The 134,540-nt window shown below is 35.2% G+C and overlaps 18 protein-coding genes and 1 pseudogene across 19 annotated transcripts; 11 read left to right on the forward strand and 8 right to left on the reverse strand.

The window, feature by feature from the left end:
• Positions 1-3,835: 3,835 nt before the first annotated feature.
• Positions 3,836-5,530, forward strand: LOC145619608 (LOB domain-containing protein 15-like). Its single transcript, XM_081674321.1, has 3 exons — positions 3,836-3,968; positions 4,134-4,467; positions 4,782-5,530. The coding sequence occupies exons 1-3, from the start codon at positions 3,955-3,957 to the stop codon at positions 5,334-5,336; spliced, it is 903 nt and encodes a 300-aa protein (XP_081530447.1). The 5' UTR covers positions 3,836-3,954; the 3' UTR covers positions 5,337-5,530.
• A 7,695-nt stretch (positions 5,531-13,225) lies between these two features.
• Positions 13,226-18,826, reverse strand: LOC145619618 (peroxidase P7-like). The gene is made up of 5 exons (XM_081674331.1): positions 18,424-18,826; positions 18,020-18,051; positions 14,369-14,528; positions 14,093-14,258; positions 13,226-13,856 (listed from the first exon to the last, which is right to left on the reverse strand). The coding sequence occupies exons 1-5, from the start codon at positions 18,649-18,651 to the stop codon at positions 13,462-13,464; spliced, it is 981 nt and encodes a 326-aa protein (XP_081530457.1). The 5' UTR covers positions 18,652-18,826; the 3' UTR covers positions 13,226-13,461.
• A 3,461-nt stretch (positions 18,827-22,287) lies between these two features.
• On the forward strand, positions 22,288-23,220 carry LOC145619625 (biogenesis of lysosome-related organelles complex 1 subunit 1-like). Its single transcript, XM_081674336.1, has 3 exons — positions 22,288-22,612; positions 22,706-22,911; positions 22,988-23,220. Exons 1-3 carry the CDS (start codon positions 22,471-22,473, stop codon positions 23,075-23,077), a joined length of 438 nt encoding a protein of 145 aa, XP_081530462.1. The 5' UTR covers positions 22,288-22,470; the 3' UTR covers positions 23,078-23,220.
• A 222-nt stretch (positions 23,221-23,442) lies between these two features.
• LOC145619633 (cationic peroxidase 1-like) lies at positions 23,443-24,902 on the reverse strand. Its single transcript, XM_081674342.1, has 4 exons — positions 24,663-24,902; positions 24,363-24,554; positions 23,991-24,156; positions 23,443-23,846 (listed from the first exon to the last, which is right to left on the reverse strand). The coding sequence occupies exons 1-4, from the start codon at positions 24,873-24,875 to the stop codon at positions 23,461-23,463; spliced, it is 957 nt and encodes a 318-aa protein (XP_081530468.1). The 5' UTR covers positions 24,876-24,902; the 3' UTR covers positions 23,443-23,460.
• An 851-nt stretch (positions 24,903-25,753) lies between these two features.
• On the reverse strand, positions 25,754-32,834 carry LOC145624482 (protein TIC110, chloroplastic-like). The gene is made up of 15 exons (XM_081677527.1): positions 32,076-32,834; positions 31,912-31,971; positions 31,375-31,498; positions 31,218-31,286; positions 30,981-31,079; positions 30,660-30,726; positions 30,364-30,428; positions 30,166-30,260; positions 29,851-29,975; positions 29,639-29,739; positions 28,718-28,934; positions 28,201-28,355; positions 27,565-27,690; positions 26,393-27,364; positions 25,754-26,297 (listed from the first exon to the last, which is right to left on the reverse strand). The coding sequence occupies exons 1-15, from the start codon at positions 32,603-32,605 to the stop codon at positions 26,055-26,057; spliced, it is 3,048 nt and encodes a 1,015-aa protein (XP_081533653.1). The 5' UTR covers positions 32,606-32,834; the 3' UTR covers positions 25,754-26,054.
• Positions 32,835-34,149: 1,315 nt separating this feature from the next.
• LOC145624483 (putative tRNA pseudouridine synthase) lies at positions 34,150-40,788 on the forward strand. Of its 2 annotated transcripts, none has more exons than XM_081677528.1 (8): positions 34,150-34,558; positions 34,674-34,706; positions 35,083-35,195; positions 35,288-35,436; positions 36,124-36,268; positions 37,169-37,603; positions 38,389-38,811; positions 40,492-40,788. In XM_081677528.1, the coding sequence occupies exons 1-8, from the start codon at positions 34,264-34,266 to the stop codon at positions 40,513-40,515; spliced, it is 1,617 nt and encodes a 538-aa protein (XP_081533654.1). In that variant the 5' UTR covers positions 34,150-34,263; the 3' UTR covers positions 40,516-40,788. The 2 variants fall into 2 exon arrangements, with proteins under 2 accessions (XP_081533654.1, XP_081533655.1); XM_081677529.1 differs by having other exon boundaries at positions 34,162-34,535.
• Positions 40,789-46,597: 5,809 nt separating this feature from the next.
• LOC145619638 (protein NUCLEAR FUSION DEFECTIVE 4-like) lies at positions 46,598-48,825 on the reverse strand. Its single transcript, XM_081674347.1, has 2 exons — positions 47,481-48,825; positions 46,598-47,236 (listed from the first exon to the last, which is right to left on the reverse strand). The coding sequence occupies exons 1-2, from the start codon at positions 48,629-48,631 to the stop codon at positions 46,813-46,815; spliced, it is 1,575 nt and encodes a 524-aa protein (XP_081530473.1). The 5' UTR covers positions 48,632-48,825; the 3' UTR covers positions 46,598-46,812.
• A 3,924-nt stretch (positions 48,826-52,749) lies between these two features.
• On the forward strand, positions 52,750-56,475 carry LOC145624484 (RNA-directed DNA methylation 4-like). The gene is made up of 10 exons (XM_081677530.1): positions 52,750-53,065; positions 53,169-53,249; positions 53,495-53,583; positions 54,178-54,252; positions 54,391-54,432; positions 54,881-55,038; positions 55,182-55,300; positions 55,675-55,756; positions 55,840-55,913; positions 56,014-56,475. The coding sequence occupies exons 1-10, from the start codon at positions 52,930-52,932 to the stop codon at positions 56,250-56,252; spliced, it is 1,095 nt and encodes a 364-aa protein (XP_081533656.1). The 5' UTR covers positions 52,750-52,929; the 3' UTR covers positions 56,253-56,475.
• Positions 56,476-56,609: 134 nt separating this feature from the next.
• Positions 56,610-58,159, forward strand: LOC145624485 (protein LURP-one-related 7-like). The gene is made up of 3 exons (XM_081677531.1): positions 56,610-57,018; positions 57,458-57,658; positions 57,790-58,159. Exons 1-3 carry the CDS (start codon positions 56,758-56,760, stop codon positions 57,928-57,930), a joined length of 603 nt encoding a protein of 200 aa, XP_081533657.1. The 5' UTR covers positions 56,610-56,757; the 3' UTR covers positions 57,931-58,159.
• A 115-nt stretch (positions 58,160-58,274) lies between these two features.
• LOC145619646 (uncharacterized) lies at positions 58,275-62,084 on the reverse strand. The gene is made up of 7 exons (XM_081674352.1): positions 61,655-62,084; positions 61,391-61,557; positions 60,365-60,576; positions 59,833-60,087; positions 59,618-59,704; positions 59,232-59,404; positions 58,275-58,691 (listed from the first exon to the last, which is right to left on the reverse strand). The coding sequence occupies exons 1-7, from the start codon at positions 62,029-62,031 to the stop codon at positions 58,580-58,582; spliced, it is 1,383 nt and encodes a 460-aa protein (XP_081530478.1). The 5' UTR covers positions 62,032-62,084; the 3' UTR covers positions 58,275-58,579.
• A 3,594-nt stretch (positions 62,085-65,678) lies between these two features.
• Positions 65,679-69,431, reverse strand: LOC145625504 (uncharacterized). Its single transcript, XM_081678528.1, has 6 exons — positions 69,133-69,431; positions 67,775-68,034; positions 67,575-67,698; positions 67,193-67,492; positions 66,983-67,099; positions 65,679-66,176 (listed from the first exon to the last, which is right to left on the reverse strand). Exons 2-6 carry the CDS (start codon positions 68,026-68,028, stop codon positions 65,679-65,681), a joined length of 1,293 nt encoding a protein of 430 aa, XP_081534654.1. The 5' UTR covers positions 68,029-68,034; positions 69,133-69,431.
• A 7,546-nt stretch (positions 69,432-76,977) lies between these two features.
• Positions 76,978-79,375, reverse strand: LOC145619650 (short-chain dehydrogenase reductase 2a-like). The gene is made up of 2 exons (XM_081674358.1): positions 79,090-79,375; positions 76,978-78,094 (listed from the first exon to the last, which is right to left on the reverse strand). The coding sequence occupies exons 1-2, from the start codon at positions 79,188-79,190 to the stop codon at positions 77,260-77,262; spliced, it is 936 nt and encodes a 311-aa protein (XP_081530484.1). The 5' UTR covers positions 79,191-79,375; the 3' UTR covers positions 76,978-77,259.
• A 1,086-nt stretch (positions 79,376-80,461) lies between these two features.
• LOC145624487 (U2 small nuclear ribonucleoprotein B''-like) lies at positions 80,462-88,036 on the forward strand. Its single transcript, XM_081677532.1, has 5 exons — positions 80,462-80,729; positions 81,134-81,306; positions 81,906-81,999; positions 86,749-86,828; positions 87,458-88,036. Exons 1-5 carry the CDS (start codon positions 80,654-80,656, stop codon positions 87,728-87,730), a joined length of 696 nt encoding a protein of 231 aa, XP_081533658.1. The 5' UTR covers positions 80,462-80,653; the 3' UTR covers positions 87,731-88,036.
• Positions 88,037-89,072: 1,036 nt separating this feature from the next.
• On the forward strand, positions 89,073-98,128 carry LOC145624488 (F-box/LRR-repeat protein 3-like). Its single transcript, XM_081677533.1, has 11 exons — positions 89,073-89,831; positions 90,447-90,572; positions 90,685-90,789; positions 90,893-91,286; positions 91,372-91,501; positions 91,662-91,956; positions 92,041-92,298; positions 95,600-95,794; positions 96,003-96,664; positions 96,805-96,969; positions 97,378-98,128. Exons 1-11 carry the CDS (start codon positions 89,190-89,192, stop codon positions 97,856-97,858), a joined length of 3,453 nt encoding a protein of 1,150 aa, XP_081533659.1. The 5' UTR covers positions 89,073-89,189; the 3' UTR covers positions 97,859-98,128.
• A 3,763-nt stretch (positions 98,129-101,891) lies between these two features.
• On the forward strand, positions 101,892-103,322 carry LOC145625505 (uncharacterized). Its single transcript, XM_081678529.1, has one exon. The coding sequence runs from the start codon at positions 101,892-101,894 to the stop codon at positions 103,320-103,322; it is 1,431 nt and encodes a 476-aa protein (XP_081534655.1).
• An 8,616-nt stretch (positions 103,323-111,938) lies between these two features.
• Positions 111,939-115,168, forward strand: LOC145625506 (cation/H(+) antiporter 15 pseudogene; annotated as a pseudogene).
• Positions 115,169-115,721: 553 nt separating this feature from the next.
• Positions 115,722-117,917, reverse strand: LOC145625507 (SNF1-related protein kinase catalytic subunit alpha KIN10-like). Its single transcript, XM_081678530.1, has 5 exons — positions 117,713-117,917; positions 116,967-117,151; positions 116,675-116,857; positions 116,311-116,442; positions 115,722-115,856 (listed from the first exon to the last, which is right to left on the reverse strand). The coding sequence occupies exons 1-5, from the start codon at positions 117,915-117,917 to the stop codon at positions 115,722-115,724; spliced, it is 840 nt and encodes a 279-aa protein (XP_081534656.1).
• A 2,802-nt stretch (positions 117,918-120,719) lies between these two features.
• Positions 120,720-123,137, forward strand: LOC145625508 (cation/H(+) symporter 13-like). The gene is made up of 3 exons (XM_081678531.1): positions 120,720-120,773; positions 121,349-122,344; positions 122,481-123,137. The coding sequence occupies exons 1-3, from the start codon at positions 120,720-120,722 to the stop codon at positions 123,135-123,137; spliced, it is 1,707 nt and encodes a 568-aa protein (XP_081534657.1).
• A 36-nt stretch (positions 123,138-123,173) lies between these two features.
• Positions 123,174-123,710, forward strand: LOC145625510 (cation/H(+) antiporter 14-like). Its single transcript, XM_081678532.1, has one exon. The coding sequence runs from the start codon at positions 123,174-123,176 to the stop codon at positions 123,708-123,710; it is 537 nt and encodes a 178-aa protein (XP_081534658.1).
• The last annotated feature ends 10,830 nt before the right edge of the window (positions 123,711-134,540 follow it).

Here is a 134,540-nt window from a genome sequence, read left to right on the forward strand (position 1 = left end):
ACACCTTCAGATCACCACACAGAAAATTATTGTTTAACTCTATAAAAGTAGTGCCTGAGTGTCAGTAGTATGTAAAATATACTTTCACAAGAAAGAATCTGATTGATTGTTATTTTGAATTTTGAAGTTTGAACGCTACAATCTTGAACATTAATATTTCCTTTTTATGCATGAGCTTAATTATCAAGCAATACTCTGTATGTATTAGATAAATAGCGAATGCTTAGCGCACAAATCGCTGTTGACTGATATAAGTTTTAGTTTGAATTGAATACAGAGCGACTGTACTGTGACTGACAATCCGGAGGACATAACATAATGTTTCGTCGTGCCATATCATGCGAGCTGTACGTAATGTCCGATGTCCCCGATTCATACACCACTGCACCCTCATAGCGCAGCTAGGCAGCATGTTTTCACTAATCAAGTTATTACCAAGGCATATTTTAATTAATCTGAGGCTTCATTTAATTTGCTTCTTGTTTTGTGGTTTAATTTGACTGGGTATCATCACTTGTATTAAGGTAAAACTAATAAACCCCTGCCATTGTAATTAAGTTGAACAACTACCACTGATTTTTGTGTTACTTCTTTATTCACTTGCTACTAAGACAGCTCGCTTTGAACTAACACTTTATTTGGGTCTTCCTTTGTTTATTTAATTTGCAGATTCTATTATATTTCCATGCATGCATATTTATGGTCAACGCACAAGAATCTAATAGTAATGGCTTCGATTTTAAGAATAACTTGCATGTGAGTTGAGACTTATTGTACATATCATAAAGTGAGAAAGAAGATGATGACAATCATATATATATACTTCGTATAAGACAACTAAATTTCTCAACCTATTATTACGAAATACTACTACGTATATGATTTTAAGATAGAACAGTATGTACAAGTGTATAATAATAAGGGAATCTCGATCAATATGTAGCAAGAGTGCAAGACTACCAACCTTGGCCTTCACTACAATATTTATTTAATGCATGCAGATCGTATCTCATAAACTCTATGTACATATCAATCTATTTATTCAACAGAGTCTTCTTTTATTCCAAGTTTTAACATGACAATAATATTTCCAAAAGGCCACAATATTTAAAGGTCCTTTAAATACTTATGTACTATGCATGTAGCTTTAATTTTAACTCAAAAAGGGCATGATAATTGTGAAAATAAGTAATAGCTTGTATAACTATATGATAAATGAATCTTATTTAAACCCTATTTTGTTTTCTTTTCCCTAGTACGAAGATAACAAGTATTTTTTTTATATAAGTGAAACAAAAGTTAAGTTTGATATATTTACTCCGTACTACTACCTTCATTATAATTTGCTCTAGCCACTTTTTATTTTAAATTGAGTCTACATTATTCTAAATTTTGAGAAGCAAACACTTGGCCAAATGATTGACTTTCTCTAAGCATCAAAAGGAATTTTATGCCCCGATCCGACGTCTCTCCTTTTGGACCACAGCCGCAATTTTTAGTGGTAATGGACTTAGTAATTATTTTAAGATCGATTACAAAATTTTACCTACAGTTCATTGTCATTGACTAATTGACTTGGTAATGAACATTTGTTTGACGGAATCGATGTAGTCATGAACAACTTAATGGATTGATAAGCCTTTCTAATATTTGTTGGATGCACCGTGTATCATTCATCACTTAAACATCATTAAGTCCGATATGATCAAGCGATCACACATACGTGTATGATATATCGATATATGTATGATGCATTAGGGCATGTTTTAATTTACTGAATTTAGCTGAACTGAACTGAGAGAAGAAAATTAGGAACTAAACTAAAAATAAGTTGAAGAGAACATACCCTTTGTAGTAAACTAGTAGTGTAGGACTATTAGTGCTATTCTCTTTACTTTAAATAGTCACTCGATATTATATCCAATGTATAAAAATATGTTTTTGTTAGTAATCAATAAATTTATTGAACACATACACAACATTGGATGATTGAAAATTTTAAGTTTGCAACTATGATTATTTGATCATTGCTGCTTATGTCATGTTTTACACCTTGGTTTATCATAGTATTCATAATTGCAATTAATATTAATTAATTGTAACATAATTGGGGTTTGGAAAATGGGATTTATAAATTGAGAGAAAAACCTAGTCACATGATGGCCGGTGAAGTTAGATTGACTGCAATAATATTCTTCATGTAGAATAATATAATTATAAAGTAATTAAGTATGCATGCAAGAAGGAAATGCTAATAAGTACCAAATTATTTAATTGGACACTCATGTGAAGTAGTTAATATAAGGTGTATGTAAATTACTTAATTTGAAACAACTGTGCGATTTCTTAGCCTTAATTTTCGGGTCAAACAAGAACTCATGAGCTCATATGAGTCATGGGTTTCAACTCTAAGCAACACCGGATTGTAAGTTTTAACAAAAAAATATACTTGTATTAAAATAAAGATAATTAAGCTAATGAGCAATATGTAAATTTGCAATTTTGCATTGTGTTGTGTTAGGTCTTAGGTTAATTTGTTTGATCCAAGAGTTCATACATCAACTTAACTAAAAATTTGACAATTAAAATAATGAGAAATTGTATTTTAAATTATGCTTTGCATTGTGTTTGATATACCTGATCATGTATAGTTTTTAAATACTATATACTTGTATATTCTTTCATTCATATAACTTAGAACCATAATACGTTATCGTTAAATCATATCTTGACGTTGATTGAAAATTACAAACAATTAAGTTAATGATACACAGATAAATCGAATGGTTAATTAATTTACAACCTTAAACATCACTAAGTACATATAAACCAACCTTTAAATTTGAAACATCTAAAAACAGTGAGTGTATTATGTTTAGTGGTTAGTATTTAGTAGCTTTGTTTGTACCCGATTGGATAATCTAAGTTGCCTCATTTTCTTACCTAACATCAGGATAGCGGCATTCTTGAGTCAACTACCTCTTTTGTTACTTTGTATGCTTTCCCGCTTAATCACTCTTCACTAATTCAAGTTTGAAGGCTTAGTAGTCACTACTCACTAGTCAGTCCTAATAATTATTCATATAAGGAAAAATTAGTCTAATAAGGTGTACCACAAATTAAATAGGTGCATAATTAACGTATAACCTTTTGAAAATTAAATTAATGGTCATTTAGTGTTATCTCTTTCAGATTTCACTTAACATAATGTTGCGGCCAAATCCACTAATTGGCCTGGGGTGAATAAGTAATAACATCACTCATAAATTATGACTTATTATTATGACATTATACGGAGCACAAATAAAACAAGAAAAAATGACGAGATTAGATTATAAAATTTGAATAATAGTCACCTCATAAGATTTAATCATACACTAACATATACGGATTATGGAGTACTCATTTAGTTACACTTTACATCCATTTTATATTACATATTTACACTTTGTATATGACAATGTGAAAATTGATCATATTGGCCAATTGCAAATTTTAATTAGAGGATTATGGTCTAAATTCAATTAAATCACAAATAGATTTCTCTAAAAAAAAAACCAAATATAAATTAAAATAATGCGGTCAATGATAAATTGGCTTTCATAGCCGTGAAGTAACCACACGTGGGGGAAGCATGAATCAGAGCTGGCATTACCAATATATTTTCATAATTTGTGTTCACTTTCCTTCTAATTTCCTCTAGAATTTTCTTTTTTGCGATCTCTTTTTGAGAATAACAAATTTCTTAATTAATTGTATGCAAGAACTACCGTATAAATTACGTACCATTTTATATCTACGTATTTCATCAATTATTTGGTGATACAAAAATAAAAATTGTGTTTTATTCGCTCCATTGATGGAATTTTGACTTTGCCTTTTAAGCAACCACCCTTTCTCTATCCCCCTCCACTTCTTACTTGCCTCCCTCTTCTTCTTCTACACAACATATGAATGTTCAGAGAAAGGTAAATGAGCCGAGCTGAGCTGAGTACTATCATATATAATAAACCTTTGTTTTAGTTGATTTAATTTACATGACCAATTCAATGTATATATATTGTATCGTTCTTATTTATTATAGTGAATTTTATATATAGATATTGACTTTTTTGTGTTGGTGACATTTTCAGGGAGAGATTTGAAGAGGAAGAAATAGGAAAAAGGATAAAGAGAGAAATCAATGCTTCAAAATCAATGGTGGCAAGTAATAATTGTTATGATAATAACAATAACAATAATAATCATCAGATAGTAGGAAGGAGATCGTACATGATGGGTGTAGGTCCTCCTCCACATCTAGGTACAACTTTGAACACCATCACCCCTTGTGCTGCCTGCAAGCTTCTCCGGCGACGATGCGCCGAGGAATGTCCTTTCTCCCCTTATTTCTCCCCTCATGAACCCCAAAAGTTTGCCGCCGTTCACAAAGTCTTTGGTGCTAGCAACGTCTCCAAGTTGCTCATGGTATGTCCTAGCTAGTCCAACTACTTTCACCAGCCTAACTTAAACTTCTCAATTTATTTTATTTTTTTTTCAATTTTTATATTTTTAATTTATTTACAATGGTTGTCTTCGCATAATTCAGAAGACAGCCATTGTAACAGAACAATCAGAACCAATATATTTTTATTGGTTCTGATTGTTCATTCTACTATATATGTTAACAGAACAATCAGAACCAATATATTTTTATTGGTTCTGATTGTTCATTCTACTATATATGTTATCATTGATTCTTTAATTTGCTTTAACGGTGTTTTTTTTTTTTTCTTTTATAGGAAGTTCCGGATAATCAAAGGGCAGACGCGGCCAATAGTCTAGTATACGAAGCGAACGTGAGGTTAAGAGATCCAGTATACGGGTGCATGGGTGCAATATCAGCTTTACAGCAACAAGTTCAAACATTACAAGCGGAGCTTAACGCAGTTAGGGCTGAAATTTTGAAGTACAAATATAGAGAAGCAGCAAATAACCTCATTTCTGCTACTAATAATGCTACTAATCATCCTCATCATCATCATAATCATCATAATAACAACAATAATTCTTTGGTTACTTCTGTTGCTGCCGCGGTTATTGCTGCTAGTTTACCACAACAGGTACAATCCCCTCCGCATCAGCCTCAGTCTCAGTCTCAACGAGCATCTACACCGCCTCCACCGGCTACTCCTCCTCCTCCGTCTTCTGCTTCAGTCGTGGTTTCGTCTTCATCCTCCGGTGGTGCCGCCTCCTTGTATACACCGCCACCCCCACCTCCTGATCATTCCGTTACCAACACCGGGTTTAATTCTATATCAACTAATAATCATAGTAGTGTTCCATATTTTGATTGATACTTTATGAGTTTTTATTTTTACCTTCACAAAACTGTAGTTTAGACTTAAAGACACTTTTTTTTCTACTATAACATTGTCTGTTAGTATTAGTTTAGATTAATCAAATAATTAAGGCAAAATAATACTGATACTACCTTGAACATTTGAGCTTACACAATATTTACAGCATCTATTTTATTTTTAACCATTAATGGAATCTTTGTTAGCCTTTTTAAAGAACCCGCAATAATTGTTTATCAATTTTATATATAAATGTGTACAACTTTCTCCGTTCCTTAAAGATTGCCTATAAGAAACGGGGTAGTATGCGTGCAATACAATAATATTATTTCCAATGGTTTTTTCTTCCTAGCTATTGAACAACGTTGACAAAAATGTTCTAAAATTTAATTAAGTACGTCCATTTCCTACCAATCTTATTAGTTTTCTTAGTACAATGTGAAAGCAAAGATTGATATGTTAATGAGACGGTGAGCAACAAAGGACGCAACTGCAACCAAAGATTAGTTATAATCTTTCTAAAATTAGTGAAGATAGAGACTGCATACCACATTTTACATCGTTCTCTGATACTCTCCGTATGATATATATTTTGCTACCATTGGGCTATTAGGTTTCTCAAGATTAAAGTGATCGACATGAAGGTGACATATATATGTACGATATGTTGGTCCACGGAATCATGTATGTACTCGGTATTGAACAAGCTTGGTTGATCACAGGTCGGTTTACCAACAATACATGTTTTATAGTCTAAACTTTAAACCGGTTATCATTTTTTTTAGATTGATTCAATTTTTTATGTCATGGTTAATATAGTTCGATTTATGTTGAAAAATGAAAACATAAACCTAATTATTTAGAAAAATGTGTTTTCTAACAAATTATACTTGAAGTTTATATCAAAGTCCATAGAATTTATTATCCTCCGATTTTATTATTTTAATCTGATGATGTAAAGCACAACAATATTCTCTGATGAAAAGGTCTTTATCGTTCCATCATGCATTTGATGTCACAAAAATGCTATGGCCGCTGGCTAATTTGGTTGATACTTTGTATATCAAATCAATTTTAACTTATAAATGGGAGCAAAATCTTTTAACCAAATTAGTATATAATACCAGTACAATAATTTCACTAGAAGTATGAGCTGTATATTATATCATAGTTTAATTTAAGTGTTATGCTATGCAAAATGTATGTAATATATATGATGTATATATATACTATTGTTGAACGGTCAAATAAAAATGGCAACAACCTTATTGAACTATATACAAATTGCGTTTCCTTAGCGTGGGGAGCTTATTACTTTGAGTAGGAATATGGGATAACAAAAACTAATCACTACTACCAAATATTGCACATCAATTTTAATACTTCAAAATTTATTTTTATTATTATTATTATCAAAATATTTCTTATTTAGATATGGGGAATCGTGCATGTCTACATACAATTACATATTGTACACGTATGCATTATGATCCGTATGAAAATCAGATAGATTTATACAAATGCGTATTTTAATTCTTAAATTTGTACCATTGTACGTTTGGAAACCTTAGAAAATGGAGAAGTTGTGATGGAATTTGGCGTCACGTCGTCATTGCTTAAACATGTCGCATCTATTAAGCACCTTTGATCTATAGTCTACAACTCATTAGTACAGAACTACAGATTACTAATTTTTTAAATTATTCAACAATTTAACAGCAATTTTCTGTTTATTAGGTCCAACCCTATTTGCGCTTCCTTGTGCCTAGAGCTGTCAATTCTTGGTTTGACACTCTGACCCAATAACTCAACCCAAATCCGAACCCGAGACTCGACCCAATTGGACTCATTTATCATATTTTTATTTTGTAATGACATTGTGAGATAGTTTTTTTAGCACAACCCTTACATTAACCTGAATCCAACCCATTTACCCGAATTGATAAGTCTAAATATTCCTATTTTCTTAGTCATATTTCATATTGGTAGAAAATATCGTATCATTGCAACTTAGGTTAAAAAATAAAAAATACGAGTATATAGCATGAGTCTAACAAAATATATTTTGGTCCCGAAGGTTACCAAAAGTGTCAAGTTTGTTTTACGGTGCTAATACTTGTAATGCACCTAGTCTGTTGTAGTCGATGCCATTATTACATGTTGTCGATATTAACATTTGTGAACAAATAAATATAGCAAAGGTAATTAAAACTCAGGCAGAAGAGATGTTGAGAATATAACACACAAAAAAGGGGTAATCACATGGTTAGATTAGCAGATTTCAATGCTGCTTTAATACACTAAAAACCCTAATATTAATCGTAAGATCCAGTTAAATAGTACTATTTGCTCAATAAATTAATTAACACAGCTTCTGGCTGAAAAGATTTAATTCAAAGCTAGTGGGACTTGGAAAATAGCAGATCATGTTCATGGGATGGTTGTATGGGATGGTTGTTTAATTTAGGATCTAGTCAGGCTATTTCATATATAAATTGTACTGCATAGTTTTCTGATTTTTGTCTATTGATTGAAATTAAGGTATAATTTAATTCTTAACCATATATTATAATCAACTATATAATTATTATTTTATATAATATTGACTCTTCCTCCCTTGTTCGTGCTAGCAATTAAGTCTTTCTTTGTTTAATTAATTTGAGATGATGACTTATAATACTATAAATAATCTAATGGAAACTAGGGTTATATTATAATTTAGTTTGAGGATTGTTAATTAGAGCCTGTTCACATTTACTGAACTGAGTTGAACTGAACTGAACTAATTGGAGCTGAGCTGAACTGAACTGAACTAAGCTGAAATAAATATTTTTTTAGAGAGGGAAATTAGGAGCTGAACCGAATTGAACTGATTGGAGCTAAACTGAACCGAACTAAACTAATTGGAGTTGCACTAAACTGAATTAAAATTAAGTAAATGTGAACAGACCCTTACTAGTGTGAACAACGCAACTTCCCATCAAGGCACCATATTTTAGAGGTGAAAGGTAGCAAATGGAGATGTTTTTGTACTCTAAAATGTCGACTTTATGATCTTGACAATTACTCTCAGAGACTTTATGTCAGATATATATACTATATATAGTTCTATGGGAAGTGAGAATCCAACTCCAACAATAATCCTTCGTAATTCGATAATAATCACGTCGAGGGAGAGGATTTAAGAATATTCACGGGTACATACCTCATTGCAAGTATGAGAAAATATAATCACGTTGAGAGAGGATTTTTTTAAGAATATTCACGGGTACATACCTCTTTGCAACTATGAGAAAATGTTAGATGATGGGACAATAATTTGCTAACATTATTTATGGGCAAATACAAGTTTATTTGCCAGATTAATAAATTGGCAATTTCTGTAAATATATTTTAAAAGTGTGGTCATTTATTCAATACTTTTGTACAACTGTCCAATTACTGTTGTAATTTGCATTTAGCAAATTACGCATGTACCCCTCAACTAGTACATGAAAAGACGCTTATACCCCCACTAAACAAATTTTGTTTTTACGAAAGATAAACTGGGCACGACCCTTTATTTATTAGGGCTTGTTTGGCATCAGTTTTGGTTTTCATTTTCCTGTTTTTTTGAAAACCAAAAACCAAAAACAGGAAACAAGAAAAAGGAGTTTCCACTTTTCTGTTGTCAGTTTTCATAATTATCATAATTTTAATAAGTTTATATAATTTTTGATTCATTATGGGACTCATATCATATACTTTTAGAGAACAAAAAACCAAAAAACAGAAAACCATAACAATGCCAAACGAACCCTTAGTAAGCCGTTTTGTTTTTAGAAAAAAAAAATGTTGCCACGTCACACATGAAAGCAATATTTTTATAACCATAGTACCCTACAATTCTACAAAGGTTAGAGGCTGAATAAGAGTCTATTATTGTAGATCCGGGTGTATAGTATACTCGGGGTCATTTGATCATTCAATCAACAAATGAGTAAAAACATTATTTGCTCATTTGTTGATTAAATAAGCAAATGATCCCGATGTTTATATAACAAACCCTACTAATTTGCCTGATTGGGCTCTTTTGCAAGCAATTTTAAGACAATAACTAATCATTAATAAAGATTAAAGAAGTTACGGAGTACATTAAAGATAGCAGCAAATATTTGGACACAATAATACATGAGTAGGCCCAAGTGCCCAACCTACCCAACCCATAATTATATACCCCTAGACTCTAGTGTAGCTATCTATTCCTACACCCCCTTCCTAAACAACACCTAAACAATCCCAATAACCCAACTTTCTGCAATTGTGTAGTAACTGCACAATAACCACACTTTTTACCCCCTCATTAATTTTTTTTAAAGAAAAAAAAAATCATTTCATTTTCTCTCTCCTTACCCATTTTTCTCCATTTTCTCTCTCTACACCCATTTTGTATTTTCTCTCTCCAAACCCATTGATATACTTTTTCTAATAGAAAATTTCTACGAATTAGTGACAAATTATCAATAAAAATTGTTCAATCATTACAAAATTCAACAAAACAAGGTCGAAATTCGAAAAAAATAAGATATTTTGTTTATATTTGGTTCAAAAACAAGTATGAACCCTAGGTTTTACTAAATTTTTGTTGTTATTGTATTTCAAAACAAAAATCGAAACATCAACAATGGAAAATGCATCAACGTAAGTATTTGCTATATTTTTAGGAATTTTTGTTCAAAAACTAGTCAGTTGATTTTTTTTTTTTTGTACAGTGAAGAAAACAGTTCCAAATAAGGAAAACATATGTTCTGGAAAAATTTAAGTATTAATAAAATTAATTCGTTGTGAATTTTTACTTTTGATAAATGTTCATTTTTATTTTGATAAATGCTCATCTATACATTTGTATACTATTATTCATATGTTTTTTTTTTTTTTTTTTTTTGAAAAAACTATCATTTACATATTAATAGATAATTAATATAAATGCTCATTTATTTAATAATTCATAGTCATTCGTGTAATAATGTTCATTTTTTTCATAGTCTGAAGTGGAAAATTATTTGACGAATGTTCATTTTTTATTTTGGTAAATGTTCAATCACACAATAGTATTTGGTCATTCACAATTTCATATATTAACATACGATTATTAGAAATTTGATAAATGTTCATATTCTTTTGTTATCTACTTCAAATGTTTCATGAACATTTCAATTTTGAATATTTCAATATATGCATTTTCTCATATGAATATATGGTCAATTAGGGCCGGCTATCCCTGACCCGACCCGATAACCCGAACGAACCCGACCCGAAGTTACAGAGAGAAACCCGAACCCGACCCGATCCGAACCCGAATAACCCGAATTCGACCCGATTTGACCAAAATTTCATATTTCGTAATAATTTTAAGTTTTGCACTATTTTTTATTATTTCTAAGCATAACCCGAAATTGACCCGAAATCTGACCCGAACCTGACCCACTGACCCGAATTGCCACCCCTGTGGTCAATCACATATTGATATATAGCTTCAAGAGTTCATTCGCGTATATATTTCATGTTCATCAATTGTTATCTTTCATGCATGATCATTTTCAAACTAATATATGCTCATTTATAAAGAAATAGTTGTTCATTTTCATATTGAATACGTAAATATGTTCATTTATGTGTTAATAGTTGTTCATTTTTATATCGATAAATGGTCATTTCCATACTAATATATATTCATTTATATACTAATAGATTTTCATTTTCATATCAATCATGTCAATTGTTATATTCACTCATTTTCATATTCATATAAATATTGGTTCAATTTAACACTTATTCTGATATTGCTCAAATCTAATACATTAATTTTTTTTCCTATTAGTTAAACAAAGAATCGTAGATATAGTGAGTTAGATCACACAATAGCAAGGAAAAAGGGAAGACATTACAGCAAAAATAAGGAGATCAATAAGGCATGGATTCGTCCAGCAACATGAACCAATAACATGGGCTTGGATTTTTCAAATTCGGATCGAAACGTTTATTGTGTTGGATAATATGTGTGGAGTTGTATTTTAAAATATAATATTTATTTTCATATTAATAGATATCCATTTTCATTCTAATCATTTCATTTTAATAGATAGATTTACATTGCAATAATAATGATATAAGATGTTAATTTATTAGATGTTTGTTTAAGTTTTAATATATTTTATTATATATAGAAAAATGTACAATTAATTTTTAATATTTATTCATTGTCATACATAAAGTTATTCATTTTGTAAGACACATATGTTCACTTTTAAATAATTATATGTTCATATTTATAAACATCTATTTTCATTTAGATATATATTTATTACAAAGTACAATATTTATAAACATGGTTATTCACATATTAATGTATATATGTTCATTTTCAATTCAATACACGTGTTATTATTATTATAAAGAAGACTAAAAGACAGTCAATTAAATTACTCAGCAATACCAATAAAATAGTGTCTATCCTATAAAACATGCATCAGATGCATGTAATTTTTTTTTTTTTTTTTTTTAAGGAACAGATGCATGGTTGTTCAAACAAAAATTTATTATGTAAAAATTGTTCATTTTTATATTGATAAATGCACATCTTCATTATGATTCATTATCATTTTATTTTTAACAATTAAATGTATTTATTTTAAATAAAAATATACATATACTTAAATGTTCATTTTGATACTAAAACACCTATTATGTCATGAACATGTTAATTTTTTTTTTTTTTATAAAATATACTTCGTATTCTAGAATGTAATAGTAAACGTTTACGCATATATAAATGAACATTAAAATAGTACATATTCATGTTGATATATATTCATTTGCATATTAATGAATAGCCTATAACATATCTTAATACTTGTATGTTATTAATTTTTAGATATAGAGTTATTTGTTCATAATAAATTTGTAATACTTGAAGGTTGTTTGTTTTTATTGATCACTAATAAATTTGTAAATGATACGTTAACCATAATCGGTGAATTTTAATACTCCATGATTAGATGTTCAATTATAAATAATTAAATGTTTATTTACAATCATTAAAAAATATTGTTCATTTATAAACTAGTACATGTTCAATTACGGTGTATAAAAGTTTTCCAATAATTTTTCCTATTCAATTTTCGTAAATCACGAATACAGGACTGCTGCAAAGATCAATAATACTCAATTTTACCAAATTGAACCTACTAACAATCATTTAAAAAAACAAAAACAACAAATAATACAAAAGTAACAACCTACATTGCCAATAACAATAGCAATAACAAATGTAATTGAATAGGAAACATACAACTAACTAAATTCAAATCAATAAAATCGAAATAATTGCAATCAAATAAAAAAAACACAAATATATAAACCAATTGAATAGAAGAAATTGCAATCAAACCATAAATTTAAACTAGATAAAAAAAAATCAAAATAAAAATACAACTATAAGAAAATGGAGAAAATAAATCTATAAAATTGACTCCATGGAATTGAGCTCGAAATCTCCATGGAAGAAGAGAGAGGGGAAAAAAACAATGGAGAAAGAAGATGAAATCAGTGAAAACAAGGAGAGAGAAAATGAAATTGGTGAAATGAGGAGAGAGAAAATGAAGCAATTTGGTTATGTAAAAATATTTACATACTTGCTTGATTAGAAAGTAAAGAAAGAGGAAAAAAAACCAGCAAAAGATGTCACTAGATGATGAAATGACGTAATATAGAGGGGGGTGTAGGGGAAGCTGCATACACTAGAGTCTAGGGGAAAATTTGTACCCAACCCAAGTTGTGAAATTAAGTAAGGAAGCCATGAAGTATAACTTGTTCCCTGGCCCATAACCCAAGCCCATAAGAAACAATGCAAAAGAAAGCTTCATTTTTATTGACCAGAAATTTCTACAATTGAAAACAATATTATGTCACACTTGAAGAAAAATTGTTGTGCTTCCCTCAGTAGTACAACCAAAAATAATTTCACAACCCACACAAATAATAATTAAAATTTGGTACCTAGCTAAAACAAATTCAATTTTGCTGATTATGCAAACTTTTTTTTTTCTTTCTATAACATGATCATTCTTCTTGGTTGATCAACTTAATTGGCCTTCCTACAATTCCTCCTGATTTCGCCTTGAGAGCCGGTGAGAGGGCTAATATCACCCATCTTGATCATGGCAGTGGCGAAATCTGACCTAAAGAATCCAGGATTATTACTGAATGATCGAACGATGGAATCAGTTGCTCCACCACTATATAGCTGCTGGTCTGAATGTAGCAACCCCCTCTTGGTAACGAGGTTTGTGTAATATTTGTTATCGAAATGAGTAGGACTCTGAAAGTCTAAGGGAGCGAGGTTGTTGTCGCCCTTTCCACTTGTTCTAGGACAGTTCTTTTGCCTTGTGCTTGCAAAAGAAGCAGCGATTGTGCTTGTTTCATTGTATATGTGTGCTCTGAATGTTGTACACCTTGCCTGTCCTATTGTGTGTGCTCCTGCATCATAATAAATAAAAATATTAGTCACATGTATATATACATGATACACTACTTGCTAGTTTAAAGGTACTTTGTGTTAGTGTATACATCTTGGTGACCGTGAAAATCCAAATTGATTATTTCGGGATGGAAAGAGTATAATTTGATTGACTCAATAATATATTCATTTAAAGAAGTAAAACCATACAAACTATATAAACTATGAAAGTCAGAACAGAGGTGTGTATATATACCAGATAAGGCAACCATATCTTTGGCTGAAAGACCATGAGATTGAAACCGAGAAATGAGACTAGTAAGGCTAGAGCTCGGGGGTGGTATTCCGTTGTTGGCAGCAGTCTGGCTTGCTGTCTTGGAATCGCGACGCCCTAGCTTGACATTCCAGTTAGGACCACCAAGCTGCAATAGATAGTAACAAGAACATCCAATTAGTTACATAGCTTTAATTATTGTTACAAATTTACGAAAACTCGATTGCCTAGCAAGTATTAAAGGGTATAGGAGCTTACTAGAGCGACAGAGTCACGGGAAGTAATGGCCAGGATATCAGCACAAGATACAACTCCGGGACAGACCTCCTCAACTTTGGACTTGATTTCATCAATCACATTGAATCCTCTTGCTGAGTTCAAATTTGGAGCTGCTGATTTCTCTCCTTTGAAAGACGAGGTATCTGTTGGGTTTGAGAGTGTGGAGAACGGTTCAAGAAGGCAAAGGGGGGTGCATAGCTTAGGAGTTTAAGCTATGGGCTATTGCTTGGTGTTAAGCAATGGTGGATGACAAAGGGTTGACTTAAATTGACCATATCTCAAGATCTAGAAGTGATATTGAGATGATTCAAGTTGGAGGTGATAGCTCGTCTCAAGAGCTTTCCAACGACTGGTCATAAGCTTAATTTGGCCAAGAAACGAGGAAGATATGGCTGTTTTACGAGAAGCTGTTTTGCAGGGGAAAGCGGAGCGGCCGCTCCTCTTGTGGGAGCGCCCGCTCCTCTCTATGGGAGCGCCCGCTCCATAGAGGCTCGTTTTGCCTTTTCTTCCAGTTTAATGGTGCGGCCGCTCCTGTCCATTGGAGCGCCCGCTCCACTGGGTTTCTCGGGGCTCTGTTTTTTGCGTTTGAGCCTCGGTTTTACGGTCTTGATTTCTCCTTTGCTAGTTACTTATAATCTTAGCCCTTGGATTATATTTAGCACTATATATACTCTTGTATTGTCATTGTAGAGAGAAATAAGAAGGAGAAATAAGATGAGGGGAAAGATGTAGAGATAGAGAGCCTCATGTAAACCCAAACACTTAGGGTTTGAGTGTTTGAGAGGGTGAGTTGGGGTGGGAGCTTTAATGGTAATTAAAGCTTGTAATCTACATTGTTCTTCATCAAATTGTTACTCCATAGTGGATTGGTGGGTTTTTCTCCCGGTTCTCGGGTTTCCCACGGTAATTCTCCTTTGTCTCGTTTATTACTTGTTTTTCCGTCTTCATTGTTGTTAATTGTCGTTAATCGCAAACTTAGCTAGCACATTCGTAATCCTTTCAATTGGTATCAGAGCCAAGGTTGTTTTGGCGGTTTTTTAGGGTTAGTTTGTGTGGTATGCTTGTTGTTTGTGATTGGAAAGTCCAAAGATTGAATTTTTGGTGTTAAATTTTCAATTTTGCTGTTGTGGGTGTTCAAAATTTGAGTCTTTGGTATGGATTTCAATTGGTTGTTATTGAAATTGAAAAGTCTTGAATTTTGTGTTTGATTAACAATGGAAGACGGAGTAGGAGGATTGGAAACTATGGAGTGTTGATGTTGGAGTTGAAGGATTTCAAAAATTTCCCCATATTGATATCCGGTAGTAAACTCAACATCATTAGTGGCTATATGGTGTGTGTGAGGGAGGGCCATGGAGAAATTGTTGAGGGAACTCGGTTGAAGTTCATGGGACAATGGAGTGGTGCCTTGTAACCTTGGGAAACACATGGGTAGTCATGAGGGGTGTGTTCTTTGCGGAGGCATGGCTTGGTCGGATTGCCATTGAGGAAGAGCCATGGTTTTGGTGTTTCAATGGTGGAAGATGGCCGGGAAATGCATGTCAAGTGAAGGGGTCTCACATGGGTTTTGTGAGGTGATGTGAATCTTTGCGGTAGGCATTGTTGGTTGGATTGTCATTGGAGAGAAGCCGTGGTGTTCGGTGTTTCAATGATAGAAGAAGACCGGAAAGACGTGCCAAGTGAAGGTGTATCATGAAGGCTCACATGATGGTTGTGAGTGGTGAATGCACATGTGGTTTAGCATGTGTGAAAGGCAAGTATGGGTGTTTGTTGAGGTGGGAGCATGGTAGGAGTGTTCCATCAACAAAAGGAAAATGCCCAAAGGCTTGTGTTTGTCACGGAGGGTGAGTTTGTGTGGAGTGCGGTTGGAGTGCTCGGAGAACTTGGAAAATCCCTTGGATAACGTGATGTTTATCAAAGTTGGTGTAGACTTTGATGTTTGCTTCCTCGGTTGAGAGGAGGTGTCATTTCCTTGGTGTAGAGGAAATGGGTGTGTTGTTGAGGTTGGTTGAGATCTCAATGTTTGCATTACCTTCTTGGTGCGTAGAAGGTAGTGTGTTGGAGTTGGTGTAGACTCCGGTTTGCTTCCTTGGTGTAGAGGAAGTGGTGCTTTCTTGGTGGAGAGAAAGTGGTTTATCAAGATTGGTGTTGATCTTGATGTTTGGTCTCCTTGGTGTAGAGGATTTGTGTTGGTCTCCTTGGTGTAGAGGAGATGGTGTTTCCTTGTTGAATAGGAAATGGTTGTGTCGAAGTTGGTGTAGACTTCGGTGGTGTTCCTTGGTGAAGAGGACATGTGTTGCACACATGGGTATTGTGTGTGGAATAGCAAGTGGAGCAAAGGATGTTTTGTTCGGGTGGGAGCATGGTGAGTTGTTCCAAGAGCAAAGAAGGATTCCTTTGGCTTGTGTCTTGTTTTAGAGGGTGTGTTCGGTTTAGAGCATGGTGAAAGTGCTTGGAGAACATGGCAAAGTCCCTCGGTTATGTGATGGGTTTGTCAAGGTTGGTGAAGACCTTGATGTCACTTCCTTGGTTTAGAGGAAGTGGGTTTGTTTTCTTGGTGTAGAGAAAACGGATCTTTGCTATGGTGATTAGCAAAGATGTTGATGACAATGGTTGGCTCATTGTGTTGGTGTGATCTTGTGATGATAAGTCGATTTCCGGGTTGGGAGATTGTGAGGCTTATGGAGAGATGTTGGTGCACAATGGAGAAGCCATGAGAGTATATGTGTAGTGTGTTTGTTCTCACACTTGAACCGATCTCCAGGTGGGAGATTGTTGGGTTTGAGAGTGTGGAGAACGGTTCAAGAAGGCAAAGGGGGGTGCATAGCTTAGGAGTTTAAGCTATGGGCTATTGCTTGGTGTTAAGCAATGGTGGATGACAAAGGGTTGACTTAAATTGACCATATCTCAAGATCTAGAAGTGATATTGAGATGATTCAAGTTGGAGGTGATAGCTCGTCTCAAGAGCTTTCCAACGACTGGTCATAAGCTTAATTTGGCCAAGAAACGAGGAAGATATGGCTGTTTTACGAGAAGCTGTTTTGCAGGGGAAAGCGGAGCGGCCGCTCCTCTTGTGGGAGCGCCCGCTCCTCTCTATGGGAGCGCCCGCTCCATAGAGGCTCGTTTTGCCTTTTCTTCCAGTTTAATGGTGCGGCCGCTCCTGTCCATTGGAGCGCCCGCTCCACTGGGTTTCTCGGGGCTCTGTTTTTTGCGTTTGAGCCTCGGTTTTACGGTCTTGATTTCTCCTTTGCTAGTTACTTATAATCTTAGCCCTTGGATTATATTTAGCACTATATATACTCTTGTATTGTCATTGTAGAGAGAAATAAGAAGGAGAAATAAGATGAGGGGAAAGATGTAGAGATAGAGAGCCTCATGTAAACCCAAACACTTAGGGTTTGAGTGTTTGAGAGGGTGAGTTGGGGTGGGAGCTTTAATGGTAATTAAAGCTTGTAATCTACATTGTTCTTCATCAAATTGTTACTCCATAGTGGATTGGTGGGTTTTCCTCCCGGTTCTCGGGTTTCCCACGGTAAATTCTCCTTGTCTCGTTTATTGCTTGTTTTCCGCCTTCGTTGTTGTTAATTGTCGTTAATCATAAACTTGTTAGCACGTTCGTTAATCCTTTCAGTATCATCCAATAGAATTGAGCCATCACACCCCTGTAATGTTCAACAAATCATGATTATTATGAAAACTATTGACAAAAAAAAAAAAATGATCATGCAAGCCATTCCTAGATATTTAATTATCTAGCATATATTGATATGTAGTAGCTGTATTATGAAAACTTACATTCAAAATTTAAATTTCGTAATAATGTTAAGTAGAACAACACTAAGCCCGGCTCCTAACCTTGAGGTTGGAAGGTTAGTGTTACAGCTTTTCAAATAGAAAGAGGGAATGAAGAAATATACGCATTAGATTAAATTTTAAATTTGTACATGTTTTTTTTTAAACCATAAGAATTAAATTTGAGTAAAAGGATGTTTAAAGTTGCGAATTAATTAAAAAAAAAGACAGAGTTAATTTACATTGACAAAACAATCATGGAAGAAAAGTCGGAGAAGAGAGGCGCCCATGCGAGGTTCCTTAGACACGGCAGATTTAACAACGGCACGGACGGTCCCGAAGAGCTTAGGACATGACTTAGAGTAGAAATTGGGAGAGAGCTGAGCAGAGGAAGTGCCTATGAAGAGCACAAGAAAGGATAAACAGACTATTGTAATCAAATTGGAAGTTGAACTACTTGAAGAGGCCATTTCTTACGTCTAGTTAGTTATTTTGCTAGAAAAGAAGGTAAGATGAGCTAGTACAACAAAATAGAGTAGATAAGGTGGGTGTATTTATAGAGACGAAAATACTAGGATCTTAGAATTATGGCACTTTGGACCACCTGGTTTTACCTACTGCTGTGCATGTTCATTGAAAGTTCCATGCATGAAATTATCTACTATGACTGCTCATGACGGCCTACCTCCATTCACCCATTTTTATTATAAGTTTTGATTATTACATTTAATTAAACACTAAATTAAAGAGATTTTAATTATGAATTTGGTACTCCGTATTTAATTTAATTGAGTGACCAAAAAGAAACAATTTTACTTCCTAAATAACTTCACAATCACACAATGTACTACCGGTCATGTACATGGACTCTTGGAGGACACATCCAATGCTTTGAGTCATTCGTTTTACGACTACATTTTCAGTTTAATTACTACATATTGAAATGTTATTGGTTCATAGTTCTTAACTAGTTAAGGTAAGATAATATGAATTCGGCTCTATAAATATTGATTAAAATTTATTGCGTACAGTATATCAATCATGGTTACTCCGTATTACCTAGTAGCATGCTGCTAAAGAAAATTTAGCAACAATAAGCAAGTGTTTATAAGAAGCAATTTCAAAGAAATGGGGTCCACTAACAAAGCCTTGATATGCAAATTTGTTGAGGCTGCGCTGCTTTAGATCATCAGTGATAAAGATGTCGTAACAAAAATTATTTGACTCTCTAAAAACATGCATGTTTGATCACCAATTGACTTTGTCTTATGTTGTATGATTAGCCTTTTATCTTATCTTTAAATTTTACTGTACAATTTTACTTTTTAGTTACGTATTAGAGAATTTAATGTTTGACATTCTACTTTAATCAATATGATTAAATTAGTTAGAGAATATATAGCAGCCGACCAATTATATCTTTGCATTTGTAGCAAAAAAGAAGATTAAGCAGACCAACAACCGGACAATATCTTCGTTAAAATAATTGTTCTTTTGAAGAATAACTCTAAACTTTTGAAATTTTGAATGTATAAAAATTAAAAGGGGTTCAAAAATTTAAAGTAAAATCCGATCCCCTCATAATTGGCATTCCTTGTTTGCCTTCTTCAATGAAGATGGAAAGCTAAAGACAATTTTTCATTATATTTCCATTTTAATCTTTATTATGACCCGTGATTAATTACTAATGTCCGATCGTGTATAGTTTTAAGACTCTCATCAACCCCTCCTGATCAAGGAACTGACTTGATTATGCGAGCTTGTTTTGTTTTTTATAATAACTGTATATAACCTTCTTATCATTTATATAAATTTGCTTCAATTTCGGTGTCACGTGTTTTTCCAAAAATAAAAAAATAATAGTACGTGTATGTATTGTGATGACTTTTAATTTGAAGATAATAATATATAATATATGTGTTACACTCTGATGTAAGCCGATAAGATTTAATTGTAGAACCAATTTGTAATTTATTAAGTCCACATATTTATGTGAAAGTAATTAGCACCTCCTCAAGACCTGAACTATATGCGAATTATTCTTTTCACACTAGTTATATATTAATTGTAGTAATATTTTTAATTCAAACATACAATTCAAGTGATTATGTCCTCGTCCAAACCTAATGGTTGACTATAATACTTTCAGTGGATAATTGATGCTTAACACCCATAGTTTAGATCCTATCAATTTAATTCTTATCCTCCAACGTCTAGCATCTAATAATTGGTGCACCAATCTACATCTATCTTGTTTGAAAATTCTGCTACAAAAGACTGTTACTAGCTCATCAATTTGTTCTTTACAATTATATAAATCATCAAGCTAAGCTAGGTGCCTAATAACACATACATAATACTGATACACATTTAGTCCAATTACAGGATACACTAATCAATTTAAATACATTTTTTATTGTTTGAGAGAGTCGTCAATGATAGAGTATAAAACATATTCTGGACCTCAACCAACCATGAGCTTAAACTTTTAGTTGAATTGGTCCTTCAACATGGTATTAAGAGACAGCGTGACAGAATGGTCACGAGTTAAGCTCATGGTATGAGGAGGGCCTATGCTACATCCACACTTCAAACCTAACGGTCTCTCATGTGAAGGGGCGTGATAGAGAATAAAACATATTCCTGAAACTCAATCATGAGCTTAAACTTTTGGTTGAGTTAGTTGGTGGTCAATAAATTTATAAAGTCTAATACCGTTATATATAACACACACACTTAGCTTGTACTTCACCATACTACATCGTAACACTTAACGGTGAAATTTCGAATTTATTATTCTAGTGATCAAACTGAAAATAGCAAACTTAGTACTTTGTTAGCTAATGTTAATTCAAACATTATGTGCCATGCAATGATGCATGCATGCGGAGCAATAAGAAGGACATTGAATTAGTATGATGGGAATAGTCGACGAATTGAAGGGTTAGGCGTGGAATGTAATAGAAATAAGATGATAGTCAAAAAGTTAATGCAACTTTATAATGTACGACAGTTGGCAGCAGCTAAGTTCCAAGCTAAACAATGCAAAAAAAGGTTGCAAATATGTAGTGCAGCATACTATGCTTGAATAGAGAATGGTATTTCATGTCGTCTTAATTATCATATGCTTCAACAATTTGCATATAATAGAATATTATTAGTTTTATTACTAGTATTATTATCATTATTAGCCAAGAACACGTGAGAATGAATTCATCTAGTCTAACATGATTATATATTTATATGTACTATGGGTTCAATATAAAGATTTCAATTCAAATATAAGCGCAGACAATACTTGAAAGCTAATAAGGGAAGTTCATGGAATATTCATGCTTGCGTGACGGCTCTCTTTTGAATGGATATTGTCGTTTATTTATGGGTTATTTTTTTTAATCGTGGAAGAGATAGACGATGAAGGAGATAACAAATAAAGTTAAGGTTCCGTGACTCATTAAGGGCATATGCACAATTCAAACATAAACAACAAATGATTATATCTAATGGAATACTATATACGGAGTACTATTTATTAGACTTTTAATAGTAAGAATTAGGTTGATTAATTTCCTTTTCTTGCCTTTTAAACATAAGGGGAGGCTTAGCTTGTTTGAAGGGATAGTTGACAATTACTGATTTTTTTAAAAAATATATAATTTAAGGAATGGATACGTGGTTTATGGTAGGATCTATATTACATTAAGACAAAATTTGATGTTAGATTGCTACACACTAAAAATTTACACATATGCTACTCAAAAAAGGTAGGTGGCAAAAAGAATTTCAAAGCTTACATTACTTGTAAGAATTTCACAAGTAATGAATTTGGTAGTAGTTCCAAACCATTTACTTGTATTACATCTTATATTCTACTCCATAGATGTATTAATAGAACTGTTATAATAATTGAGATTAGGATCGTTTTCCTTGAAAAATCTTAATCAAAACTAAATTACTCCATACTTGTAAAATCGTACTACCACTACTTCATAATCGTAATATTTTCCTTAACTTATCCAACACTAATCTGAACTTATTTCTATTTGAAGCAAATAACAATTTTGGCCCTAAAATTATTGAATCTAGCCATACCAAATAATGAATTCATAGTCAATGACTCAATGCAACATTATTACCAGCCCAATGAAATAAGGGGTCCAAAATTTATGGACTTACCAAACAATGAATTCATAATCCATTAAACAGAAAAATAGTTCGTAAAAAATAAAAATTCTTGACACAACAGAAAGTTTCTCTCACGGCGGAGAAAAACCAATCAAAATTTTCCGATGTCAATACCACCACGAAATCCGCCGATAACATCCGACTCCACAACCGCCATTGACGGCGGCGCCACCGGTCTCGAAGCTTCCTTGCTGAACTTACTTCATCAACACCGAACCTCCGCCTCTTCCCTCCGACATCAAACTGGTCTCTTTCTCTCTCCTCCATTTTTTCAAATCAGTTTCTGAAATTAGTTGCAGAAATCATGTAATTTGAATCGATTAGTATTTTGTTGATTAGAGAAAGCGAAGAAGGAAGCGACGAAAGCAGGTGTTCGAGTATCAGAGCTTTTGGTTGATGCTGTTAATGGCGGAGTTCAAGAATCGTTCCTCCATCAAAAGCAAATCGAGCTCGAAATTCGAGCTTTAACTACAACGGTTAATCGTTTTCAGAAGCAGACTCATCAATGGCTTGCTGCTTCTCGATCTCTTAATACTGCAATTAAGGTCTGATTATTCTTCAAATTATAACCTTAAATTATAAATTTATTTCTTATTTTGGTTGATTTTGTTGTGTTTGTAGGAAATTGGTGACTTTGAGAATTGGATTAAGGTGATGGAATATGATTGTAAAAGTATTGCCACTGCTATTCGCAACATTCATCAAGCTTGAAGGCTTTGACTATGATTTATTCTTTTTGTAATTATTAATTTGTCAAGCGGTTGGATTTTTAAGTTACGAGTAGGTCTTGTATACGACAGGTGTATTGTATACAACCAATTGTTCATTGAATGTGTATTGCATTGAATTATAAATGCGACTTAAGATTTGTTTTGGACAAATTTAGATAATACGGAGTACTAATATTTCAGCCAACTTTTCCAAAATTACATTGTAACACTTTGGTACAAGGATTAAGGAGTACATGCTTGCAAATTATTTCAATGCTAAAAGTTTACAGCGACCATCTTCGAATTTTCATACACGATTTGTATAGTATCGAAGAGTACAGAGTGATCGGCGATCATGATCGGCGATCAAATCAGCCTTACGGCTTAGTTGGTTTTCCAGCAATTGGTTCTAATCTCTCCCGTTGTGCCGGTCAGGGGACTCAGGTTTCCCATTTTTACCATAGCCTTTGCAAAGTCCCTATAAAAGGAAGATGGGTTTTTGGTATAAGAAGTGACCTGCGAATCAGTGGATCCGTTGTTGAACAGTTGTTGATCCGAGTGCATCAGACCTTTATTGTTCACCAGATCTTTGAAATACCCATTGTCAAACTCGACAGGAGTATTAGAATCGAGGGGGGTAAGATTGTCGTCTCCCCCGGTGTTTGGGCAGTTGGATTTCACTGAACTAACAAATGATGCATCGATGTTACTCTCGTTGTAAACTCTATTACGGAATACTACACATCTGGCTTGCCCTATTGTATGTGCTCCTGCAAGATGATACAATGTTCATTTTCCATTCAGATACAAAGCTACTATAGGGTATAGCACGTCTCATGGTCAGTGTTGAGCGCTTAACATACATTTAATCACGATACTCTCCTCAATTAAGGAAAGCCAGAAGGATCACTCACCTGCTAGAGCCACCATTTCTTTGGCTGTCAATCCTTTCTTTGAAAAGGAAGATAGAAGGCCACTGAGGTCCATATTTGGGGATGGAATGTCAGCATTTGCAGTGCTTAAACTTGCTGTAGTAGAGTCTCGCCTGCCCAGCAGCACGTTCCAGTATGGACCACCCAACTGCAGATAATAAAACACAAAAGGCTCAGTCTGATAGACAAAAGCTAGCTGATATAAAGCTTTTTAGTTTCTGTGTGCATTGAAATATAGCATTAGGTTTAACACTGCCTCGTATCTTGGTTCCTGACATTTGTGCCGAGTATAATGTGTAAGCAAAGGAAATTCTTGGGTGCACCTTATGCAAAATATATTTAAATTCTACTTACTACAGAAACTGAATCCCTTGCAGCTACAGCTAGAATATCAGCACAAGAAACTACACCAGGGCAAACACTCTCAACTTGAGACTTAATACTGTCAATCGTAGTAAATCCCCTCAGAGATCCTGCATTGGCACCTGCAGTTTGCTCCCCTGTGAACGTTGAGGTGTCATTTAGAAGAACAGATGCATCACATCCCTACACAAGCATAAAGCATATAAAATTAAGTCAGTTATTAGCCATTGATACACTTTCATGCATATTTTTAAGGCTTTTTGGGAGCAGAAAGAGGGAGCGTCAACATGCATTAACAAAGCAGTCGTGGAAGTGAAGACGAAGCAAAGATGCCCCCATACGATGTTCTGCAGCTACTGCTTTATGCACTGCAGATTTGATGGTGGAGAGAGCTTTTGGGCATGTCTTCGCATAATAATTGGCTGAAAGCTGTGCTTGGACAGTCCCTAATAGAAACAAACTCAGCAAGATTCTAAGCTTTGTCATATTAATAGAAGTAACCATTGCAATCAAAGAGAGGAGAGCAATGTATAGAACTTGTTTCTCTGTTATAAGATATCCTCAAGTCTGGCTTCCTACTTATAGGATTACTTGGTTTCACGGATATTTAGTTTTTTATTCACCTTTCACTCAACATTCGTGGTCAATAAATACAGAGTTCAACTGAACAAAACAGGCGAACATGAAAAGTTAGATGACACAATTATCTTTATTGATTAATGCTCAGTGTTTGACATTATGGTTAGATTAGACACTCAGATTACACTATTATTTCTATTGAGAAATGCTTAGTGCTTGACATTATGCTTAGATTAGACACTTAGTGGTGTGTGAACGTTGTTGGCGTGGGGAATCTGGTTAAGTTTGTCAACTGTGGCAAAGGTCAGAGCCTCAGAGCTCCTTTTTGCAAATCCCCCTAACTTCAGAACATTCTCTGTATGTTTACCGAGGACCGTATGCTGTGGGAGTTCTATGGTGAATCAAGTTCCTTCCCAAAACAGCTAGTTCTCTTGTCATTATTGTGAACAGAGAACATGAGATCTTCAGTTAAAAGACCACTTGAGTAAAGCTCATCAATTTATGACTGTGAGGTTGTTTAGAGTGCAACAAAGATGGATTGTGCGGTTGTCAGAGTCCTGCAGCACCGAAATAACACAGCAGATCACATGTTAATCAAGAGAAGCTCAGAAATCTACCGAAAACATCCATATGAACCTTTGCAAAATTTAATTACAAGTATATTATTAGAATTGGCTCTATGTATTATGGCAAAGCATTGAAAAAAGACTACCTCCCAATCTAATTAATTTTGTTAACAGAACAAAATTAAAATACATGGTGTAGATTTCCCTTTTCATTTACTCTGTAACTGAAGATCATAATTGTAATCAGAAACCAAAATTTCTCATTAATCAAGGGTGATTCCATCAATAGCAAAAAATATTTACCATACAAAAAACATACTAGGACGCTTCAAAATGCTCCCCAATACCAAGAGTGGAGGAAAAAAGAAAGAGAGAGAGAGAGATACAAACTTAGGTATCCATCTCTTTTGAGATATAAGCCGTACTAGAAACATAAAACAAAGCAAAATCAAACTATTTTGTTGATAACCCTATACGAGTATTCACTAATAGACATTCCTCATTCCTCTGCACTAAACTATAACGTAACTTTTCGTCTTCAAAAGACAAATTCCTCAGCTTCAGCACTAGAACTAGGTAGTCTGTCCTCCATCTCTCTCAGAGAAGCTGCTGCAGAGTCACTGATTCCTAGCAGATACTGTAGACGCGAGATCTTCTCAGGTGCTGCATTGCTCTTGGCATAAATAGCAAAAAGATCTGCTAGTTCCTCTGGCACTTCCCATGACAAGGGCTCAGCTGTCACAGCCTTGTCACAAGCTAGCAGATCATTAAGAGTGGAGATCTGCAAAATTGAGAGGCAAAATATCAGACTAAAAGAACCCACACATAAAAGACAACAAAGAAAATGAAAGTGCACAGCTGTCATCAGAAGCATACCACCCCGGTGCGGTTTCTCTGTCTTAGTAAAGCTACTGCTTGAACCAATGAGTTAGCTAATCTACTACGAGCAAGTTCGTGGACAACTCCTTTAGCCTTCTCTGGGTTAATTTTCAAGTCGGCGGGAATCTTTTCATAGACTTCCTCATCATCAAATTCTCCAGTACCAGAAGAAAATATCTCATCCACAGACTTCTTGAAGAGATTCTCCCGTAAACTCACTGCTATCATGTTATCAATATTTACACCAGCTTCCTTGAGTTCTCTAATTTGTTTTATGCTGAGCCTTCCTTGGCCAATAGCTGTTTCTATGGCAGCAGCCATTTTTGAATTTATAATGTTCTCTCTCACCTTTTGAGCATACTCTGGTGGCAAGCCAACTTGCTTCTGAACCTCATCCAGTTGCTCCATCCTAGCCTTAGTCAACTGTCCATCAGCCAGAATGACCTCTGCTTGCTGTCTAAAAGCTTGCTCAGCCATACCTCTATGAACCTCTACAATCTCCTTACGTGTAAGACCAAGAATATCACCAAGCTGATTCAGATAGAGGTATTCTGTGTTGTCCTTCTTCGTGGTGATTTGTGCACCAAATGGAATCTTGGTTACTTCACCAGTTATGCAGTATAACAAGTATGTCTTGTACAGGTCAGCCCTCTCCCTCTCTGGAAGGTCATCTTTAACAGTAATCTCTGTCTGCCCAGGTTTCCCAATTTTGGCCTCAAGTTCCTTAGTAGGTCTTGATTTTCTTAATGTCTGGAGTGATTCCCATTCTTCCTCATCTTCAATCTTCTCCTCTTCCTCTTTAACTGGTTCTTCTGTCGGAGCATCAGTTGATTCCCCTTTAATATCAGCAACTAATTCAGTGACCACCAAGGTGTTGAATGCGATCATCTTCTTAAGTATTTTTGCAGATTCAGTGCGACTTCCAGCTGCCCTTGCCTGTTTAATATAGTTAATGAATATTCTGCGGACCTGCATGACATAAGATAAGGATATATGAATTAGTGAACATCAGGTGTCATGATATCTCCTTCATAACCTAAGTCAGGTTGGGATCCCAGAATGAAGGCCTATCTGAACCTTGGCTATTTAATGGAAGAAAGCTCTTGAGATTGCCTTTTAATAAATTAATAAATGATAAAAATGATTCAGCAGGGAAAGAGGACACTCACCGCCTTACTAGCAATTGACATTGCAGCTTCCCTAGTCAAGCGCAAACCATGTGCGGCTTTCCTCACATTTTCTTTTACATCTGCATCATATCCGTCAACTCCGGAAGCAATTGCATCCTTCACAACCTGAAATCAAGAGAACACTTCAACTTGACGCAATGTGTAACCAATACCAAAACACAAGGAAGTAGAACAGGACAAAAATGCATTTTGCTGGCTGCAAACCACACAAACACTACAGCAATAACACCAGTAACCGAAAGAAACTTCTCAAATTTCAAATAGTAATATTTCAAAACCTCAAGAACCCAAACAGACATGAATTATCAACCTCCATAAAGCATCTATACACAGACGGAGGAGGTGGACAATTGACCAAATATACAAAGATAACATCCCTCCGCGAGGAAGGAGGGGAAGGGGGTAGTTGGAAGGAGGCTCAAATATCACACAGTTACAAGTTAGCCAATGCTAAAATCTCTATGCTTCATCAACAAGGTTTTCATCAGAACAGTACAATCTAATAAAATACAAATACACAAATACAACAATGCAACATAGCATATAATCAAAGTGGAGGATAGGAAAAACAGATGAGATCCAAAGAGGAAGAGGGAGAGGACTTCAAATTCTTACCTTCTCAAACAAACTGCCACAAATATCAGCATGAGCAGCTTCAACAATTTTTTGGGGAACACACAGCATGACCCGTACGCGTAGTAAAGCTTTGACATCCTCCTCACTCAACTCTCCATCAGCTAAGCATTGCTGTAGCTTCTGTCGATATATTTCTATAAGAAAAGACAAATAACAAACAGTACACAACAGCAGGTAAGCGAGCTATAGATTCACAGAGGAATAAAAAATATATAATGCAGATCCAAATTTTGACAAAGTTTAAGCAACCTTACCCCCATTCAGTTATACACAAGAATTTCCCAAAATCAAATAACACAAAATACAAAAGGTGCATTCTCTTGTTGCATTGTCTATCTAGAAAGTAAATCAACAACTCTGCAAAATGATTCAACCTAAAAAAAGGTTCTCACTTAATTGATCCTTCAGACTAAAAAGTTATAACCCCGCAGGGAGAAAATTTACTCCTTCAGCAACAAGCACCATAATCTACCAACCAAGTAGAAGGGAACAGTACCTGCATGGATTTCACTCGCCTTCTCAGGGTCAAACCGCAGCTGGTCACACAGATTCTGAAGATAATTCGCTTTGCTTTCAGCTGCATCCAAATCACCACTAGAAAACGCTTGAGACAGTAGCTTGCGATAAACCTTCGAGGTCACATCCATCATAATACTTTCTGCTTCACGTTTTCCAAGACCAAATATGTTCTTTAACTGGTTCAATGCAGCAAGCTACAAATGGAAAAGAGAATATAAGTGAAGAGTAGCATATAATATTATTGTAGCTAAACCGCATAAGACCTATGAAAGGTCTGGTAATTTATCTTCGCTACTTCACCAGAATATGTCAATGACAAGAGTAGATTTGAAAATAAGCTGGAATAGGAAGAGTGAAAATATGTTTCCAGATCAGAGAAGATACAGGATCATAAATTGGAAGTTAGCAAGTTTAGAACAAAGGGAGCATTTGATAATTCTGTCAATTGTACCTTTATCCAGACCTATATAGGAAATGATATGGCACTAAAAAGGAAGGTTTGAATGGTACGATCACTTCATCACTTTGAATGAATTTAATGGTATTTTTATAGTTCTTTGTACATGAGGATGTGTTTTCAAGTGCTCCACAATTCTACATTCATATTTCCATTCTAAGTATGTCCTCAAGAGATAGTTGTCCATAATACTCTGTCTCGAGCAACAAAGAAAATATACATATTCACTGGCTCACAAACTAATCATATCATAGATTTATAGACTCATAATAATGTATGTGTCTCAACATCAAGAATGAATCACCCCAGCCAAAAAGGCAGAACAGCTATAAATGTTCACCTTCAACTTTAAGTAGAGGCCACCAGAAGGCCAATGGCTTAAAGAGTTAAAGAGAATCACTTATAAAATTTTAAGAAAAAATAATAATAATAAATTATCACCTTGCTGTCTTCCATGCGGCCACTTGATAAAGAATCAGTAATATATGCTCTGTAGAGAAGCTTCAAGTCATCAATCCTCCTGTCACTGTCAAACTCACCATCTGACAAATTATACAGAATGCTGTATTATACTAGTGTACCAGTTATCTCATGAACAGAAATTTTTTTACAAACACAAGAGCCACCACGAAAAAGGACATCAGTATTATTACCTACTAAGGAAATTGGCCCGATGCCTCGGGCAAAATTACCAGCATCTGGATGGTTTCTTAATGAGATAAGCTTATCATTAAAAGCAAGTACTCTATTCAGCTCATTTACAACCTCAATAGCTCCCCTGTCAAACATAGGAGTCAAAGAAAAATATGCATGAAAAAATGGCAAACACCTGATTTTTCCCCAAAACTAAAACAATAAAAAGACACATAAGTCTTAACCCAAAGCATGTTCTTTTCTTCTTCAATGCAAAAGCAAATTAATTATCTCAGTGAGTTTCTAGAATATGAAGATAGCAACATCAACCATACCCTGCTCTATTACGGGACTTCAGAATGTCAACAGCTCTAGAAATGCATTCTTCTACTAGTTTTCTTATATGTTCCTTAAACATCTCCTCGGCCAACTGTAAGAAATAGATCCAACAATATAAATAATAAAAAAAAAAAAAAAGTATAATCTTTAAACTGAATTTCGCCATCTCTGACACAATTTCATAAAGGAGATACCTCATCAGACAAACGATACGAAAGTTGAGCTTCTCTCAGATCAACAAGCTGCTTCATATCCAGATCTGAAAAACACATAATAAGCCACAAGAAAATCACAGGAAAATCCTGAAGCAATGCTAATTAATATACTACATTAACAAAAGGCAAGAAATAAGGTAATAAGGTCAATGCCATATCTACTCGACACCAAACTATAATTAAATCAATATGTTTTTTAAATCTATCTTGACAGGAATCAGTTCTCTTATGAAGCAAATACATCACCACAAAGTGTACTCAACGTAGACACTAACCTCTGCTAATTGATTTCAGTCTCTGAGCATACAGCCTTTGAGCATTGTCACGAACAGCAACCTCAACCTGACAGGACAGCACAATATAAAATTTCCCTTTAATACCCATAACTACCACCAATTCAAAGATTTCAAGCTAAGAGGCCAAATTCGCCTTTTGTTGCAAATCTGGCCTTATGGGTCCAAAGTATAAATAGGCCTATTAGACGGGGTGAGTATTTCAATAGATAACTAAGGATGGATACAGAGTCACACCAGAGATAGGGTACATTTTTCTGCCAGATTTGCTATAGAACAAGATGCTGATATGCAAACATTTACCTGGGAATCAGTCACTTTAAATACACGCTTCCAGGGTAGAAGAAATGCAGAGGCCTCCCCAAAAACAAGAGTTGAAACATACACTAGCTTCTGAAATGCCTGCGCTGAAACTCACTGATATTGGTCAAGCTACATATCTCCGTAAGTCCATAGTAATAGACTAGTAGTACCATCTAAAAATAAAAAATTAAAAAAAAAATAGCAAGTGGTGGAGCAACATGAACATAAAAATCTTACCCGACGCTGCTCAATGTCACCCTCGCGATCCCCAGTTTCAAGCCTCTGTCTGACAAACCGCCTGGCAAGCTGTAGCCAGAAAATTCACAATAATGTCCGTAATTGTTGACAATAAGAACGACTGCAACAAAATTTGATAAACTAACACCACAATTACCTCAATATGCATGTTAGCAGCATCAGGATCATCGATGCCAAGAGCATTTTTGAACTTAACAATAGTTTCGACTTCAGTACCCTTGAGATCTTCATTTCCAGCAGGAAGCACCGACAAAAGAAAGCTATAAAACCAATTGAATACAAACTCAAGAATGAGGGAAATAACATCTTTGCACAAACTATTGCGGAAATAGCAGCAACTACTTAAGATATGCAGGATTCCATTGTGGTACTCCATACTAGATAATTTGTTTGTATTGTCACATTGTCACAATTCATAACATTTACAGGTTAAACATGACTTTTCCTAAAAGTTATCCAGCTTGTTTTTCTCATACATTCAAAATCACAATATCATTAGAAACTCAAACATAATCCAATTACAATTTTAGGAAATGCAACAAACATCAACTCAAACCACAAAGAAACATAGTAAAATAACTTAAACCATTTTCATTTATATGCCCACAATAGAACAATCATAATTAAGTTCTAAAACATGGAAGTAAAAACAATTGGACTAATTTGTACTCACCTGAGGTACAAGTCACAAAGCTCAGCATTAAAAGATTCATCTTGCTTGCTAACACCATACCTGAAAAAACAAATTCACAACATCACTTCAAAAATCTTCATTTCTCAACAAAAACAACAACAAAATAAAAATTCCAAATTGTAACATAATACAATAATTATTACTTATTAGCAATAGCCAGGATTTCATCCTTGCTCAAAGAAAGCGGGTCATCACATTGCGCAACATAATTATGCAAATTGGTAGCAGCAACCTCAGGAACACAAGAATTCAAACTATAAGCGGCGGCGCCACCGGCAGCACCAAGAGCAACCGCAGCACCGATTGCCACATTCCTCGAACCCCCAATTTTAGACCCTAACCCAAAACCGGCAGCAGAAGCAGCCGCAACAAGCAGAACCGAGCTGGCTATTCTCACCGGCGGTGACAAACTGTCAGCCAATGATTGCATACCCGACAACTCTCTCGGACCCCCGAACACCTCAGAGCTCTTGATACCGCTACCGGGTTCGGGTCCGGGTGCGGATGTGGGTGTTTGGTCAGAAGCAGAGCATCTGAGCTTAGAGAGGCGAAAACGGGTGAGTGGTATACGGATGAAATTGGGAGGAAGGAGAGAAGGGGTTTGATTAAGGGGAGTAAAAGATGAGAAGAGAAGAGGGGATTTGGATGAAGAAAGAGGAAGTGTGGTGTTCATGGTTTTTAGGGGTTGCTCTTTCCTGTGTTTTCTCTCTCCTAAATTGAGCAGATTTTGTGGGGTTTTGAGGGTTTAAGGGAAGAAGAAAAACCCAGAAAAATGGTGGGAGTAGTTGCAGTGGAGATGAAGATGATAATGGAATGAGAGGAGAGAGAAGAAGAGGAAAGGGGAAAGAGAGAGAGAGAAAGGGTTCGTTTCGTGCTGGTTTTGTTTTTGATTAGGAGAGAGATTGGGAATGGTGAGTGGATGGATAGGGAGATTGGATTAGCCCACTTTGCTATCTTTCGGGCTTGGATCGTTCTTCTAGTGTAGCTCGTCTGAGTTATAGATTTTGAATTTGATAAATGCCCTTTGAAACAGTGGTAGCAATGTCACTTGGACTTAGATCTGCCTTTGTGTCACAAACCGAGTGTTTAGACACCCGATTCGAGCGGCTTGCTCTCATTTATGGATGATGAAGTTGCGAGTCGAGTTTGAGAATGACTTGTAGCACGATGCAACACAGTTGAGCGGTTGAGCCGAAGAGGTGTGCATATGAGTGACACTCTTGTCTGTTGGTAACAAAGGTCGATTTGGGCTTGTGATGACCGAACGAGTCTAGATGGATACAAGCGGATCTGTCCCCATATATTATGAATTTTGACTTTTGAGGGTCTCTAGGGGGTTTAGAGGCTCTAAAACATATGATGGCATATGTTAACAACAGCCGAAGCAATGGATAGGAGCTTCGATTGTAAGAGATCTATAAAGCTTTTGATTTCTAACACTCTGTCTTGACACTCGTAAACTTAGTTACACAAAAAAGAGAATAACCGGATTATGCTATATATTACCACACATTGCATCATCAACCAAATTTTGCTATAATGGGTAGATGGAATCCCCTTCCAATATAAAATGTATCTAACTCTTCTCTTCGATTTACAATTGTTATCACCTATTTGCCTTATTTACTCAAGATAAATTTTTACTTACAATTGCACTACACCTAGTTGTTCATAATCCATCAATTCTAATATAGAAGCCCAAACATATGTGATAGTCTACTTTCAAAAGTACAATCTGCATGCACATAGTGTAGATGTGTCATTAGAGCCTTGAAGGTAGCTCATGAAATAAATCGAGTCATGTTGAGTTCATGTCAAGATTGCAGGCTATTAAGTTGAATATCTAATCCAACTTACTAATTACAAGTCATTTAACACAAGTTCATTCATCAAGCATACACATTAATCTTAACTCAACAAATTAACACAAATCTTTTGAATTAAGAAATAACTTTAAACGACTACAACTTACAAGCCATACTAAATATATACTCCGTACACGGAATATTAGCTTAACTAGTGAACTATTGTCATGTTGAATGGATTTCTAAAGTTCAAACAATAAATCAACCTATTTTTCTATGTCAAATCTACCAAATATTTAACGGATTTAAAAAATCCTAATTATATTAATCAAGCTAATTTTATATCAAATTCAAATTAATTACTATCGCGTCAACTTTTGTCACCTCTACGAGACAAGGTCCCGAGGATCGGAGCCATCAAAATCCTAAACATGGGCCGGAAAACGCAGCCTCTACAGGAATATTGGATATCAGTACCTCACACTTCATTTGCAGTGCCATTGTTTGATATCACTACAAACCATAAATGGCGGTTTGGTCTCTGCGTCTTCCATTAACAACTTCGTGGAGAAATGGCAGACTTAAACCCTCGTCATATCCGTGGAATTTCTCTCTCTCCAACCACAATATTCATCTACTTGCTCATTTCTCTGCTACTTTATCATCACCTTCAATTTCTGCTTCTACTCAAACCCAAGAACCTCAAATTCAACCCCAGATTTCTCAAACTCATGAATCAATTGCTTCACCTTCGAAATGGGAGTCATTCCGGAAGAAGAAAGTGGTCATGCGAGTTGGGTATGTTGGTTCCAACTACAAAGGTCATTTCACCCTTTTCTCTCTCATCTTCCCTTTTTTTTTTTTTAATTCTTCAAAGTTAATCCAGTTTTTCTGAAATTTGTTTCAATTTTGTTGTTTTTTCTGGGTTTAATTTAGGTTTGCAGAAGCAACGAGAAGATAATATTCCCAGTAAGTTTGTTGTGTGTCTTAATTTCCCTTTTGTTCTACATACATAAGTAAAAAAATCGTTCAAAGTTTTTCTAATTGTGTTTCTTGTTATGGAATTTATCCACTCTCAATGCATTTGGTTTAAGGGGTTTAGAGTAGAAACCATTACAATTTGATTCAAGACTTTCCTTTTAGTTTATTGCTTGTTTGCTACTTGTTGTTACTAGTTGCAATATTGTTGGGCGGTTGGAATTTTGGGGTCATTTCGATTCGTTAGTCACTACGAGCGCCTCGTGATCAGTGGAATGAGTGTGTGCTTGTTAATTACACTGCAATTGCTAGAAGCCTAGAACTGTCAAATATAGCTTTCTAAACTGCTGTATTTTCTCAATTGTAGCCATTGAAGAAGCTTTGGAAAATGCTCTTTACAAAGTAGGTGGCATCAATGAAACCAATTATGGTAACTTACATAAGATTGCCTGGGCCAGGAGTAGCCGAACTGATAAAGGAGTAAGCTAGAAACCTAGTATCAGCTTTAATGTCACTTCCCCAATGCAATGTTGGAATAATCTCAAGTTCCTTTTGCTGATTGTTGTTTCTAGGTTCATTCACTGGCCACGACGATATCTTTGAAATTGGAGATTCCTGATTATGCGTGGATGAATGACCCTAATGGTCTCGTTCTTGCAGACCATGTTAACTCTCATCTCCCTGAGGATATAAGAGTGTTTAGTATTTTACCTTCTCAAAGGTACTGTCATTCCCTTTTCACTGTTCTTCATAGCATCAAATATTTGGCTCAATCACTCTGCATTCTTTAAACATAATTTTTCTCATGTGTATGATTTTTGTTCATCTCATCTAACAATCTAGTTATAACTTCAATGCAATTAATACTTCTATGGAACAAACCCTTTGAGTGTGTATCTTTATTGAACACTATATATGGGGCAGCATCAATTCTATAGTCTTTTTTCCCCTTTGTCTTAACATTTTGAAGATGAATAGCCGTTCAATCTTAAAGTCTCTTCCTTGGTTGTGTGTATTTGGACAAGGAATTGTGGACTGTGGAGGGAGGAAGGAGTGACAAGAAAGTGATGAATCCATTTTCCCTTATTTAGATATTAATGGGGAAGGAAATCAGAGGGATTCATTTTCCTCCCCCTTTGAATAAAAAATTTGGAAGATAAATGCAAGGGCAGTCCTTTTCACCCTTCATCTTACCTTCCCTTCTCTTCCTCCGTTTCCCTTCTCACCCATGATGTAGTAAATTGTGGCATGGAACCGTTGAAAACACGGGATGTGTCTGTTTAAGATTTTTTTTTCATTGTTTTTTAAATCCATGTGTTTACGTATGCAAAACTGCTAGGCAAGTGCATATGCATGTCAAACTAGACAACACATATCTCTCTCAACATAATTCAATCTCATTTGTTAGGAGCTTTGATCCTCGACGGGAATGTCATGTCCGAAATTATTCCTACCTTCTTCCAGCTGAAGTCATTGGAATAACAAGTGACTCCTCTTCTGCTGAAATTGACTATCATATAAAAGACTTCAATGAAATTCTAAATATTTTTGAGGTATCTCTCTTTGTATCATATTTCTTTATAATCTATGACAATCAATTCTTCATTTGCATTTGTGGCTCATGTTGAAGCCAAAAGTTAAATTTTGAATAAACTACATTTACCCTGTAATGAGTTATCATGTGAATATGATGGGTCTGCTCTTCCGTGTATAATTTCTTTCTTATTGTTAAGTACGTTAAGCCTATTGAGAATGTGAAATGGGTCTGGCAACTCAATAAGGAAGAAAGTTTATTCCACTTGCTAGCCTATAGGAAGTTCCATCTTTAAACCGTTTGGTCATAGGAGTAACCTTTTTTTTTTTTTTTTTTTTTTTGAAAGATGGTCATAGAAGTAACTTATAAAGCCTATATTTTAACTTCTCTTCTCCTATATTAGACAACTCACATAAGGACAAAAAAGGGGTTACAACTTTCAACAGAGTAGGAGTGGTTCTGTTATTGTTGAGATTCTTTTATAATAATATATGTACGTTGTAATTACCTTTCTTGTCTAAATCCAAATGGTATACTCCAACTCCCCATTCCCTCACTTTTGACCAGGGTGTGTGATGTTGTGTAAAGAAGTAGTTTTTAAATTTTAATTGAAATTATGGGAAATGGGTCAGGAGAGAAAATATCTAATGATTACGCTTACCCCTCACACCTTTGAGTGGAGGTAGTGGATGGGTGTGCCAATATGTCCCATGATTTTCCATTTAGATCCTCTGTGATGCACAAGTTCTAAAGCATTTCTGCTTGCCTATATTCCTTATGCATGCTACTACGGGTTTTTAGAAATTTACTTTGTAGCGGACTTTAAATGCCTTTTTGGTTTCTGTATATTGTATTACTGGTTTTATTGGCTGATTTACACAAGCTCTGTTAGTTCACTGTTTTTATATGCATTTTGCAGGGAGAATACCCTTTTCATAATTATACAGCCAGGTCTAAATATCGACGAAAGCCACTAAAAGGACTTGCAAATAGAAGATATAAAGTATCTGATAAGCCTCCCCTTTTGGAGGTTGAGGAAAACAATGCTGATTGTCAGAACTCAGTTGATAATGAAGATGCATTGTGTGATGAAGAACTTATCACTAATATGCCAGATGACGGTGATGTTGATGCGTTGTTTGACTCTGAAGATGGCCATGGTGATGAGTCAGAAAAGAATGATTCTACAGTAGTTATTAAGGCTCGATGGCTTCATGAACGTGATGAGGCGGACAAGCTCAGTTCTGCTCATTGGAGGAAGATATTTCAGTGTTCTTGTGGCAAGTTGGAGAGGTCACTTGAGATGGGTTTTGTGGAGCTCTCAATATGCGGGGAGTCTTTCATGCTGCATCAAGTAAGCCTCTATTAACTGCATGTATTTCCCTTAAGTTTCATGCTCTGATTAATTGTCTTTTCCTTGTAGCATGCACCATGCTGCAAATGTTAGATATTATAGTGTTAAAAACTTGGAAAAATACTGTAGCTTATTTAGCTCATTGGTCTTCTGATTTCCAATTGACAAACTATGTGACTTATTTGTGTAGCATGATGCAGTGACTAGGTAGAGAGCTATCTTTTCTCCCTGATTTTTTGTTGATTGTGTAGACTAGATGTAGTTAAAGTAATGGTTATGTATTGACTTGATTTTTGGGGCTTATTCTACACTAACAAGTTTGCTGGTTCAAGGAAAGGTACAACTTCATGCAAGTTTATCCACTGGACCACAGCTTTTTTTCATTGGTTAGACTGGACTTGGTGGGTGGATGTCTTGTGTGCTGCTTTAGTAATACATATACTTTGTAATTTTTAAGTAGAATCCTTCTAGATAGTAATTTTCTTTTAGTATGATTTAATGCTATTATTTGATCTACATATCATAGCACTAGGCTACCTTTAAGAGAAATTTCATTTGTGTTCGAAACATAGGACCAACCTGATGCCTATAAATCGAGAATTATGTGGACTTGATTGTTGGTTCTTTGTTTGAGGAAATTTTCTTTAAGATACGTTCTGTGTGAGTGAGTGACTTCATTGGTATGAATTTATTGGTTTGGTTCCTTTGTTATATGTTCAATTTTGATTCCATTTTAGTTGTTTGGTACTTTCGTCAGTCACACTATAAGCCTGTAAATTGGGCAGATCCGCAAAATGGTTGGCACTGCTATAGCAGTTAAGCGTGGATTGTTCCCCAGAGATATTCTCAAACTATCACTCAACAAGTTCTCAAGAATTGTCCTACCTCTTGCTCCATCAGAAGTTTTAGTTTTGAGAGGAAATGACTTTAGATTGAGGAAACAGCCTGGGAATAAGAAAAGGCCAGAGATGCGTATATTAGTTAATTCTGAAGAGATAAAAAATGTAGTAGATAAGTTCTATGTAACTGTACTGCTACCTCAAGTTGCTAAGTTTTTGGATCCTCATGAGTCTCCCTGGAAGGAATGGCTTGAGATTTTGGATGCGAATGCAAGTATACCTGAATCAGAGTTGGAGGAAGTCAGAAATGCCTGGAATGTGTGGAATGAAGAGTTTCAAAACAGGTTAAACAGGATAGTTTCTTTAGAGGTAACCTTCTTCTTTTTTTTTTTTTTTAAAAAAAATTCATGAAATTTATTGCTTCAGTATTTCTCAATTTTCTAATAACAGTCTTATATGAGATTTTATAGTTAATTTTAACAATAATGTTGACATTAATACGTTATGCTTATGACTGTATGAAATAAGGTTTTTATTATATATTATTAAATTCATTGCTATTTCTTGGTTTTCAAATGACTTCTAAGTTATAAATATATTTTAAGCTAATTTAACAACAATAATGGCATTATGACTGTATGAGTTTTTTGATATATTTATCTAACAACAATAATGACATTGTGACTGTATGAGTGTTTTGATATATTTATGGCCAAAGTTAACGAGTTCTGATCGCAACATAGCTCATTATCCTGTAATGGATGGGAAAGTTACGTTAGATTTTAGTGGAGATCTCTCTCAGTAATAGTAGAAGTTTATAGTTAGCTCTTAGCTGAGTCTGAAAATTTGATGTACTAGCTGAGTCTGAAAATTTGATGTACTAGCTGAGTCTGAAAATTTGATGTACTAGCTGAGTCTGAAAATTTGATGTACTAGCTGAGTCTGAAAATTTGATGTACTCACCAATATGGCATTTTTGATGTATCCCACGAAGGTATGTAGACCTAGTTAAGGATATGTATCGGGATGTGTCAACAAATGTGAGGACATGCGGAGGGTTGACAAAAGATTTCCCTATTACAATCGGATTGCATCAAGGGTCTGCATTAAGCCCTTTTCTTTTTGCAACGGTTCTAGATGAATTAACTAGACCAATTCAAGATGAGGTTCCATGGTGTATGCTGTTCGCAGATGATATCGTTTTGGTGGATGAGACTAAGGATGGGGTTAATGTCAAGTTGGAGCAATGGAGGCAAAGGTTGGAATCTAGAGGGTTTAAGCTAAGTCGGAGTAAGACTGAATATTTGGTATGTCGTTTTGGCACTCAGAGGGGGACACGCAATGAAGTGGTGAGTTTGGATGGAAAGGATTTGACCATGAGTGAATGTTTTAAGTACCTAGGGTCGATCATCCAGAAGAATGGTGACATTGATCAAGACGTGACCCACAGGATTAAGTCAGGGTGGCTTAAATGGAGAGCGGCCACGGGAGTGTTATGCGACCGCAGCATTCCCTTAAAGTTGAAGGGAAAATTCTACAGGACTGCCATACGACCAGTGTTGCTCTATGGTACAGAATGTTGGGCTTCTAAGAAAGAGCATATTAAAAAGATGGAGGTTACGGAAATGCGCATGTTAAGGTGGATGTGTGGAAACACTTTAAGAGATAGAATCAGAAATGAGGTTATTCGCAAGAAAGTAGGTGTGGCGGGCATTGTAGATAAACTAAGGGAAAATCGTCTGCGTTGGTTTGGACATGTAAGACGGAGACCCGAGGGTGCACCGGTGCGAAGAGTGGAAGAGTGGGACCATGGAGGGATTAAACGAGGAAGAGGGAGACCAAAGATGACTTGGTTGGAAGGAGTGAGGAAGGATATGAAGTGCATGGATTTACGTGAGGATGAAGTTTTGGATCGTAAGGGATGGAGGAGAAAGATTTATGTTGATGACTACACGGAATAATCAAATTTGGTTCATGTTAGCCGACCCCACTTTTGGGATTAAGGCTTTGATTGATTGATTGATTGATTGATTGATTGCTTACCTGCAGAAAACTGGAGCATTAGATGAATGATATGACATGAATATAACAACTCAAAATCTGACAAATCATGGGTGCTGGTCTATCAGGAGCTTTGATATGCATGAGCATCTTGCTGGCTGCAGGTTTTTTTTCTTCTGAATTTCATCTTCTTACCTAGCATATCTATTGCTCTTGCATTCAGCATTGTCTTCTGCTGCTAGGCTGTGCAAAGTGGTATATGGATTATAGCCAATTTATTGTATCTGAAGATTGGGATTTCCTCTTGTCTATATTTTTTCGATGAATGTCTATTATCACCTTAAATACTACTTGTCTGCTCAGTGTTCTTTTGCATACATTTAGATCACTGCTTCAAATCTTGTGGTGTCTTACAGACCTGTGTTTTTTGTTGCTTTGTCATCTAAATATGTTTTTACTTGATCTCTGCATTACCATGTAAAATAAATCTGTCAGATGAACAGATGCAATCGTTAATGAATTATGTTTGATTCTAGATTCTGTGTATATAAAATGACTAGGGCTACAGAATGTACCTTTTGTGAGTGGTCATGCTGCATTAGCATTCTCCAGAAATCTCAGTAGTATTCCTGGCTAAAATTGCAAGTCTTCAAGCTTCTCAAACAGTTAAGATACTGTAAAACTTGTATACTGACTACTGAGGATGAGAAGTGACCAACTTCTTGTTCTTAGGGTCACTTGCATCTGACCAAAGTTCTACTGTAGCTTCAAAATTCTATTCAGTAAGTTGTGTTGCCACTTGCCAGTCTGCCACACAACATAATACTTGGAGAATCCTGCTTATCCTTGCTATTCAAGAGCTTTGAATTAGATTTTTGTCAGAGGAGTCAACCCTGCATCTGGGGAGAACCTAAATGATGTTCAGTTCTTATAGCTCAATTGCAAACTTAGTTTTAAGTACTACTTTTTTGATAAGTTTAGTACACACCGACACACGTAACACATTTAAAGAAGGGATTGTAGAAGTAGGCTTCTCTTGCTTTAACTTTGCCAAATTAGTAGAGGAAACCCTTAGAATAATTGTCTGGTCCTTCTTCATCTATGCATCCTATGGGTTTTGATTAGCTATGAAATCAATATCATTAGATAGAAGGACCCTAACCACTACCCTAGACACAAAGCTATTGTCTGACCAATGATGAATATCTCATCTATTGCATTTTGCATGCATAGTTGTGAGACACTCCTTCCTATTTCCAATTTTTACTATATTTCATCTTATGCATATTTGCATATTATTACCATTCTCTAGCCCCCCTTTTCATCTGCCATTTCTTATTTTAAAGGTGAAGCTTATAGAATCTTACTTCTTTTCTCGTAACAAGATCAAAACAAAGAAGCATATGTAAAAATCCCCATTTTTTTAGGTGAAGCTTTCTTGAAGAAAGTTTTAACACGCTGTCTCCAAAAGGCCATTATGGTCATTTTAAAGGATTTGAGTTAAAATATACCATAATTGATCTTTACATTTCAAAGATTTACATCTTCACCATATCAATGTTGAAAGGGTGATATGGTAAAGTTTGTAATTAGTTAACTTAATCTAGAAAGTGACCTATTATTTAGCAACGGAAAATTCAACAGTAGCAAGCTAAGGTCTCTCTAGCATTAGCAAGCTTTATGCAACTTAATTTAAAACTTTTCATTTTCTAGTACAAGTATGATTCTAGTAAAACCTTGTTGGTACTAAATTGTGTTTAGTTAGTACTCTAATTAAAAACAATTTTTTTAATAAACGTGAATTTAAACTTGTATGGTATCTACTCCGTAGTTTTTTTGTTTTTTTTTTTTTGGTTGTTATATAGGGAGTGCCAACTAAGTACATTTTAGAGCCAACAAGATTTTACTAGTCATTAATGACTCGAGGTTGAGAAGCTCTCTACTAACCTAATTACATGATTAGAATTAATATGGAACAATTGGAGGAGTGTGTGTGTGTTCAATAAAATTAAAGGCTCCCACAACAGAAGTTATCATTGATAGGGACAATAGGGGCCTGCTGGACGGTTGTTGGCAAGAATTAATTCGGATAGAAAAAAAATTAATGGGCGGTCGAATTTCATTAGGCAATATTAGATGTTATCAATTACAGTGGCTGTTGGTTGTTATAAGTTAGAAAGAAGTAAAATCACTTGAATCTAAAAGCTAATCTCACTAAATTTAGCCACACTTTTTCTAACTTTTTTTAATACACTGCCTTTAAATTCCAAAATCTTTGTATTTTGAGTAATTTTTTACCAAAATCTCCACTAAAATCAGCTACACTTTTTCTAACTTTTCTAATACACTGCCTTTGAATTTCAAAGTCTTTGTAAGATGAGTAATAATTTACCAAACTTTATGTTTTACTTTCAGAAAAAAGTTTTGATTGAGTTAAAATTCCATTTACTTGAAAAACTATTGCTGAATATGGTATGTAGTAGACTCGTAGAAAATACGAGTTTTTACAAAGACCATTCAACTTTCATATAGTCAATATTTTGTGTTTTCTTTTCTATCAAACAAATACAAAGTACGTAGTATTTTGTGGTTTCTAATCTATGATGGGCATGTAGGTATCATATGGATGCCCAATTGTGGTGTATTATGGATTCATGGTACATGCATAAATGATAAACAATTGTTTTCATGTAAAAGAATCATTTGTCTACAGCAGTACAACTTGTACAACCTATTTGGCGGCTTTTATGTTTGTTGGGCCCAACTTTTACTCTTTTAGGTCTTCCTTTTAACGTGTGGGCCTGTGGTCTTTTTGCATGGTGTCACTAAGACATCACACTGACGTTGGATACATCCAAGAGACCAAGAGGTTGACCTTGGGATGACTTTGAAATTTCTTTAACAAACAAACTTTCATAATTAAATTTTGTTACTTTTTCAAACTAATTTCTACTGCTAGTTTGAAAAAGTTACTAATTACTAAATTAAAAGAAGTCTTAATTTTCATGTTGGTGTGCTAGTGTGATTGGCTTAATTTGTTTTTTAAATTTATTCTTTTGTTGAGGTAAGGAGGTCATATCTAGCCGGAGTCACTCATAAGTCAAGCGACCCAGAATAGAATGGAAAATGCCCCTTAGAAATGGGTGGAGAGGGGGGGGGGGTATAATGGAATCTCCACGCCCAATGAGTCCCCTTATACGGGATTTGATCCCACAATTTTTCCGAAAGCTTGGCAATGCGTGAGGCATATAGGAACATTTAGAAGCATGTAGCCCTATGTTATAGTTCACATCAACAGTTGAAAGTAATCAATAATCTAAGGTTCTTCAGTTCATTCAAATAAATTCTTGGTATTTGATATAAATCTTTCTTTTATTGATAAGCCTACAATGATGTACCTCTTCAGAGAGATGATGTTAGGCTTTTAATTTCCTGGTCCAACCTTGTTGATATTGATTATGGCTGAAACATTCCTTTCATTATATTACTAAGTAGTTCAAACCTACTGTTTTTCCCCTTCTAAGGACATATACTCACTCATTTATTTTCTGTTCGACCCCTTTGTAATTTCTTTATTCCCTAGGCCACCTCTAGTTCAGGAGACGACGGGAGTATTTTTTTTTACTAGGATGTCTAAAGGGTAAAATGGAGAGGGGAGGGGGGTTTATGAACATCAAAACATTTCTATAAATTCTGGATTACAGAGTATTTCTAAATACAAATATGATCATTCAATTCCGTTGGACAACTAGAAAGGGAACAACCACAGAAAGGGAACAAGATACGTGGCTAGTTACAGGGTGTGGATTTAATTGCAAAAGGTCACATCAAAATGATTCCAAATTTGACTGAAATCACCTGAAGCTACTATGAAATTTTCAAATTAATTAAAATTTCCAATGGAATCAAGATGTAGCTCATTTGAACTTATTAGGGTTGATAGGATTAGAAGTTGCAGCCCCATTGAAAGGTCCCCTTACTCCTCTAGTCCTCTAGTACACGAAAACACGACTACACAAGCACAAATGTGGAAAATGTCAATTTTGAGTGCAATAAATGGAAATAACCTCCTCCAAAGGTTTGTAATGCCTTGTTTCGTACGATCAACTCTGTTATATGAATGGTTCTTATGCCTTATAATTCATTCTACATTTCTACTTCTCTTGGTCAATATGCCATTTCATCATTCTGTGTTAGACTATTATTGCTAAGTTTTTTTTCTAACTTGTTTGAACATCTGAGTATACGTAGTATGTGCTAATGTTATGTTGTTGTCAAGTCCTGGTCATTTACATAACAGTATGTGCACTTCTGTTTTTGGTCTTCGTCAATTTTAGATTTATCGTTTCTAGTCAGATGTATTTCCAGCTTTTTTTGATAGGTATTTTCAAACTTCATAGAGAAAATTATTTTTCTAAACCCTCAAACCAACGCATGGAAAGCTATTTTATTTTCTATGATGTTTTTGAAAATGTTGAAATGAATTATTTTCTTAGATACTTTGGCAATGTAACACAACAATCGTTGACGAGGACCATATTAGCATAAAATAGACAAACGTGGACCTTTTTATTTAGACCTGAAAAATGACGTGTTATTAATTAATTAATGTCCTTAAAAAAACTCTTTCTTCTACTCCGTACTACCAAGGGATTTATGTTCGAATAAATAAAAAAGAAAAAAAAGGGATTTATGTTTTTTAAATCGGTACTTTTGTCAGTACATATTTAAGGGTCTGTTCACATTTAATGAGTTGCATTGAACTGATTGGAGTTGAACTAAACTGAATTAAATAGAGCTGAAATGAATATTTTATGAGAGAAGGAAATTAGAAACTAAACTATTAATAATACTACAGAAAAACGGAGGGAATATGCTTTAATTAGTTTGTACGAGTGAATGACATAGTGACTTGTACATCACTGGGGCAGATGCCCAATTTAATGTTGATTATGCCTCAGCTACCTAACTCCCTAAAGGCCAAAACACACTTTACAGGCTCCAGAACTTATTTTTGTGATGTTACCTGCTGTTCCTTGAATCCTTGTGAATTGATACTGTCTATTACGAGTACTATGTACAATGATATAACTTCGGTTCAATTAGCTTAAGTAGGAAACTTGGAGGAACAATTCCTCGTCTTAGGTGTTGAATCAAAGAGGGTAAGTGATCCTAGATTATTGCACGTAGAGGGTCGCTTGTTTATTTTGATCCAATGTGAAGGTGTGCGTCTGACATTTAGGACTGCAAATGATCCGAGTCGAGTTGAGTTTTAATTTGTTCAAGCTAAGCTTGATAGGGAATATTAATGTTTGAGCTATCTCGAGCTTTTAAAAATCCTGCTCGAGCTTTGCTTGCTGAGGATTTGACTTGTTCGAGATTTCTTCATGAACGTGTTCGCTTGTATTTTGAGTTGAAGCTCAACCTTAAACGAGCTTAAATAGAGCTTAATTAAATAGACTAGCCCTAATATATCTATTCTCTCTTTTTTTTACCCCACTATTACTTATAATATTTCTCCCTCTCACAATATACCTAGTTGCTGGCCCCCCATTTATTTCTAATCATATACTCCACTTATATCTTATTTTATTATAATGCCTAAAACTCCGCACACACATCCTATAGGGTACTTTAAAAAAACCCGGAAGGAATACTTAAGTAGTTTGAATATAATAAATATTATTCGAGAGTGAGATCTGACCAAGTTATGATCATGTGTGAACAAACTTATAAATGAATTTAAAATAGTTGTTCACGAGCACTATCGAGTAGAACATGATGTTCGAGCTTTGGTTATTTATTTGACGAGCTTAAGATTTTTGTTCAACCTTGCTCGTTACTTAAGAAACAAGTTCTAATCTAGCTTTGACTGAGTTTGTTCACGATTAGCTTGTGAACGTATCGGCTCATTTACACCCCTACTCGACACACATGTCTGTTGAAGCACTCTTATCGGTGGTTTACTTCTAGGAAAATCTATTCAGGTTTGGATTTAGGGTGGCGATTTACTGAATCAAATGGATTGAACCAATAACAGAAAGAACTGTTGAAACTGCAAGTCATGAATTTCTCATGCATGTATGTAGTAGATCTACTAAAAATCTACCTACATTTGCTACCTACATTTGCTAGTACTAACACTCCTCCCAACTAAACACAATAACACATGTCAAATTAAGTAAGAATTTGATGACTACACTTTAGTATACACAACCCAGAAAGTGCAGGAAAATACATGCACCTGGTTAGTATCTAGTATATTGAATTGGGCTGTCAAAAAAGACAACAAATCCTATATGGTGTTTAGTATTCTTCCTAGAAAAAAAAAGCATTGACATATATATATGCTACTCTGCCCCTACAAGGCTACAACCTCTGCAAATAGAATTTGCGAGTGCGAAAATGGAGTACTAAAGCAAGGACAATTCCTAAGGAACATAGGGATCCCCAGATGCCGAAGGTTTTGCTGTAACATTGCAGACCCAAGCATCTGCCATGCCCATCTCCTTCTTTGCGATACAAAAGTGCTGCTAAACCTCCGAATAGGAAGGACCCTAGAGGGATATTTGCGACCACAACATTATGATTCACTCCAAAATTGTTGGGTCCAAAAAGCTCTGTTGTTGTAGAAACTGAAATGGCAGTGATTATACCAGTGGAAAAACTTATAATTGCTGTACTGAAATGAAGTAAAAGGTTGCTTTTATTGATTATGAGCAAGAAGAATGCTGCTGCCATTGGCATCATTGCAACTCCTATAGAGGCCGGCCCTGGAACTATGCACTTGCTCCTGCTTGACAAAAAAAACATAGTAAATTAAAGATCAGTATGTTTCGCAGGATGCGTTAAGAATTGTTTGGTTAAACTCATTTCCGTGGGAAGTTTTGCTTACCTAGGGGAGACTAAGTAAGCAACTTCCTCCACTGGATGAGATGTCAACTAAACGACATCAGGGGTTTAACCAAGACACCACATAGTTTTTTTGTGTTGTGTCCTAGAATACAATAGTAGTTTGCTAGTTGGACGGAGCATACCTGGAGTAGGCATAATCGAGGGCAGTTGGCAAGAGACGACCAAAAAACACGAATGCAGAGGCTAAGGACACCAAAGAAGATGTCCTGGCAAAGCCTCGAGACTCTGCTATTTGTCCCAAGTTGTTTAGATAAACCAGTCCCAGAGTGCCACCAGAAATGTATATGAAGAAGTACAACCAGAAATTCAGTCTCTTCAGCATCAATTTGACACCAATTTCTTCCATGGCACAAATTTCCTGCTTGACTTCAACAATGTTTTCATTCTGATCTTTGATTCGATTCTCAACATCTTGCTGATCATCTACTTCATCTGCATCAGTTGTAAGATCACATACTCGCCTTTCCCTGTTAAAATGACATTTTTCTTCCAATATATGAACAATAAATTCTGCCATAGGAATTAGCAACAGTGCTGTTAGACAGACTCCTAAACCAACCACCTTAAACCATGGTGAGGACTTCCTTGAGATCGGTCCCAAGTTACTCATTACAGCATATATTCCAGTGGCTAGTGTTATCACTAGAACACCAAAAAAGCCACGCTCAACCTTCTTAGGCTTATCATTATCAATATGCCGGAGAAAAGGCGCAGTTATGATACTAACTACTAAAGGAAAGAGGGAATTGAAAAGCATATAATCTTCTGCTTTTTTAGAAGGCTTAGAAGAAAAAGCACCAACAGCTGCAGTATAAATTACAGCACTTAATCCTAAATAACAAGTACTCAGACCAACAGCAGCCTGCCTATGAAAGGGGAAATTTTGTATGGCAACCAGATAACAAACTGTGTTGATCCAGCAAATGCCGTTTCCTGCTAAAACTGTGAGAAAGAATATATGCCAGTATGAAAGGAAGGTAATATGGTGGGTGAGGAAAAGATACTGCAAACCATAGCCGATCAAGCCGAGAGAAGAACCAATCAAAAGAACTAGCCACAAAGGTAGGTAAATGGCAGCAATGCCAGCAAACCAACCAAAGAGCTTCCCTGCATCAGATGCAAGTGCAAGGTTGTTGAGTTGCAGTTGGGATATGGAAAGGAGTTGCTTTAGCTGAGAAGAATAAGCAGGGAAGTTAGAATTGGTTCCGTTTATCGATTGAAGCCATATAATACCCACCAAGCTTAGCCATTGAAGAGCTGTGCTTCGAGTCATGGCTATAGCTGTAGTGGCTACTGGCTAGGTGGGTTTAAATTCTTTTTTTTAGACGAAAATCTATATTTCGAATGATTTTTTATCTACCTGATTCCCTTCTTTATAGGAAAGATTCAAGTACATATAAGAGAGCCCTCTTTGAGAGGGAAAGGATGTGAATGAAAGACAAAGAGCTAGAAAGCAAGATATGTAAGTAGTTTTAATTTGGACAAAACTATATATTGTGGCTGGAAAAAATATAATGTGGATTTTTATCTACCACCACCTTCAGTTTTAATGTTGATGTACGAGCTTGATTAATGGAAAAATCATGAGTGATCGTAATATACACGCATTAATATTTGATGTGAGTACAAGCATGTGCATGCATGCCATATATGATATATTATAGATGGCAACTACTTAAATTCCTTTCTTGGTTGGGGTTGGGATCATCTTATCTTGGGTTCTTGTTGGGTTAATTCTTTGCTCTTTCCAATCTTGTTCCATAACCATGAGCATGATATACGGCCCTATATTGTCCACTCGGTCTTGAGTGTGATCGGTCTATAAGTGAGACACGCAGTAAGTCACCTTGATCTATTATGAAAAACTCATCACCCTTCAACAATATAACAAGTCACCTCAGACCTGTTGGATGCACCGATAAAATTAGTGTCGACCTGTTACATGTACAAGAGTTTCTGCTATTAATTTCAAGCCTATCATAACATGTCTTTATCAACAAAATAGTGAGACGCCGCCCGCAAGAGTATTCAATTAGAACCACCCACACATATCATAGGGTCCCAGTAATGAAATGAGAAAATCTTATTCATGGCTAAACTTGTTGATCAAAGTAACAGAACAAACTGTAATTAATCTCATTAAGGGATAATTCTAGGCTTTTCGACGGGTCAAAATATGATTATGATTATGACTAGATGATGTAAATTTTTTGACTATGATGTAAAATTATTTGTTACAGATTATCTCTGTTCCTGACTAGAGGGTTAGAAACAGGTGTGAAGAGAAAAACATGGTAGTCAAGAGATAGACCAATCAATTGTCTTAATACCAAGTACAGCATTAATTGCGTTTTTAACACTGAACTAATCATGTCACTAAACTTAGACAAGTTTTCCGGAATTGTTAAGGAACTTTTTCCTCTTTAAGTCAAGGCAATTTATGTACATTTATTTATACCTAAAGTGACAGTACTACTATATCATATTCATAGGCGTTAAAAACTAAAGTATATGCTGTACAATCTTAACAAGATAACACAAGTACGAGTACATAATTTTGAATATAGGAAACATAGTAGTAAAATGCTAGAGGTTTTAAGGTTTCCGTTATTAAAAGAGGACAAAACGTATATGTTATGTTACACTCTTCTTCTACATGGTTTATTCATGTTTCGATTTACATTGCTTCTTTATAGCGTGTCACTAAATTAAGGTGGCGGCCCAATAGTTTCTCATAGAATTGGCCTGCTTTATATGAAGCAATCAACTGCGACGTGCAGCAAATTAAAGCCTCTACGCAAAAATAGTGAAATGGAAATTCTTCAAGAGTTAAGCATCTTTCCACTTCTAGTGTGAAAAGGAATACTTGTAATTATGCTTTGATTAATGTAATAGGACCAACTACAGATGAAAACAGTTGAAAATCATTAACCAACAAAGACGGTGTAAAATTGAGTCATAAAAAAAACAGTAATATGGCTATAATTATCAGGCCGATTTATTACTTCCTCCAATTTACAATATACTCACAATAATTTAACTTTTACATTATTAATCATATGGAGTAGCAACTTCAAAAATCAAATATAATTGTATACTCCGTAATACTATTGTTAAATTAGTCTCAAGCTTATAATTATAATTTTTTTTTATAATATTATCGTTAAAGTTGTGCATTGACAAGTGTATTTGACAAACTATTATAACTTTTAAGTACTTTAACGGGAAAGCAAATTTATACTTCGTAGTCATTAAAAAAGGAGTTTAGAAAGAATATTTGTCAAATCAAATGCAAGATCCCTAAATGTTAGCTGTTAGGCGACAAATTTTTTGTTACGGTATTTATTCATTCAAAGGTGATTTATATTAGACCATAATTTTGTGTTCATTATATTCATGAACATATATATTTAAAAGTTACCCCAAATCATCAACATATACAACAATAAACGCAAAGGCCAAAAGAAAAGAAGTCTTCTTGAATTAACACCATTCTTTATAAATTTTGTTGTAAAATTTAATTATGATCGTGCATGGCACGGGATTTAACCTAGTAAAACAATAAACGCAAAGGCCAAAAGAAAAGAAGTCTTCTTAGGACTTTATATGATGCAGCAAAGCTAGCTGAGCGAATTGTTTTAGAAGCTTTGTCCGAGTAATCAAAAGAAGAAAAAGGAAGCAACCTCCATTATTTCACAAGTAATTGCTTATCTCTTTCTTGAAACATGAACTTGATTGATAGATAAATCCGGAGGATTGGACGTACAAAAAACAAACACTTGCCTTTCTTTTCACAAATGCAACAAATTTTATTTGGAGTTTGGCCAATGAAAATTTAATAGTCTTAGAGTTCACACCTTTGCTCTTATACCCCAAAATAGTAGGGACACTTCTTAGCTCACTCAATTTTCATTTTCTTCTCTAATCTCAAGGCATGTTATAGATGCTCTGTATTTATTAATACCTCCGTTTCATATTATTTGCAACGATTAGACATTTTCCCTCTCTACTTTATGTCAAATTATTGCAAATAATATGAAACGGATGTAGTATATAGGATATTAACTTGAATAAAAAAAAAAACGGCCTATCAAATATTTTAGCACGCGACCATCTCTAAAATATGAAGTATTTTGTCACAGAGATATATGAATACTAATTATTAAAACCACATAACAGAAAAAATAATTCATTAAAAAAATGAGGAGAAAGAGGAGTGTTAAATACCTAAAAAAAAAAGTTAAAGAAGAGCGTAAGTGACAAAAAAATATTGTCTAGCTTCAATTCCTTGATGTTGTATTAATTTATTTGTCGAAGCAAAATTGTTTCAAGTAATCTTCGAAGTCATAGCTTATCAAGTGCATTAATAATGTTCACTGACACATGAATCAAACATACATTAAACATATATACAAGTATTAATACTCCAACATTCTTCAATTTAACAAGCAACAAATACTATAAGCAAATTAACCTAACCAATAAATTCTTAAAAAATCAATGATAGTCTTCCCAAAATGAAAAAGTACAAGGAAAAAAAATAAGCAATGCAAAGAAGAGAAGAAGATAGATCATACATATATAGGTGCATGAACTTGATCATATCAGCTTGATGAATATTGTTGATGCTTTGCATGCAAGATTATACCGAAAGATCGAGTAAGAGTGAAGTTCTGAAGGATATGAATGCTTAGAGAAGAAGGGGACGGAGGTTAACATACGGAGTAGGAGATTAAGATAGTAATGGTGTTAAATGCAATGTAACTTTTATAATTACACCGTGAAATGGAGTTTATTAACGAGGTTTTGATTTTAAAGGAACATTTAAACCAAATGAATAATTATTGATGTTCAAGCCTAAATGCAAACAAATAGTACTTCTCTCTTTTTTTTTTTTTGGAATAATAAAGTTTTAATACGAGTAATATTTTAAAATATATTTTTTTACCTATATTGACATACATCACATTGTTATGTTTAGGCTTTTATTACTCTGTACTATCTATAAGTGAAAGAATATACAGAGTACTACATAATTAGAATACACATAGCCTTGCAATGTTACATTTTTGGTTTCTAAAAATTGGGTGACTATTGATCTTTTTTTTTCCCAAGAAGTATATAATAAATTGAATAAAGATAAGGAAAAAGATGCCGTATATTTTAGGAGTCCCTTCATACAAAGGTACGAGTAATTTTTTAATCCAAAAACAGCTGAAAATAAACGCAAACCTATTTTATTTACGAAGGTAGACATATACTACCTCCGTTAACATTTACTTGCAACTTTGGAATATTTTATGTCTCTCAAATAATACCCCAAAGTTGCAAGTAAATGTTAACGGAGGTAGTATAAATTCCCTCAAAAAAAAAAAAAAAAAAAAAGTAGACATAAATAAAAAAATAAATAAAATGCCAATAAACTGTGCCGAAATTCTGGAGCTCTTTCAGAAAATTCTGGGCAAAACCCTCCCTTAAACCCTTCAATTTCATCTGAAATTTCCATCGTTTTCGCAAAATTGACGAACTTTCCATCTCAAATTCCAAATTGAAGTAGAAAAAGAGGGGAAAATGGAGTCAATTATGAAAGATGAAGTTGGAGAAAGCTCTTCAAATTCAAGGTTATCGAACGACAACAATGGCGATAATAAGGCAGTCGTTGTTAGGGTTAAGCGCAAGCTTGATCAATCTCCTCTTGAAGCTTTCTGTATGTTCTCTCTCTCTCTCTCTCTCTCTTTTTACTCCTAATTTTGAATTTGCAAAATTGAATTTGACAAAGAATATGTTTTTATAATGCAATACGATGTTAGGGCTGGAAATTAATGAGAGACCTGTGAAACGACCGTTAATCGATTTTCAGAAGTTATCGATTTCTGATTCTTCTACTCAAGGTTTGTTGCAATTTTGATTTGACTGTTATAAAATTAGGTTAAATTATGGTGACTTTTATGAAATTAGGTTAAATTTTGGTGATTGCTTTACTTTGTTTTGTAATTGAATTCTGTACTTTGTTTTCTGGGAATGATTTTCCATTGGAATAGCTTGTTTAGCTTATACTTTGGTGAAATTGCAACTTTTGAGGTTGAGAATTTCACAAGTGTTTTGTAATTGAATTTTATGATTGTGTTTGTTGCAGAGGAATTGAAGATCAAAAGGGTCCTTGTCGAACATGTCGAAACTGTTAGCAGTGCTAAAGCTAGCATTCACTTTCTGCAATCCTTTGTGGTTTGTTTTTCTACAACTTGCTCCCCCCTCCCTCCTTGAATTTGCACCGTTCGTGTTTTGTGCAGTTGTGCTCTAAATTCCTTCTTTCCATTTGGATAATTGTCATGTTGTCGCAAGTCGCAACTCCTCAGTACTAAAAAGTACTCAAATTTTAACCAAAATGTCTGTTGTAGGAAGCGAGGATATGTTGGGGCAAACAATTGAAATGACACTGCTTGTTGAATGCCCCAGAATTCTATTCACTATTCTTAATTTCGGAAGGTGGTGAATGATTATGCATCCCAAATTAGTTTGGACTTGTTGCATTGTCTCTGATGGACTTACATCTAGTAGATATTGCATAAAGATGCTTGGTTTAAATTAGCCATCATTATTTTGGATCAGTGTTCTCTCCTCCTAGGATAAAATGAGATTATTATGTAGCATCTGCTGCCTCATCTGATTCAAATTCTGTTTTTCACCTTTGCTTTCCTAGGAGTGCTGTCTATATGTTCCTGCTATTGTCTAAAACTCAAAATATGAATAGCTGTAACCCAATTTCTTAATGATTTGTTTTCTTATCCAATTTCGCTTATGTATTTGTTCTTTATTCAGCCACCTACTCCTGATGGCGATTCCAAGTTTAAAGCAAGCACTAAAGAGAGAAGGCGCACTCTCCAGAAAGAGAATGTATGTGCTGACAACATCCCGCCCCCCCCCCCCCCCCCCCCCCCCCCCCCTCCCTCTCTCTTTTTACTTGTATGCATTTGTAAGGAGGTTATGTTGAAAGCACTTATCTTTTTTGTGTTTTATTTTTGAATTTTGCAGAAGCATGACCAGCTATTGTCCAAAGCAAAGCAAGAACAAGAGGTAGTGTTAGTGGGATTGCAAATCTTGCATTTCATCAGTAGGAATTTTTAATATGTTGTTCATTGGACACTATGGGTACTGTATTGTCTTTAATTTTATATGCCATCAAGTGGGTGAGCATCCATCAAGTTGCATGTTATAGCTTCTTCACTGTCTCAATGACTACAGAAGTTGTTGGCTTTACCTGTTCTTTGAGCTACGAGAGAAGCATTATATATCATAATTAGCTATACAAGCATCATAACCCATCTGTTCTTCGCCATCAACAAACACTTCCTGAATCACCTTCTAATTGATTCTTTCTTATAAGTTCTAATAATTACTATGTATTATATAGTGAAACATTGTACCGATTTTAGTTTGTTTCTATGCTGATAGTATATCCATAATTGAAACTGTTGTAAGAACTTACATTAATTTGTCGACCATGTGATTTTGCCTCTTTTAGGAAATAGCAAGAGGTGCACGTTTTGAACAAATATGGAAGCATAGAACACACAATAAAAAGGCTATCCATGATGAGGCTTTGGATGAAGTATGTCGTGTCTATGATGTTCTTCGTGTTGACAAGGCAGAGGAGACCTCTAAAATGATAAACAAACAGGAGTAAGTTTCCTGTGTTCCATTATCAATCAACAAAAAATAAATAAATATATACATAAAATGTAAAAGCTCTCTGTGCCCTTCATATAATTTTACCTGTTTAATGTTGTGTAATTAAAGGATGCTAAATTCTTTGATCGTTGCAGAGAAATGTCTGTGGAAGAGCAGGAGATCCTCAGTAAATTTTTACCTCTTTTAAGGGAGTGTGTTCCTGGTGCTGCTGAAGAGATCGAATCTGACATTGTTTCTTCTGCTTCTAGACATGGTTTGTTTGTACATTTTTCTTTTGTTATAGTCCTTATAGATTTCAAGTTGCTTTATTTGTTGTTATGCCATATGTTAGAAGATATTAGACAGAGAGGATGGCTTTACAATTCAGTTGTGAAGTTTTTGTTTATCTTGTTGGCTGTGTGATGGAATTTATTTTGTTAGCTGTGTGACTAAGCTGGAATTTATCTTGTTATCTGTGACTGAGCTGGAATTTATCTTGTTATCTGTATGACTAAGCTAAAATTCATTACTAAAATTCTTCTGGGAGTATTTTGTAGCTGTAATTCTTTTGTAGTAGTAATCTTGGTGTAAGCCAAAAGATGAATTCATTACTATACAATTTTACGTAATTACGTATGCTCTTTGCAGATTCAGCTGAAGAATACGTGTACGACCTGTATACAGTCAAGGAACAGATAGATGAAACAGAGGCATCTTATCCATTTCCTTTGTATGGAACTTTACTTATGTTCTTAATACATCATTCAACATTTTATTTTCCCTGGTTTTGCTTATGAACAATCCCTTGATCAGGGTCCAAGTTGATGATGATGATGATCACTATGATGGTCCTGATTATTCGGACTATGAAACTGATGATTCCAATGGTAATCGCTTCCATCTCTTCTCTGCCATAAATCTATTGATTCCAATGGTAATCGCTTACAGGGTACTGACACAAAATGTTTTTGTCATACTGGGTGACAGCTGAGGACCATCCTGCTAACGATTATCCAGAAGAGGAGTCTTCAGATGAGGAGGAGAAGAGTTCGAAATCTGGTAGTGACTCAGAAGAGGAAAGCGAAGCAGAGAGTGATATGTCGGAAAAATCTGAGGACTCAATAGGATTTGACCAAACAGAAGATCCACTATACGAAGATGAAATGAACGAATCCCATGACAACGCTGACTCTTATGATGATGGTGACGATGAAGACTGGAGATGAGCACATCGTTGAGTTGTTGGCTTACATTACCTTTTACTAACTATATATTCTCAACGTAATGACACGCTTGTAAATTTGGTGCATATTTTGCTATATGCTAAAAGTGTAGGAAAACGGGTGGTGGTTGCCGGTTGGTAATGTGTGAACAATTTTGACAACATTGATAGCTAATTGTTTAGAACTTTCCAGGAATGAAGTTAACTATTCCAGTCTGATTATCAAATTTGTTTGTCTCAAACCTTACCTTATACGGAGTAATAAGATAGAATATTATATTTACCTTAATCAAATTGGAGTTTTGCAGTGATTTTATTTTTGTAAAAGAAATTGAAAAAAAAGGATAATAAGTATACGTATAAAAAACGCTAGTTAAAGGAAAAAGGCAGATTCTTTTTCCACAATTCAACCTAGACGATGACAATGATGATGATCTGAGAAAAAAAAAAAAAAAAACGTCAAACCTTTGGATTTTTAATTTTTTTGATTAAAATTAAAAATCTGAAGGATGACCAATTCGAGTTTGAGTTCAGAGGAGAGAGAAAATGAAGAGGTAGTAGTAGAAGTTCATCAAGGAATTCCACAAATACCCATAGATCTATTCGTCAAGAAAAATCGAAAAGGCGTACGCTTTTTCGACGCTTTTGGTAATCTACGCTACAAAGTTACCGACGCTTCTCCACTTTCACCAAGGCATAACCATGGTTTACGTGGGCGTGTCCTATTGGATTCTTCCGGCAATTCTCTCGTCTCTATTTTCCGGTGTCATGTCAGTTTCTCTCTCATCCTTTCTTTGGAATCTTGCGTTTTAATCGATTATTGTATTGTGATATCTGGGTTTAAGTCTGTTCTTGCAATTGGTGTCAAATTGTTGATGATTCAATCACTGGTTTCGCAACCACCTCCAAGACTTTAACCTACTAAATTAATTTGCGGCTTACTGTGTTAATAAGAATTTATGTTATGTCAATTGTGCTCGTATAATACAATCGCATTCAAGAATAATTAGTTAGGAAAATTAGTTTACAAAATCCAGGTTTCAGAATCTTTAGTTTACAAGACAGGATAAATCTGCAATGTGTTGTTATGATTACAAAACTATTGATTTGGTGACAGATCAATTCTGCAACCATTTGGCGCGCTGTGTTTGGTAATTGATCTTGCAGACTATGTATAAGCAGTAATTGACTTATGGTTTATATATGTAGGATGGGTCGTGGAAAGGCTTCAAGGGTGAGAGTTGTGAGGAATTACTTTTCAAGGCGGAACAGACGCTGAATACATTTAATAAGATAGAATTCAGTGTAAATGTTGCTAGAGATGATGGCGCAAACTTAACTTTTGCAATCAGAGGTTGCGTTTTCTGGAGAACTTGCACCATTTATCAGGACAAATTCATTGTAGCTCAGGTATGGTGCTCGACACTAGCATGAACAGCCCGTCCACAACCCTGGCTAATGTGCAGGTTTATCTTTCGGTTATCAAATTGCTTACTACCATCGTTTCTTTTGAGTATGACTTGAGTTTTCATTGGATGCAGACAAATCTTATGTACAAGCTTGGTTTTAGGAAGCATTTCGTGGGGAGGAGTAAATTCAGAGTAACCATTTTTCCTGGATACAGCGATTATAACTTCATTGCTTCGTTGATTTTAGTATTTTTGGATGGACGAAAACAATGATTTTCATTTTTTTGGCAACTTGATGAAGAAATTTGATAATTGTGATTACATTAGCCTTCGCAAATATTGTTGCTACTCATTGTGGCATGCAAAGCATTCCATTCAATTGAAACAATTTTAAAACTTTTTCTCCATCTCAGTGCTACCCGGCTATTGTTTTCAGACTGATGTATATTATGTAACTGTGCAACTGACATTTAAAGTTATACGAAGTGATTCCTCGAGTCGATTCAATCTGTTGTGAATTTGTGATCCTGTGACTTAATGGAGAAGGCAAATAGGATACCAAAAAATAGGGCAAGTGCAGGATTAAACAGTTATGATTGGCGAGATTTTCAAACAACTAAACGACCAAAAACCATTTCTATCATCAATTGCATAGTGTTTACAAAACCTAAGTGCCTAGAAAACAAGGCCAGTGGAGTTCTCCATCTTTCTTCAAAACCCCCAAAAGAAAGGAGGGGAGACATAAATATACTATGAGGGGGGAAGACTAACCAAAAAAGAATCTGCTATTACTCCATGGTGTTTACAAGGAAACAACAGGACCTTATTCCTGGTGATAGCAATCAAAATTGCAAGGTACACAGTATAACGCCAGCTTGAATTTTTAGCTGAATAGCTGAACCGAGGACAGGATTGTACATATTCACCACATTAGGGGTGATAGCCATCTCATCTCTGATCCATTTCCATTTGCAAGATAATACATCTTCTTCCACTTCTCTTCAGTGAACACTTCTCGACGGATAAGCCTTTGCCTACATTTGCACAATTGTTAAAGCTCAAAATAGAAAGCCATTAAGCTCTTCACAATCAGCCATGAGAACAACAAAAACAAATTACAGTATAAAACAAATGATAAATAGATACAGAAAACCAGCATAGGCAGCAATAAAAGACCAAGTGGAAATATCAGCGAGGGGAGCTAGTTACAATAGACACATTTAAATAGAATGACAGCAGCAATTCAAAAATTTCAACATCCTGCATATAGGCAGAACAATAATGACGCATATTCTCCATCCCAAGTGAGGCAACCAATAACATGGCCTCGAACATATAAAATCCAACCTACGAAGTACCAACTTTCCTTCTCCCAGTTTATAGCAAAAGTTACTTCCAGTATGCACATTTGCAGAGGGGTTGAAGTGCACACCACAAAAGAAGAAAAGATGCAAAATTATCAAGGATAACTACATCAGTAACACCATAAACCTTTAAATTCATATTATGATGATTGGAGACAGCGCAATATGATCAGCAAAGTTACATTATGTGGCAATTATCTGAAGGCATACCTAACGTAATAGTGGCAAACAGCTGCAGCTTCATCCAGAGTGTATCGAGGGAAATCAATACGAGCATTATCTGGTACACCAGGCAAGTCTTTACGCAACTTCCCCACTGCTGTAGAGTGCGAGAATGCACCAACCATCATGTCATCATGTGTCATGGGCCTGAATGCATTTACCTGCACACAAAGGATTCAACGATGAATCAACAAAAATCTTCTAATTGTACAATTTTACCAAATTTGCAGTACAATTATAAGAAATTATCGTGAGCCACTTCATACACGTGTACTTTAGCTTAAATCTGTGTGTGTGTGTGTGTGTGTGTGTGTGTGTGTGTGTGTGTGTGTGAGTGTGAGTGAGTGAGAGAGAGAGAGAGAGAGAGTTCTCACCGTTGCAAGTTCTTTAGCATGAATTGGTCTGGAAGAACGGGGTGTAACAACCTCTTCAAATTCACTAAAAGTAAACCAATTGTTGTACTGCAAAAGCCAGCAAAATAAGCAGAATTTATAAGCTTAGCTGAAGCCGAATCTGTATCCATATTAAGTTGATAGGAAGTTAACCAAGAGTTGGCATAGAGACAACTAAAGCTGCAATATAAACTTACTTGGTCAATTGCAAGAAGCACAGGAACATCTTTCACCAGGGATAACTCCTTCCGTAAGCGGACTAGCACTCCAACAGCAGCATGTGTATGAGTAACTCCAGTCTGGATTAGATCATATAAAGTTGAACCATCTGGCATTGCCATGGAATCTGCTCCCTTCATAAATCCCACACCAGCGCCTTCTCCCAGAGGAATAGGTTCAGATATATGACAAGGGAGTTGACGTAAGCAAGTTTCATTAAATTTGAGAAAGTCCTATAAAGCAAGTAAGAGGAATGAAACATTAGTAAATATTATAACGAAATAATGGAACAGACCATGCATCAACTTAATAATTTCATTGTTAGTTGAAAAGGCACCAAAGATGGAAACTTATTTTTTGTGAAGTAGGGGAATATATCTGTGTTACTGTTCAAATGTGCCACGTATTCAATTAACATCCTCTCAACCTTGGAGACATCTTAATGATTTAGTCAACTTGGTACAACCTCACTGTGAATCACAAGAGTTAAAGACAGTGATTGGGACTTGCCTTCAGAATATTTTCAGCCTGAACAGGGGAATCCCAAAGACCGGTTTGTGGATTTTTATAGAAAAATCCACCATGAGTCCAATCACGACCTTTGGGGGAATAAAAGACCAGCCAACCTTCATCACGAGCCCAATGAGCAAGCATTGCAAGCGCAATACTTTTACCACAGCTACGAGGACCATCCAAGACAATCTGTTTTCTAGGTTTTGGTGCTGAAAATATATACACAATCCATGTACAACACCTGAGTTAGGAATTCAGAACGCAAACCATACATGAAATATTCCATACATATCATTAATGGTTGAAAGGAACGTTGTGTTACAGTATTAGTTTCTTCCAAAACAACAAAGCTAAACTTCCTACCCCCTCTCTTCAACAATTATGGTTGGCTACACAAATGATTTTTCAAAATCCTCATAAACTGTAAAAGACAAAATCAGATAAGCTCTTACGCTGCTAGTAGTCCAAGAAAGCCTAAATAATTCATTAACTAACCAATTTTAATCAAGAATTGACAAGGCAATGACCATGTGATCCAATACACTATATGATGTAAATAATCATCGGAGTAGTAAACTTCCATGAAACATGTATAATAGTAGAATAATTTCAAACTCCTCAGTTTCAGCTCACAGCAATCAGGTAGATCTCAAAGTCAAAAATCATGACAAACAACAAAGGCAATGTGATGAATAAACGATTACAAATACACAATGGCTCCACACATTGTTTGAGCCATCAAAAATATAGCAAAAGCAATACAACATCAAGTCTCATTCTCATGGAATTTGCTATGATTGGAATATCCTTGTATGCTAAATTATCTAAAGAATTCCATTCTTGAGATACATAACAAATGTTCAACGCGTTCACAATCGCTTGATCAATCCCAAAATACTCACATTTGACCCTAACATAACTCATAACATAGAACATTGAAAAAACAGCAAGATAGCAGAATCAAATAGAAACATAATAAGCTAAAATTTTAGGGTTTAGGGTTTTAGGAATGAAATTCAGCACCTTTAGCAGAAGAAGACCAAGTAGGAGGATCAACAATCCGCCTAAAATTATCACGAAGATCCAAAAAACTCTGCCGAACAAGCAAAGCGCATCGTTTTGTATCCTCAAACTCCTTCAACATCCCACCCGGCAATCCCTCCGGCAACGCCGCATTCAAATCCTCAATCCTTCAAATTCAACCCAAAAAATCAAAATCAAAACCAAATTCAAATTCATATCAATTTCAATTCCAAACAAAAAAGAAGAAGAAACGCAAAGAAAAACCTGAATTTCATGTAAGAGCAAGTATCTTTCCGAGAGAGTTGAGAAAGAGAAGAAGTGGAAGTGAAGAGAGGGAGACCATTGGGACCCACATCAAGGGACCTATCCTTGTCATCCTCAGCCAACAACCTTAACTGAAGCTGTTCACCTTCCACGTCAGCATCGAGCTCAGCCGAGGAACCGCCTCCGACATCATCGGACTTTCCGTCGCCTTTGAACTTCTTCTTTGCTTTAGCGAGTGTAGATTTCGAGGGTTTTGCCGAGAAATGTCGGGAAAAGTCGGTGGTGTTGGTTGATAATGCGGCGGTTATTGGAGTGAGAGTGGATGAATTACGGTGGCGCGTGGATGTAACAGCGGTGGTTAGAAATCGCCGCCACATTTGGCCGTCGGAAGTTGGGATGTCTGCTGTTGAAATGGGGGTTCAGGAAATGAGTTCCTAAACTTACGAAGAGGAGGTGCAGTGGTTGAGCTTCACTTTTTGGGCCTAATTAATTGGGCTAATATCTAAACAATTGGGCCTTCAATGACATTGTTAAAGTTACCCATTCTACTGGACTAATCCACCATCATGGTCCATGGTCTATGGGGGAAAATTATATATGAGTAACGTATTATTAGGGCATGTTCTGATTGACTGAAGTGAGCTAAATTGAACTAAACTGAGCTGAGCTGAGCTGAATTGAATATTTTATGAGAAAAGGAAATTAAGAACTGAAATGAAGTAATGACCTGAGCTTATTGGAACTGAATTGAACTGAAAATAATCTGAAAAGAGCAGACCCTTAGTCAGATTGGTATAAAAAGAACGCATTCGTGATCTGTTTAGTATATCGTATAAACAATTATGAAATAAACACATTTGTAATCCGTCTATTATTCTGACTTGTACTTAAGTTGATTTTTGTGTTGAAAGAATTTATTAAAAGACCTACAGTTTATAAGCCTATATAGAAATGGGTTTTTTACAAAATATAATGCTAGTTATTCATTATCCATAATTATTTTGTTTATGTGTCAAAATGAAAATATACTCCGTAATATTATTTTGGTTTCATCTAGTCAAGATATTGTGATTGTGATTGTTATCCATATGCTGGTTAATTGGTTATAGGCTAGTATTGTTGGGGAATTTGTGTTTGAACAAGGGTCACAAAAAATAGCAAACAAATTAAACCGGAAAATCTTTGAGGCGTGAACGGAATCACTTTCCCAAAAGTATAATTCCGACCCTATACTACAACCGGGTTTTCACGGAAATTTACTTAGGAGATACAACGAAGGACAATTGTAATCACAAGTAGGATGATTACAATTCAATGTATAAAAGCTTGTATAATTATGATGATGATAATTAAAATTGCAAAGGTTTTTTAAGAAATATAAAATTTGATTATTTTTCTCAAGTATATATTCAACATATGTTCCAAGAACATATATATATCAAAGCAACAAATACTCCAACAGCCCACAAGTGTAACCGTCAAAAACCAAGGAAGAGAAGGAAAAAACTGTCAGCCATACACGGCAGGTCTGACACGCGCCCGATCGGGCCTGCCATCGCTCGATCGGGCCAATTGGAACGTCAGAATTCAAGTTCTCTCGCGCCCGATCGGGCGGCAGCCCCAAATTCCAGAATACGATTTTCGACAAAATAGCATCCTTCTCGCGCCCGATCTGGCGGTGGCTGCCCGATCGGGCGGTGGAGAGGAAGATTTTCAAGCCACCCTCGCGCCCGGTCGGGCGAGCACCACCCTGACCGGGCAACAAAACAGGGCAGCAGCTTCGTCTTCCATAAACAGAGTTTCTCGTTGCCGAGAGCTCTAAGCTTCCTTCAATGTATTAATTGCTATAATATTCTTTATTAATTAAATACAACACCTTTGCCTACGTAATATAATTAATTAACATGAATTATGTCCCCAATCCTCAAAATTATTCAACAAGTATCTTAGTTATTGTAATGCTTATGATAATAAGGAAAATTCGTAACAATGTGACTTAGAGCTAAACAATTTAGTGTTATTGACCATATTACTTTGGATTGAAGAACGGAATCTTTATAGAAAGTGAACCAAAAAAATTAAAAATATTCACTAAATTGTTTATATATATAAAAAAAAAATGGATTTTGGTCATTTTCTTTCATTCAACTCTAAAAAGTTTTCTCAAAGACCAAACTCTATGTAGGTTAGTTATAGCAAAATTTAATACCTCAAGGCCAAAGTGGTTTGGTCAAATTCTTTATTTCCGCCAATAAGATCATATACAGTTTTACTATCCACGTACATTGCACCTACAGTCCTACATATATAGTACATAGTCCTTATAATTTACGACTACTTAACAACCAAAATGCAGAAACTACTAAATTATGCGATCTTATCTATTTTAGGCATGGCTGTCAGGGGCGGATCTATTAAGGTGCACAGTGAGTCACGTGACTCGCCAGCACAAAAAAAATAAAATAAAATAAAAAAAATCTAATAGACCGCCTATTTCAGATATGTGGTCTCTTTGTCGCTTCTATTTGAGATTAGCCCACTGTCAGTTTTTTAAATATCAAAGAGACCGCCTATTAAAATATCAGATAGGTGGTCTCTTTGTTGCTGCTATTGCCACCACGTCAATAGAGACCTGTTATCTAGATAACAAGTCTCTTTTTTTCAGCCATTGAATTAGAATAATTTTTTGCCCGTATTTCATTAAAGAGACCTGTTATATTTAATAACCGGTCTCTTAAGTTATCTAACTTTTTTTTAAAATAATTCTTGTTTTTAAGTAAAAAATCATAAAGTTAGTTTAATGTAATAGTTTTATAGTATGTATTTTTATATTCTATTTTTGGATTGAAATCATTTTGGTGAAATATAATTTTTTTATATAATTTTTGGATTGAAACAAGTGATCAATTATTGATGGTGACTCATAAGTTCGAAAATCCTGGATCCGCCAGCAGACCTATTCATATTTCATATGCACAGTGGTGTACGACACTCACCAGTAAAAAAATATTAATGTGTTAGTTTTTTTTTTAAAAAAAAGAAAAAATATCAAAGAGACCGCTTATTAATTTATTATAGATAGTCGGGCTCTTTGAAGCTGATATTGCATTTTAAAGAGTGCGCTACGCTCAATGTTTTTTTAAAAATTAAAAAAAATCAAAGAGCGAGACTGTTTTTACAATAACTAGTCTATTTTATGCTACTACGGAGTATTTCATTTCACGAGTTTTGCGCTGCTTTCTTTTAAAAATAAAGAGACCGGTCACAACAAGAAAAGGGCCGTTTTGCGACGGAAATAATTCGTCGCAAACTGGCAAAATTCCGTCGCAAAGTGACTTTGCGACGGATTTCCGTCACAGGCATGGCGTCGCTCGAACTTTCGTAGCAAACAGTCCTTTTGTGACGGAATATCCGTCGCAAAACGAATTGCGACGGATTTTGCGACGGAAAGGTAGTTGTAGCTGAAAACAACATTTGCGACGAAAATTCCGTAGCAAGAGGAATCATTTTGCGACGGAATATTCCGTCACAAATTTTGCGACGGAATGTATTTCCGTCGCAAAATGGATTCTTTTGCGACGGAATAGTCCGTCACATATTTTGCGACGGAATGTAATTCCGTCGCAAAATGGAGTATTTTGCGACGGATTATTTTCCGTCGCATGTGTGCGACGGAAAATAATCCGTCGCAAAATACTCCATTTTGCGACGGAATTACATTCCGTCGCAAAGTTATTGTAATTTTAATTTTTTTTTTTTTTGTATTTTGTTTTTTTTCCTGGAACCTGTATTCCTGCAATCCTGTTTAATTTTTTTGTATTTTGTTTTGTTTTCCTGGAACCTGTATTCATGCAATCCTGTTTAATAAAATACGTGCATTTAAAATAATTTCAGTCAAAAAGTCCACGCCCTAACATAATTCAAATATATACAACACGTAGCCGTAACTACCAAGTACGGTACATGATATAATTTTTTAAACTACAATGTCATCCATATACAAAAATCGAAAAATGACACCTAACTAAACACAAGCTGGCTGTCCTTGGCCTGCACCACCACCACCACCACCACCCGGGTCGTTCCTGGGGTCTCGAATCTGAGGCTGAATCGTAGAACAAGTGAAAGGAGTGGTCAATCCTGTAAATCTACTGGCTAACTCCTCTAAGAACTCCTTGTTCTTCCTCTCGATTTCAGCCATCCGTTCTGCCACTCGAGCCTCCACTCGAGCATCGAGCTGTTCCGCCACACGGCTATCGATCTGGCTCTCAATTGCTTCCACCCTCTCATTCAACTCCTTGTGGAAGTTTTCCTGCATTTGAGTTATGACCGACGGTACGTATTGGCTGGAAGAACCCGATCCTCGTCCCCTAGATGTGCCGTAGTACAAGTCAGCACCAACACCAAGACCTCTAACACGACCCTTCTTATTACGACCACCAGCCGCCTCAAAGAAAATTTCATTTTCAGACAGTTGGGAACCCTGGGTTCTTGATTCCTCCTGTCTGTGTTGGTACGCCTCCTGTAACAAACAAAGGATATACAATGCAGAAATAAAAATAAAGAATGAGAACCTATTGATATAGTTCATAAGTGGCAATATAGGTTCACTAGGTCCTAAAACTAGGAAAATTGGGTGAAAATGGGGCGTTTTTGGTTCTAACTTGTCTATTTCTCACATTTGTTATCTAATGAACCTATTTTTGACCTTAATACACCTAACTAACATAGTTACTTGAGTTTGAGGCTTGAAATTGTTTATAAGTGGCAATATAGGTTCACTAGGTCCTAAAACTAGAAAAAATGGGCGAAAATGGGGCGTTTTTGGTTCTAACTTGCCTATTTCTCACATTTGTTATCAAATGAGCTTATTTTTGACCATAATACACCTAAATAACATAGTTACTTGAGTTCGAGGCTTGAAATAGTTCATAAGTGGCAATATAGGTTCACTAGGTCCTAAAACTAGGAAAATTGGGTGAAAATGGGGCGTTTTTGGTTCTAACTTGCCTATTTCTCACATTTGTTATCTAATGAACCTATTTTTGACCTTAATACACCTAACTAACATAGTTACTTGAGTTTGAGGCTTGAAATTGTTTATAAGTGGCAATATAGGTTCACTAGGTCCTAAAACTAGAAAAAATGGGCGAAAATGGGGCGTTTTTGGTTCTAACTTGCCTATTTCTCACATTTGTTATCAAATGAGCTTATTTTGACCATAATACACCTACCTAACATAGTTACTTGAGTTCGAGGCTTGAAATAGTTCATAAGTGGCAATATAGGAAACAAGTGGCTTGAAAATGGGCGAAAACTAGTTATTACCGCAATTTCCTTCGCTCTTTTGTTCGCAGGAACCTTCCCTTTCCCGGGCACCTCCTTGAAGTGTGTATGCAAGAAGAGATCAGGTGCTGATGGAAGCTTCCCTTGATTCTTTGCCGCCTTGCAATGTGAACAAGTGAACAGTATTATTAGATACAAATGTAATTAAGCACATATAAATACGTACATTCAATTTTTTATACAACAACTTACCAGCTTTTTTGCATGTTGTACCGCAGAGATGGAACCTTGAAAATGGGTCGGTTCTATTTCATTATCCATAGAGCCAGATCGTCGGTTCAATCTGTTCTGTGCTGACCTCTTCTTGTAAACGTCATCCACTTGGGGAATATCCATCATCATCTTGTGGATGTCTTTTGAGATCCAGTCTGGCTTTCTCCCTCCCATCCTTTTAGTGACGTTGTAGAACATTTGTCGCAACCGAGTTGCAGCATAAGTATCAAACGCCCTACGCACTTGCCCCTCCAAAGCAGGTGCCCAACTGTAATGTTGCTGAATATACAAAAAACTCTATTAGTTACATATTCATTTGGTTAAATTTATGACACCTATTATTTATAAGTTAAACTTATACCTTGAACAAGGTGAACCAATGTTCCTTGGTGGGACCTTCAACCTCGCTGTAGTTCTTCCAAGGAGCTTTGTAGTAGCCTTGAATTACATCAGTGACATTCCCCTTTACAGCGTCATTATCAAACCTATGAAACAAGGGTATTTGTATTAGCATTATATGAATAACAAATCAGAATTTTCCCTTTTCATTTAAAATCTTACCAGAGCATAGAAGGTTCCAACACCGGCATGTTAGACCCGGTTGAGCTAGGTTGCTCAAGCTGAGTGTCATCCGTATCCATACTCGAACGGTGCACGGTACTCGGCTCCGCCTCTGAATGAGGGGTGGGTACCTGAGTGTCACCCAACCTGGTGGCATCCTCGGTGATGGTAACCGGAACAGGAACCTGCAAGTGATAAGAAGGAAACTCTCTGCTCTTGCTTGATTTCTTCTTCGGATCACCCCGTTTACCCATTGATACCTGCATCATATTCATTTCACATGATAGGTTTTTCAATTAACAACAAATATAACATCAAATTGAATATAACATCAAATTAAATCACAGTTAAACCAAGATACGCATCCAAAAGCAAAAATTAAGTTTCAATTAACAACTCACGCATATAATCATATCAGTCACAAACAATAGTAGCAAAGTATCAAGCTAAGTTCTTTTCTTCATAAAATCAAACCTACATGAGGTTTTAGATGACATATATCCAGGGGTCCTTACCACTCCAACCTAACCCATCCTTGGACATCTTATCTCACTAGTGAATGTATGCCTAGTTTTCAATTCTATAGAAAATCCGACAGCATATCCCTACAGTTCTCCAAGTACACGATGTAGGTAATTAAACACACCAACATATGTACCCAGAAAACATTGTAGAGAAATGAGACGCCAAGATATTCCATAGAATCAAAAACATTGCATACATTCACCACCTAAAGTGAGATTAAACGTCAAAGGACAGTCCCAACCGGGGACTATTCAAGACATACTCCTAATGTGTATGTCTTGAACGGGTATCTAGGAATAAGAAGATGCAAATGCTTTCAAATCTTAGTGAACATATATAATTAACATACATACCATAATTGTTTAATTTAAACAAGTTTAAAGCAAGTGATGAAACACATATAATTAACACACAATTACCCACATTCAAATAAACATACATACACTAACATGTATTTTTAAATTAACATATATTTTAAACTAATCTAACATATATTTTAAACTAATCTAACATATATTTTAAACTAAACTAACATACATTATAAACTAACTAACATATATTTTAAACTAAAATAACATACATTATAAACTAATCTAACATATATTTTAAACTAAACTAACATACATTAAACTAATTCTAACATTGCAATATATCTTAAAAATTAAACTAATTCTAACATTGCAATATAAATTAAACTACACTACACTAAACACAAGTAATTAAATAATAAAATTTAGTTACAAATTAAATTAAAAAACATAATTAGAAAAAGTTAGGGTTTACATTAAAATTAAATTGAAAACAAAAACAAAGGGGGATAGTGGAATACTCACCGGGATTTGAGGGTGTTGTGGCGGAAATCCGGCTGCCGGAAGGAGGGTGGTGTGGTGGCTGCACACCGCCGGCGAACGGAGGGGCGTGAGTGGGCTTGAACGGAGGGGGTGGCGTGGGTGGGCGTGAGTGCGCGTGAGTGGGAGTGAACGGAGGGGGTGGGCGTTAGTAGGTGTGAGTGGCCGGATTCCGGTCGTTCCGGTGGCGACAGCGGCGGTGAAGTGGCCGGATTTTCTTTCTCTCTCTACGCTTTCCTCTATCTCTCTCTACGCTTTCCTCTTTCTGTTCTTCGTTTTCTTTTTCTCTCTCCTTCAGCGAAACTTCAGTTTTTTTTAAAAAAATTTAAAAACTTTTTGCGACGGAATTTCCGTCGCAGAATCCGTCGCAAAATGTTTTTTTTTATTTTTTTTTTAATATTGTTTTGCGACGATTATTTCCGTCGCAAACAAACTTTTGCGAGGGAATAAATTCCGTCGCAAACTTTGCGACGGAAATTCCGTCGCAAAAGTTTGTTTCCGTCGCAAAGTTGCGACGGAATTTATTCCCTCGCAAATTAACCCTTTTTGCGACGGAATTGTAGTCCGTTGCAAGGTTTCCGTCGCAAAATGACCTATTTCTTGTAGTGGGTTATTACACCGATAATAATTAAAATCGGTCTCTTACGTTATTTAACTTTTTTTAAAAAATAATTTTTGCTTCTATTTATATCCTATATGTGTGCAACCAATTTTAATAATATTAAGCTTATCAATTAAGTAAATTATCATAAAGATAATGTAATAGTTTTATAGTACCATTTGTTTGCAATTAACATGTTATTTGTAGTACTTTCGGTTTATAAGTACTAGCTATTTGATTGTTGTATGGACTTTTGTATCCTTCCTTCCTTTTTTTTTTTAATTTTTTTTTATTGAAATCAATTTGGTGTTTTTTTTTATATATATATAATTTTTGGATTGAAATTAAGTATGAACAACACTAACAACCATACTAGCTAACATACTTATAATGTCAGTTAGTTAACTAGCTAACATGTTAGGTCATGTTTTCTATTAATTATTTTTCTTATCATTCAAAATAAATAATACGAAGTACTTTTTTTTTTTTTTTTTTTTTGAAGGGTATACGAAGTACTTATTCAGATTACCAAAAAAAAAAAAAAAAAATATTAATAAAATAAATATGTTAAAGAACTAATAATCCTATAAAATTATTGATTATTATATTAAATTGTGTGTGTATTTTAATCCATTGTTGCAAAATGTACAAATAATGTCCATCATGTAAAATTGTAAAAAGCATTGAACTAAGGTAAATTTGAAGATTGAAAGTCTAGTAATAATACAAGACTAACAGTTTTATATACACGAACAGAATGAACAATGTTTGTAAAATACGTTGATAACAAATCTAGCTTGGAGCAGCATAAATGCCCACAAAGTTCTTCTCATGGCGCCACAATTACTAAAAACTTGATTGAACTATAACCCTTTATTACATAAGATGGTATATAATCTCCATAAGGGCATAAGCTAAGGCCCCAACTACCAAATTGAATTAGCTAATCGATAACAGATAATGTATCCTTAATTATAAGTGTATCAAACTATAAACAGACGTGCCAAACGGTATGCAAACTTAATTGCATTGATTGATTAGTAGATTTATGTGTAATTTGGTGTTTGGAAATTAATTAGTAGATCTCAATTATCGTTTTTTTTTTTAAATGTAAAGACAATGTACAAAAAGACATATTAGAAGTACATTATATGATTATATCCCTCAAAAAAATTAAAAACAATATTACTCTCTCTATATATATCCTTAAATCATTTTAGGTGGAATCAAATCAATTATCAAGATTGCAACATAAAAAAAAAAAAAACTCATACTTATTACACTATAAATCCTTAAATTGTTTTAGGTGGAATCAAATCAATGATCAAGATTGCAACATAAAAAAATTCATACTTGTTTAAGAAAAGAAAACAATCTCTTGGATTAGCACAGTACTTAGCAGGTAAGCCAAACAGTATATGCTAATTAAATTTTAAAGTACGTCCTACTATTAGAAGATATAGTTTAATTGGCAAATCGTATTGTTCGATTCTCTCTCGATCATCATTACACCATATATATAACTAATTTAACCGATAATAAATTAATAATGTATGTAGTATCTACCCAGATTTGAGGCCTATATACTGTATCTTCTAGCTGATATCAAAAGATACATACAAATTTTTTAAATGATCCAAAAAATATATAAATGTCTTATTTTAATAGATCGATATTTGAATAATGCATATGTTGACCTTATACTAAACTCTAGGGGTAAGGAGCTAGGTGAAGTTGTTATTAGCTAATTAGTGATTAGTGGTCCTGTGTTGCTTAATCAGGTTGTTGATGAAGTATTAGTTATGTAATTTAGTTTCTAATTTCTAGGTAATATGACATCAATTGTCGTGAATGGACCGACGTGAGGAGCAAGCATCATAGTAATTAAGTACGTCTTGCTCTTAAAATAAGTATAGTTGCATGAATCACAAGTCCTTTTGTTTATTCCAAGTTGTTGAGGACTACATTACAACTTTTTTGTATGTAATTTATAAGAGATTTGGAGAATTGACGGAATTTTTATAATATATAGCGTTCGTGTATTGTATGTACGTACAATAATTTTCAGTAATGTAAAAAGTCACTCAATTGAATTGTATACATGCAGAGTAAACTTTAACTTATATAACAACTATATACACTCTGTAACTTTTATAACACCATTTTGAATCGGAGTAACTATATTAAACGGAAATCGCATAGAGTAAATTTCAACTTAATTATACTAGACAGGGCGGTACGGTGGTCAAGGTGAAGCCAAAAAGAGGTGAAAGTCAACTTAAATGCATTAGTAATGCACAACTCTATGATGGTGTGGAGTTGTGGACAGCTACATGTTCATGAATATTGTGAATCATCACAGTATCACACTATGCTGTCTATAAGTAGTACAGTTGTATCCAGCATTAGCTTAAGTGGAATACCGTAATACCTATAATAGTAATATTATCATTAGAATTTGTACGTCTAAATAAATGTCAGGTTGATATATTCTAATTGTACAGTTTTTGCCCTATTAGGTATATCTACAGATTTTCTAACCCTACTAGATCGGATTCACTTTTATTTTAATGTCTTGGCTAGTTGACTTTTAGTGTTATTATAATGAAAAAGAGGGGAAAAAAGGTTGGAATAATCCTTTAATTGGATATGTAAATGAATTTCATTAAATACAATACTTCCTTGGTGCTCGATCTGCCGAACACTTCAATTCTGGTCAAGATTAATTTCATTTATTTTTTTAATGAAAGTGTAAAGGTATTGAGAGGAAAAAAAAAAAAAGGTGTGTAGTGATATTTAACTTAATTTAGAGGGAAAATACAATAAAAATAAAATACACTTTTTTAATTATAACCGTCTCTTTTTGTAATGTTGTTGACTATAAGAATTCTTATAATGAAAAAGAATTGGAAAAAAAAATGTTGGAATAATCCTTTAATTGGATAGGTAAATGATATTCATCATATCAAACACAAATATACAATACTTCAATTTCTTTGTGTGGTTTTCAATATCGTTGGGGTTGGCCTCAATAATCGAAAAAAAAAAAACATGCGTATGATCTTTACAAGATTCGAACATGCAACCTCAAACTCTTATATTAAATGTTTCACCAATAAGTTATGACATATTTTATGTATTCTTTGTCAAACAATATTTATATATCTAGTGTTAAAAAGGCTTTTCGTATCGATTTTTAGGATTTAGTGGCGATTGTAAATGATACGATTTCTCAAAATTATATAAATGTGTAAAAATACTGTGTATATGTATTATTATGCTTTCTGTATCGATTTTATATGGGAAAACCATGGCGATTGTAAAAATGATACGACATCCTTAATTATTTCACAAACATACTTGCATATTGTAGCGAATGAACAATCGCTACGAAAAGTGATTTTTCTTGTAGTGTTCCTTGACAATTTTAATCAAAATTTTAATTATTTTTAATGAAAGTGAAGAGGCGTAAAGAAGAAAAAGAAATGTGTAGGGTGAGAGGAACAATAATAGATCGAAAAGGAATAGGAAAAAATTGTGATCATTATGATATATTGTGTAGGCATCTTAAAAAATACGAGTATGTTGTAATAGTGAAAATTAAATTATAAATGGATCTTTTTTAAAAAAAAAAAATCCACAATCAAGTTGTTGGTAGGCAAATGGCCAGCCAGAGTATTGAGCTATGGAGTAATCACTAATCAGTAGCTAATTAAGCATCTTTTCAAATGCTTATTGTCAAGTCCAAAAGTCAAACATAACTTTTTTTTAAAAAAAAATTTCAGTCAAACATACTTAGCTTGCATAATGCATTTATGAGACTGATTTACTATGTACGGAGGTTTTAGAAGTCAAACATATTTAGCTAGCATAATACGTAATCCTTTTGTGATTCTACTGAAAATCTTTGGAAAACAAAAAATGAAGAACTGTTTCCTAAGAGTGGCCAAAGAGGTCTTGGGGGAAGTAAGGGGAAGAACTTCGGTACAGAGAGATACTTCGTGGTGGAATGAAGAGGTGAAAGCAGTAATTAAGCAAAAAAGGGAATGCTATCAAGCCTTAGGAAAATGTAGGAGTGATGAAACCTTTGCAGCGTATAAGGAGGCTAAGAGTAAGGCAAAGGCAGCTGTTCGCCAAGCAAAAGAAAAGGCATATCAGGAGGTTTATGAAAAGCTTGATTCCAAGGAGGGAGAAAGGATCATTTATAAGATGGCAAAGAGAAGACAAGAGGCAAGGAAGGATATTGGCATGGTGAAGTGTGTCAAAGATAAGAACCAAATGGTCCTAGTGCAAGAGGAGGGCATCAAGGACAGGTGGAAGGGGTACTTCGATGAATTATTTAATGGAAGTAATGGAGTTGTGATAGGAGATACCTCTATGAGTGATGAAGAAATCAACATGGAGTATGTGCGAAGGATTAGGAGAGTAGAGGTGGAGATTGCACTGAGGAAGATGAAACCTAAGAAGGCGGTTGGCCCTGATGGGGTACCGATAGAGGTGTGGAGGTGTTTGGGTAAGATTGGTATTGATTGGTTAACAAACCTTTTCAACAAGATATGGACGGCTACAAGGATCCCACAAGATTGGAGGAAGAGCACCTTGGTCCCGGTTTATAAAAACAAAGGAGACGCTCAAGATTGTTCTAACTATCGAGGAATTAAGCTTATGAGCCATACTATGAAGTTGTGGGAAAGGGTGATTGAACAAAGGTTGAGGGCATGCACAAGCATTTCAGATAACCAATTTGGTTTTATGCCTGGGAGATCTACTATGGAGGCAATCCATTTGATAAGACAAATGATGGAGTTTTATAGGGTAAAGAAGAAAGATCTTCATATGGTCTTTATTGATTTAGAGAAGGCATATGACAAGGTGCCAAGAGAGATACTTTGGTGGGCAATGTTGAAGAAAGGTATCCCACGAAGGTATGTAGACCTAGTTAAGGATATGTATCGGGATGTGTCAACAAATGTGAGGACATGCGGAGGGTTGACAAAAGATTTCCCTATTACAATCGGATTGCATCAAGGGTCTGCATTAAGCCCTTTTCTTTTTGCAACGGTTCTAGACGAATTAACTAGACCAATTCAAGATGAGGTTCCATGGTGTATGCTGTTCGCAGATGATATCGTTTTGGTGGATGAGACTAAGGATGGGGTTAATGTCAAGTTGGAGCAATGGAGGCAAAGGTTGGAATCTAGAGGGTTTAAGCTAAGTCGGAGTAAGACTGAATATTTGGTATGTCGTTTTGGCACTCAGAGGGGGACAAGCAATGAAGTGGTGAGTTTGGATGGAAAGGATTTGACCATGAGTGAATGTTTTAAGTACCTAGGGTCGATCATCCAGAAGAATGGTGACATTGATCAAGACGTGACCCACAGGATTAAGTCAGGGTGGCTTAAATGGAGAGCGGCCACGGGAGTGCTATGCGACCGCAGCATTCCCTTAAAGTTGAAGGGAAAATTCTACAGGACTGCCATAAGACCAGTGTTGCTCTATGGTACAGAATGTTGGGCTTCTAAGAAAGAGCATATTAAAAAGATGGAGGTTACGGAAATGCGCATGTTAAGGTGGATGTGTGGAAACACTTTAAGAGATAGAATCAGAAATGAGGTTATTCGCAAGAAAGTAGGTGTGGCGGGCATTGTAGATAAATTAAGGGAAAATCGTCTGCGTTGGTTTGGACATGTAAGACGGAGACCCGAGGGTGCACCGGTGCGAAGAGTGGAAGAGTGGGACCATGGAGGGATTAAACGAGGAAGAGGGAGACCAAAGATGACTTGGTTGGAAGGAGTGAGGAAGGATATGAAGTGCATGGATTTACGTGAGGATGAAGTTTTGGATCGTAAGGGATGGAGGAGAAAGATATATGTTGATGACTACACGGAATAATCAAATTTGGTTCATGTTAGCCGACCCCACTTTTGGGATTAAGGCTTTGATTGATTGATTGATTGATTGGAGTTGGTGTCTTTAATTTGATGGTTCAAATTGAAAGTTGACCAATGTTCTTTATATACTTCTAAATATTTGAATACAAAGTACTTATATTAATCAATAGGGTGGCTAACGATAGGGTTGAGCAAAACTACCTGAAAAACTGAAAACCCGAAAATCGATTCGTAACCGTTCCGAAAATTAGGGTACCCGATCCGGTAACCATAACGGTTCGGGTATCCGTTCTGATAATTTGTTATCGGATATGGTTATGGATATCATTTTAAAATTAACGGTTGCCCAATCCGATCCGATAAGCATTTTTTTTTTCCCTACTTAAATCTATTAGTATAAATCTAAACTTTTACTTTACTTCATAATCACTTTATAATATCAATAATTAGTAATATTATTAATAATTTGGTCAAGATCATATGGTATTGTTGTTAATTAGTTGTAAATTATATCATAATAACTACATAATTAAGTTTAATTATCATTATTAGATATTTTATTGGGTACCCGATAACCGATCTGAAAATCCGGGTACCCGGACTTATCGGTTCCGATTATGGGTATCACTTTTAGTGATTTTGGTTATCGGGTACCCGAACCGTTAGTACTAACGGTACGGGTACTCGTCCCATGCTCACCTCTAGCTAACGCACGTGATGCGTCCGTTATATCTAGCCATATTCAAAGAGTCATTTTAATTATCCTCAAACTATTCATAAGTGTATTCTTCATTTTATTTTATTTTTTTTTTTAAAATAGGGAAATATCTTAATTGGAGTACTTTCTTTCATTGTTATTACAGAATAGTATGTACTTAAGTAGTATAAATGTAATTGTCAAATGTGAAAGAAGAACAATTTCCCTTAATATTGTTAAAATAGAAATTAGTTCCCATTATGCTTCGTTTTAAAAATAAATTCCCAAAGTAGTGTCCACGTAGGATTGGTTTTCGGTTCAACTTAAAACCGCTAACGGTATTAGCGGTTTTGCAATTTTTGTAAAATAAAGTCAAAGAGACCTGTTTTTATTGAAAGGCGGTCTCTTTGAAGTTATAAGTGTAATTGCCAGCGCTCTCTTTTCTTGTTGTGGGCTAAGAATTAACAAGGACACAAAGAGACCTGTCGTATTGAAAGGCGGTCTCTTTGAAATAATTTTCCTGTAGACTATGCCTTGTGAATTAACCAAGGACGCAAAGAGACCTGTTATTGTTAGAGGCGGTCTCTTTTTTAAAACCGCTATTACCATTAGCGGTTTTAAGTTGAACCAATAGCAAAAAAACGATCCTACGTGAACACTATGTAGGGAATTTATTTTTAAATCAATGTATTATGGGAATTGATTTTTATTTCAACAATATTATGGGAAATCGTTCGTGAAAGAACATAGGAGTTACGCAATTCTCACACAAAAATATCTGGTACGACACACCAATTTTTTTAATAAAGAGATTTTGACAACTTTATTTACACTAAACTAACGTGTAAACATTGAACCCACACTAAAAAAAAAAAAAAAAAAAAAAGGAAGAAAAACTAGGAAAAAAATAATGGCGGTATTAATCACAAACCAACACAATTTTTGGAGGTAGTAAATCCACCATCAACAACAAGATTATGACCACTAACATACCTAGACTCATCACTAGCAAGATATAGTGCAGCCTCAGCTATGTCCTTGGCTTTCAAAGTAGCGCCTTTAAGTGTTGCTAATCCTCTCACAAACTCCTCCGTTTTCTCCACTTCTTTCTCACATGGCAGCCCCAACCCCAACTCCATCTCATCGTCTTCGTCTTCGTCATCACTTCTCCAAGCATTTATAAGCATAGAAGTGGCTACTCCAAAGGGAGATATACAATTAACTCGAATCCCGTACCGGCCTAACTCACACGCCGTGTTCTTTGTTAGCCCCACGATGGCATGCTTCGACGCCGTGTAGGCGTGTGGACCCATGCCACCCATGAAGCCCGCCACGCTCGAGGTTGAAATAACACAACCGCCACCCCGTGGTATCATAACACGGGCAGCGTGTTTGATCCCTAAGGCCATACCCTTAACGTTGACCGACATGATACGGTCAAACTCATTAGGGTCAAAATTGAGTATGCTTTTATTACACTTTGTTTGTGACCCTAACACACCAGCGTTATTAAAGAGTATGTCTAGTCTGCCAAACTGTGACACGGCCGTGTCTACAAGGTTGCGCACGTCGTCTTCGTTGCTGACGTCGCAGTGGACAAAGGTGGTGGAATGAGGGAGGGAATCTGCCAATGCTTTGCCTTGTGCATCTTCTACGTCCGCAATTACCACTTTAGCACCGTGCTTTACAAATAGTTTAACCGTTGCTTCTCCTATTCCTCTTGCTCCACCCGTTACTATTGCAACTTTTCCTTCCAACCTACACACAAACAAATTATATTCTAAGTAGGTGTACAAAAAATTCAACGTAACATGCATTCATATTATCTAGTCCACTATCACTCGTTATTATAAATTTATAATATATAGTTTCTCTGAATCTCCGACCATGTACGTCCGTAATAATATTCTTCTAAGTATATTTATTTAATATTTGTACATTTTTTTTTATGGTTTCCAACACGTACATTTGACTGTCAAAAACTTTAGTTATACGGAATACGTTTTTTTAATTAATTGATGCTTTGAAAATTTGTATTGTGGAGATTTATAAAGCAAAATTAAACTTGCTATAGTAGTAATGTTTTGAAATATGGTTTAAGAAAATAAAAAATGATTTTATTAGGCTAATTTTTTATCTTGAAGGGACATTGTTAGAATTGTTTCAGTATTTTTATATATATATTTTTTAATTTGTATTTTGATAGAATACACCAAAAAATGATGATGGATATATGTGTAGATAATTTTATTAAATAATTGTATGTACGAGTAACTGAAAAAAAATGATGGGTATCTGTAGATAATCTTATTAATTAATAGGAAGATAGGAAGTACATAATTGAAAAATGATTGATGAAGATTGAATTTAATTTGAAGACCGATGAAAAAAAAAATGAAAATTACTTAAAGAGAATTACATCATTGTAAATTCTTTAGTATTGAAAATTTTATATTTGTCAAAAAAAAAAAAAAAATAGTGTTGAAAATTTTTTATAACAAATAAAAGTGGTAGAATTATGGCCGGCTTTAGATTTGGAACGTAGTAGAAAAATAAAATTTGAGTATTAGTTCTGGTCAAACAAACAATGTATGAGATCCAAAACAAAGTGAGAATTCAAGAAAGAAAATTAAAGTAGACAAATCTAAGCTAAAAAAATTTAAGAAAACAAATACATTATATATGTACGACTCAATTTCTCTTAGAAAAAAGTAGAAAGAACAAATGGAGATAGAGGGAGTAATAATACATACCTTCCAAACATTATAGAAGGGGCGTTATTATTATCTTTGCCCATAAGATGAAATCCTTGATGAGTAGTATTGGATTCAGAAATGACAGCAGCAGCAGGCATAATTTGATCGAGTGGAGAAAGAATAATACAAGTAATATGAAAATGAGAAAAGAAGAATTGAAGAAAATAAAAGGAACAAGTTAAATAAATTAGGAAATTAAAAGAGGTTTTAATTTGGTTTGGTATAGTTGGAGAAGTGGAATAGTGGGGACTAATAATAATAATATAAGAAGCAAAGTGAGATCGAGAAGAGTAGTGAAGTGAGGGGAATTGAGAATGGTGGTGTGTTTATATAATACTCTCTAACCAGGTTGGTCAATATGTACAACCTGGCTTCCAAGGAACCTTCCCTTGTATTTTTATGCTATCTTCACCTTCTCGATCTATATTATTCCCACTTTTGAGGATCTTCTCTTCTTTTTTAAGTTTGTGCCTTTCAATGGGAGTTGTACAACTACTACTCCCTACGGTGTTTTTCTGTTTATTGCTTTGACCGTCGTTGAATTTTACAAGCTAGGTTGAATTTAATGGACCATCATATTGTATGTGTAATTGGAGCGTGTCCGGTAGTTAGGTTATACAAGAAGTGAAACAAATTTGCATTGTAAGATCGATGTTGTCAAGAGATGGGCATAGGATCATTCGACACGAGAGTTGATAAGGTATGACACAAAAATGGATAGTTCAATACAAGCTCAATACAACACGAAACTACGAAAGGCACACTAGTTCAATATTTGCTTGCAAAACAATTATAATAGCTTTACTTAAATTAGGAATTCCCCTCGTCAGGAAGGCTCTATAATGTTTAATTTTTTTTTTTTTTTAAAAAAAAGCTTTACTTTGTACAAGAATACCTAAATACCCCTATGGTTACTATATACATTTGAGAGAGCATGTGTCTTACTAAATTAGGGGTCTTTTCTCTTCAGATTAATTTCAGTTCAGTTTCCAATTTCCTTCTCCCATAAATAATTCATTTCAGTCCAGTTCAATAAATCGGAACAAACCCTTACTATTGGAGGGTTACACAATTATTTATTATTTAATTCTGTATCATCACGTCATTTATGGTCCCAACCAATAATAAAATTACTCTCAATATTATGGTTATTCATTTAATGTATGATATGATATCCTAAATTCTCATCATCGTTACATTGAAAAATTGTCTTACGGGGTATTACAAATGACACAATGATCTTGGACGGCATAATTAATCGGGGTAGGTTGGTCATCCCTAGCAACAAATTTGACACCATGCACTTGGGTTAAATGGCTAATGTTGCCATATGCGGTATGCCCATAGCCCCATATGGTCTTATGTTGTCGTTGAATTTCTTTGCAGGTAAAAAAAAAAAAATCGAACCAAAAGCCGTAGTCGAACAAGGGGGTTTTACCGCCTTGCTGAGTGTTTCTCTCTCCTCAACTCTGCATTCGACTGTTTAGGGCTTTGCAATTTCTCCTTCTTCCCTCTTTTATTGATTCTCTGCAAATCAATTCGATTAACATATTTTACGACAATGATGTTATCCGGCGATATACCTCCTAATCAATCCATTTACGTTAAAAATCTCAATGAGAAGGTCAAGAAAGAAGGTAAACCCTAATTTTTTCACTTTTTTTAGCTTCTAATGTCTTCAATTTTCATTAATTTCATGCTTATGCTCTTTCTTATACTTGATTATCTTCAATTTTAACTTCTCAGGTTTCATAAATCACTATATATGCCCTTTGATTTTAGGGTTTAAATTAGGTTATTATGAATTTTGGGATTCCTAATTTTTGATGCAGTGGCTGTTTTGTGATGAGTGACTTAGTTTGCAACTTTAAATCTTCCCAATTATTGTGAAATTGAACCAATTTACTTGGTAATTGAGAAATGTTAAGTGTTAATGTTGCTGTTGCCTCTTATTATGGGTGTGTAATTGTTGGGTTTGTATTTAGTTTTAGTTTCTGATTCAAGTATTTGAGCTAGTGAGAATCTCTTATGAATTTACCAGAATTGAAGCGGTCGCTTTACTGTTTATTCTCTCAATTTGGGAGGATCCTGGATGTTGTAGCTTTGAAGACACCTAAACTTCGAGGTCAAGCTTGGATTTGTTTTAGTGAGATTACAGCAGCGAGTAATGCTGTTCGGCAAATGCAGAATTTCCCTTTCTATGATAAACCTATTGTAAGTACATCCATTTCTAGCCGTCTTTCAATAGTTGTGTGTTTTAGTTGGTAAAATATGAAGGTGAGGGGTGAGGAGAAGCAGCAAGTATAGAAATGGTCAAATGGGCTTGATAGATATATGGGGTCTATAAAAGATGGCGCACTGTAATCAACTGAAATTGGTATGAGACCCTGCCTTCTGCTGTCTGATTCATTCTGGTGGGCTCAGTAAATGTAATACACTCAGAGTCCTACACTAGTATGTGTAAATAGGAATGCATATAGCTGATTAGCCCCATAGGTCCAACATTTGTTATACAAATACTTGCTTCATTCCTTTATAAATGCACCATTTGAGTTTCACGCTTACAAATACACAAGTTTAACTTTAAAGTAATAATAAGGATATATTGGAAGTGTGAATCAAGGCGAATTTTACAAGATAGTGCAAGCTTTGATTTACCATCCCTATGATATGTAATGTTGGCTTGGCACTCCTAGAAGTTTGATTTACTTAAGAGTCTTATTTCTGATACCCTGCAAGCTTACACATGAATATAATTACATATATGCTAGTATGTTTAACATTGTATTGTTCTTCTTGATGACTTCTTTCAGCGGATACAATACGCTAAATCCAAGTCAGATTGTATTGCGAAAGAAGAGGGAACTTATGTTCCTAAGGAAAAGAAGAAGAAACAAGAGGAGAAGGGTAAAAACCCTGTTCTATTCTTTGACTATTGTATTATCATATTGCCAAAAATTTCTCATGTGTGGTTAGCAATTTTAGAGTAGTGGCTGTTTAGGAAGCCATAATTACATAATTCTTTGGTACATCCAGTATGTAATTACTGAGTGGCTTGACAATCACTAGGAGCCATGCAGGGAGATTTATGTAATTTTGTTCGGTCTCACTCACAACCAAATCCCAAATAGGCCATAATATAAATAAAGAGGGATAAAAGGGTCCAATTGGCCGCTACCAAGACCATGCATGCATTAGCTGCCCTTAGAGAATGTATTTGTAACCCCAATCTTTAAGATTGCAATGTGATGTTTTTCAATCATCATGTTCTTGTAGGGCTGTTTTCTGTAAATAAAATCACATAGGATTGCAACAAATTTTTGTGGCTTGCTGTCTTGCCCTCTTATTCCATCAATTATAGGCATATATTTTAGCTATCAACTCTTAATGTTTCACCCATATGGATGTTCTTTAAATATAATATTTTTTTTAATTATTATAATGTTTGCTCATAATTGTTTGTTAATGGTAGTTGTAAGATCTTAGATCCTTGATTTAATATTAAAAAATCCTTCCATTGATACAAGTGAACATTAGTGGTATTTTTCAGTCTTATAGGATATAAGCTAAGGGTATATTTGAAGATCACCCTTTTCTTGCTGTAGCAGGGTGGCCATTAGCCCATTAGGAAAGATTTATGTGAATAATCAAGTGCACAGAAAAGAGAAGATTAAGGGGTTTATGAGAAACAGGTTAATTAGAGTTTTTTTTGGTTGTCTTGGTAACTATTGTATGTTTAACAAAATATGTCAATAACTCAAGAAGTTGTTCCATTGGGAAGGAGTGGGGCTCACTGTTATATGTCTGAAATAGTGTGCGGGAGTAATGTGACTGTTGTTAGGCACGAGAAAATAGGTCAGTTAGGCATTTTGGTCATTTGTCTAACATTATATGTCATAGTCAGCTAATTTGGCATGACTATATATGTGGCTGTTCGCTGATGATCAAAGTGAGCAAATAGAAAAAAAAAAAAAAGAATAGAAGGTCTTAATGACGACAGTTTGATCATTTGGCTTACTATTAGCAACAATCAATTAGACAAAATCATTCAAAATAATAATAATGTTCACGATGTTTGAAGAGAGTGATAAGGGCTAACATAAGAAAAGGGTTACTTAGGACATTTTAGTTATTTTGTCAACTGTTAGATATCTAACAATTAGCCAAATAAAAATTCTTATTGGGAAAGAGTATATCTATTTGGCTAACTGTTAGGTATCTAATAGTTAGCGAAATAACCATAAAGAGTGTGTGTGTGTGTGTGTGAGAGAGAGAGAGAGAGAGAGAGAGAGAGAGAGAGAGAGAGAGAGAGAGAGAGAGAGAGGAAAAAGGAATTACAATAATAGGATAAGGTGTCCTTAGAATCGAACATTTAACATATATACAAATCAATGTATAAAAAAACTCAAGGCACAATGAGGTGATGAAGGTCTTGCTGCACCTTTTCCTAGAGGCGCGCCTCTTTGAAGCGAGGCACACAATATAAAACAGATGAAGAAATTTTCTTATGTGCGCCTCAGGTTTGCCTCTTTGAATGTGCCTTGCCTAGAGCAAAAAAGGCGCTCTACCCTAATCGCCGAGCGCCTTAGCACGCCTTTTTATACACTGATACAAATTAGCCCAATTCCTTTGCAAGTCCTTAATTGTGTATTTGTGTAGCTTTGGAAAGCCCCAATTGCCTTAATCCATGAAGACGCTGACAAATGTACTTTGTCTCATGGTAAGTTGGGACAATACGCCATTAATAGTGTGACCATTTATCTCCAGCCAAGTACTAAATATTACTTATTATTACCAATCATTCCATTTCTCCAAAGCAACTTCTTGTTTTTCACCACTCCAAACCCTACAAATTGAATCCATAGAAAGTCTTCTATCTTTCAAAGGGCGTACTCAGTTTGCTTCACACACCATAAACACTCTGTCTTTTCCTTTCTCTCATCCTATGATCTGTGAAATATGGGTCATTTTTTTTTATGCTTTTATTTATTTTAAGCTTTCTTCATCTGCCAATATTAGGCATCTGGGTGTTTAGTACATAATGTAAGGAGCGCTTAAACGTTGTATTGAGGTATTTGACATGTGTTTGGCATTAGGTTCTGGAGTGGAAATTAGAGTTTTTTTTATAAGTTTTTTATATGAGGAGCATCATTTAGTGTTGACCTAGCCAATAGTGTAATGGTTATGTTTTAGCAGTTACTTAAAAATTTGGAGTTGTGCTAAGAAAAGCTATTAAAAATGTTGAGTTGTGCTAAGAAAAGCTATTAAAATTTGGAGTAATGTTTTTTTCCTTTAAATTTATTTTATTATTATTTATGCATCACATGTTATCTACTATAATTACATTTGTTATTTTTTTGTTGCTTATCTATGGTATTTTGCACTGGTGCTGAACACGTTTATAAGATAATTTTTTTGACAACTAATCTCTAATTGCTAACTTCTAACCACTAGCTGGAACAACTTAGAGCAATACAACAATTGTTGTCGTACAGACCTTCACTGCTTCAGTAATCATAAGAAGCTGGATATGTTGTGAATAAAAAAACAGAAAAAAAGGGTAAACAAAGTGGAAAATTAATATATATCAGGATGTAATACGTAGTACTTTGGTTATTTTACTATATGCTTATTCTTGGCCATCCAAGCGTTTATGTTATTTGCCTCAAATTGTCCTTTTGAGGTTTTTCGAAAACTTTAAATATTACCTCACTCCTGCATAGAGCCGTAGATCCCCCCCCCCCCCCCCTCTTTTTTTTTTTTTTTGTGTGTGTGTGTGTGTGTGTGTGTGGTTGCCACGAGGAGAGAAAGTAACATGCATGCTAGATACTATGTGAATATTCATGCAAAATATCCAAAAAAAAGGTACTTTCACATACCAATATGTTATCCAATTGACCTCCTTGCTTCATTGTAAGAGTGCTGTTTGAGGCATATGGTAGTTTATGGTCATGTATGATATAGTTTACCCATTGAGAGCTCACATACTCAAGAGTCAAGATCTGTAATTTATCTGTAACTAATATCAGTAGATATTTTGTGGGAAATTTTCTATGATTGGAAAAAGATCATTGGTTGGCTGGATCATCTTCTGAATGTTTCTGAATGTTTGTGCCACACACACACACACACACACACACACACACACACACACACACACACACACACACACACACCCTGTTGGATATAGGGTTAACCTGTTGTTTAGACACACTCTCCCTGTTGGATTTAGGGTTGACCGGTTTTTTAGGTTAAGTATGCCACATGGTATGACCTGTTAGATTTAGGGTTAACCGGTTGTTTAGGTTAAGTATGCCACATGGTATGACCTGTTGGATTTAGGGTTAACCGGTCGTTTAGGTTAAGTATGCCACATGTCATAATATAATTGGTTCAATTTAAAGTTTTAATTAATTTTTTTCTTTTCAATTACCTTGTTTTAATTTTCTTTACTGATTGCTCACTATTGAACAACACAACCGCCTTCCTCTCGTGCCGGCAACATCAGTCCAATCAAGCAACAACCAATCATCCCCCACCCACCGATCACCGTTGATCACTTTTTCTTTCTCCCCTCCCATTGCCGCCTTCGCTCCTACACTATTTTTTCGAATTTTTTGGTGGTATGCTTTTTCGGGTGAGTGTTGGATTTTTCGGGGTGAACGGAGTGAGTTTAGGTAGTTATGGTTTGATTTCGGGGTAGATATGGTGATGTTTTGGTGGTTACAGTGGGGAATCGAGGTGGGTACTGTGGTTTTCAGGTTGGATTTTGGTGTGGGTTCGTGGTTTTGGCCTTTTGGGTTGCTCTCGGCCAACGAATGCCGGTGTTTAGGGATGGGAAGTCAAAGGGTTCAGCCGGTGTTCTAGGGGAAGGGATAGTGGCCTGGCGGGAGGGCAAAGAAAGAAAAGTATCGAGATGAGGGGGGTTCCTACGGTGGCTGGTTGGGTGGGGGGTTGGAGATGGTGATGGGTTGCTGGTCAGAAGAAGGGGTGGGGTTTTCTCTCTTTTTTTTTTTTTTTTTTTTTTTTTTTTTTTATAGCCTGATTATCTAAAATAAATAATTTTTAATTATAAAATGTGAAAGAAAGTGACTTGTTTGATAAGTTGTAGGTCATTTGACTTCTTAAAAGTTAATACCCTTAAAATTCAATTTATTCTGAATTAGTCGAAAGGTTGACTTATTTTAAGCTAACTGTGCAAAGGTTGACTTATTCTTGACAAATTTTCCTATATATATAGACGTCCCAATATGTTCTCTCTATGTAACTGATCTCCTTGCCTCACTGTAAGAGTGTTGTTTGAGGCATGTGGCAGGTTATGGCATGCTCTTATGCTTATGTATGAAATAATTTACCCATTGAGAGCCCACATACTCACGATCTGTAATTTATACTGTCAAACCTTTGTTTTTCTGAAGTTTGAGTAACCTTATTCTGACCTTTTGTATGTTTTGTGTGCTTAGTAGCTGTTATCCATTAGCAATATATCTATTATTATCAGTGAAGCATGCGTTTTTGGCTACTACTGTGATTTGGAGATTAATTATTATGTAGACTTTAGATAGCGGCATATCAGCCATTCATTAAATACTTTTTCCTAGCTCGGAACGAGGCTAGTTTTATCTGATTTTGAGATAATTTTTTTCCTTTCTCCAGGTGAAAGGAAGCGTCATCCAGAAGACCAAACAGGTGCTGCTGCTAATGGAAATGCTTCTCAAACCAATGGTGGTCCATCTGTAAGTATACTGCTCAGAATTTCTGTTTTCTTCACTTAAAAACAACATATTTTAGATAAGTTCTGCAAGTTCTAACAACTTCCAATAAGGCTTGGCGATGTTGACCAAAAGCTATGTTCTCCATAATATGCTATTTACAAGCACCAAATTTTGCTTCTGGGTTGCTTATCATACATTATTACTATCTTAACGACATCTGTAGTTTTTTGTCCTTGTTGGTGCCTTCTTCCACTACATGCCCTATGCGTTTCTACCACATTCTGTGGCTTCCTGGCCAAGCGGATCTAGATCTTTAGTCATTATTTCATATTGAATTATTGACAACCAGGATGTTAGTTCTGCTCTGTATTTGCCCATTTTATTTTAAAAGTTTGGCTCATTGTCAGACACATATACGAAGTATGAAGATGAGACAAGTGAAAGGAGAGTTCTAGTGTACAGTACTTGGTGCCACTTACCCACTTCACAAAGTTCTCAATTCTATGAAAAACCTTGGATGGCTATGTTAGTGTATTAGAACTATCATGAATGACTGGTGTCACACTGTCACTAGTTCTTGTTGTTACTGTTCTGGGGGTATTGTTCTATATTGTTTGAAGCTAATGGTTAATGCTTTATTTCTATTACAGGCTACACATCGCAAGACTGGTGCACAGGAATCTGCAGCTCCAAACAATATTTTGTTTGTACAAAACTTGCCCTATGAAACAACCAGTATAATGCTGCAAATGCTTTTCCAACAGTATCCAGGTTTCAGGGAAGTGCGGATGATTGAAGCAAAGCCAGGCATTGCTTTTGTGGAGTTTGACGACGAGGACGAAGCTGCAATAGCAATGCAGGCGCTTCAGGGCTTCAAAGTTACACCACAGAATCCCATGGAAATCACTTACGCTAAGAAATGATTTTATTCTGTTCCCTTTTGTGGGAGTGTGATTGTCAATGGCAGCTGTAGAGTGTAGTTCTACCATATGCAAGATGCAAAGAGAAAAGTGTCAAATTTTGTTCAAAGGTGTCTTGCATTATGTTAACTGTACATCAGATGATATCCTGTTACCTGTTATGAGAAGGTCTGATTTTGAGTAGCTATAGTTATAAACTAGCTAGTATTAGCGAGAAACATATTTCAGTTTGTCCAAAACTCGTTTTACACATGATTAGTCGATAATTTTGTGGTTAATGGTGAATGGAATCTCTTAGTTTGTTTTCAAGGAGATAGTCAAAAGCTTCAAGTTGCTATAGCATCGTATGTTACTCCACAACAAGCTGCATAATTCGTTGATCCAGCAAATACTAGTAGGATGGAGGATTGTCGCGCAAGGTCTTTACACCTCAAAGATTAGTGGACTTTAATTCATTCCGTAGCAATTAGCTGATTAGATATTAGACTAAATACTCTTGCGCCTCCATAAGATGTACCACTTGAGAACCAGCTTGTCCTCTCCCACAGCCTAACGTGTGAAGAATGCATGTCATATATCCTTATTGTGCCATCCTTGCATCCACCCAACCTATGGATCCATGTAGCTCATACATAAGCCCTTTGTGAATGTGGCTTCGCATGAAGAATATATACTACGGTTTTCCTTGCACTTCCATTCACATACACGAGTCTCTCCCTGTCCCTCCCAAAGCAAGAACCTTGCTCTCATCAAAGTCGAAATCAACTAGGCGATGTAGATTATAAGAGTACTCTAATACTTTTATACTTTTCCAAGCATTTGTTATCATTTGACAACCACAAAATGCATAATCCTGTTACCCGCACTGATTTAGATATATGGAGTAACCATTTTTCTCATCTAATAAAAGTGATAATAGAGGTCAATATTACAAACATAAGGAAACCCTTGTCAATTCCTTAAATTCCTTTCTTATATTATTTCATTTATAAAATCACTCGCGTAATTTTCAGAATAATAACATTATCAATCATTCATATAACATATTACTTGTACTTGATTAATTCATTTAAATACATTACAAATTATTTTTTTAAAAGTTAAAGAGAAGGATTATATAAGGTCGAACCTCTCAGATCAATTTGGTCCGCGTTAAAATAAATACATTATGAATACATAGACTAAAATCACTCTAGCCGTTAATCAAAGGGTAATCTTAAGACTTTTTATTTGATCATTAAAAAATTTTATTTATAGAAAATACCGTACTAGAATATGCACTTGGTAGTACTTAACTTCCTCAAATATGGTCTGCCCCAGATGATATCACACCCTCTCCCACTTACCACCTTCTTCCCAACAAATAATATTATCCTCCTTCATATAATTTTCAACCATTTTTCTTCTACAATTATCAACTACTGTACTTCTTCCTTCATTTTCTCTCTCCTCCAATCCTTCAATGGCGAAATCAATGAAGCATGATAACAGCAACAACCCCTTCGACCTCCTCAACGAAGAACTTCTCTTCATAATCCTCGATCATCTCTCCATTGACGACCACCTCGCTGTTAAATCATTTTCTCTCTCCTCAAAATCATTTCACTCCGCCGAATCCCAACACCGAAGATCCGCCAAACTCCTCCGACCCGAATTCCTCCCTTGCGTCCTTCGTCGTTACCCGTTTCTCTCTCATCTCGACCTCTCTCTCTGCCCTCGAATCACTGATACCCAGCTCCAAACGACGTCGTCTTTGGGACCCGTTTTGCGGTCCATTAAGCTTACTTTGTGTAGGTTTGTAACCGGGTCAGGGGTTTCGGATCTGGTATCAAAATGCCCGAATTTGGTGGAGTTGGATCTTAGTAATGGTACTGAGCTTAGTGACTCTGCTGCTGCCGCCATTGCTGGGGCACAGAACTTGGAGAGGTTGGTAATGGTGAGATGTAAACGGGTTTCTGATATGGGTATTGGGTGTATTGCTGTTGGTTGTAAGAAATTGAAGTGGGTTAGTTTGAAATGGTGTTTAAGGGTTACTGATTTAGGGGTTGGTCTTCTTGCCCTTAAATGCAAGGACCTTTGCTCTTTGGATCTTTCTTATGTTCCGGTATTTGCTTTTCTCCTATATTTTTATCTTTGTGTTTGCCATTTTAAGCGTCCCGTTTTTTAATATGTACATTGAACTGATTTTAATACGATACCATGTCACATGACTATGTTTTTCCGTGTATGTAAGTGTTACGCGAGTCTTTGATAACTTCAGTGGACGGTTGGACCCTGGAGATACTAAGTTTGGTACCAAGACTACCAACAACGTACGAGTTAGTACCAATAGGGTCCCACTAGAGTGTCAAGGACTCTGGTTATTTTATGTACAGATTATGGAGAGAATTTAATTGCAAAGTTTTGGCTTTGTGTAAGAAGATCAAAATTGGACTGTGGGAGTGTTATATTGGAAATTCAAAGTGGCATTACTTATGTGGGATGAAAAAGTTGGTTAAATGGACAAATACTACAGTATTTTTAAGGAGTAATTATGATTTTGGTTGATTAAGTGATATTCTTGATGATTAGTCATAATTTTTTGCATTCTAATGTTATTGGGCTATGCATGTTTATATAGACTTTATTGTTTATAATTATACTTATGTATGTAATGATTCTTATTTAGGAACACTTTTAGTACTTGAAAGACACTTATCCTTATTTACATGTATAACAGATTACAGAGAAAAGCCTTAAGCCTATATTGCAGCTATCTTCTCTAAAAGATCTAGTGTTAGTGGGGTGTCTTGGCATTGATGATGAGGGACTTGGTTTACTTGACAAAGGTCACTCTATGTTGAAGGTCTGTAATTTCTTGTGATCCAGATCATTTCCTTACTTGATACCTACATGTTTGTCTAGTTTCTGATTTTAACCCTCTATTATGCTCTTTATCCATCTTATCACTTCAATAGACACTCGATTTATCCAACCGTCAGAACATCAGTCACACTGGTTTAGCCAATTTGACTAGAGGTGCTAGATCCCTGAGAGAGATCATATTGGCATATGGCTCAGCTGTAAGTACCAAGATATCTATGTTCTTTTCCCACATTTTTACTAGTTATCTAAAACAATATGGAATAGTATGATTTATTTATAACTTTTTTTTCTCGATTTCAGGTTACTCTTGACGTAGCAAAATGTCTTCAGAATCTCTCAATGTTGCAGTGTCTGAAGTTAGATGGTTCTCCAGTCACTTGTTCTGCATTGAGGATGATAGGAAACTGGTCTGGTTCTCTCAGAGAGCTGAGCCTGAGTAAATGCTCAGGTGTAACTGATGAAGGAATTGCCTGTATAGTCAGGAAGCATACAGAATTGAGAAAATTAGACATCACATGCTGCCGCAAGATATCAGTTGTCTCAATTGACTGTATCACAAGTTCATGTACTGCTCTCACTACTCTTAAGATGGAGGCTTGCTCTAATATCTCTGCAGATGCTTTCGTATTGATTGGAAAGCGTTGTCAAGCCTTAGAAGAATTGGATGCAACAGACAATAATATAGATGATGAAGGTTCGCTTCTACAGTCCATCTTTAAATCCCTTTCCTTCCTGTCACTCTTTTAGTAACAAGGTTATGACCACTCCTCCTATTGCAGGTCTAAAATCTATTTCTAGATGTTCTAGGCTTTCCTGCCTTAAGTTAGGGATCTGTCTTGGCATTACTGATGAAGGGCTGATTCAAGTCGGGACACATTGCTCTAAGCTAAAAGAGATTGATTTATACAGGTAAATTAGATAGATTGCAAAAGTTATTAGCTTGACAGTATCATTAAATTGTTTCGCTAGAGTTTTCAATTCTAAAAAAATCAAGCTGCAAACTCCAATTACATTGAATGCTTCCAAATTCCAATATTATTAGTAATTAAGCCCTTTTGTTTCCTACCAGAGCCGTAAGAATATCTGATAAAGGCATAGCATCAGTAGCTGAAGGCTGCCCTATTCTTGAGCTGATCAACATAGCATATTGTGATCAAGTTACGGATGTCTCTCTAATAATGTTATCAAATTGTTCGAGATTAAAAGTGTTGGAAGCTAGAGGGTGTTCTCATATCACATCAAAAGGTCTAGCAGCCGTTGCTTCTGGATGTGGGCAACTTGCTGTCCTAGACATAAAGAAGTGTTTCAGAATTGACAACTCCGGAATGATTCCTCTGGCTCGTCATTCTTTGAACCTCAAACAGGTATAAAAATCAAATCCATGATTGTATTTAGCTCATCATCAAAAATTTACAACTCTGACTGACTTTTGTTGTCAATGTTGGCAGATAAATCTGTCATATTGCTCAGTAACAGATGCTGGACTGTTAGCATTAGCGAGCAGAAGCCCATTGCAGAACATGACGATATTACATTTGGCTGGATTGAGCCCAAATGGGCTAGCAGCAGCCTTGCTAGCATGCAGGGGATTAAAGAAAGCGAAGATCCACGAATCCTTTAAAGCTCTGCTTCCTCAAATCCTTCTTGATCACATGGAGAGCCGTGGTTGTGTATTTCACTGGAGAGACAAAGCCTTTCAACCTCAGGTGATCAATCTTCTCAATTGTCCTCTTGTTTAATTTCAAACCAAATCCCCTCTTGTCTCATGCTTAATAAATCTGTTAACAAATGACTCAGAATATCTGAAGTTATTGACTTATCTTAGATGACTGAATTATATAGTTGACAAATGATTGAGAAAATTCTTTTATGACTTGGGCAGGTTGACACAGACTTATTGAACTGGAACCTACAGAGTAATAGACACTCCTGACCCATTTGACACTCCATTTGGACCTGGAAGATGAAAACATATACGACGACTACGAGTACTAATTTATTGTAACCATATTTAGTTTTTCAATCTTTTTCCTGTTTCTCCCCTAATCTTTTGTTAGTGTCTTTTTTATAGAAAGAAACCTCATAAAATCGGCAATAATGAGGCATACTGATAAGGACTCCATTTAACAGAAGTATGTTAATTAATTACAATAATCATAGTACGTTGTCAACTACGTGATATTGTTATTATTTTAAGTGTAGATAACTTATAAATTTATTATGGTTGTATTAGTTGTATTGATGTCAACCAACCAAATGAGGTTGACAAGATTTCATACAGAATTGGCCCATCAATTTATGATATGTTCACACAATATGCTGAGTAGTGATTCATACTGTATTAGCTTTCCAAATTATTGTACTTTGTACTCCGTATTAAATACCGGGGAATTTTCCTCCCCTCCCCTCCCCTCCAATCTCTCCTCTCCTTATTCTAACTTCTTGAACTAAGATCTGCTCTTACATACATCCGAGTGTGTAATATAAAAGTAATTAGCATGAGTAATACGAGCGCCACTAGGCCATGGGAACATATATACATTAAGAGTTTTTATTATTACTCCCTCCGTTTCAATATGATAGTCCCATGTGGAATCAATCATATAAAATAAGAAAAGATGAATATTTGGAATCTAACATTAAAGTAAAAAACAATTCATAAATAGTTTGCCTTATTTAATTTTTTTGATTTTTTTTAAGGAAAACGTTAGTCATAATTGCATAAATCAAGGGAGTAATTTCTTTACATAGAGTCATGTTATTAATTCACAATCAATTAATCTAACCACTCATAATTTATTATGTATAAAATAGGAAATAAAAACTAAGTTAAAAGTGGAATACATTCAATATGGGTAAATCTTTTTAAAACGCCCAAAGTAGTATATGAGACTAACAAATTGGAACGGGGGGAGTATTATTATTATTATTATTAAATTTTTTAAGGTAGGGAATAAGGAGAAGGACCTTGACCGTATCTCAACCCTCACGGTTTTTACATAAAGAGTTATACAATGTAATAATACCTTGTACCTACATCGTATATTCGGATCTACGATGGCCAATCCTCTAAAAATGGAAAGTATAATGTGGGATAAGAGAAAGAAGAAAAGTAAAACAGTTATACAAATTGGAATTTGGGAGAAAAAAAGGAGAGATGTTGTGGGATAGCCAATAGGAAGAAGCCACAGTATGAAAAAGGGACCCACCCAGAAATTATGGGACGTTAGCCATTAATTTGTCTCTCTTTTTTTGTGTTGTGGTAAGTATAATTGTATTCGTATCTTAGTGAGCCGCCTCTAATGTCTGCTTCGTGATTGTATTTGTATCCTAATCACCAATCCAGTCAAACCCACATGTTTTGACCAGTTTAGTCTCTTTCATCTTTTTTTTTATTTTTATTTTCCTTTATTTTATTTTTATTTTAAGTGTTATTGCCGTGGGAATTCCACGGTCAAATGCCTCATCACCTTCTTAGAAGATGCCAACCCTTCTTATAGCCTTTTCCTTGCGCGTTACGTGACCCTTTTACACTACCCTTTTTTATTTTATTATCAACTACTATTATGCCTACCAAATATCGTCTTTTACCGTGTAGTCTAATTAAGCTTTATTACTCGTAATTTTTCTTTATTACTAGTCTAAATTATTTAAACTTTTTATACTAGGTACGTATATTTGATATAGAGTAGATATTATAATTAATAAATTAGAAAAAAAAAATAATTTTTTGTACTCTGTAAGTTGCTTTGGCATTCACATGAATCTCAAGACTCTCAAGACTTCAACACAAGTATCGATACTTCAACATTAATTGAGATTATAATATACGGAGTCTTTTATGTTTAACTCAATTAATTGGAGTTTTACATTTAAAAAGATGCACCTGTATTAACTACTTTGTGTGAGTTCACATTATTATTACGTAGTACGGAGTACTTACCTAAATCCTCAAATCGAGATTTGTTGTTTTACTTGCATTCATTATTGTACTGCTTACAATACATTTTTTTCCTTTTTTTTTTTGAAAACACAATACATTTTTTTCCTTGACTAAAATGCTTATTTCTCATTTTGAATATTCTACATAATTAAATAAAAAAAATAAATAAACCACCAACCTATTTTTTAAGTCACATTATTTTTGATTTCACATTATCCTTGAGTCAAGTTTATCAACAAATTTAAGTTTTCTTACCATAAGATAAATATAACATGAATTATTATAATTTTTTAAATTATTATAATCAATACTCCCGTCTCCCGATCCATTAATTTTACTCCGTACTTCGTACTGTAATATATTTCTTGGATACTTATCCAGTTATCCTTTTTTTTTTTTTTTACCACTCCGAGTATAATTTAGTTAAATAGTAAATACTCATGTCGAAATTAAAAAAATAATAATAATAATAATATTACAAGATCAACTCACATGAAAAAATCACAAGCAGCCCATTTTGTTATTTCATTGAACCCTATAAAAGTCTCTCCCTTTCTACCTTGTCACAATTTTCTCTCTCTTACCCAACTCATCATCTCATCCTTCTCACTTAACTTTCTCTCTCTTTCATTACATGGGCTATGGGCTTCTCTAATGCCACCTTAGACACCAACAATCACAACAACAACAACAGTTACAATTTCATGTCCTCTTTCACCGACCTCCTCAACTCCGGCGCCGCCGCCGACAACTCCACCCTCACCGCCGCCAATCGGAGCTTATCCGATCGCATCGCTGATCGAACCGGGTCGGGTATTCCCAAATTCAAGTCGCTACCACCTCCTTCGATACCCATCTCACCTCCTCCCATTTCACCCTCTTCTTACTTTGCTATTCCTCCTGGTTTGAGTCCTACTGATCTCTTAGACTCCCCTGTTCTTCTCTCTTCTTCTAATGTAAGTTTTTATTACAAATAATTGATTTAAACAAAACCCATTAATAATTTTAAGGTTAATTATGAAATATATGATTAATTATTGTTTGGGGTTTGTTAAATTTTGTAGGTGTTACCATCTCCAACAACTGGCGCTTTTGCTGCCAACTGGAAATCTTATTGCAGCAACGTTAACAACAACACCAACAACAAACAGGAAGATGTGAACAACAATTATTCAGATTTTACATTTCAAACCCAAATGAAGCCTATTGATGACGTTTCATCTACTATGTTTCAATCTTCAATGCCTTCGTTTATTAATGTAAGTTTTTTTTTTTTTTTTTTTTGGTTCCATTTTCAATCACGCGTTAATTAGTGTAATTAAATGTTTATTATATCGAGTGTCGTTTTTGGGATATGTATGAAGTATTTGTTGTTTTTTTTTAAAGGGGTTACGTTTAGCATTTTTTCAGTTTAAAAACGCGTTGTTGTTGATAAAAGCTTTGCTGTTTATATTTACTTTTTTTCAGGAACAGGCTATAAGAGGAAGGGAAAACCAACAACCACCACCACTAACCCAACAACAATCATGGAATTTTGGAGATCAAAACAAGCAAAACAATGAGCAATTGTCGAATTCGATTACGACGATGGTGAAATCGGAGTATCCTAGTGAGAGTTACAATCAGGGAAACGTTGTTCAATATGAAGGTGAACAAAATCCATCATTCCAACCAGCTCAATATATAAGAGAACAAAGAAAATCAGAAGATGGGTATAATTGGAGGAAATATGGGCAAAAACAGGTAAAAGGGAGTGAAAATCCAAGGAGTTATTACAAGTGTACATTCCCAAATTGTCCAATGAAGAAGAAGATTGAAAGGGGAATTGATGGTCAAATTACTGAGATTGTTTATAAGGGTACTCATAATCATCCTAAGCCTGTTAATACCAGAAGATCCTCTGCTTCTGCTGTTTCTGCAGCTTTTCAGCAGGGTTCTGTTCCTCAATCATCCAATGATTACCATGATCATTCATTTGGTCCACAGAAATCATCATCGGGACAGATGGACTCCGTTGCTACACCGGAGAATTCGTCGATTTCGATGGCTGATGATGAGGTGGGTTCTCAGAGGAGTAGATCAGCTGGGACTGATCTTGATGATGTTGATCAGCCTGAGGCTAAAAGATGGTATACCTTTTAACCTACTTTTCATGATTTCAAGTTATTTTTACTTTTATGTAATTTCAACTAACTTAGTCGGTTAAAGTCTTGGGATTAATCCCGTCTACGACAAATGCTAATTATTTGATTTGTTTATGTGAAATTAGGAGAGGGGAAGTGGAGAATGAATGTATGTCAGCAGCACCAGGGAGTAGAGCAGTGAGAGAGCCAAGAGTAGTAGTTCAAACAACAAGTGATATTGATATCTTGGATGATGGATATAGGTGGAGGAAATATGGTCAGAAAGTTGTCAAGGGAAATCCAAATCCAAGGTAAATTCATAGTCTTTCCCTTTTTAATACCATTCATTTGTTTTTGGTTCAAAAAGTTGTATTGAATTTTGGTTAGTTTTAGTATATTTAAATTGAACATTTTTGTATTGAAATTTGTCTGCCTTTTTGATGCATTTTTGGGTATAGGAATAAAAAATTTCCATATTGATGAATAATGATGATGGAATGGCTTTAATTTCATTACTTTGCTAATTATAAGTATCATTAATTTGATATAATCCGGGATCTTTGATTAGTGTTTGGTTGGTAACCATTATTGTCATTTTGATTCTATCTTTATTAGGCCTAATTCAATTAGTTGAAGTTCAGTTCATACTTAATAGTTACTCCACTTTTCAAGATACTTGCTGTCACATTATCTGACTTATGATGCCAAATTGATTACAGGAGCTACTACAAGTGCACTCACCCCAATTGCCCGGTGAGGAAACACGTGGAACGGGCAGCTCATGATCTGAGGGCAGTGATCACAACCTATGAAGGAAAGCACAACCATGATGTTCCTGCTGCTCGTGGCAGTGGAATGAGCAGGGCAGTCGCGCCTCCTAACAATGGTGCAGTGCCCGCTATGGCTATAAGGCCATCGGCTGTTAACTATATGAGTTCGAATGCAGGAAACAGCCACTCTTACCAGACTAATCAACAAGTAATACCCTCATCTTTCGAAGGTGCTGGACCATTATCTCCCTTTACATTACAGCTGCTGCAAAACACTGGGAATTTTGGGTTCTCAGGGTACTTAAATCAACCTCAATACTCAGACAACAACATGTTTTCTGGTAATACTACAACAGCAACAACTACTACTACTGCTAGAGCCAAGGAGGAACCAAAAGAAGACATGCTTTTTGAGTCGTTGCATTGCTGAAAGAGTATACAGTATATTTTGCCTCTTAGTTTTTTAGTGGGGTCAGAGGAAATTTTTACTAAGAGGAAATTAGTAGTATTAGTTTTTACTGACAAAAAAAAGATCAAGATTCATTTGTTTATTGTATTCAACATGGTTGGTTTGTTTATTTGTTTATATAGGAGTGTACACAGAAATGACATACAGGAGTTTAGGCCAAAAATGCCTTATTGTATATTGTATACATGAAATTGTATGTATAAACAGGATTGATTTTAGTACTTTTTTTCACTGACTTTTTCTCCTCCTATTGATTTGTGGCTGTCAGCCTGCCACCAGATGGAATTTATAGTATCATACTCCGTATTTCATAAGGCTTATTTAATACACTACGAGGGGTAGGAGCAACGATAAAACACTCTCATAAATTAGATTTTTATTCCGATTTGAAGGCAAATTTTGATATTTATGTAGAAATATCTTAGAAGTTTCCTTACTTTATCAGGAGGGTAGTTTGGATTAAAAACATCCGAGAGCTGACCAAGAGGATACGATTCAGGGATCAACTAGGAGTTCCTCGATGAAGCCAAAAGAGGAAAACCATAACTGTTTAGGATGACTTATACCCGCATGTTACGCTACGCAATGGAGCTTAATTGGAGGGAAGTTTTCTATTAACTCAATGCGTACTACTATACACTACCATGGTCCTACAATATTATAGTAACACTACATACATACTTGTATGAAGAAGACTTGGGATTCTTTAGCATTCTTTGACTTGTCTTATAGTTGGCTTCAAAGGGTACTAATTGACAATGTTATTTTGCACGAAGTATCTGAAAAGGAAACATTGATTCTAATGTGAACTTGGTCAGAGTAGATTGCATGAATTTGGCTGTGCTAGTCAAATTCCAACCAAAAGAGAGACAACCTTTAATTTAATGGGAAAAGGATTAGAAAGTAGTGTAAGTGCATGATGTCGTTAGAGTAAAACTCACTATGCGTCACTTTGATTCTTGTCCGGTGGAATCAAGTGTCTTGCATACTGATTCAACGGCCCAAGCTTGGAAATGCACCACCATTTGACATTAAAAACTCGGCTTTGATGTACGGTTTGAAGATACGCAATATTAATAGGTGATTCGATGGTTGTGGTTTTTTTAACTAATTAATTATCTATCGTTCATAAATAAGTTACTATAATTAATTAGATTGTCTCAATCCTTAATTGAGAGCGTAAAACAAATTTAGTAATATAAAACTACTGTATTAGATTACACAAATCTAAGTAAGAAATTTTATTGATCTTTATAAATATAATAAATAATTTACGTGACTATTATTTTCAAACAAAGTATCATCATCGACTATACGATTAATGACTCTATCTCCGGTTTTGACAATATGAGAGTGAATGCACTTCAGCAACTCATCATGGGATCTGAGAAGTGAGGAAGCCCAGAGTCATAGTCAAAGCAAAATAAAAGTGACTGATTACTTGGATATTGTATACTTGTAATTGGTAAAGGATTATCAAAATCCAAAGTAAACAAATATTCTTTTCCTTCTAATCCTTTGATTTTGGTTCAAAGGCATTAATTATAACTAAATCTATTGTAAAACAGTAAAAGTGAACATTTTTGTATTAAAATTTGTTTGCCTTTTTAATGTTCTTGCTGAGCTTAATCTATTTGTTCACTTTGACATATATAAAAATATGATGATCCAGATTTTTTTGTTTAGTGGGATCACCAATATTTGACCGATGACTAATACTTTGATTTGGTTTCCCATAATAAGTAGGTCCATTTCGTCAAAAAAAAAAAAAAAGAGTAGGTCCATTTCAACTTGCTGATCATAATTCACCCCAAGTCTATCACACGTACAAACTAGTTTTTGTTTTTTTTTGGGACAAAGAGAACGTACAAAGTAGTTGTCTTCCAAAATTACACAAACTACTCATAATTGTTGGAAGAAAGTTTTCACAGACTCAGTCACAGCTTATAATACATATTATAGCCATTGTTCTTGATTATATTTATTGAAGGGAGTACACACTACATTCTATCAACATTTCGATTAACGATTACTTTATCGAAGGGAATACACATTACATTTTATCAACATTTCGATCAAAAAGTATACATGATGTGTCTGGTTTTCAATAATTGTACGTGACTCTAGAAACCTAAAAAATCGTACGTGACTCTAAAAACCTAAAAAATCGTAAACTCTAAAACAAACATTTGCTTTTAAAGTGCGTGTCATTCTGTGTTTAATACTACTCCTTAGTCATTACCATACATATTGAATATTGCCGGTATTGGTATTGAATATGAATATTGCAAATATAGTCAAACTTAAAGCTAACTATAAATGTGGGAGCATCTAATTGGAGTACCAGAAAAGGATTAAAACAAAATGATGCATGTGTTAGATGAAAACAACCAATCAATATTGCATATGGAAGCAGAATCCTTCAATCTAATAATCAATTACCAAAAAATAAGGAAGAGAGATTAGCTAAAGTGAGCTTAATTAGTAGGTGATTAAAACTCTAAAAGCATGATTCATGAGCTTTAAATTACTGTATTAGTGATGACACGTTGTTACATCAGCAGTGACATATACAAAAAGATTATAAAGAAGGCTAAGGAAATTACATGTCACGTTGGTGAGGGTCTCTTTAGCGTATTTAATGATCAACCTCCTTTATTTTTTCTTCTCTAGACGTACAAATAGAGCCTACCCTAATTATTCAATAACATTATCTCATCATCATCAATACTTCAATATAGTACATAGTCGGTGAGTTGTTATCTCAATCTAACACATTAATTAATTTGTTATTTGTTTGTCTAATCTGTTAACAAACTACTCTGATGTATTATTAAATACAACTTCTTCCGTCCCTTATTTTATTCCCCAATTTCCTTTGTAGTCGTTCTTTTAATTTTATTATCTCATTCAATTTTTGGGATATGAAATTATATATTTATTCTCACAATACAAATGTCTCATTAACCCCATCACTTTTCTCTTCATCATTTTTTTCCCAACCTAAAATTAAAGTCACATTATCTCATTTACCTCTATGGAGCAAAAAATAAGGGATTGAAAGAGTACAAAGTATGGATTATTCCTTTATTAGTCTGGTTTATGTATTTCTCATTTTAATTTTGGTTTGTCCTTTTGGTCTTTTTTGAATAGTTACAGGCTTACCACACTTGTCTCTTTCGTCCGTTTTGTAAATAATTACAACACTAATTATTTCATCATGGAATTTTTTTATTTTAAAGTTTCTCCTCCAAATAACTAGATGTGTCAATTTGGTTTATCCGGGTCAGGTTTTGTGAGATCAATTCAGGGTCTTTTTTAAAACTTGAGTCATATTATTTATTGTGTCCATACGAGTCAAAATATACATTTACTTGCTTAAACCATATTACAAACTCAAAGCATATCATCCATAGTTAAACTACACATTTACTTGCTTAGAATTTTATAAACATTTTAAGTTTCAAACCAAGAGATACTTTGTTGCCAAGTCTTGAAATTTTAGTACAACGGATACAACGTCTTGGATCCACCTTTCAACCCTGTGGTATTTACAAGGCAGATAGACATCGTGTTCATAGGGCTCACCAGATTGTAGGAGATAAGGAGAGGCTGCAGTTCTTTTTATTTGCTTTAGTAGTAATATGTATTAGATTTCTTTCCTTTATCCTTTGTCAAAAAAAAGAAAAAAAAAATCTTGAATTTTTTTTGCTAAAAATAGCAAGATACTTTACCTATTACATATTTAATTGCACAATTTACCTTATGTGATGGTTTATTGGTTATTCAAGTACAAATGATTGTAGCAATTGGGTCAAACCCAAATCTTCAAAATTGGATAACATGGGCCAATATCATAAATGGCAATAGAATCAAACCCAAAACATTTCATTTCCTCCCCAATTTAACTAAACACACATTATATCATTCCAGACTCTCGCGCCAAATGCTACAATTACACAAACTACCCCAAAAATCGCCATTAACAACAAACATGAAGCCAAATTCTGTGAAAAACATCTTCCTTCGTCTTCTAATCTTCTTCATCTTCCTCTTCCTTTTACGCTTCATCTTCATCATTTCCTTCAATGGCGATTTCTGCAATCTTTCTTCTTCCACCAATTTTTGTTTCTTCTCAAATACTCCATCTTCTTCCCAACAACATTCTACCCAAATCACCATTCTTCCCAACTTCCGCGCTTCGAATGAATATGAATTTTACTGCAAAATCTTTCAAGATTTCATCATCCATGGATTTCTCTCTCCTAATTCTTCCGCATTTTGTCTTAATTCATCCCACATTATTGCTCTCAAAGACCTAGGCATTGTTCAATCTTATAGTCTTTCCTCTGAAATTGTATCTTCTCATCTCCCCTTTTCTGATCAATTTTTTGATTTTATGTTTTTTCATAAATTTGATCTCCCCTCTTCGATTCCCCTTCTGGGTTTTGTTTTAGAGATTGAAAGAAAGCTTAAACCATCTGGGATTCTTGTAATTCACACACAAATCAAAGATTTTTACGCCTTTCATTCGATTCTTAAGCTTTTCGATTTCTGCAGTTTTGTTAAGGGTCGTGATATTCCTGGTCCTAACCCTTCGATTCCTTCAATTCGTGAGATTATTTTGAAGAAACCCATTATTTCAATTCATAAAATTGATCGAAAAGATTCAATTGAACAATGCTCTGTTTCTGGGTATAGTATTCAATTGATCAATAATTCGGAGCCTTTGATTGAGAAAGAGCCATTGAAACCTTGGATTACATTGAAGAGGAACTTGAAGAATGTAAAGTATCTGACTTCGATGGTTGATATAAGCTTCAAGCCTCGATACGCTTACATCGATGTCGGGTCTCGAAGCTATGGCTCCAGCATTGGTAGCTGGTTTAACAAAAGATACCCAAAACAGAACAAAACATTTGAAGTTTTTGCAATCGAAGCTGATAAATCGTTCCACGGAGAATTACAAGCTAAAAAAGGCGTTACGCTTCTGCCGTATGCAGCTTGGGTGAGGAATGAGACATTGTTCTTTGAAATTAACAGAGAACCCACAAAGAAAATGATCGAGGCAAACAGAGGAATGGGGAGGATTCAACCGGTGCAATCGTCGATAAATTTCGAGGGAAGTGTCGATCAAATAAGGGGATTTGATTTTGCAGAGTGGTTGAAAGGTGAATTTGAGGAAAGAGATTTTGTAGTGGTGAAAATGGATGTTGAAGGAACAGAGTTTCAATTGATTCCAAGGTTGATTGAAACAGGGGCACTCTGTTTAATTGATGAGATTTTCTTAGAATGTCATTATAATCGATGGCAAAAATGTTGTCCTGGTGTTAGAAGTCCTAAGTATGATAAAACATATGATCAATGTCTTAATCTCTTGTCTTTTTTAAGAGATAGAGGAGTACTTGTTCATCAATGGTGGTAGTTTGATAAAATTTTACTATTTTAGGTCTTAGTTTTAGGTTAGAATTATGTTGTCATTTTGTTTCTCACAAATGTACATGAAACTTGATTACATTCTGCAATTAAAGATGGATTCTTTCAGTTTGATTGATTTATAAGTTGTTTGGTTGACAGTCGACACCAATCAATTTCCATACGCATGGATTATCTATTTTAGGAATTGTTAAGGATTAACCCACAACGCAAATTTGGTTATAGCTCAACTTTGACATATAAATGGACAAAAAAGTTAGTAAATCTTAACAATAATAAAGTGGATGACCAGCATGACTAAATAGTACAGTGGCGTCTAAAGGTGGATTCTATCGTACATTCAATTGTATTCAATTAAGACATATTTGTAAGTTTGTAACGCGGTATGTGCATTAATGAAGTCTCTTATATTCAATGTTAACTTAGCTAAATTAGGGCATATTAAAGTACTTAATTAGCAAAAGGAATACCAAATCAACATGATTGAACATAAATGCGCATCAAAACATAATTAACTAGACAAAGGTGTGCAAATCTAGTGGCATGAAAGCTGATGAGTGCACATCGCATGCTTTAATGCACGTCATGAGAGACGTTTTAAAATAACATATTAATTTATTTATTTTTAATCATCAACATACTTACATGGATCCTAATACACCAGGGGAGTCTACTTGGTTGATACAACCATCCAATAGCCTTTAAAAAGTATATTAACCAGTTTACTTCGGTTCGGTGTTTTATAAAAAGTATACAACTTGTACCGATTTTATAAATTAAAGCCTACTACGAACATTTATGACAACATATAATGGTCATATATAGTTCCAAACGGCATTTTATGACCCCGAGATATGTCTCCTAATTTATGAAGACTTTTCAACACCGAGCCCCAAAACCTCCAAAAATCCTCAAAAAATGTATATTATAGCCTTCAATTTTGACATTTTTGACATTTTTTTTTGCCCAGAAATAAAAATTGCCGAAATGTTTACTATGCTTCCTAATATCTTCCACGAGTCCAATTGGGTGGATAGAACCATCCAATATGCCTTTAAACGATCAGTTAACCAGTTTAAAACTTGCACAGATTTCATAAATTCAATCCTACCACGGACATTCATGACAACATACAATGGTCATATATGGTTCAAAACGACATTACATGACCCCGAGATTTGTCCCATAATTTCTCAAGACTTTTCAACACCGAGTCTCGAAACCTCAAAAATTCCTCAAAAAACGTGTATAGCCTTCAATTTTAGAAATTTGTGACTTTTTTTCGCTCGGAAATAAAAATTGTTGAGATGTTAAACCATGTTCCCTAATATCCTTCGGGAGTCTAATTGGGTAGGTGAAACCATCCAATAGTCCTTTAAACAATCAATTAACAAGTTTAAAACTTGCACCGATTTCATAAACTCAAGCCTACCACGGACATTTATGACAACATATAATGGTCATACGTGGTTCCAAACGGTACTATATGACCCTGGCATGCGTCCCCTAGTTTCTCAAGACTTTTCGACATCGAGACCCGAAACCTCCAAAATTCCTCAAAAAAAACGTATATAGCTTAGCCTTCAATTTTGGACATTTTTTACTTGTTTTAGCCCGGAAATAAAAATTGTTGAGATATTTGCCATGTTCCATATATAATATCCTCCGAGAGTCCAATTGGGTGGGTGGAACCATCCAATATAGCTTTAAACGATCAATTAGCCAGTTTGCAACTTGCACCGATTTCATAAACTAAATCCTACCACGAACATTTATGACAACATATAATGGTCATATATGGTTCCAAATGGCATTATATGACCCCGAGATGTGTCCCCTAGTTTTTTAAGACCTTTCGACACCGAGTCTCAAAACCTTCAAAAAAAACTCAAAAAATGTGTATTATAGCCTTCAATTTTGGACATTTCAAACTTTTTTTTCGCTCGGAATTAAAAATTGCCGAGATGTTTATCATGTTCCATTATATACTCCGAGAGTCTAATTGAATGGGTGGAACCATCCAATATGCCTTTAAACGGTCAATTAACCAGTTTACAACTTGTACCGATTTCATAAACTCAAGCCTACCACGGACGTTAATGACAACATCATATAATGCTTATATATGGTTCCAAACGTTATTATATGAACTCGACATGTGTACCCTAATTTCTCAAGACTTTTCGACACCTAGTCCCTAAACCTCAAAATTTCCTCAAAAAAAAGATGTATTATAGCCTTTAATTTTGGACATTTTTGACTTGTTTTCACCCGGAAATAAAAATTGCCGAGATATTTACCATGTTCCCTAATGTCCTTTGAGAGTCCAATGGAGTGGGTGGAACCATCTAATATGTCTTTAAACGATCAATTAACCAATTTGCAGCTTGCACCTATTTCATAAAGTCAAGCCTACCACAGAAATTTATGATAACATATAAAGGTCATATATGGTTCCAATTGGCATTATATGACCCCAAGATGTGTCCCCTAGTTTTTCAAGACTTTTCGACACCGAGTCCTGTAACCTCCAAAATTCCCCAAAAAACGTGTATTATAACCTTCAATTTTGGACATTTTTTACTTTTTTTCGCCTGGAAATAAAAATTGGCGAGATGTTTACCATGTTCCCTAATTACCTCCGCGAGTCTAATTAGGTGGGTGGAACCATCCAATATGCCTTTAAACGGTCAATTAACCAGTTTACGACTTGCACCTATTTCATAAACTCAAGCCTACCACAGAGATTTATGACAACATATAAGGGTGTCATATATGGTTCTAATCGACAATATATGATCCCGAGATGTGTCCCCTAGTTTCTCAAGACTTTTCGACACCGAGTCCCGAAACCTCCAAAATTTCTCAAAAAACGTGTATAATAGACTTCAATTTTGCACATTTTTTACTTTTTACGCCTGAAAATAAAAATTGCCAAGATGTTTACCATGTTCCCTAATATTCTCCGTGATTCTAATTAGGTGGGTGGAACCATCCAATATGCCTTTAAACGGTCAATTAACCGGTTTACAACTTACACCTATTTCATAAAGTCAAGCCTACCACAGACATTTATGATAACATATAATGGTCATATATGGTCCCAATTGGCACTATATGACCCCAAGATGTGTCCCCTAGTTTTTCAAGACTTTTCGACACCGAAACCTGAAACCTCCAAAATTCCCCAAAAAACGTGTATTATATAGCCTTCAATTTTGGACATTTTTGACTTTTTTTTCGCCCGGAACTAAAAATTGCCGAGATGTATACCATGTTCCCTAATAAGCTCCGCGAGTCTAATTAGGTGGGTGGAACCATCCAATATGCCTTTAAACGGTCAATTAACCAGTTTACAACTTGCACTGATTTCATAAACTCAAGCCTACCACAGAGATTTATGACAACATATAAGGGTCATATATGGTTCTAATCGACAATATATAACCCCGAGACGTGTCCCCTAGTTTCTCAAGATTTTCAACACCGAGTCCCGAAACCTCCAAAATTTCTCAAAAACCGTGTATAATAGCCTTCAATTTTGGACATTTTGACTTTTTTTCGCCCGGAACTAAAAATTGCCGAGATGTATACCATGTTCCCTAATATCCTCTGCGAGTCTAATTGGGTGGGTGGAACCATCCAATATGGCTTTAAACGGTCAATTAACAAGTTTACAATTTACATCGATTTCATTAATTCAAGCCTACTACAGACATTTATGACAACATATAATGGTCATATATAGTTCCAATCGGAATTATATTACCCCGAGATGTGTCCCTTAATTTCTCATGACATTTCGACACCGAATCTCGAAACCTCCAAAATTCCTTAAAAAACGTGTATTATATATAGCCTTCAATTTTGGACATTTTTTACTTTTTTTCGCCCGAAAATAAAAATTACCGAGATGTTTACCATGTTCCCCAATATCCTCCGTGACTCTAATTGGGTGAGTAGCACCATCCAATATGTCTTTAAACGGTCAATTAACTAGTTTACAATTTGCACAGATTTCATAAACTCAAGCTTACCACAGACATTTATGATAACATATAATGGTCATATATGGTTCACATTGGCATAATATGACCCTGAGATGTGTACCCTAGTTTCTCAAGACTTTTCGACACCGAGTCCCGAAACCTCCAAAATTCCCCCAAAAACGTGTATTATATAACCTTCAATTTTGGACATATTTTACTTTTTTTCGCCTGGAAATAAAAATTGGCGATATGTTTACCATGTTCACTAATGAGCTCCGCAAGTCTAATTAGGTGGGTGGAACCATCCAATATGCCTTTAAACGGGCAATTAACCAGTTTTTTTTACAACATGCATCGATTTCATAAACTCAAGCCTACCACAGACATTTATGATAACATATAACGGTCATACATGGTTCCAATTGACATTATATGACCCCGAGATGTATTCCCTAGTTTTCCAAGACTTTTCGACACCGAGTCCCGAAACCCCCAAAATTCCTAAAAAAACGTGTATTATAGCCTTCAATTTTTGACATTATTTACTTTTTTTTTCTCCCGGAATAAAATATTGCCGAGATGTATAATATATTTCCTAATATCCTCCACGAGTCTAATTTGGTGGGTGGAACCATCCAATATGCCTTTAAACGGTCAATTCACCAATTTACAACTTGCACCAATTTCATAAAATCAAGCCTACCAAAGACATTTATGACAACATATAAGGGTCATATATGGTTCTAATCGGCAATATATGACCCCGAGATGTGTCCCCTAGTTTCTCAAGACTTTTCGACACCGAGTCCCGAAACCTCCAAAATTTTTCAAAAAACGTGTATAATAGCCATCGATTTTGGACATTTTTGACTTTTTTTCGCCTGGAAATAAAAATTGCTGAGATGTTTACCATGTTTCCTTATATCCTCCGCGAGTCTAATTGGGTGGGTGGAACCATCCAATATGCCTTTAAACGGTCAATTAACAAGTTTACAACTTACATCGATTTCATTAACTCAAGCCTACCACAGATATTTATGACAACATATAATGGTCATATATAGTTCCAATCGGCATTATATTAATTCGAGATATGTCCCTTAATTTCTCTAAGACTTTTCGACACCGAATCCCGAAACCTCCAAAATTCCTTAAAAAACGTGTATTATAGCCTTCAATTTTGGACATTTTTGACTTTTTTCGTCCGAAAATAGTAATTGCTGAGATGTTTACCATGTTCCCTAATAACCTCCGCGAGTCTAATTGGGAGGGTGGAACCATCGAATATGCTTTTAAACGGTCAATTAACCACTTTACAATTTGCACCGATTTCATAAACTCAAGCCTTCCACAAACAACTATGACAACATATAATGGTCATATATGGTTCCAATCCGCATTATATGACCCCGAGATGTGTCCCCTAGTTCTCAAGACTTTTCATCACCAAGTCCCGAAACTCATAAATTCTCTAAAAAACGTGTATTAGCCTTTAATTTTGGAAATTTTTGACTTTTTTTCGCCCTGAAAAAAAAATTGACAAGATGTTTACCATGTTCCCTAATATCCTCCGCGAGTCTAATTAGGTGGGTGGAACCATCCAATATGTTTTTAAACGGTCAATTAACTAGTTTACAACTTGCACCGATTTCATAAACTCAAACCTACCGCAGACATTTATGACAACATATAATGGTCATATATGATTCCAATCGGCATTATATGACCCTGAGATGTGTCCCCTAATTTCTCAAGACTTTTCGACACCGAGTCTCGAAACTTCTAAAATTCCTAAAAAAAAACGTTTATTATTGCCTTCAATTTTTGACATTTTGACTTTTTTTGCGCCCGGAAATAATTATATAAAAATTGCCGAAATGATTACCATGTTCCCTAATATCCTCTGCGAGTCTAATTGGGCGGGTGGAACCATCGAATATGCCTTTAAACGGTCAATTAACCAGTTTACAACTTGCACCGATTTCATATAAATGCAAGCCTACCACATACATTTTTGATGACATATAATGGTCATACATGGTTCCAATCGGAATTATATGACCCCGAGATGTGTCCCCTAATTTCTCAAGATTTTTCGACACTGAGTCCTGAAACCTCCAAAATTCCTTAAAAATGTGTATTTATAGCCTCAATTTTTTACTCTTAAGACTTTTTTTTCGCCCGGAATTAAAAATTTTCGAGATGTTAATCATGTTCCTTGATATTCTCCAGGATTTTAATTGGGTGGGTAGAACCATCCGATATACCTTTAAGCGGTCAATTAACCAATTTACAACTTGCACTGATTTAACAGACTCAAGCCTACCACGGACATTTATGACAACATATAGTGGTCATATATGGTTCCAATCGGCATTATATGACCCCGAGATGTGTCTCCTAATTTTTCAAGACTTTTCGACACCGAGTCCCGAAACCTCCAAAATTCCCCAAAAAACGTGTATTATAGCCTTCAATTTTGGACATTTTTGACTTTTTTTCTCCCGGAAATAAAAATTTTCGAGATGTTTACCATGTTCCCAAATATCCTCCGCGAGTCTAATTGGGTGGGTGGAACCATCCAATATGCCTTTAAACGGTCAATTAACTAGTTTGCAACATGCTCCGATTTTATAAACTCAAGCCTACCACAGATATTTATGACAACATATAATGGTCATATATGGTACCAATCGGCATAATATGACCCGAGATGTGTCTCTTAATTTCTCAAGACTTTTCGACATCGAGTCCTGAAACCTCCAAAATTCCTTAAAAAACATGTATTATAGCCTTCAATTTTAAACATTTTGCCCAGAAATAAAAATTGCCGAGCTGTTTACCATGTTCCCTAATATCCTCTTGGAGTCCTATTGGGTGGGTGGAACCATCCAATATGCCTTTAAACGGTCAATTAACCAGTTTACAACTTGCACCGATTTCATACAATCAAGCCTACCATGGACATTTATGACAACATATAGTGGTCATATATGGTTACAAACGACATTATATAACCCCAACATGTGTCACCTAGTTTCTCAAGACTTTTCGACACCAAGTCTCGAAACCTCCAAAATTCCTCAAAAAACGTGTATTATAGCCTTTAATTTTGGTTATTTTTTACTTTTTTTGTTTGGAAATAAAAATTACGAGATGTATGTTTATCATGTTCCTTAATATCCTCCGCGAGTCTAATTGGGTTGGTCGAACCCTCCAATATGCCTTTAAACGGTCAATTAACCAGTTTACAACTTGCACTGATTTCATAAACTCAAGCCTACCAAAGACATTGACAACATATAATAGTCATATATGGTTCTAAACGACATTATATGACCCCGAGATGTGTCCCCTAGTTTCTCAAGACTTTTCTACACCGAATCTTGAAACCTCCAAAATTCCTCAATAAAACGTGTATTTAATTTATTACAGCCTTCAATATTGGACATTTTTTACTATTTTTTGTCCGAAAATTAAAATTGCCGAACTGTTTACCATGTTCCCTTATATCATTTGAGAGTCTAATTGGGTGGGTGGAACCATCGTCCAATTTGCTTTTATACGCTTAATTTACTCGCTCGTTTACCACTTGCACCGATTTCACAAAATCAAGCCTACCACGGACATTTATGACAACATATAATAATCATATATGGTTCCAAATAGAATTATAAGACCTCGGGGGGGGGGGGGGTATACCCGTAGTACTCAAGACTTTCCGACACCGGATCCCGAAACCTCTAAAATTTCTCAAAAATCGTTGGTAATAGACTTCAATTTTGGAAGAATTTTGACTTTTTCTTTCCCGGAAATATAAATTACCGAGATTTTACAATGGTTCCTAATGCCCTCTAGGAGTTTGTGTATTCCTTTCGTGAGAGACATTCTTCTTTATCATCACAAATAATTTTCGTATTAATTTCCAAATGATCGATAATATTGATCGAACGCACCAAAGTATTACTTGATCTGCTTTGATCTTTATGGGTACATTTCGAATACATATGTGTTAGATAAACAATATAAATACTAATTACTATTTGTCAAGTATCGTTGATCGAATCTGCGATTTAACTAGTTTTAAGTTGATTTGTACTTGTATTAAAATTTTAGAATTCCTATAAGTGCCGTTTGACTATCTTTCATTAATGAAATTTTTTTCTTCTCATCAAAATAAAACATTATTCGAATAAAATTGAATTTTAAAACAAAAGAAATATCACAAATATAATCTCTAATATCCTATTATTAACCCTTAAAAAAATGGTGGTTATTTTTTCCGGTAATAAACATAGAGTCTATAACATAATTTTTTTTGGGTTACAAATGCCTTATTTTGGATCAAATAGAAATGCCAACTATTAATGTTCTCCTTTATACCTTACTTCTTTCCCTCTCATTTTTCTCTTTCAATTCCAACTCTATTGCTCCTCCACCCATCTCTTTCTCTCAATTCTCTCTAAACATCCCTCTTTCTCCTCCTCTTCCTCTTTTTGGCTCCTCCCTTTCCTAATCCATCATTCATCGAAAACTCGATCTTTCATTAATTTCAAGCAATTATCATACAATGTTTATGGAATTTGTTAACCCCAAATAGCAAGATTATTATGATAATGGGTGGTGATCATAATAGGAAGTTATTGGTATCGATGGGTAATGCCGCCATTGCGATGCTAATGCAAGAAGATAGTAATAATGATGATATGATCACCCCAACAACAACATCAACAAGAATGGTATTAGAAGCACAAAAGAAAGCTATAGAAGCTGATGCCTTTCACCTAGATAATGGCTACCTTTGTCATTCGATGGGTCGAACCGGGTCTCGAGGCATCTTCTTTGGGGATGATCCTATCCGGTTCACCATACCTGGTTTGCTACTCCAGCTTTCCATCATTTCTCTTTGCACACGTGTCGCTTATTTCCTTCTCAAGCCTTTTGGACAACCTTCTATTGTTTCTCAGATCTTGGTCAGTGTATAATATATGTATGCATCAATAAATTCATGAATTGATCTTATGTTAATTTTAAACAATGTCATACACTAAGCTTTTTGTGTATATGAAATAAATGTGTACAGAAATTTTTGTTTGGTTCATTATCACACCCCTTTAGATGTTAACAAATCTGTTAATTTTATTATACATGTCATTTTAGCTGATTGTTTTTCATATGATAGCATTAATAATAAATAATTTTGGTTGGTTGAACATCCTAGGAAGTTGTATATGTTACCTAGAACTTTTATTAAGATACTAATTGAAAATCTATGTGAATACAGTATATATAGATATATTAGTTATGCAAATGTGTTATGTATTGATTAAGGTAATGATTTAATTATACTAAGCTAATACTAATGACAAAATTAAGCCTGACTAATTATGCAATGCTTGCCTTTTTTGTGCCTGCAGGGAGGTGTGGTTCTCGGTCCTTCAGTCCTCGGACATAACAGAAATTTTCTAGCAGAAGTATTCCCAGCTAGAAGCAGAGTTCTTTTGGAGAACTTATCTGTTTTCAGTCTGATGCTCTTTATATTTCTGCTTGGAGTGAAGATGAACTTATCTTTGGCATTGAGGTCAGGCAAGAAGCCGATAGCTATAGGAATATTAGGATTTATAATTCCTTATGCCATGGCTAGTCTAGTTGCCTGCCTCTTAGAACACTTTGTTACATTGGACCGTGACATTTTGAGAATACTTCCTTTTGTAATTGAGACTCAGTCTATGTCAGCCTTTCCTGTTATTGCTTGTTTTCTTGCTGATCTTAAGATTCTGAACTCAGAGATAGGGCGTTTAGCCTCTTCTTCTTCAGTAGTCTCAGATGTGTTTCAGTGGTCTCTTATGACAGTTAGGTTCGCGGTTAGGATAGCCAAAGCAAAATCATTCTCATCATCTGTAGGATCTTTTCTGTCAGTAGCCCTTTTTATTGTTCTAGCCTTGTATGGAATCCGCCCTGCAGCTTTATGGGCGATTAGGAAAACGCCTGAAGGGCAGCCTGTAAAAGAAAAGTATATTATTGGTGTTCTTCTTGCTCTTCTAGGATGTGGGTTTATAGGTGAAGTTATTGGCCTTAGTGCTGTTATAGCTTCCTTCATTGTTGGACTTGTCATACCGGATGGACCCCCTTTAGGAGCCGCTTTATCTGAAAAGCTTGACTCTTTCGTCTCTGTGCTTCTGATGCCCATCTTTTTTGCCATTTGTGGCCTACAAATGGATGTTTTTGCTATTCAGAAGCTGAAGAATGTCGGTGCTATTCAATTGGTGGTATTCGTTGCCTTTATTGGGAAGGTTGTAGGTACGATTGCACCTCCACTTTTTTACAGGATGCCATTTCGAGATGCTCTTTCTTTAAGTCTGATCATGAATGCAAAAGGCCTCATTGAATTGGCATTGCTGAATCACAGAATGAAGGACAGTGTAAGGCTACATTCTTTTCATCTGAAAATTGTTTATGTGATCTTATCAGAACTTTATACAATTTATGTGAGTTGAAAATAAACTTATATATTTGAACTTATCATGTCTTATTTTTCCTGAACCACCCCTTTCTTCTAAAATTGTTAGTAAAAGATTCTCACTAAAATTTTTGTACTGTAACAATTTATGATGTGTTCAATACTTTGGCTCCTGAAAATGCAATAGGCACAAATCTGCTACTTTTGCAGGGCATGACTGAGGAATGCTTTGCAATTATGATCATATCTGTGGTGTTCATCACAGGAGTTCTGTCGCCTATTGTAAAGGCGCTGTATGATCCTTCAAGGAGGTATGTGGCATTTAAGAGGAGAACCATAAGACACCATAAACGCGATGAGGAGCTCCGCATTTTGGCCTGTGTCCATAGTGCAGATAATGTCAGGGAGGTCATGAATGTGGTGAATGTCTCTAGTCCCACCAAAGCGAGTCCCATTAACTTAACTGTCATGCATCTTATCAGGCTAATAGGCCGCTCCTCTTCCCTACTTGTTGCTCATCAACCAAGGGAATCATACTCTACTTATCCTAGCCAATCCGAGAGGATTTTCAATGCATTCAGAAAGTTGGAGCAAGTACACCAAGGCCTTTTCATGGTGCAATGTTACAAGGGTATCTCCCCCTATGCATCTATGCACAATGATGTGTGCTCCATCGCCTTAGAAAAAAGGACATCATTTATTATAATCCCTTTCCAAAGGCAATGTAGCGAAAAAGACATAGAGCCCTCTTTTGTTTACAGGAACCTTAACAAGAAAGTTCTTGACAAGGCTCCTTGCTCTGTTGGTGTCCTTGTTGACCATGGAGGATCACAAAAGACTAAGAAAAATCAATCTTATACATCAAAGCCTGCAACATACCGGGTGGCAGTATTATTTTTTGGGGGTCAAGATGATCGAGAAGCATTAGCATATGGCATGAGAATGTCAGAGAATCCCAGAGTATACCTGACCCTGATAAAATTTTCAAGCACCTCTTCTGAAGACATGATTATTGACAGTGAGAAGAGCAGGTTGCAAGATGGTGACATACTAAGTGAATTTAGTCTCAACACTTTGCACAAGGAAGATAGAACCTTTTATGAAGAGATGATACTAGTTAATGTGATGAGCTTGGTAACTCTGATAAAATCACTAGAGAATTCTAGTTACGATCTGATTTTGGTAGGAAGACGTCATAAGAACTCAAAGTTCATGTCTGAACTTTTACAGTGGAGTGACTGCACCGGGGAGTTGGGACCAGTCGGAGAGATGCTCACTTTGAATTACAAAATCAAGGCTTCGATAATGGTGGTGCAACAACAAACTAGAGTTTGGGGTCTGCATGACCCTGAGGAGTCCACGCATCTAAGAAGAATTGATCTGTAGGTTCCTTCCTTCCCATTTCTTACCTCTTTTGTTCTCTGGTAAGCATAAGATTTTGTTAGGAGAAGTGCTTAGATCAGAAACCTGTGTTTAATGACTACATACTTGAAGTTTGTAAATACTTGATGCTTTTGGTAATCTACTAATAGTAGGAAACAAAATTTGATCGAGATCAAACCTTTTATTATGTTCTGTTATTACGTTATACTCTTTCCATCCCAGAAAACACGTAATCTGTAGATTCTTTTATTCAGCCAGCAGCTCGCGATCTTGCATGATTAGATGCCTTCATACACACATTAAAAAAAATAATAACACGTACATGATCATATTGCTCATACACATTCCATAATAAAAACTTTATTCCATTCAAAGATAATTTTATAATTGTTTCATAGAACAGCCCATAACTAAAAGGATATATAGGCCAAGACATTTTTAAAACATCCACAATGCAGATTACAGGACAATGCAACATGACACATAGCTAGAGTGAAACATATATTGTTCCCGATACATTGGACATAGATAAGTCTCGATATTAATACTGAGGTAGCTAGGCAAGAAGCCAGGGGTGCTGACGAATCTCAAAGATAGTCATTCGATTCAGAGGACAAACAGTGAGCATCCCAGTAACCAGGTCACGGAATTCAGCTGATAAGTACATGTCAGGAAATTCAATCTGTCCACTCTGCACAAACCATGAAATACGTCGACATCAGTAGAGCTATGATGTATAAGTAGATCAAATACAATTAGGACACAATTATCTTACACCAGGAAAATCAAACCAGGCATAATTTTAATATAATTGCAATACACAATCTTCGTTCTGAGAATCATTGATTACTATAATGAACCTTTTAACTTGCAGCAGAAATTCTTTCACTGAATAGAACTACTCTGAATTTAATTATATTGTACAGAAGAAAATAATAATTATATTCAGATCATAATATAACTTGAATAGAAAATGAGCATACAAGATGAATACATACACCTCTTTCATTGTTTCAATAAATGGTTTAGCTAACATTAGTTATACCAAGATTATATATGACAAACTTCTGTTAAAAGTAGATTAAGATTGATGGTTAGATAATACGTATTATATTGTTTCATCAAGATTATAAAATTACAAATACCTTAATTTTTTTGTTAAGGCCATCACGATCCAGATCCTTAAATGGGAATGAACCACAGACGATAGCATATAAGATGATGCCGCAACTCCAGGCATCAACTTGTGTACCATAGTATGGTTCATTCGAAATAAGCTACATCAAAGAAGTTGAAATTTCCCATCAGCAACGCAAACACGTATTATATTTACAAAAGCAGGTATAAATTCTGTTAATAACTCCATTATTCTTAACTTATCTAAGAAAAGTCCTGCACATAATGTCTGAGAAAATATTGAACACGAATATATAATGAAAAAATTCAGCTTCCAAGAGGCATTAGATTATACATTAAAACATAATATTCTAGTACAGGAAGTTATCAGACCTCAGGAGCAGCGTATTGTAGGCTTCCACAGTTTTGTCTCAGCAAATAGCTATTGTTCATGATAGCACTTAGACCAAAATCCGATATCTTCAGATTGAAATTTCCATCAATGAGTAGATTTTCAAGTTTCAAGTCACGGTGTGCAACCATCTTCTGATGCAGGTACTCCACCCCTGATATCAGCTGATTCCGGACAGAAGAGAACCATATCATACTAGTATCAAAAAATTATACAAAATATACTATAGAATGTGTTTAGGTAATGAATCTATGTATATAGTCTGATTTGTACCTGAAGGAAATATGGCCTTGCTTCGGCCTCTGACATCAAGTTCCTTGAAGTGAGATAAGTTAAGAAATCCCCATTTGGTGCATACTCAAGCACGAGACATGCATAATCCTCGGTGTATACAACATCATACAGTCGAATTACTCGAGGACTGTCAAGCATATTCAGTAATCTAATCTCTTTTTTGACTACATGAAAAAAAAAAAACAGGGAATTTCACCAAAGTAAAACAAAAGTTCATCAGTCTCTTGAACCCCAGAATGATGTAACAATAACATATCAGAAATCACACATTTTAAAGTCAAATGACTACCTTAAGACCTCTTATTGAACAATCAAATCAAAATTAACGAGGGACAAAGAAAATCTACCAATTCATCATGACTAATTTATGAATTTGCTTGCTAATCTTTAAATTACGACAATTATATAAAATTCCCTTAGCACACATACTCAAGTCAATAAAAGACCCCCTATTTCGTACAATCAAACTAAATTAGTGAAGGACAAAATGAAAATTTATCATTTCATCGCGACAAACATGTATGGTAACATCTAAACTATGAATGTAAAGACACAAAACAAAGGATTCTTATGTACATTCAATTCAACACATAACTAGCAAAAATAATAAAAATTAAAAACTGAATCTTGTTAGCAAACAAAGCAGGATCACAGCATATATATTTAATCTCCTTAATTTTTGTATTAAATTAAAAATAATAATAAAAAAATAAAAAAAACATCACCTAGATATTCAGACAGTTTATCCCTTATGGAGATGATCTTAATGGCTACTAGTTGTCCAGTCCTCACATGTCTCGCTTTCTTGACTACACTAGTCGCGCCAGTGCCAATGGTTCCATCCAAAGCATAGTCAGGCAAGAGCCTAGCCAGTTCAGCGCAATCCGGGATTGCTGATGAAGAGCTTGGTGCAAAAGGTGATCCAGCCATTTTCTTATTACAAGAAACAAGAGTTTAAAATGATATGTGTATATTAGACTGATATTATAAGATTATAAACTCTATTTAGACAAAATTAAATATGAATTATAGAAGAGATTTCAGATGGTGGTATTTATAAGCACAGTCCACAACATCAATTAGTGAGAAAAATACATGTTTAAGCATAGAAAATGAGGAGGAGCATCACATAATGTGTGATATCTTTGTTTTAAGGAAATAAGAGATTTTGTCAGGTCAGAATTATTAATAAAAGGAACATTAATTATCAATTTTCATTAATTGGAATAAAAGAGGGTTGTTGTCTTCAGCTTAATTTCAATTCAGTTCAGTTCCATTCAGCTCCAATCAGTTCAGCTCAATTCAGTTCAGTTCAACTCAGTGATGATCAATGTGATCTCCCCTCCTCTAGTGAGTCAAACTTGATTAAAAAAGGTCCTTAAAACGATAAATGTTAGCCGACCCCAAATCATTTAGAAATTAAGGCTTTGTTGTAGAAGAAAAAAGGAGGTTAATTATTGATGTATAGTTGCTTTTTATAATTACTTTTTTTCTTTGGAAACATATATTCTTAACATGGCAAAAGCTAATGAGCGCCCCCGGGCGTTAGATAAAAGAATTAAAGTGTAAATATTAGAGTAAAATTAACATTAATTACACCGAACGACGCGTGATTTTGTCATGAATTCCTAACTTAATACCATTTCAACCAATATAATTTATCCTTATCTAACGCCCCGGGGCGCTCGTTAGCAAGATCGTATTAACATTACCAAATATATGTACCTTTAAATGTGCATGGCAGTTGTGAAAATAATTCATTTTGATTTATTTTATAAAGCAATTAATACAATATTAATTACTTATGTTATGATTTGCATAAAAAAAATTACTTATGTTATGATTAGGGTTATTTTAATTTTACATTTATTTCATAAGACTGTGTTTTGTTCACATTATTTTTCACTTGTTTAACCTAAATGAGTTAAAAAAAAATAAGTTAAGCTTAATAAATTAAAATAACAAAGAAGGTTACCCAAGTTCTATACAACTAAATAATGTAATAAGTTTATATTAGCTCATATTTGTAAAGCATTGATAAACTCATTTAAATTATGTTTCCAAAAATTTAACATAAAATTTAATAATGTATTTAGCTTTAAATGGTTTGGATAAGATATCCAAAAATTTAATTCAATACTCTGAGTATAAGGAATGTTGAATTAAATTTTTGGATATCTTATCTTATCCAAAAATAGTTTTTTTTTAGAGTATGTTCTATTCACCTAATTTTCACTTATCTTAACTTATCAGAACTTATTACGGAGTAAATTTTATGATTAGTTAAGTTTCAGATAAATTAAGTTCTAGGAAAATAAGTTTTGATAAGAATCATCCAAATTTAAATTACAAGTAAAATAAATTTTATTAAGTTCATATAAATTTATCTTACTACGTATATGAAATTGTTTGAACTTAATTTCTCTAAAATGAGCAAAAATAAGGTGAATATAAAATAACGTTTATTTGTATCAAATAGTCTTTTTAAAAAATGGAACTAGCATTTTGCAAGCGGGGGACGCTCCCCCACGGAAATTCTATGCGGTGTCTGTAGTGTTGATGAAGCGATTAGCCTTTTGATTTATTTTGTAATGTTCTTGTCGGGGTTGAATGTCTTTGTAGATGCCGTATGGCTTTCTTATTAATGGATTTTATCTTTCTCAAAAAAAAAAAAAAAGTGGATTCAGGTCAATTAATAATTTTATTTTTTTTTGGAACAAACAAAACAAAAGTCAATTAATACTCCGTATTAATTGTTGTTAATAAATAATAAATTTTTATTAATAAAAAAAAACATTTATACACTTTCTTAATTCATTATCTTTTATTAATGTATTACATTATTAACCATATGATAGCAATAATAGTCATTGAAATAATTAATTCAATTCAAAAAAAAATTATTAAATAAATTATCAAAATTAAATTGAATCAACTAAATCATCGACATCAATAATTCAGCTCTACTTCTTATTAAATTTATTATATTTAATTATCAACTCTATTCTCAACCAATCAAATCAGGTTTAAATTTGTTATAATACTTTTAATTAATAGATATTAATATTCAAATTAGTGCATCGATGGTAAATTGTAAAAAAAATGTTAGATGTATTAAGAAACAAAATAAAGTCTAGTGATTGTCCACTTAGATTATTGTATGCCCTCCCTAGCTATAGACAATGCAATGGACTTGCTAGTTGTAACTAATTAAAGGTTGAGTCAACCAATTTACCAAAAAAGGGTACAATTAACCAAAACACCAACCTATAGTTTATTATCTTTGATTATTCTTTGGTATATATGTATGTTATAAGTGTTAATTGTACATTTGAGGTCATTAACTAAGGGAGCACCGAAGATGAAGGATTTACATAATTAGAAGACCCTCACATAAACTTAATTTTCTCAATGGTTAAATAAATATTAAGGTCACTAATTTTAAGGAGCAAATCTAGTCCAATCCCTCAAATTTTGTTCCTCAACATCTCTTTTCATATTTTTGATCAAATATCACCAATTATATTATTCTTCACCATCTTTTGACTCTTTTTTCTTTTCCCTCTTATTTTTTCTACTTAGGCAATTTAATTACCCATTGTATTCAATCTTCTCCATCTTGTTCATTATGTCAAACGTATCGTTAACTATGATTATTTGTTACATTCAACCATAATTAGTATTTAGTGTTTAGAAGATTAATTAAGGGCATACTTATACAAAAGAAATAAAATGGACGTGCACGGTGGCGACGCCTATCCAAAGCAATGGTGGGCAATGGGAATGGTATTCAAGGATAGGCTTATATGCCAATATCAAAGGTCAGGAACATCGAATGGTGTTTGGTATGGAGAAAATCCTTTGAGTTATCCCACACCATTAGTTTTGCTCCAAATTATAATCATTTTTTTCGTCACTCGGACCGTTTTTTTCCTTGCTCAACCCCTGCGCCAAAGTATGACTGTCGTCCAGATTGTTGTAAGCCTTTCTTTTTATTTATAATGCATTATTTCTATATTACTTCGGATCATACAATATATGTATGTTCCAATGTTACTCTATCACCATCGAATGTGATTATAGGCCAGGCCAAGGCACAACACACGTACGTTACATGTATGTACACACGTACAATTAATTGGTGCTGCCTTGGCATTCTAAACATAAGAGTTGGGTGCACCGTGCACGAATACTTGTATGTTTTAATAGGAGGGCAATATTTTCGTGACACCCCGTTTCACGATTTATAAAAATTATCTCGAGTACATAAATGAATGATGCGATACATATTATCATACGATACTACATATGTTCCTTGTCACGTTGTTATTACTCTAAATGTTATGTTTTGTTTGTTTCAGGCCGGATTATTAATAGGCCGAACATTAATTAACTATAATCAGTCAATCATCAACACCTTGTTCCCCCCTCCTGGAAGATACATTATCAAGACAATCGCAGGATTCGGATTCATGCTTCAAATGTTCATATCAGGAGTCATGATTGACATGAGCGCGATTAGGAAAAGCGGGCCTAAATCGATACTAATAGCATTTTCAGGCGTAGTAATATCCATCATCTTCGGGTCCGTGGCCTTTATATTGATTCGACAAGTGGTTGAACTTGATGAGACCCTATTCACAGGCATTCGAGTCTTAATCCTCTTCAATTCACTAACATACTTCATGGTAACAAGTTACTACCTTCATGACCTTAAGATCATCAACTCCGAGGTGGGCCGAATAGCCTGTTCCTCGTCGTTGGTGATCGATATATTTGGACTCTTAACCACCACATTTGGGCTCATTTGGTTGAGCCCAAATCCTGATGCACCCCCTAAATGGCTATCGGCAGCGAGCTTGGCCTTCTACTATTTCGTGTTGTTCGGCGTCTTTCGCCCTATGGTGATGTGCATTGTAAGGAGAACTCCTGAAGGGTGTGACATGAAACAAACTCATTTCTTGCTAATATTAGGGATTGTAATGTTTACTTGGCATTGGGGTGAAAGAGTGGGCCAAAGATTCTCAGCCTTCTTGTTTGGGCTTTCGTTGCCTCATGGGCCCCCATTGGGCTCTGCATTGGTCCAGAAGTTACAGCTTTTTACTTCAGGAGTACTGCTTCCTCTCTTCTGTACCATGGCTGGTTGGAGGATTAATTTGATGTCATGGAAAGGAACTTCCTCGTTTTGGGCCGTCGAGATCATATTCATTGTTAGTCAGCTTGGCAAGTTCTTAGGTACCGCCTTTTCGTCTATGCTTGTTGGTGTGTCAATTGAAGATGCTGTGCCTTTGGGTTTTATCATGACTTTCAAAGGTATCATGGAGGTTGCCACTTTCGGTGTTTGGATCGATCAAGCGGTATTGTTATGTTCGTTTTCCTATTTTGGTAGCATAGTAAATATTGCCTTGAAAAAATATTAAATCATTTTGTGTATTACTTTATGCCTTATTGATTAACTTACTCATAATGTAATGATAATTATGGTTTTGATAGATTATGGATGATCGATTGTTTGCATTGGCGATGATAAACGTCGTGATCTTCACCGGAGTGGCGTATCCACTAGTACAATGGTTGTATGACCCTTCACATAAGTACAACATTGTGAGGAAAAGAAAGGTTATGGGACTAAGCGATCATGGGGATCTACAAGTGTTAGTGTGCATCCATAACGAAGAAAACATCTCCGCGATTTTTAACTTCCTAGAGGTGTCCAAGTGTGAGAAAGTGGGTGCATCAATATCGGTTTTTGCACTCCAACTAATAAACCTTGCCGGAAGTGCTATGCCCGTCTTAGCACCACTTCATGAGTACAAGAAGACGGCGAGCACTTTTAGTCTCTATGATCACACAATTAAGGCCTTTGAACAATTCGAGGAAGAAAGCCAAGGTTACGCGAGGGTGCAACAATTTGTGTCCGTCACACCTTATAAGAGTATGCACAACGACATATGTGCACTCGCACATGACAAGAGAACAAACCTTATCGTCGTCCCATTTCATAAAAAATGGGGTATCGATGGTAATGTAGAGACCTACAATCAACAAATAAGGAGTATAAATCGAAGTGTGCTTCGAAAATCCCCTTGCTCCGTTGCCATCCTAATCGATAGAGAAATAGTTGACCAAGCTGGAGGAAGCCTCTATTGAATATCAAAATTTGGACACCAAACTTACCAAATAGTGATGATCTTCATAGGAGGGACCGACGATCACGAGGCCTTAGCATTAACTAGGCGTATGGCTGAGCATCCGAGTGTTTGGCTAACCGTGATTTGGTTGAGAGTAAACGATTACAAGCCCCAATTACAAGAGTATCAAGAAGATATAAGAGTAATGAGGGAGTTTCATATAAAAGCCAAAGGGCATGAAAGAATTAGTGTTAGAGAAAAATTTGTCGACGATGGAATAGGGACAACCAAAGCACTCCTCTCGGTACAAAATGTCGCGGATTTGTTCGTGTTAGGAAGATACCATGAAGCAAATTGTCCTGCCATCCAAGGCCTCGATGCTTGGAGCGAAAGCCCCGAAATTGGAGCTTTAGCTGATACCTTAGTTTCTTCGGATTCTAGATACTCTATCTTGGTTGTGCAACAACAACCGCGAGTTGATTGGAAGATGAACTCTTCCAATAAAAGCAGGGATGATGAATCATACATCAGTGTTAGCGTTGCAAATTCTCCTAAGAGCACAAGCAGATCACGCTTGAGTTTAAGCAAGTAGATGGTGTATTTTTCAATTCTACGTTCTTATATATAAAAAATTTCATAGACAAATAGTTTTTTTTTTGTTTGGTCAAAAGTGTGTTACAAACGACAAATGATGTAGACGGAACTTTATCTTAGGGTACCACCGTCCTAGACTTTTACAAATTAAACTAGTTAGTATCTACGGATAGCTAGTTCTTTGTTCTTTGTAAAAAATGTTGGCATGAAATGCTTAAGCCTATGCAAATAATGCAATGTTGTACAAACAAATTAAACTTCCAATATGATTTTACATTAGATTTAGAGAAAATAATCTAATAGCCTTAAATCCCTTAATGCACTTTTCTCTCGTCTCTTTACTATTGCTTTGTGAATGTACTATATATGGAAAGAACGATACAAACTATATCTAGTGTTACTTTTCAAAAAAAAAAAAAAAAAATTGTACAGAGTATTATCTAGAAATGTCAATTCGGGTAAACGGGTCAGGTTTGGGTCAGGTAAGAGTGGGTCGGGTCAATTCGGATTAATTCCATAACCTATGCGGCTCGGGTTTGGGTTAGGTCATGCTTGATTCGGGTCATACTTCTTATCGGGTTTGGGTCGGGTTTAGGTCGGGTAAATAACAGGTCGAGTTACTTTCGGGTCGGGTGAACAATAGGTCGAGTTTAATTCGGGTTTTCACGGGTTAAAACGGGTTAGGGTAATTCTCGGTTTCGAGTCAGGTTCGATTCAAATCAATAATTTGCGGGTTAGAATCAGGTCGGGTCATTCTCGAGTTTGAGTCGGGTTCGTTTCAAGTCAATAATTTGCGGATTATAATTAGGTCGGGTCATTTTCAAGTCGGGCCATTCTCGGGTTCAAGTCGGGTTCAGTTCAAGTCAATAATTTGCGGGTTATAATCAAGTTGGGTCATTTCCAAGTCGGGTCATTCTCGGATTCAAGTCGGGTTATGTTCAAGTCAATAATTTGCAGGTAACAATCATGCCAGGTCATTTCAAATACAGGTCATATTCGGGTTCAACTAACTATAAATAGATAATTATCATTTTTATCAAGCTAATTATTTCCTTTGACTATAATATATATGGCAATGTACTAGGGAACTATAGTCTATAATTTAGGAAGATAATTAACTCATTTAACCATTCAACAAATATATATACTATATTTAACTCTTAAATTTGAGGATGATGATCCTTTCTTTTGCTGGCTTGGACCGACTTGGTCTCCTTAAGACAAAATGTTTTGATCAATAATAATAAGGTGGTCTAAATTGCATTTAAGGTGATTTGAAATCGGGTTAGGAACAATTTGGGTTGAATTTAGGTCAGGTCAATAACAAATAGTGTTAATTTCGAGTCGGGTTAAATTTTTGAGTCGGGTAAGTAACAGGTTTGGTAAAAATCGGGTCGGGTCAATAACAAGTCGGGTGGAATTTGGTTCGGGTCAATAACAAGTCGGGTTGATTTCGGGTTGGGTTTGTAACAGGTTGGGTTAAATTCGGGTCGAGTTAGGAACCGGTCAGGTTGAATTCGGGTCAGGTTAGTAACAAGTCGGGTTAAATTCAGGTTTTGATGGGTTAAAATGGGTTTGGGTCAATTTCAATGCACGTCGGGTTCAGTGCAAGTAAATTAAATTGGCCGTTGTAAACCGGTAAATCGGTGCAAGTTGTAAACCGGTAAATAGGCCGTTTAAAAGCAAATTGGATGGTTCCACACACCCAATTGGAATCCCGAAGGGTATTAGGGACCATGGTAAACATTTCGACAATTTTTATTTCCGGGCGAAAAAAAAGTCAAAAAGTTCCATAATTGAAGGCTAATATCCACGCTTTTTGAGAAATTTTGGATGTTTCAAGGCCCGGTGTCGAAAAGTCTTGAAATTCTATGGGATACATCTCAGGGTCATATAATGCCGTTTGGAACCATATATCATCATTATTTTTTGTCATAAATGTTCGTGATAGGCTTGAATTAATGAAATCGATGAAATTTGTAAACCGGTAAATTGGTCGTTTGAAGACAAATTGGATGATTCCACTCACTCAATTGGACTCCCGGAGGATATTAGGGACCATGGTAAACATTTCGACAATTTTTATTTCCAGGCGAATGAAAGTCAAATTCCAAAATCGAAAACTAATATCCACGCTTTTTGAGAAATTTTGGAGGTTTCAGGGCCCAGTGTCGAAAAGTCTTGAAATTCTAGGTGATACATCTCGGGGTCTGTAGGGAATAATTTCAAGCCTTTAAAATCCCACTAGCTTGAACTCCACTGTGATCATACACTAAAGTACGGTGGCGTCCAAAAGGGAAGAAGATAGAGCAAAAGAGTCGCCAACAAGTTTTTAAGGAACTTGTAAACCGTTCATGAGGTGAAGGTTACACCCCTTAACGATCCAAGAGATCGTCAACTCCATAAGGTCATGAACCAAATAAGGGTTCGGGGATGAAGGTACAAATCCAACCTAAAAGAGATTGAACCTGCCCTAATAATAGGTCTCTACTTTATTCTGCTCGTATTCATGTGCGCTTTCTGATTAACATACAATCAATAGGATTAACCCTAAACCTGTTTAATCTATGTTGGTTGAATATTAATGCACAAATAAATCTATTATTGGCGATCACTTGAATTATAATCAAATTAACCCTAACAAGATTATTAATATCTTATTAAGCGTGATTACAAGTACCAAATTCCCTTTAAACATGCATGAAAGGTGTAATCAAGCAATAAAGAATAAAATATATCAAGCAACATAATAAATAATCAACATCATTAATAATAAAATTATATCAATCATAATCATCATAATCATGTTAAAGCATAGCAAGATCCTAGGCATGATACTAACAAGATTAATAACAAACCCTAGCATGTCACTAAGCGATAAAAATCAAATCTTTAACCCTAACATGATACTAACATGAATAAATATTAGAAAGAATATAGGAAGCATCGTACTTTTAATCATACTTAATATTAAAGTTACCCTAGACATGATACTAGGAATCATAATAACAATCTAAGCATGATATCTACATCATAAAATCAATTTAACCATTAAAGTACTTACTTGGATGCCTCGTACCTCTTTCTAATAACAAAATACACACGTTAGTAACTTCAAGGAAAATAATAATCAAAGCAATTAAATTAAATAATTGAAAGAGAGATTTGGGACCAAACCCTCATAAATTAAAACCTTTCACGTCTAGGGCGAAGGCAACTTCAAATATGGCTAGGTGTATCAAGATCTTGCGAATGTGGAATTTTGTATTAAAAAGCAAAGTTTAGAATTGAAGAGAGAGAGAATAATCAAGAAAATCTTGATGAGAGTTGGTGAATGAAGAGAGTTGATGAAAGCTAATTAAAACTAATTGTTGATGAGAATTCGTGAATGAAAACGGAGTTTTTGATACGATATTTATAGAGAAAATCATCCAAAAAAGATAATTTAACAAAACAGAGTCTGAAGATCACAAAACAGCATTGGCGCCAACCCTGGCTAGCTGGCGCCAGGCACTAGTGGCTAGCGCCTGGCGCCAATCCTGGTTCCAGGCGCCAAGGCCTGGGGTTGGACGCCAAACTGTTTTTCAACGCGTTTTCGAAAATCTGATAAATTTACCGTACTGGAAGATAAAATAATATAATTCCAATCGAAAATGCTATTTGATCTTGATTAAAACTCTGAAGAGTCCTAATTGAATTAAGAATGAAAAGAACCTTCTAGAATGTTCTAGAAGACTAAAACCATTCCTAATTGCATTAGGAATGATAAATTATATTAGGCCCTCCCCTAGATCATTGGGCCATACTTAAAACTCAAACCGGGCCCAGTTTAGTAAATTGGCCATAACTTCCTCAATATTCATCGGAATTGGGCTTATAATATATCGTTGGAAAGGTCTTTGCAAGCCCCATCCAACTACACCACTATTGGACCCATATCATGGACCAACCAAACTAGACTGGCTGTTTTCTTAAAATAAAGTTTTCAAAAACAGGGAGAAGAGAAAAGAAATAAAACTTTCCACAACGCTAGACCTTTCCACACTTTCGTTTCATTCGATTATGATTCGACGTGAAAGGCACTCATCACCGGGTTTGGTTTTGGGGAGACACAAATGGGTGTCTACAGGGTCATATAATGTCGTTTGGAACCATATATGATCATTATTTGTTGTCATAAATGTTCGTGCAGCCTTTAGTTAATGAAATCGGTGCAAGTTGTAAATTGGTCGTTTAAAGGCAAATTGGATGGTTCCACCCACCCAATAGGAATACCGAACAATATTAGGGATCATGGTAAACATTTTGGCAATTTTTATTTTCGGGCAAAAAATAAGTCAAAAAATTTCAAAATTGAAGGCTAATATCCACGCTTTTTGAGAAAGGTTGGAGGTTTCGGGGAACGGTGTCTAAAAGCCTCGAGATTTTAAGGAATACATCTCGGGGTCATATAATGACGTTTGGAACCGTATATGACCATTATATGTTGTCATAAATGTTCATGATAGACCTGAGTTAAAGAAATCGATGCAAGTTGTAAATTGGTCGTTTAAAGGCAAATTGGCTGGTTCCACCCACCCAATTGGAATCCCGGAGGGTATCAGGGACCATAGTAAACATTTCGGCAATTTTTATTTCCAGGTGAAAAGAAGTCGAAAAATTCAAAAATTGAAGACTAATATCCACGATTTTTGAGAAATTTCGAAGGTTTCGAGGCCCGGTGTCGAAAAGCCTCGAAAAATTAAGGGATACATCTCGGGGTCATATAATGCCGCTTGGAATCATATATAATCATTATATTTTGTCATAAAATTTCGTTGTAGGCTTGAGTTAATGAAATCGGTGCAAGTTGTAAACCGATAAAGTGGCCGTTTAAAGGAAAATTGGATGATTTCATCCACCCAATTGGACTCCCGGAGGATATAAGGGACCATGATAAACATTTCAGTAATTTTTATTTTCAGGCGAAAAAAAGTAAAAAAATTCAAAAATTGAAGGCTAATATCCACCTTTTTAAGAAATTTTGGAGCCTTCGGAGCCTGGTGTCTAAAAGTCTTGAAATTCTAGGGAATACATCATGAGGTCATATAATGTCGTTTGGAACCATATATAATCATTATTTGTTGTCATAAATGTTCATGGTAAGCTTGAGTTAATGAAATCGGTGCAAGTTGTAAACCGTTAAATTGGTCTTTTAAAGGCAAATTAGATGGATCCAACCATCGAATTGGACTCCGGGAGGGTATTAGGGACCATGGTAAACATTTCGACAATTTTTATTTCCGGGCGAAAAAAAATCAAAAAGTTCCATAATTGAAGGCTAATATCTACGCTTTTTGAGAAATTTTGGATGTTTCAAGGCCCGGTGTCGAAAAGTCTTGAAATTCTATGGGATACATCTCGGGGTCATATAATGCCGTTTGGAACCATATATCATCAATATTTGTTGTCATAAATGTTCGTGGTAGGCTTGAATTAATGAAATCGGTGCAATTTGTAAACCAGTAAATTGGTCGTTTGAAGACAAATTGGATGGTTCCACTCACCCAATTAGACTCCCGGAGGATATTAGGGACCATGGTAAACATTTCGACAATTTTTATTTCCGGGCGAATGAAAGTCAAATTCCAAAATCAAAGACTAATATCCACGCTTTTTGAGAAATTTTGGAGGTTTCAGGGCCCAGTGTCGAAAAGTCTTGAAATTCTAGGGGATACATCTCGGGGTCATATAATGTCGTTTGGAACCATATATGATCATTATTTGTTGTCATAAATGTTCGTGGTAGGCTTGAGTTAATTAATGAAATCGGTGCAAGTTGTAAACCGGTAATTTCGCCGTTTAAAGGCAAATTGGATGGTTCCACCCACCCAATTGGACTACCAGAGGATATTAGAGACCATGGTAAACATTTCGACAATTTTTATTTATAGGCGAAAAAAGTCAAAAAATTCCAAAATTAAAGGCTAATATTCACGTTGTTTGAGAAATTTTTTAGGTTTCGGGGCCCGGTATCGAAAAGCTTTGAGATTTTAGGGGATACATTTCGGGGTCATATAATGCTCTTTTAAACCATTAAAGATCATTATATGTTTTCATAAATGTTCGTGGTAGGCTTGTGTTAATGAAATTGGTGCAAGTTGTAAATCGGTATATCGCCTTTAAAGACAAATTAGATGGTTCCACCCACCTTATTGGACTCCCGGATGGTATTAGGGAACATGGTAAATATTTCAGTTATTTTTAGTTACAAGCGAAAAAAAGTCAAAAACATTCCAACATTTAAGGCTAGCTAATATCCTCGCTTTTTGAGAAATTTTAGAGGTTTCGAGTCCTAGTGTCGAAAATCCTTGAGATTTTAGGGGATACATCTCGGGGTCATATAATGCCGATTGGAATCATATATGATCATTATACTTTGTCATAAATGTTCATGTTAGGCTTGAGATAATGAAATCGGTGCAAGTTTAACATTTTGGCAATTTTTATTTACGGGTGAAAAAAAAAGTCGAAAAATTCCAAAATTGAAGGCTAATATTCACGTTTTTTGAGAAATTTTGAAGGTTTCGAGGTCTGGTGTCGAAAATCCTTTAGATTCTTGGTGATACATCTCGGGTTCATATAATGCCGTTTGAAACCATATATGATCATTATATGTTGTCATAAATGTTCGTACGTGGTAGGCTTGAGTTAATGAAATCAGTGCAAGTTGTAAACCGGTAAATCGGCCGTTTAATGGCAAGTTTGATGATTCCACCCACCCAATTGAACTCCCGGAGGATACTAAGGACCATGATAAACATTTCGGCAATTTTTATTTTCAGGCGAAAAAAATTCAAAAAATTCAAAAATTAAATGCTAATATCCACCTTTTTGAGAAATTTTGGAGTGTATAGGGCCCGGTGTCTAAAAGTCTCAAAATTCTAGGGAATACATCTCGGGGTCATATAATATCGTTTGAAACCATATGTAATCATTATTTGTTGTCATAAATGTTCGTGGAAAGCTTGAGTTAATGAAATCGGTGCAATTTGTAAACCGGTAAATTGTATGTTTAAAGGCAAATTGGATGGTTCCACCCACCCAATTGGACTCCTAGAGGGTATTAGGGAGCATGGTAAACATTTCGGCAATTTTTATTTCCGTGCGAAAAAAAATTAAAAAAAAATTCAAAACTAAAGGCTAATTTTGAGAAATTTCGAAGGTTTCGGGGCCCTGTATCGAAAAGAAATGAGATTTTAGGGGATATATCTCGGGGTCATATAATGCCGTTCGAAACCATAAATGACCATTATATGTTGTCATAAATGTTCGTGGTAGGTTTGAGTTAATGAAATCTGTGCAAGTTGTAAACCGGTAAATTGGTCTTTTATAGGCAAATTGGATGGTTCCACCCACCCAATTGGACTCCCGGATGGTATTTGGGATCATGGTAAACATTTCGCCAATTTTTATTTACGGGCGAAAAAAAGTTAAAAAAATTCCAAAATTGAAGGCTAATATCCACGCTTTTTGAGAAATTTCGTGGGTTTCGGGGCCCGGTGTCGAAAAGAAATAAGATTTTATGGGATACATCTCGTGGTCATATAATTTCGTTTGGAAACATAAATGATGATTATATGTTGTCATAAATGTTCGTGGTAAACTTGAGTTAATGAAATCAGTGCAATTTGTAAACCGGTAAATTGGTCGTTTAAAGGCAAATAGGATGGTTCCACCCACCCAATTGGACTCCCGGAGGATATTAGGGACCCTGGTAAACATTTCGCCAATTTTATATCCGTGTGAAAAAAGTAAAAAAAATTCCAAAATTGAAGGCTAATATCCATGTTTTTTTTAGAGATTTTGAAGATTTTGAGGCCCGGTGTCGAAAAACCTTTAGATTATAGGGGATACATCTTGGGGTCATATAATGCCGTTTGAAACCATATATGATCATTATATGTTGTCATAAATGTTCGTGGTAGGCCTGATTTAATGAAATTGGTGTAATTTTTAAACCGGTAAATTGGTCGTTTAAAGGCAAATGATATTGGATGGTTCTACCTAGCCAATTGGACTCCTGGAGGGTGTTAGAGACCATGGTAAACATTTCGGCAATTTTTATTTCCGGGTGAAAAAAGTCGAAAAAAATCCAGAATTAAAGGCTAATATCCACGCTTTTTGAGAAATTTTTGAGGTTTCGGGTAGAGATGTCAATTCGGGTAAACGGGTCGGATTTCGGTCAGTAAGAGTGGGTCAGGTCAACTTGGGTCGGGTCAATTCAGATTAATTCCATAACTTATGCGGTTTGGGTTTGGTCATGCTTGAGTCGGGTCATACTTCTTATCAGGTTTGGGTCGTGTTTAGGTCGGGTTAATAACAGGTCGGGTTATATTCGGGTCGGGTGAACAATAGGTCGGGTTTAATTCGGGTTTTCATGGGTTAAAACGAGTTAGGGTGATTCTCGGGTTCGAGTCTAGTTCGGTTCAAGTCAATAATTTGCGGGATAGAATCAGGTCGGGTCATTCTCGGTTTTGTGTCGGGTTCAGTTCAAGTCAATAATTTTTGGGTTATAATCAGGTCGGGTCATTTTCAAGTCAAATCATTCTCGGGTTCGGTTCAAGTCAATAATTTGCAGGTTATAATCAGGTTAGGTCATTTCCAAGTCAGGTCATTTTCGGATTCAAGTCGGGTTATGTTCAAGTCAATAATTTGCAGGTTACAATCAGGTCGGGTCATTTCCAAGTCAGGTCATATTCGGATTCAAGTCTTCCTAGACAAAATGCTTTGATCAACAATAATAAGGTGGTCTAAATTGCATTTAAGGTGATTTGAAATCGGGTCAGGAACAATTTGGATTGAATTTAGGTCGGGTCAATAACAAGTCGTGTTTATTTTGAGTCAGGTTAGTAACAGATTGGGTTGAATTTTTGGGTTGGTTTAGTAATAGGTCTGGTGAAATTCGGGTCGAGTCAATAACAAGTCGGGTTGAATTTGGGTCAGGTCAATAAGAAGTCGGGTTGATTTTGGGTCGGGTTTGTAACAGGTTGGGTTAAATTCGAGTCGGGTTAGGAACGGGTCGGGTTGAATTCAGGTCAGGTTGGTAACAAGTCGGGTTAAATTCGGGTTTTGACGGGTTAAAACGGATTTGGGTCAGTTTCGGTTCAAGTCGGGTTCGGTTCAGGTCAATAGTTTACGGGTTACATTCGGGTGGGTCATCTCCAAGTCAGTTCATGTTCGGGTTCGGGTATCACATACTCGGGTCAACTCGGGTCTAGGGTTGGTTTCAGGTCGGGTCAGGTCAGGTTTGGGTCACCATTTTTTCGGATTCAAATGGGTCGGTTAATAATCGATTTTGAGTCGATATTTCGGGTCGGGTCAACTTTTGACAGCTCTAGTATTATCTACTATCTAGTGTTATGTTACGGAATACATTCATCCTAAAATAATAACGTTGACCTCGTATACCTATTTATAGAAAGTTTAATTTTACCATTAATGTTCATTGTAATACGTAGTACAAAGTAGTTATGAAATATCACAGGAGACATTATTACTATCTATCTACGGAGTATATTCTAAGCTAACAAGTAACAAAATTATACTCCGTATTTTGATAACACTAAAGTAGTAATTACTTCACAATTTCACCCAATAATCCTTTATAATTATTGAGAAAAATGTTTTCTTAAAAAAAAAAAAAAAAAAAAAAAAAAAAAATTGAGAAAAATGCTAAGGACTAAAGAGGGCATCGTTGACTTTCAAATTGAATGCCGCTTTTTACAAAGTCGAAATTGAACATTGCATTACGGAGTATTATTAAAGAGACGTCAGAGTTGACCAGCAAACACAGAGACTTGACTAGTCCTTGTATGCACTGGATCAGCCTTCTTCCAGAAGTTGACTTTTAAATATAAACAAGGGATGAAAACTGATACTCCCTCCGTCCCTAAATTACATTCTTCCTTTTTATTTTGGGTATTCCAAAATTACATTTCACCTTTCTATTTTTAATATTTTTTTTTTTCTAAATATCCCAAATACACTCTTTTTTCAGTTGTACTTTTAATGTATAATTAATGTATTTACATTCCACTTTTAATATTTGGTTGACTAATGTACTTTTTCAGCCTTTAATTTTTCAGAATCTTTGTGCCAAATTACAATGAATATGATTGGTTAAAAATTTTCAATTAGGAGCATGTGATTGGTCCTTTTTTTTTTTTGCAAAGGATTGATGACATGTCATGAGTAATAACTAATCTATCTTTATTTTTCTTTCCATTGCATTATCTAATTATTGTTATCTGTCTTATTCTTTTCTCCTTAATTCCCGTGTAAATTTCCAAACAGGAATGTAATTTAGGGACGAAGGGACTACTGTTTTACACAACTTTTTTTCTTACTTGTACATAAAAAAAATTCCAATATGAATATATTACACTTGTAGGAAATTAAAAAAACAACAAAAACTTTTGTATACACCCGGTTTACACTAATTTTACTATACATCGAGCCGTATAAGGGTAACTTTTACCTAATTTTAGGATAACTTTTTGCCTTTTTTTGGGTAACTTTTAACATAATACAATTTTTATATAAATAGACAATAAGAAAAGTTTTATAATGGTAATTTAATAACATTTAATCACAAATAATTGATTTTTAGTCATTTAAAATGTGATTCTTGACTAATAATTTTTATTTGTATTTGATTACTTTTATGCATATTAGGGTAACTTTTATTTAATTTAGGGGTAACTTTTGATCGATCCAGTGTATCTTTATAGTGGATGTACAATAATTATTGTACACCCGATTTTTTTTTTAAAGTTTGTGAAAAATC

This window comes from Chenopodium album, chromosome 3, assembly GCF_948465745.1.
Source record: "Chenopodium album chromosome 3, dcCheAlbu1.1, whole genome shotgun sequence".
Taxonomy (NCBI): Eukaryota; Viridiplantae; Streptophyta; class Magnoliopsida; order Caryophyllales; family Amaranthaceae; genus Chenopodium; species Chenopodium album.

Excerpts from the sequence above, each read along its gene's own strand:
- LOC145625504 (XM_081678528.1), bottom strand. The coding sequence starts at position 68,028 with ATGGGTAAACGGGGTGATCCGAAGAAGAAATCAAGCAAGAGCAGAGAG. Across the intron at positions 67,699-67,774 it reads TTGGAACCTTCTATGCTCTG|GTTTGATAATGACGCTGTAA; the intron begins GTAAGATTTTAA and ends CTTGTTTCATAG. Across the intron at positions 67,493-67,574 it reads ATTGGTTCACCTTGTTCAAG|CAACATTACAGTTGGGCACC; the intron begins GTATAAGTTTAA and ends TTGTATATTCAG.
- LOC145624485 (XM_081677531.1), top strand. The coding sequence starts at position 56,758 with ATGACCAATTCGAGTTTGAGTTCAGAGGAGAGAGAAAATGAAGAGGTA. Across the intron at positions 57,019-57,457 it reads TCTCTATTTTCCGGTGTCAT|GATGGGTCGTGGAAAGGCTT; the intron begins GTCAGTTTCTCT and ends TTATATATGTAG. Across the intron at positions 57,659-57,789 it reads ACAAATTCATTGTAGCTCAG|ACAAATCTTATGTACAAGCT; the intron begins GTATGGTGCTCG and ends CATTGGATGCAG.
- LOC145625507 (XM_081678530.1), bottom strand. The coding sequence starts at position 117,917 with ATGGCTGGATCACCTTTTGCACCAAGCTCTTCATCAGCAATCCCGGAT. Across the intron at positions 117,152-117,712 it reads TAAACTGTCTGAATATCTAG|TCAAAAAAGAGATTAGATTA; the intron begins GTGATGTTTTTT and ends TTTTTCATGTAG. Across the intron at positions 115,857-116,310 it reads GCCTTAACAAAAAAATTAAG|AGTGGACAGATTGAATTTCC; the intron begins GTATTTGTAATT and ends TGGTTTGTGCAG.
- LOC145619646 (XM_081674352.1), bottom strand. The coding sequence starts at position 62,031 with ATGTGGCGGCGATTTCTAACCACCGCTGTTACATCCACGCGCCACCGT. Across the intron at positions 60,088-60,364 it reads AGGCTGAAAATATTCTGAAG|GACTTTCTCAAATTTAATGA; the intron begins GCAAGTCCCAAT and ends CTTGCTTTATAG. Across the intron at positions 59,705-59,832 it reads TGCTTCTTGCAATTGACCAA|TACAACAATTGGTTTACTTT; the intron begins GTAAGTTTATAT and ends TGGCTTTTGCAG.
- LOC145619608 (XM_081674321.1), top strand. Across the intron at positions 4,468-4,781 it reads ACGTCTCCAAGTTGCTCATG|GAAGTTCCGGATAATCAAAG; the intron begins GTATGTCCTAGC and ends TTTCTTTTATAG.
- LOC145625508 (XM_081678531.1), top strand. The coding sequence starts at position 120,720 with ATGGACGTGCACGGTGGCGACGCCTATCCAAAGCAATGGTGGGCAATG. Across the intron at positions 120,774-121,348 it reads AATGGTGGGCAATGGGAATG|GCCGGATTATTAATAGGCCG; the intron begins GTATTCAAGGAT and ends TGTTTGTTTCAG. Across the intron at positions 122,345-122,480 it reads GTGTTTGGATCGATCAAGCG|ATTATGGATGATCGATTGTT; the intron begins GTATTGTTATGT and ends TGGTTTTGATAG.
- LOC145619650 (XM_081674358.1), bottom strand. The coding sequence starts at position 79,190 with ATGCCTGCTGCTGCTGTCATTTCTGAATCCAATACTACTCATCAAGGA. Across the intron at positions 78,095-79,089 it reads CCTTCTATAATGTTTGGAAG|GTTGGAAGGAAAAGTTGCAA; the intron begins GTATGTATTATT and ends GTTTGTGTGTAG.
- LOC145624484 (XM_081677530.1), top strand. The coding sequence starts at position 52,930 with ATGGAGTCAATTATGAAAGATGAAGTTGGAGAAAGCTCTTCAAATTCA. Across the intron at positions 53,250-53,494 it reads TTCTGATTCTTCTACTCAAG|AGGAATTGAAGATCAAAAGG; the intron begins GTTTGTTGCAAT and ends TGTTTGTTGCAG. Across the intron at positions 54,433-54,880 it reads AAGCAAAGCAAGAACAAGAG|GAAATAGCAAGAGGTGCACG; the intron begins GTAGTGTTAGTG and ends TGCCTCTTTTAG.
- LOC145624487 (XM_081677532.1), top strand. The coding sequence starts at position 80,654 with ATGATGTTATCCGGCGATATACCTCCTAATCAATCCATTTACGTTAAA. Across the intron at positions 80,730-81,133 it reads TGAGAAGGTCAAGAAAGAAG|AATTGAAGCGGTCGCTTTAC; the intron begins GTAAACCCTAAT and ends TGAATTTACCAG. Across the intron at positions 81,307-81,905 it reads CTTTCTATGATAAACCTATT|CGGATACAATACGCTAAATC; the intron begins GTAAGTACATCC and ends GACTTCTTTCAG.
- LOC145625505 (XM_081678529.1), top strand. The coding sequence starts at position 101,892 with ATGAAGCCAAATTCTGTGAAAAACATCTTCCTTCGTCTTCTAATCTTC.
- LOC145624488 (XM_081677533.1), top strand. The coding sequence starts at position 89,190 with ATGGCGAAATCAATGAAGCATGATAACAGCAACAACCCCTTCGACCTC. Across the intron at positions 91,502-91,661 it reads AAAGAGATTGATTTATACAG|AGCCGTAAGAATATCTGATA; the intron begins GTAAATTAGATA and ends GTTTCCTACCAG. Across the intron at positions 96,665-96,804 it reads CAGCCTGAGGCTAAAAGATG|GAGAGGGGAAGTGGAGAATG; the intron begins GTATACCTTTTA and ends ATGTGAAATTAG.
- LOC145619638 (XM_081674347.1), bottom strand. The coding sequence starts at position 48,631 with ATGACTCGAAGCACAGCTCTTCAATGGCTAAGCTTGGTGGGTATTATA. Across the intron at positions 47,237-47,480 it reads CTCGATTATGCCTACTCCAG|GAGCAAGTGCATAGTTCCAG; the intron begins GTATGCTCCGTC and ends TTTGTCAAGCAG.
- LOC145619633 (XM_081674342.1), bottom strand. The coding sequence starts at position 24,875 with ATGGTTACTTCTATTAATATGACAAAGCTTAGAATCTTGCTGAGTTTG. Across the intron at positions 24,555-24,662 it reads TCCACGACTGCTTTGTTAAT|GGATGTGATGCATCTGTTCT; the intron begins GCATGTTGACGC and ends ATGCTTGTGTAG. Across the intron at positions 23,847-23,990 it reads AGAAATGGTGGCTCTAGCAG|GAGCACATACAATAGGGCAA; the intron begins GTGAGTGATCCT and ends ATCATCTTGCAG.
- LOC145624483 (XM_081677528.1), top strand. The coding sequence starts at position 34,264 with ATGGCGGTTTGGTCTCTGCGTCTTCCATTAACAACTTCGTGGAGAAAT. Across the intron at positions 37,604-38,388 it reads AGTCTTTCATGCTGCATCAA|ATCCGCAAAATGGTTGGCAC; the intron begins GTAAGCCTCTAT and ends TAAATTGGGCAG. Across the intron at positions 38,812-40,491 it reads ACAGGATAGTTTCTTTAGAG|AAAACTGGAGCATTAGATGA; the intron begins GTAACCTTCTTC and ends GCTTACCTGCAG.
- LOC145625510 (XM_081678532.1), top strand. The coding sequence starts at position 123,174 with ATGATCTTCATAGGAGGGACCGACGATCACGAGGCCTTAGCATTAACT.
- LOC145624482 (XM_081677527.1), bottom strand. The coding sequence starts at position 32,605 with ATGAACACCACACTTCCTCTTTCTTCATCCAAATCCCCTCTTCTCTTC. Across the intron at positions 31,287-31,374 it reads CTGCTAACATGCATATTGAG|CTTGCCAGGCGGTTTGTCAG; the intron begins GTAATTGTGGTG and ends TTCTGGCTACAG. Across the intron at positions 29,740-29,850 it reads CGGGCCAATTTCCTTAGTAG|ATGGTGAGTTTGACAGTGAC; the intron begins GTAATAATACTG and ends ATAATTTGTCAG.
- LOC145619625 (XM_081674336.1), top strand. The coding sequence starts at position 22,471 with ATGTCAATACCACCACGAAATCCGCCGATAACATCCGACTCCACAACC. Across the intron at positions 22,613-22,705 it reads TTCCCTCCGACATCAAACTG|AGAAAGCGAAGAAGGAAGCG; the intron begins GTCTCTTTCTCT and ends TTTGTTGATTAG. Across the intron at positions 22,912-22,987 it reads CTCTTAATACTGCAATTAAG|GAAATTGGTGACTTTGAGAA; the intron begins GTCTGATTATTC and ends TTGTGTTTGTAG.
- LOC145619618 (XM_081674331.1), bottom strand. The coding sequence starts at position 18,651 with ATGGCCTCTTCAAGTAGTTCAACTTCCAATTTGATTACAATAGTCTGT. Across the intron at positions 14,529-18,019 it reads TCAATTCTATTGGATGATAC|CTCGTCTTTCAAAGGAGAGA; the intron begins TGAAAGGATTAA and ends CCCAACAGATAC. Across the intron at positions 13,857-14,092 it reads AGATATGGTTGCCTTATCTG|GAGCACACACAATAGGACAG; the intron begins GTATATATACAC and ends ATTATGATGCAG.